At 40.0% G+C, this 144,179-nt stretch overlaps 1 protein-coding gene and 3 long non-coding RNA genes across 10 annotated transcripts in view; 2 read left to right on the plus strand and 2 right to left on the minus strand.

The window, feature by feature from the left end:
- Positions 1 to 2,403: 2,403 nt before the first annotated feature.
- On the minus strand, positions 2,404 to 32,650 carry LOC138757503 (craniofacial development protein 2-like). Of its 3 annotated transcripts, XM_069924992.1 has the most exons (6): positions 31,809 to 32,645; positions 26,812 to 27,069; positions 21,817 to 25,864; positions 13,032 to 13,134; positions 10,987 to 11,236; positions 2,404 to 6,278 (listed from the first exon to the last, which is right to left on the minus strand). In XM_069924992.1, the coding sequence occupies exon 6, from the start codon at positions 4,439 to 4,441 to the stop codon at positions 3,227 to 3,229; it is 1,215 nt and encodes a 404-aa protein (XP_069781093.1). In that variant the 5' UTR covers positions 4,442 to 6,278; positions 10,987 to 11,236; positions 13,032 to 13,134; positions 21,817 to 25,864; positions 26,812 to 27,069; positions 31,809 to 32,645; the 3' UTR covers positions 2,404 to 3,226. The 3 variants fall into 3 exon arrangements, with proteins under 3 accessions (XP_069781093.1, XP_069781072.1, XP_069781082.1); XM_069924971.1 differs by having other exon boundaries at positions 2,404 to 11,236; positions 31,809 to 32,650; XM_069924981.1 differs by lacking the exon at positions 13,032 to 13,134 and having other exon boundaries at positions 2,404 to 11,236; positions 31,809 to 32,649.
- Positions 32,651 to 33,067: 417 nt separating this feature from the next.
- On the plus strand, positions 33,068 to 91,690 carry LOC138757514 (uncharacterized). 2 transcript variants are annotated; one of them, XR_011353640.1, is made up of 4 exons: positions 33,068 to 33,252; positions 52,942 to 53,050; positions 64,638 to 64,754; positions 91,208 to 91,690. It is a non-coding gene; the product is annotated as an uncharacterized lncRNA (long non-coding RNA). The 2 variants fall into 2 exon arrangements; XR_011353641.1 differs by lacking the exon at positions 91,208 to 91,690 and adding an exon at positions 76,641 to 77,086.
- Positions 91,691 to 100,097: 8,407 nt separating this feature from the next.
- LOC138757527 (uncharacterized) overlaps positions 100,098 to 144,179 on the plus strand; it is a 50,801-nt gene continuing 6,719 nt past the window's right edge. The window contains exon 1 of the long non-coding RNA XR_011353658.1: positions 100,098 to 100,327. This is a non-coding gene — a long non-coding RNA (uncharacterized lncRNA). The remainder of the gene's footprint in view (positions 100,328 to 144,179) is intronic.
- LOC138757520 (uncharacterized) lies at positions 107,060 to 109,003 on the minus strand. Of its 4 annotated transcripts, none has more exons than XR_011353655.1 (2): positions 108,856 to 109,003; positions 107,060 to 107,714 (listed from the first exon to the last, which is right to left on the minus strand). It is a non-coding gene; the product is annotated as an uncharacterized lncRNA (long non-coding RNA). The 4 variants fall into 4 exon arrangements; XR_011353642.1 differs by having other exon boundaries at positions 107,060 to 107,717; XR_011353653.1 differs by lacking the exon at positions 108,856 to 109,003 and adding an exon at positions 108,628 to 108,846.

Raw genomic sequence — 144,179 nt, forward strand, 5'->3', positions numbered from 1 at the left:
ATTTTATTCCTTGCCCTTTCCAATATATTTTCTCTTGTCGTGTATCTCAGAAATTTTACTAGAACAGATCTTGGTTTTTGTTGTGGCTGTGGTTTTGGGGCTAGTGTTCTGTGTGGCCTTTCTATTTCCATTCCTTCCTGTATTTCTGTCATTCCCAGGACCTTTGGGATCCATTCTTTCATAAATTCTTTCATATTTGTGCCTTCTTCATCTTCCTTTAGGCCCACTATCTTTATGTTGTTTCACCTATGTCGGACTCCGGCTTTACCCTACCCTTAATTTAGTCTATGTGTCGTCTGAGTCCATCATATTCGTTAAATGAAGTGATAGGAGAAGGTATTCAGTTCAACAATCAGTTTATTACACAGCACAAGAATAAAGCTTAACAGAGCTCTGGTTCAGTCATTAGTTCATAGGTCACCTGCACAGTGAGCTATTCCCCAAGACTGACCTCTACTGTCCAGTCTCTACAGTTTATATAGCTCAACCTTATCATACAGAACAAAAGTTGGCTTCCTTTGCTAGATTTCATTATCATACAGAACAAAAGTTGGCTTTCTTTGCTAGATTTCTTGCATAAGATTTATCACAAGTAATTTCCTGCTCTGCAGATATCTGGGGTGTAGAGCTCCCATCTTAATCCTCAAGGCCAGAATATCCTGTTGTTTTGATCAGAAATCAATTTCATACCCCAGATATTTCTAATTATTTCTTTGTTCTCATCTGGCCATATTCTCCTGTTCTACTAAACACCTCCTTCTGTCTTAGCTTCTTACTGATTCCATTCTCTTTGTTTCTAACAGTCTCTGTCAGATTCTTCTTGTTTGTGCTAATCATCACCTCCTTTTGCCTTAACATTCCTACTAAATTGTTTCATACATATCCTCTCTTTTGTAATTTGGGAGCAGGCAATTCTAAACCTACTGTAATCAGCCAACTTTGCTACATACTGTGGCTGCCCCTTACTTACATTACTCTTTCCCTTCACCATGAGGTAAATATTAGATTGTTACATAGTACTGGATTCATGTATACAAAATGAATAGTCTTTGGCTTGGCTTCGCGGACGAAGATTTATGGAGGGGGTAAAAAGTCCACGTCAGCTGCAGGCTCGTTTGTGGCTGACAAGTCCGATGCGGGACAGGCAGACACGATTGCAGCGGTTGCAAGGGAAAATTGGTTGGTTGGGGTTGGGTGTTGGGTTTTTCATCCTTTGCCTTTTGTCAGTGAGGTGGGCTCTGCGGTCTTCTTCAAAGGAGGTTGCTGCCCGCCAAACTGTGAGGCGCCAAGATGCACGGTTTGAGGCGTTATCAGCCCACTGGCGGTGGTCAATGTGGCAGGCACCAAGAGATTTCTTTAGGCAGTCCTTGTACCTTTTCTTTGGTGCACCTCTGTCACGGTGGCCAGTGGAGAGCTCGCCATATAACACGATCTTGGGAAGGCGATGGTCCTCCATTCTGGAGACGTGACCCATCCAGCGCAGCTGGATCTTCAGCAGCGTGGACTCGATGCTGTCGACCTCTGCCATCTCGAGTACTTCGACGTTAGGGGTGTAAGCGCTCCAATGGATGTTGAGGATGGAGCGGAGACAACGTTGGTGGAAGCGTTCTAGGAGCCGTAGGTGGTGCCGGTAGAGGACCCATGATTCGGAGCCGAACAGGAGTGTGGGTATGACAATGGCTCTGTATACGCTTATCTTTGTGAGGTTTTTCAGTTGGTTGTTTTTCCAGACTCTTTTGTGTAGTCTTCCAAAGGCGCTATTTGCCTTGGCGAGTCTGTTGTCTATCTCATTGTCGATCCTTGCATCTGATGAAATGGTGCAGCCGAGATAGGTAAACTGGTTGACCGTTTTGAATTTTGTGTGCCCGATGGAGATGTGGGGGGGCTGGTAGTCATGGAGGGGAGCTGGCTGATGGAGGACCTCAGTTTTCTTCAGGCTGACTTCCAGGCCAAACATTTTGGCAGTTTCCGCAAAGCAGGACGTCAAGCGCTGAAGAGCTGGCTCTGAATGGGTAACTAAAGCGGCATCATCTGCAAAGAGTAGTTCACGGACAAGTTTCTCTTGTGTCTTGGTGTGAGCTTGCAGGCGCCTCAGATTGAAGAGACTGCCATCCGTGCGGTACCGGATGTAAACAGCGTCTTCATTGTTGGGGTCTTTCATGGCTTGGTTCAGCATCATGCTGAAGAAGATTGAAAAGAGGGTTGGTGCGAGAACACAGCCTTGCTTCACGCCATTGTTAATGGAGAAGGGTTCAGAGAGCTCATTTCTGTATCTGACCCGACCTTGTTGGTTTTCGTGCAGTTGGATAATCATGTTGAGGAACTTTGGGGGACATCCGATGCGCTCTAGTATTTGCCAAAGCCCTTTCCTGCTCACGGTGTCGAAGGCTTTGGTGAGGTCAACAAAGGTGATGTAGAGTCCTTTGTTTTGTTCTCTGCACTTTTCTTGGAGCTGTCTGAGGGCAAAGACCATGTCAGTGGTTCCTCTGTTTGCGCGAAAGCCGCACTGTGATTCTGGGAGAATATTCTCGGCGACACTAGGTAGTATTCTATTTAGTAGAATCCTAGCGAAGATTTTGCCTGCAATGGAGAGCAGCGTGATTCCCCTGTAGTTTGAGCAGTCTGATTTCTCGCCTTTGTTTTTGTACAGGGTGATGATGGTGGCATCACGAAGATCCTGAGGCAGTTTACCTTGGTCCCAACAAAGCTTGAAAAACTCATGCAGTTTGGCATGCAGAGTTTTGCCGCCAGCCTTCCAGACTTCTGGGGGGATTCCATCCATACCTGCTGCTTTGCCACTTTTCAGTTGTTCGATTGCCTTATATGTCTCATCCAGGGTGGGAACCTCATCCAGTTCTAGCCTTAGGGGCTGTTGAGGGAGCTGGAGCAGGGCGGAATCTTGGACTGAGCGGTTGGCACTGAAAAGAGATTGGAAGTGTTCTGACCATCGGTTGAGGATGGAGATCTTGTCGCTGAGGAGGACTTTGCCGTCTGAGCTGCGTAGCGGGCTTTGGACTTGGGGTGAGGGGCCGTACACAGCCTTTAGAGCCTCGTAGAAACCCCTGAAGTCGCCAATGTCTGCGCTGAGCTGGGTTCGTTTGGCGAGGCTAGTCCACCACTCATTTTGGATCTCCCGGAGTTTGCGCTGAAGATGGCTGCATGCGCGACGGAAGGCTTGTTTCTTCTCTGGACAGGATGGCTTTGTAAGGTGAGCCTGGTGGGCAGCTCACTTCTTTGCCAGCAGCTCCTGGATTTCCTGGCTGTTTTCGTCAAACCTGTCCTTGTTTTTCCTGGAGGAGAAGCCCAGTACCTCTTCAGTGGATTGCAGTATGGTAGTCTTCAACTGATCCCAGAGGGTTTCAGGGGACGGGTCCGTGAGGCGGGTTGCAACGTCGAGCTTTGCTTTGAGGTTTGCCTGGAAGTTTCCTCTCGCTTCGTCTGACTGCAGGTTTCCAACATTGAACCTCTTTCTGGGGGCTTTATTGTTCCTGGGCTTTGGCTTGAAGTGAAGGTTGAGCTTGCAGCGAACCAGCCGGTGGTCAGTGTGGCATTCCGCGCTAGGCATGACCCTGGTGTGGAGCACATCTTGTTTGTCACTTTCTCGCACCAGGATGTAGTCCAGGAGGTGCCAGTGTTTGGATTGGGAATGCATCCAGGTGGTCTTAAGGCTGTCCCTCTGCTGAAAAAGGGTGTTTGTAATGACAAGTCGCTGTTCTGCGCAGAGCTCCAACAGGAGGCGCCCATTGTTGTTGCACTTGCCGACGCCATGCTTGCCCAGGATTCCTGGCCAGGTTTCTGAGTCTTTGCCGACACGAGCGTTGAAGTCGCCCAGGATGACAACCTTGTCGGCTGTAGGGGTACGTTGGATGAGGTTGCGCAGGTCGGTGTAGAACTTGTTCTTTTCTGCTGGTTCCGCCTGGAGGGTTGGAGCATAGACACTGATGGGGGTGATGTGACGCTTTTTTTGAAGTGGGAGTCGCATGGACATGATTCGGTCCGAGAGGCCTGTCGGAAGGTTTTCGAGTTTGGAGGCAATGAAGCTCTTGACCATGAAGCCTACACCAGATAGGCGTCGTTCATCCAAAGGCTTGCCAGACCAGTAGAGTGTGTAGCCCGCGCCGCGTTCTTGGAGGCTGCCTACATCTGCCAGGCGGACTTCACTGAGAGCGGCTATGTCGATGTCAAGTCTGAGGAGTTCATGTGCAATGAGGGCAGACCGACGTTCAGGTCGGTGGCTGTCAGCCTTGTCTAGCATGGTTCTGATGTTCCAGCATGCTAGCTTGAGTTTGTGAGCATCTTTTGAGGGGGAGGATGTGGAGGGGGAGGACGTGGAGCGGGAGGACGTGGAGGGGGAGGACGTGGACCTGTCCTCGGGCCTGCGCAAAGGAGCTTTTAGGTGGAGTGCAGTGCGCGCAGTACTGGCCCCACCCTTTACACCCATGGTTTGTGTGCCGTGGCCAAGCAAGCTGGGACGTGGCAGCGAGGTCCTTGGGTCGTAGGTTTTATATCGGAGTGGCCTTCTCCTATGCAGGTTTCTTACCCGGGCTGGAGGGGCCTGCCTCCCCTCCTAGGTCGGTCCATACTGCCTGGACCGGGGCCGAGGCCGCCGCAGTTCACCCTGTGCCTGGATTGGGGCCTCCGCCTCCCACTCTCTGCCCGGATCGGGGCCTTCGCCTGCCCCACTCGACCGAGGCCGGGGCCGCCGTCTCCCCCTTGCTCCTGCCCGGATCGGGGCCGCCGCCGTCTACCCTTCGCCCGGACCGGGGCTGGGGCCGCTGCTGCTCTCCCTGTGCCCGGACTGGGGCCGCCGCCTCCCACTCCCTGTCCGGACCGGGGCCTCCGCCTGCCTCACTCGACCGAGGCCGGGGCCGCCGTCTCCCCCTTGCTCCTGCCCGTATCGGGGCCGCCGCCGTCTACCCTTCACCCGGACCGGGGCCGGGGCTGCTGCTGCTCTCCCTGTGCCTGGACTGGGGCCGCCGCCTCCAACTCTCTGCCCGTATCGGGGCCTCCGCCTGCCTCACATGACCGAGGCCGGGGCCGCCGTCTCCCCCTTGCTCCTGCCCGTATCGGGGCCGCCGCCGTCTACCCTTCGCCCGGACTGGGGCCGGGGCCGCTGCTGCTCTCCCTGTGCCTCTACATATTCTACATATTTTCTATGATTAATTAACTCCTATATTCCAACAGTCCCCCTTTTGGTCTCATGAAAATGAGACCAACCACCAGTTAACTTATGGGACCGGGACCTCAGGAGTTTTGGCAAAGACCGGCATCCCCGACCCCTTATTAAACTTAACCTCATAAACTTAGCCATTATGAACACACTTCAGTCCAGTGGGGACCCCAACACAGTATTCAGGAAAGTCAGTCCAATCCACAAAGTATTGTTCCGGTTCGTTATGGGCCCCCCAGGCTGACCGCAAACACTTTGTACAGTTGTTTCCTTCTCTAGACCCTTCAAGAGCTAGGAACAACATCATCCATAGTCCCCACATAGTGTCCATCACAGCCCCCTAAATTCTGTTGACTTCAATATAGAAATATCACTTCAAGTACTGAAGTACAGTCACCGTAATCCAATAGTCTCTTTAAAGGGACCCGTTCAAAAAGTTCTTAGTCCATAGTTGCTTCACAGGTTCTCAGTCACTTCCGTTCGAATCTGTTCCAGTGTCCGTGTCGGTGGGTCCGTTGCTGCACACTGACTCCAATGATACCACGTCTCGCCTTTTCCCAGTAGTCGAACCGCGTGGGACGTTCTTTCCACCACTCTGTAGGGTCCTGTCCACCTGGGCTCCAACCACTTTCTCTTGATCACCTTTAGCAGAACCCACTCCGCGGCTGATGGTATCGGGGTTTCACCTTTCCGTTCGGTACTTGTAACCTGTTGTGAAAAAGCTGATACCAGAGCCGTTAGTTTATCATAATAAAGCTTACATTTCATTGGACTTACCTCTTCCTTTGTGGTATGAATCCCGGCTCCAGGTCCCGGAAACTGGTGCCCCGTTTGCAGTTCATACGGAGTAAATCCTGTCACATAACTTACCGAACTCCTTATTGACATCAATGCCAGGGGCAGCGCATCCACCCAATTTAATTTGGTCCTTGCCTGTACTTTCCCGATCTTACCTTTTATTGTTTGGTTCATTCTCTCCACTTTTCCTTGGGATTGTGGATGATACACCGTTCCAAAGGCATGTTTTAACCCCAACATCGTTTCTACCTCCTGTAAATCTTCATTCTTAAAATGACTTCCATTATCTGACCTGATCTTCCTAGGAAACCTGTGTGTAAGAATGTACTGGTTGATTAGGAACTTAATTACCATCTTTGCATCTTCTCTTTTGGCAGGGATTGCCTCAGGCCAACCTGTGAACACATCAACTGCTACTAAGAGGTATTGATATCCCCTTGCCCTCTCTATCATGTCCGTGTAATCAATTACAATTTCCTGCCCTGGTAACTTAGGCAACGGAAACTTTCCTTCGTGAGGTTTCACAGTCGCCTTGACATTATATGTTATACTTTACACTCTCTGATATGATTCTCCACCATCGCCGGCAGGAAGGGGTGCCACCAATGTACCAAATACCTTATCATCTGTTTCTTCCCACAGTGGGTTAACCCGTGCGCCTCCTCCAGGAGGGGTTTCATGAGTCCAGATGGTAATACTGGCCTACCGTCCATTGATCTCCACAGTCCTTGATCTTCGGTTGCCCCCCCTTTCTTTCCATACCATCATTTCCTGGGGTGATGCCTGCACTTGTTCCTGAATTATTGCTCCTACCTCACAAGGTGGCAATAAGTCATGTGCCATTCTATCTGCCTGCATCATAATAAACTGAGGGCCGTACCCTGCTGCCCTTTTTGCGGCCGTGTCCGCTTCCTGATTTCCCTGAGCTACCATTGTATCTGTTTTATCATGGCCCTTACATTTAATAACTGTTAATGCCCTTGGTTTCAAGAGGGTCTCAGCCAATTTCCTAACATCCTTCTCGTGTTTAATTGGGGTCCTTGCTGCTGTTAAAAACCCACTTCTAATCCATTGACTCAGCTCAACCTGTATTGTCCCTACCACATATGCCGAATCTGTATATATATTTACCTCCTTTCCTTCTCCCCATTCTAATGCTGCTATCATTCCCTGTAGTTCGGCCAGTTGTGCTGACTCCTTTCCTCTCACTGTCCCTGTAATAATTTCTTCATATCCTTCTGTGGTTCTCCATACTACTGCATAGGCGGCTTTTAATCCGTCCGTGGGATGTCTATAACAACAACCATCTGTAAATAAGGTTTCATCTGGTTCTCTCAAGGGTGAAGCCTGTAAATCAGGTCTTATTTTAATATCCCTTAGAACCCTCTTTTCACAACAGTGTGGTTCTCCCTCTCCCATATTGTCTGCCATATTAATGCCTTCATGGGTAAATGTAATATTTGGAGCATTCAGGATCTTTTCCAGTCTCGTCTGCCTCAGTGACGTCATTGTAAATGCTGTTGAGCTCACAAATGCTACAATACTGTGTGTTGTTAATACCGTCAGGGCATGTCCCATCACTATGTGTGCCACCTTTTGTAAAATCTTTGCTACCCCCGCTGCATGTCTCGTGCATGGTGGGTGTCTGTCTTCAGTCGGATCTAGTGTTATACTCACATACATGAGCACACATCTTCCATCCCCTTTTTTCTGAAAAAGGGCACCAACAATCATGTGTGCTTTTTCAGAAACATCCAAAAAGAAAGGGTGTCTATAATTTGGAATCGCCAAATCTATAGCGGTTGTAAGAGCTTGCTTAAGTAGAATAAAACTCATCTCAGCCTGTGCAGTCCAATCAAGTGTAGCTCCCAGATTCCTCATCCCCTGCTCATTCATCAAAGTTCACAGTGGATGTGTCAACTCACCATACGATGGGATAAACTGCCTACTATAACCTGTCAAACCCAAAAACGAAAGCATTTCCTTGACTGTCTTTGGTTTTGGATGATGTAGTATCGCTGTACGATGCACAGGGGATATCCCTGTACCTTTCACTGAGACCATTCTTCCTAAAAAGGAGACTACTTGTCTACAACATTGCAACTTTAAACGAGAGACTTTAAAACCTGCCTTGAACAGCTGCACTAGCAGGAGTTTTGTGGCCTCCAAACAGGATACAGGCTCAGGTGCTGCCAATAAGATATCATCTACATACTGGATCAGAACTACCCAACATGACAGTACTAGCCCCCCCCCCAGCTGTTCTTTCAAAACCTGATTGAAAATCCCTGGGGATAAGATAAAGCCCTGCAGGAGTCGAGTATAACGTAACTTTATACCTCTATACATAAAGGAAAACACATCTCTAAACTGTTCTGCCCGCAGCAAACAAAAGAAAGCATTTGCTAAATCTATTCAAGAGAACCACTTGTGGTCTGGAGTTAAAGCAGTCATGGTGGTATATGGGTTCGGTACTGCAAATGTGGGTGTTCGCACAATACCATTAATGTGCCTTAAGTCATGGGCCATCCGATATTTGCCCGTGTCCTGTTTTGGAACAGGTAAGATGGGTGTATTCCAACTCGAACACAAATGCTCCAACACCCCTGAATACATTAGGCCATCAATGGTATCTGCCAGACCCACCTCAGCCTCGGGTTTATGGGGATACTGTGTCTGCCAAATGGGAGTATAATTTGAAAGTTCAAATGTTATGGGATCAACCTGCTGTCAAAAACCCACGTCTGCTGGTCCCACTGACCAAAGATCCTCAGGGATAGAATCTAACATAGGGGCAGAGTCGGGATGATCCATCCTTTCTCTACCATGAAAGCGTTCAATCTGTCTATGCTCAAGGAGGACCCGATCATTTGAAGGGTACAAAATCCTTTACGCCTGACCAGATAGAGAGAACTGCACTGTCGGTAATTGAGTGTCTGACCAGTCCCTCAAGGACATCAAGTTTTGACACATCAGTCCCAAATCTTTTGCCTGGTGATTAGTGCCAATTGCAAGAGTGACATGAGGAATGGCCTCATCGGCCATCACATACCACTCCAGCTGCTCAGATGTCAGTGCCACCGTAGCAGCCACTCCCTCCTTTCCTACCACTATGTAGTCTGAATTAATCACCCATTGCATGCCCTCTACCTCTTCATAAAAGGCATGCTGATAAATTTCATCCCCATCTCTATCATAAAAGAGGGTAACATGGAGGGGGTCCGAGGGAGGGGTATATGGGTGTAACGTCTGGATCCACAGCTTCCATTGATTATAAAGCTTTAGCAGCCCTCCCTTCTGTGGGTCCTCTGGTTCCAGCACCCCCCAATAAATGTCGGCCCATAGGCCCTCAGACGTGGATCCTCCAGCGGCTGACAGTAACTGGAACGAAGTGTAGTTAATGAACAGTTCATTGAATACCCATTTGGAAAGGTGACCTCTATTCTGCTGGGTCCGCAAAGGATCGATGCTCCACACCTGACCAGCAGATCTCTGCCCAAAAGATTAGTAGGGCACATTGCCAACAGAATATATTGATGTGCAAAAGTCTGTCCTGCCACAAAAGTGACTAGTGCTGTAGAAAATGGCAGATTTTCTGGTGTACCTGAAAACCCTATCAACTGGACGCTAGAGGATGACTTTTTAGATTGAAACTCAGCGCCAGTAAGTGTTGAAAATCTGGCACCCATATCTACTAAAAATGATACTTCCATGTCCGTCACTTTAATCTGCAGGAAGGGGTCTGCCAACTTAGCCTGCTCTTGGGTGCTCGGGCCCCGTCACTGTGGGTAACATTGCTCCTCTGTCAGCAATGGGAATTGTCTTGTCGGAGCTAGAGCCGCATGGGGTGTCTGATGTACCGGGGGTGGCAATGACGATCTCTAGGGCTGGACCCAAGGCTCATATTGTGGTGGTCCATATCCCCTTCCCCCAGTGTCCTGAAGACCCCATGCTAGGGGGCCCTCTCTCTTCCAGTGTCCTGGTTGACCACATCCAAAACATATGGCTGGCTGCACTCGTGGAACACCCCGACCTCTCCCTCTTACTCAGAATCCCCCCATTGGACCTCCAGTCCTGCCCCCATAGGTGGGACCTGATGCCCAATGTGGGGCAGGGTGCCAATTTGTTTTATTCCCTTGTGGTGGCTGCAGTGGCTGCTGAATCATCTGGTTCGCATCCTTTGAGGGATTCTTTTTTGCCTCATTTGCCTTTTTCCTAGCCTCTTCCAGTTGAAGCTTAAGGAGTTGCACTTGTGCAGACTCCATAATTTGTTTGTCTTCCTTTTGCTTAGCCCTATAACGCTTCATGTGATGGGTCAAATGTTTTTCCCATTGCTTAGTCGAGCAACCAGGAATATCAGGGTTATTCTCTAACGCCTCCCTGACTACAGCTGGCAGCCCGCTCGTTACTGCAGACTTAAATAGTGTAGTCTGCAAGGGATCTGTGGCTGGGTGTACTCTGACATTATCCGTCCAACTCTCCTTACACTGACTCAAAAAGGTCGAGATCTCCTCATCCTCCTTAATGGAAAAGGTCAGGGACTGCATGACACCGGGGCGAACGGGAAACTTATCCCGCATTGCACTTCCTACTGCCTTAGCATGTTTGGCAAATGGTTCGGCATCAGGGCACCTAGTGGTTCCTGCGACCATTTCTACCTGCTGTATTTCCCACAACCCAAGCTATAAAGGGGGTGGAGTGATCCTCTGACATTTCTACCAAGAAGGCATTCTCAAGTGTCTGTTCTTGCTCTCTCTCATTTGTTTTTTCCAGACGCATACTAGTTTCCCTTACTTTACATACATTGTTCTGTATTTCCTTCGTTAACTCTTTCATTTCCTCCACCCTTTCCTGCATAACTCTCTTAAGTCTCTCCTTCACCTCCTGGAGTTCGTGACCTGCTAATTCAGTGACATTCACTATTCCCTCACTTATCTGCATCGCTGGCATCTGGGGAATCGGATAAGGTGGTGGCAACGTCTCTGGTAACTTTGGATATAGCAGGGCTGATGGCTTACCTCCCCTGTCATCTCCTCCCCCGTTTTCTCCTTTGTGATAGGGGATGCCTTTTTAGTAGCATGCTGAAGGTTTGTTTCCACAGCCATGCAAGCCAATGTCATATTATGTAAATATGCTCTCCTCTGCTCCTTCGCTTCCTTCTGTTGTTTAAATTTTCTTCTATTCAAGATAGACCCTTTTCCCTCTTTCTCATGTTCCTGTACCTCCTTTTTCACCTCCCTTCAATTTACCTTGAACTTTCACACTTTCCTACAAACACAAAAGGAAAACTTATCACAATACTAAAACAAGTAACATACAATACTGAACAAGGAAAACTTAGCACAATACTAACAAAAAACGTAACTATTATACAATATTGAACAAGGAAAACTTAGCACACTACTAAAAAATTTAACTATTATACAATATGTTCACTAAATCTATTTGGCCAAGAACTCTAACTTTTATATCTATGTCTCTACTAGGGGACTCTAACCCCTATTTCTCTAGGGGGACTCTAACCCCCATTTTTATTCCAGGGGACTCAAACCCCTGTTTTTTCAGGGGCCTCTAACCCCTGTTTCTCCAGGGGGCCTCTAACCCCCGTTTTCTCCAGGGGACTCTAACCCCTGGGTCTCCAGGGGACTCTAACCCCTGGTTTTTTAAACTTTATTCATTGGCTTCTACTAGGACTTTTGCAGAGTGGTGACAACACACAATTTTATCATTGCCAATAGCAGACCTTCGTTTAAACAGGCGTCTGCTTACCTCCTTTTGTTGAGTGGCCACTTGTTGTTTTCACCACACCACAATTGACCGGTGTTTCGTCTCTTTCTCTTCCGTCACTTCTCCATCTTCATCACGTTGGGGTCACCAAATTGTCAGACTCTGGCTTTACCCTACCCTTAATTTAGTCTATGTGTCGTCTGAGTCCATCGTATTCGTTAAATGAAGTGATAGGAGAAGGTATTCGGTTCAACAATCAGTTTATTACACAGCACAAGAATAAAGCTTAACAGAGCTCTGGTTCAGTCATTAGTTCATAGGTCACCTGCACAGTGAGCTATTCCCCAAGACTGACCTCTACTGTCCAGTCTCTACAGTTTATATAGCTCAACCTTATCATACAGAACAAAAGTTGGCTTCCTTTGCTAGATTTCATTATCATACAGAACAAAAGTTTGCTTTCTTTGCTAGATTTCTTGCATAAGATTTATCACAAGTAATTTCCTGCTCTGCAGATATCTGGGGTGTAGAGCTCCCATCTTAATCCTCAAGGCCAGAATATCCTGTTGTTTTGATCAGAAATCAATTTCATACCCCAGATATTTCTAATTATTTCTTTGTTCTCATCTGGCCATATTCTTCTGTTCTACTCAACACCTCCTTCTGTCTTAGCCTTCTTACTGAGTTAGTTCCATTCTCTTTGTTTCTAACAGTCTCTGTCAGGATTCTCTTTGTTCTTGTCTGGCCATCGTCTCCTGTGCTAATCAACACCTCCTTTTGCCTTAACATTCCTACTAAATTGTTTCATACATATCCTCTCTATTGTATTTTGGGAGCAGGCAATTCTAAACCTACCGTAATCAGCCAACTTTGCTACATAATGTGGCTGCCCCTTACTTACATTACTCTTTCCCTTCGCCATGAGGTAAATATTAGATTGTTACATAGTACTGGATTCATGTACATAAAATGGATAGTACATAAGCATATATTCTACAAATTTTCTATGATTAATTAACCACTATATTCAACACCTACTATAGTTTTCCATTATATCCATCTTCTGAGCTAGCAACTCTTGTGACTCTAACTTTTTTTATCACTTTCTTCCAATTTTCTTCTTGTCATTCACTTCCATTTCTACAGCCATTTCTCATTCTTCCACATTTTCTAATCTTTTCCCTATTTTTGTCATGACCAGCTCTCTACTCACTTTTTCTTCTTTACTTTTCATTCTTCTTTTCATTTCACCAAATTCTAATGTCAGCCATTCTTTTAATGCTCTCATTTGTTCTTGAATAAAAACCTTTATCTATATTCTGTTCATCTGTTTTACCTTCTATTTCTCTGTGCAGATCTGTCGTCTTCTTGCTCTTCCTCTGTGTCTGCACCTGTGTTTGTGTCTTCTCTTCCTTGTATCTGTGTCTCTTCTGACTTTCCTTTTTTTTAAAATTTTTTATTTTTTCACACCATAAATCACATTAGCCATGATACACACTTTTTCCTTTTCACACATATACAGTGACATTTTCTCCCCCCCCCTCCCTCCTCCCAACCCACCCCCCCCCCCCACCCCCCCTCCCATCCATTTAAGGTATACAATCTAGGATACATTAAACCAGTCAGACAATGTTGTCACTCAACTAAAAAAAAAACACCAGAAATTCTACTGAGTCCATTCTTTTCTTTCCTTCTCCTTCCATCAACTTAGGTAATGATTGTTCCCGGTAGGTTTTCGCTATTGTATTTAATATAAGGCTCCCATACTTGTTCAAATATTTCAATATTATTTCTTAAACTATATGTTATTTTTTCTAATGGAATACATTTATTCATTTCTATATACCATTGTTGTATTTTCAAATTATCTTCCAATTTCCAGGTTGACATAATATATTTTTTTGCTACTGCTAGAACTATCTTAACAAATCTTTTTTGTGCATCCTCCAAATCAATTCCAAATTCTTTGTTTTTTATGTTACTTAGGAGAAAGATCTCTGGATTCTTTGGTATATTGTTTTCTGTTATTTTATTTAATATCTGATTGAGATCATCCCAAAATTTTTCTACTCTCTCACATGTCCAGATTGCATGAATTGTTGTTCCCATTTCTTTTTTACATCGAAAACATCTATCAGATACTGTTGGGTCCCATTTATTTAACTTTTGAGATGTAATGTATAGTCTGTGTATCCAGTTATATTGTATCATACATAGCCTCGTATTTATTGTATTTCTCATCGTTCCAGAACATAATTTCTCCCATGTTTCCTTTTTTATCTTTATATTTAAATCTTGTTCCCATTTTTGCTTAGTTTTACCATTTGTTTCCTCATTCTCCTTTTCTTGCAGTTTAATATACATATTTCTAATATATCTTTTGATTATCATTGTATTTGTAATCACATATTCAAGGTTACTTGCCTCTGGCAAACTCAAACTGCTTCCTAATTTATCCTTCAAGTAGGATCTCAATTGGTAATATGCCAGCGCTGTATCTCCAGTTATATTGTACTTATCTTTCATTTGTTCAAAGGATAAGAATCTATTTCCTGAAAAACAATTTTCTATTCTTTTAATCCCTTTTTTTCCCATTCTCTAAAGGAAAGGTTATCTATTGTAAAAGGGAGTAACTTGTTTTGCGTCAATATTAGTTTTGGTAATTGATAATTTGTTTTATTTCTTTCTACATGAATCTTCTTCCAAATATTGAGGAGATGATGTAATACTGGAGAACTTCTATGTTGTACCAATTTTTCATCCCATTTATATAATATGTGTTCAGGTATCTTTTCCCCTATTTTATCTAATTCTAATCTCGTCCAGTCTGGTTTTTCCCTTGTCTGATAAAAATCTGATAGGTATCTTAATTGTGCGGCTCTATAATAATTTTAAAGTTTGGCAGTTGTAAGCCTCCTTGTTTATACCATTCTGTTAATTTATCTTTTGCTATCCTCGGTTTCCCCCCTCTCCATAAGAATTTCCTTATTATTTTCTTTAACTCCTTGAAGAATTTTTCTGTCAATTGTATTGGCAATGCCTGAAATAAATATAATATCCTTGGAAAAATGTTCATTTTAATACAGTTTATCCTTCCTATTAGTGTTAGTGGTAAATCTTTCCAATGCTCTAAATCGTCCTGTAATTTTTTCATTAGTGGATAATAATTGAGTTTATATAGTTGGCCGAGATTTTTGTTTATTTATACACCTAGGTATCTTATTGCCTGCGTTTGCCATCTAAATGGAGATTCCTTCTTAAATTTTGAGAAATCCGCATTATTCATAGGCATTGCTTCACTTTTATTTACGTTTATCTTGTAACCCAACACTTCTCCATATTCCTTCAATTTCTTATATAATTCTTTTATTGATAGTTCTGGTTCTGTTAAGTACACTATAACATCATCCGCAAATAGACTGATTTTATATTCCTTGTCTTTTATTTTTATTCCTTTTATATTATTATCTATTCTTATCAATTCTGCTAGTGGTTCTATAGCTATCGCAAACAATAAAGGTGATAGTGGGCATCCCTGCCGCGTTGACCTGCTTAAGTTAAATTGCTTTGATACATGTCCATTTATTGTCACTTTCGCTAACGGTCCCTTATATAATGCTTTAATCCAATTAATATACTTCTCCGGTAAACTGAATTTTTGCAATACTTTGAACAAATAATTCCATTCTACTCTGTCAAAGGCCTTCTCTGCATCTAAAACAACTGCTACTGTAGGTGCTTTATTTCCTTCTACTGCATGAATTAAGTTAATAAATTTACAAATATTGTCTGTTGTGCGTCTTTTTTTGATAAATCCAGTTTGGTCTAAATTTATCATTTTCGGTACCTGCTCTGCTAATCTGTTTGCTAATAGTTTAGCTATTATCTTATAATCTGTGTTTAGTAAAGATATTGGTCTATATGACGCTGGTAAGAGTGGATCTTTCCCTTGCTTTAGTATTACTGTAATTATTGCTGTTTTACATGAATCTGGTAAGCTTTGTGTTTCATCAATCTGGTTAATTACATCCAGGAGGGGCGGAATTAATAAGTCTTTAAATGTTTTGTAGAATTCTATTGGAAATCCGTCCTCTCCTGGTGTCTTATTATTTGGTAATTTTTTTATTATCTCTTGTATTTCTACTATTCCAAATGGTTCTGTTAATTTATTTTGTTTCTCTATTTGTAGTTTTGGTAGTTCAATTTTAGTCAGAAATTCATCTATTTTCCCTTCTTTCCCTTCGTTTTCAGTTCAGTATAATTGTTCATAAAATTCTCTAAAGTTTTCCTTAATTTCTTTTGGATTATATGTAATTTGGTTGTCTTTTTTCCTTGATGCCAATACCATTTTCTTAGCTTGTTCTGTCTTAAGCTGCCATGCTAGGATTTTGTGCGTTTTTTCACCCAGTTCATAATATTTCTGTTTTGTCTTCATTATATTCTTCTCCACCTTATATGTTTGTAGTGTTTCATATTTTATTTTTTTATCCGCCAATTCTCTTCTTTTAGTTGTATCTTCCTTCATTGCTAATTTTTTTTCTATATTTACTATTTCCTTTTCCAACTGCTCTGTTTCCTGATTATAGTCCTTCTTCATCTTGGTTACATAACTTATTATTTGCCCTCTAATGAATGCTTTCATTGCATCCCATAGTATAAACTTATCTTCCACTGATTCCGTATTTATTTCAAAATACATTTTTATTTGTTTTTCAATAAATTCTCTAAAATCCTGCCTTTTAAGTAACATGGGGTTTAATCTCCATCTATACATTCTTGGAGGGATGTCCTCTAGCTTTACTGTCAATATTAAGGGTGAATGGTCCGATAGTATTCTAGCTTTATATTCTGTTTTTCTTACTCTATCTTGCATACTAGCTGATAACAAAAATAGGTCTATTCTTGAGTATGTTTTATGTCTAGCCGAGTAATATGAATATTCCTTTTCTTTTGGCTGTTGTTTCCTCCATATATCCAAAAGTTGCATTTCTTCCATTGATTTAATTATAAATTTGGTTACTTTGTTCTTTCTGTTAATTTTTTTCCCAGTTTTATCCATATTTGAATCCAAATTAACGTTGAAATCCCCTCCTATTAATATGTTCCCTTGCGTATTTGCTACCTTCAAAAAGATATCTTGCATAAACTTTTTTACTAATTAATATAGCCACTCCTCTTGCTTTTGAATTATATGAAGCTGCTGTTACATGTCCTACCCAATCTCTCTTTAATTTCTTGTGTTCCATTTCAGTTAAGTGTGTTTCTTGCACAAATGCTATATCAATTTTTTTCTTTTTTCAGTAAATTTAGCAGTTTCTTCCTTTTAATTTGGTTATGTATTCCATTAATATTTAAAGTCATATAGTTCAACGTAGCCATTTTATACTTTGTTTATCTTCCCTTTTCGTTTCTCCATCATTACCTTTCCTTCTTATCCATTTCTGTTTTCTTGTTTTAAACCCTTTATAAGACAACATTCCTAAAACATCAAACATTTTCCTTATTCTCCTATTTAAAACTTCTTTAGCGCCAATCTCCCCTTCCCCTCCTGAGTTGTCCTTTATCCCTTGACGGACAACTACATCTCTCCTCTCCATTTGGGTTTGCGAATTCACTCGCAAACATCAGCTGATTTTGCAGTGACCGCAACTCCTCCCCACCCAGCCCCCCCAGAAAAGATTTCACTTTTCATATGTAACAAAGGTCACTCTTTTAGTTCCCTCCTTATTCCCTCTATTCCATTTCCTTCCCTTATTAATTCTTGTCTATACTATCTATATTTTCCTCTAAATACGGATACATTCACGTATGCACATTATACATATACACACTTATACCTCTTTACCCACATACATATAAATCGTGGTCATTTTTACTCTCATTACACGTCTTCATCCCTCAGTCTATTGCAAATTTTCGTGCTTCTTCTGGATCCGAGAATAGTCTGTTTTGTTGTCCTGGAATAAATATTTTCAATACCGCTGGATGCTTTAGTATAAATTTATACCCTTTCTTCCATAAAATCGCCTTTGCTGTATTGAACTCCTTTCTCTTCTTTAGGAGTTCAAAACTTATATCTGGATAAATTTTTTGCCCTTTGTACTCCAGTGGCTTGTTGCCCTCTCTTACTTTTTCCATTGTCTTCTCCAGTACCTTTGCTCTTGTAGTATATCTTAGGAATTTTACTAAAATAGATCTTGGTTTTTGTTGTGGTTGTGGTTTAAAGGCCAATGCTCTATGTGCCCTTTCTATTTCCATTTCTTGCTGTAGTTCTGGACATCCTAGGATCCTAGGGATCCAATCTTTTATAAACTCTCTCATATTCTTGCCTTCTTCATCTTCCTTAAGGCCCACTACCTTTATGTTATTTCTTCTGTTATAATTTTCCATTATATCTATTTTCTGAGCTAACAGTTCTTGTGTCTCTATAACTTTTTTATTAGATTCCTCTAATTTCTTTTTTAAGTCCTCTACCTCCATTTCTGCTGCTACTGCCCGCTCTTCCATCTTGTCCATTTTCTTTCCCATTTCTGTTAAGGTCATATCTATTTTACTCATTTTCTCTTCTGTGTTGTTTATTCTTCTTCTTAAATCATTAAATTCCTGTGTTTGCCATTCTTTAAATGACTCCATGTATTCTTTAATAAGAGAAAGTATATCCTTTATCTTGCCTTTCTCTTCTTCTTCTATTTCACTGTACTCTTCCTCTTCCTCTTCTTCTTCCTCTGGGTTGGCCATCTGTTGTTTCTTTGTTGCCCTTTTCTTCTCTTCTTTCTTGTTTCCATTGTCTTCTGTGGTCTCTTCTTGTTGCAGGTGTTCTGCAGCTGTCGTTGCCGGCTGTGGAGATCGACTCCCCAGCTGGTCCCCCCTCCCGTCGGTGTGTTTTTTTTCATGCGCGGTTGCGCACTTTTACTCGGCTCAGCGAGCCATTTTTGTAGTCCAATTTCTACCGACCTGAGGGAGCGGGTTTCTCTCTCCACCGCGGGCCTCTTCGAACAGGTAAGGCCTTCTCCTTCCTCCTCCGTTGTCTTCTCTTCCTCTCTTCTTACCGTTGCTTTCGATTTTTCTTTTTTTGTCGCCATCTTCCTTCCACCTTTATACTCACTTTTCTTTAACTTTTATTTCTGTGCCTTTGTGTTTTCCTTTGTTTTTTTCCGACTTTTCTGGAGAGGGCTGGAGTTCACCGTCCGGCCACTACTCCATCACGTGACTCCCTCTTCTGACTTTCCTGATGAGTTGTTTGTCTCACTTTACTGGGCTTTTTCTTGCTTGGCTTCTTGCTGTTGGTCGTCTTCTGGGCTACTCATCTGTTGGCCCTCCTGTTGCTGCTCTTCTTTCTTTTCACTCCCTTTCCTGTCGCTTTCCTCTTCTTCCAGCTGAGAGCCCTGGTGTCAGGCATCCCTCAGCTGGTCACGTTGTGTTTGCCCGCTCCTCAGCTGAGCCCCCCTCCCGTCGGTGTTCTCCTTCTCCTTAATAAGCGCACTGATTCGTGCATGCGCAGTTGCACAATTTTGTTTGGCTCAGAAAGCCATTTTTGCAGTCCAGCGGTCGGGGGATCGCGACTCTGCGGGGTCATCACCAACCTTGGAGAATGGGCTCTCTTCTCCACGACGGCTCCCTGTTTCTTCATGCAGGTAAGGCCTTCTCCTTTCTCTTCCAGTGTCTTTTCTTCTTTTTTTCCCGTTGTTTTTACTTTTTCCTTCTTGGGTGCCATTTTCTTTCTTTTCTCTACAACTTTATCTTTTATTTGTTATGTTTGTATTTCTTGAACTTTGTATTTTCTTCACTTTATTTCTTCTTTACTAGAGAGGGCTGGTATTCCCCTACTGGCCACTACTCCATCAAGTGACTCTTGCTTCTGGAAATCTTGAGTATCACAATCCTCTTCCACCTTATCTTTCCTAGGCATGCTTGTTAATCTCAAAACTGACCCAACTTTATCTTCTGCCAAATCATTCCCTAATAGTATTGAGACCCCCTGCATGGGTAACTTTGAAATTACTCCTGCCACAACAGTTCCTTTAACTAACTCTGAATTTATCACGATTTTGTGAAGAGATATCGACAACGCCACTCATCTCCAACACTTTTAATCAAAGTTGTCTCCCCTGAGTCAGTTGTTTGATCCAGAGATCTTTCTTTGGCTTGGCTTCGCGGACGAAGATTTATGGAGGGGGTAAATGTCCACGTCAGCTGCAGGCTCGTCTGTGGCTGACAAGCCCGATGCGGGACAGGCAGACACGGTTGCAGCGGCTGCAGGGGAAAATTGGTTGGTTGGGGTTGGGTGTTGGGTTTTTCCTCCTTTGCCTTTTGTCAGTGAGGTGGGCTCTGCGGTCTTCTTCAAAGGAGGTTGCTGCCCGCCAAACTGTGAGGCGCCAAGATACCTTGAACTAACAGTGATAGTCTGAACCAGTATCCCTAAAATTTTAACAGGAACCTGTGATTCTCCCTTCTTTACTGAAACAAAAGAATCTGAAACAAAAGGTTTCAAAGCATCCATGACACCCTTATCAGATTTAGAATCTCTGCTCTGCCTAAATTCAACTGTTTGAATATGTGCTTCTGGTAAAACCTTTTCTTTTTTGTTTTTCAATACGAGACAATTTGCAATAACATGACCAGGTTTTTTACAAAAATGACACACAAATCCAAAAGTTCTGTCCTTTCCAACCTTGTCTCCAGACTTAATTTCAGGATTATTATCCTGCTCCATATTACTCCCCTGAACAGAATTATTACTCTGCTCCACGTTAACTTTTTGAAAATGTCTCCCATTTTGAGATGCATTTTTAGGAATTATTGCAAACTGATCTGCCAATCTAGCTGCATGTTGCCACGTACCCACATCTTTCTCATCCAGTTATAATTTAATCTTCTTCAGGACACATCTTTTAATTTCCTCAATTATCATCAATCCATCAAAATCATTATTTATTCCTTTGGAGGCGCACCAACGGTCAAACCATACAGATTTCATCAAAGCAAAATCCATATAAGATTGATTCCCTGTTTTCTCCAAACTCCTAAATTTTTGCTTATATGCTTCTGGAACCAACTCTTCAGCTGTCAATACTGCTTGTTTAACAGTATCATAAATTGCCACTTGCTGCGCAGTCAAGCTACAGTATGCAACTTCAATACACTTTGAATTATTAAAGACCATTTTTCTTTTGGCCATTCTGAGCTCTCAGCAAACTTTTCAAAAAGCTAAAAATAGCTATCTCCCTCATCAAAAGGAGGCACAAGATTTACCTCTCAACTAGACAAAAACCTCTCCCCAGGAGTTACAGCCTCAGCTCTCTTAGTTTCCTCCCTCTCAATTTTCGTCCTCTCTAATTTAATCTGTCTTTCGGTTAACTCTAACTCATACATCCTCTGTTTTATCAGCTTTCTCTGCCTGATATCTCCTCTGTTTTTCAGATTCTTCTATCCTCAATTTCTCCAATTCCAATTGGAACTCACCAGATCTAACCTCTGGAAAATCTTCTAAGTTCTTCTGAACAAATTTACCCTCATATATAATATTTCACTATAATCCGCTGAATTTGTACTTTCCTCATCCAATGTTTAACTTCTGTCAGTTTTAATGCCTTAGAAATAACCATTAGTTCCTCTTTTCTCTTATTCTTCAGTTCTGCGAGTGATGGTTCTGACAAAAACTTATCAACATCCATTGCTGCTGTTTTTCACACTCAAGCTTTAAATTAGCTTGAAAAAAATAAGCAATTGAGTAATAACCCACAAAACTCATGTTCACTCGACTGGACAAGTCCTCATAAAATGTTAAGAGCCCAAAGGACCCCAAAACCCAACAGCAATAGACATTCACCAAGACAAGTGGTTTTTAAAACAAAAGTTATTTTTAATCAACTTTACACATGTAAATAGAATCAAACTTTAACTTAACTCTTTACTTAACTAACCCAAATTAACTGCCTTCTAATTCTAAATGCACGTGTATGTAATGTGTGTGTAAATTTAAGAAAAGTTCTTTGGTTCACAGTTCAATCTCACTTCTCCTTCTTCCAAGTTCTCTGGATGCAGGCAATTCTTTTAATGTGCACAGAATTTAACATGTATGAAGTTCACCAGGCTTTGGTGCTTGAAAGGTAAATGTTTACCACTCAGGAAGGTTCTTGTAGGGTTTGCAGAGAGAGAATTGTTGTTCAAGGATTTCCACAACTGAGGTACCACCATTAGTCACCTCAGTGTCTTCTTGTGTTGCTTGCAGAGAGAGGAACAATGGCTTGGTCTGGATCCTTCTGGCTGCCTTCAGAATGTTACTCCCTTTTAAAATCCCCAACATTCTAAACTGCCTCCCAGATGATGACTCTGCTTGGGCCTCCTTCCACTTCACAGCCACACCCAGTAGTGGTTTGTCTTCCAAGTTCAGAAATTTCTAGATCATCTTCTGCACATGCCCAATCCATCTCCCACTCTCTCAGCAGTCCACCTTCACCATGGCTCTCTAAGGCAAACTGTCACTTTCCAACACAAAGCCACACAACACATAGGCCAATACACAACACAGAACTCTGTAATACTATATTTTATTTTGTTAATCAAATCTAATTTTTGATGTGATGGAATATTATTGAAGATAATATTACAAGGAATATGGTTTAAGTCCACATTCCTGACATTTTGAAAATATTATCTGGTGGCATTTCAGCTTTTTGCAGGTTTTACTTTTTGCTTTCTTATACCGGGATTTCTCTTAGAACCATAATAAACAAACAGATCTTGCATCAAGCTTCTCTCTGGTTACTTCATCAAAAAGCAAACCCAGTTTAAATTATTCTTTTTATTCAGCAATATCAAGCAGTCAGAGGACAGTTTGATATTAACAATAAGATTGAAAAGTGCCCCATTATTGGTATTTATATAACTTCTGGACTTAACTAAAATCCCGCTGGAATGAAGTAACAATTTTATGTGGTGATATTGCAACATGGTTGATTCTCCTGGATCAAAGACTAACTCCAATATAAATTGCATGTGGTCATAGAAAAAAACATCAATAACCATGGATTCACAATGGGGGACTGGTCACCTAAGACCAAACCCTTTATCCTTTCAATTAGGCCAAGTAACCATTTAGCAAAGCACATGTCCTCCTTGGAAACCTTTTGAAAGATTGTGTTGAAGTTTTAAAGTAAATCATTCTGTTTCATATTTGGAATGCTGGTTTCAAGTCTTTCCACTTCTGACCCAGTTAATTTTTGATTTCTTACCAAATGATGGTCAAGAACCATTCATTATAGATTTAAGGTTGTTGGTGAAGAGGTTGGTGTAAAACTGACACCCAAGGACCAGTGGGGTTATGTAGCTCACTTCCTGTAAAAATAGTGAAGTAAAAACAATATATCGTATTGAAATACACGTGTGTAAGCATTTGAAATGGGTAATGTATGTGACTAATGGTTGAGAGCTGAAGAAGTAACTTAAATGGTATCTTTTTAGGTCAGATCCAGCACAATGGGGAATATGACCTCCTTTTACGCAACACATCTATCATTTAGCAAGTAATGAGCTGCTGGAGAGACTCAGCAGGTCAGGCTGCATCCATGGGTAGAAATGGCCAGACATTATTATGGTTCAGGACCCTATTGAAATTTGTACATATTTGTAATTCTTTTGTTGTTGATGTATTTCACTGTCTCAATGTTATCACAACCTCAATCTCCATGCTCATTGAGCATTCTCAATTTTTGGAAAAAAAATGGGGAGTTTCATTTTACTCCATTGTTCAAGCTTACGCAGTTAATTAGAACATTTGAGAAGTTTGTGTATCATGAGAAGATTCAATCACCAAAGGAAGTAGGATAACATTAAAATGAAGTGAGGACCTGAATAAATTAGCGACCAGAATTAAGGAGAAATCTCTCCACCAGATGAAATCAGACCTAGTTGTCAGAAATGTGTGGCAGAAATGTATTAAGTAACGAATTGCTAAGGTGGTTGAAGAATTCCGCCACGCGCTGCCCCAAGCCCGATCGTCCTCAGCTAAGTCGCCAAAGATTTCCTTTCGTGGTGAAGCTCTGAAGCGATGGTTCAATGATGTTCAATATTCAGTGTCAGTCACAACTTTCAAAATATGAAACAATTCATGTCTACACGCAGCAAGACTTCCAGGTATGACTTAATAATTTTCAGGCAATAGCATTTGCAACACAAGAGAAAAACATATTTCTTTAATTTATGCCTGGATCTTCCCTGCACTGTAATGCACAGTACATGGTGAAATTGCTCTAAACACACCTCCTTTTACACTCCATAGAGCTGTCAGAGACAACTCCTTCAGAGTAAATGTTAAACTATCCTCATCTTACCCTTTAGAACCTAAAGGGTAAAATGGACATTAAACAATCTATAACGCTTTTGATGAAAGAAATAAAAATGTTCCCTAGTGTTCAGCCTCCACCATCACCTGACAAATTATTTTGTCTTGATTTAATTAATGTTAATGAACCTATACCATGTGCAGTTTAATTCTCTTGTGTCTTGCATTACCATAGCAACCTTGGTTTGCTCTAGGATTCGTGGGGATCAGGTGAGGCTTAACACAAAATAAATTCAGGTCTTTCCTATCTTCATAATTTATTTGCCACAGACAAGTCAAATCAAATAATGAAGAAATTGCCTGGGGATTTTAACAGTGAGATTTCAAAAGGATTACCAATGTTTTTGTCCAGTAAAAGCATTTGCCCACAATTATTCACATCCTTTCATTCTAGCTACACTTTTGTTTCCTTTAGATCCTGTACTTTGGGATTAAAGCATTTTGGCATAAATGTATTCTGATTAAATAACACATTTATACAAGGCTTACAAAATGATGTTTTACTTAAAAGGTTCTTATCTAAAATGTATATTTTTTAATGTATTAATTGCAGCTTCATTTGAAAAGAATATCCACAGAATATTATCAAAAAATATTATGAATCATGGCTTTTACGTCTTCCATTAAAGGTACAAGCTGCTCTGATGTCTTGGGCAAAGGTTATATGGACCGTTTTATATTAGCATAATTTTAAATGCAAACCTATATATTTCTTCTCATTTACAGACCCCAAATCTTAATGCCAGTTCAGGTAGTGTTGCCATATTAAAATGCTCCATTCCATTAACTAAAAAATGCATAATCATCTGGATTTTTTTCTGTGCATCACCAAATATACGTCCCTTTAGTCTCCATATTATTTTTTAAAAATACCATTTCAATCCCATTTTAAAATAACCAACATTGCTTCAATTTGTTTCAGGCAGAAAATAACAAAAATATGGCTATTGAGGCAACAAAATGTTGATTACATCGCACTGAGAATATTGAGTTAAGATTGGTTGCCACAGTTTTGGAAGGTTGGTATAATAATAGAGATTTTCCAGTCTAAAATGGAGAATTGTAGTTAAAAGGAAAGGTTAGCTCGAGGATGCAATCCGCCTCACGGACTCGTCCCCTGAAACCCTCTGGGATCAGCTGAAGACTGCCATTCTGCAATCCACTGAAGAGGTACTGGGCTTCTCCTCCAGGAAAAACAAGGACTGGTTCGACAAAAACCAGGAAATCCAGGAGCTGCTAGCAAAGAAGCGAGCTGCCCACCAGGCTCACCTTGCAAAGCCATCCTGGCCAGAGAAGAAATGAGCCTTCCGTCTCGCATGCAGCCATCTTCAGCACAAACTCCTGAGATCCAAAATGAGTGGTGGACTAGCCTCACCAAGCGAACCCAGCTCAGTGCGGACATTGGGAACTTCAGGGGTTTTTATGAGGCTCTAAAGGCTGTGTACAGCCCCTCACCCCAAGTCCAAAGCCCGCTGCGCAGCTCAGATGGCAAAGCCCTACTCAGCGACAAGATCTCCATCCACAACCGATGGTCAGAACACTTCCAATCTCTTTTCAGTGCCATCCGCTCAGTCCAAGAATCCGCCCTGCTCCAGCTCCCTCAACAGCCCTTAAGGCTAGAGCTGGATGAGGTCCTCACCCGGGAAGAGACATATAGGGCAATTGAACAACTGAAAAGTGGCAAAGCAGCAGGTATGGATGGAATCCCCCCAGAGGTCTGGAAGGCTGGCGGCAAAACTCTGCATGCCAAACTGCATGAGCTTTTCAAGCTCTGCTGGGACCAAGGGAAGCTGCCGCAGGACCTTCATGATGCCATCATCGTCACCCTGTACAAAAACAAAGGCGATAAATCAGACTGCCCAAACTACAGGGGAATCACGCTGCTCTCCATTGCAGGCAAAATCTTTGCTAGGATTCTCCTAAATAGAATAATACCTAGTGTCGCCGAAAATATTCTCCCAGAATCACAGTGCGGCTTTCGCGCAAACAGAGGAACTACTGACATAGTCTTTGGCCTCAGACAGCTCCAAGAAAAGTGCAGAGAACAAAACAAAGGACTCTACATCACCTTTGTTGTCCTCACCAAAGCCTTCGACACCGTGAGTAGGAAAGGGCTTTGGCAAATACTAGAGCACCTCGGATACCCCCCAAAGTTCCTCAACATGGTTATCCAACTGCACGAAAACCAACAAGGTCGGGTCAGATACAGCAATGAGTTCTCTGAACCCTTCTCCATTAACAATGTCGTGAAGCAAGGCTGCGTTCTCGCACCAACCCTCTTTTCAATCTTCTTCAGCATGATGCTGAAACAAGCCATGAAAGACTTCAACAATGAAGACGCTGTTTACATCCGGTACCGCACGGATGGCAGTCTCTTCAATCTGAGGCGCCTGCAAGCTCACACCAAGACACAAGAGCAACTTGTCCATGAACTATTCTTTGCAGACGATGCCGCTTTAGTTGCCCATTCAGAGCAAGCTCTTCAGCACTTGACGTCCTGCCAAAATGTTTGGCCTGGAAGTCAGCCATCAGCCAGCTCCCCACCATGACTACCAGCCCCCCCACATTTCCATCGGGCACACAAAACTCAAAACGGTCAACCAGTTTACCTATCTCGGCTGCACCATTTCATCGGATGCAAGGATCGACAACGAGATAGACAACAGACTCGCCAAGGCAAATAGTGCCTTTGGAAGACTAAACAAAAGAGTCTGGATAAACAACCAACTGAAAAACCTCACAAAGATAAATGTATACAGGGCCGTTGTCATACCCACACTCCTGTTCGGCTCCGAATCATGGGTCCTCTACCGGCATCACCTACGGATCCTAGAACACTTCCACAAGCGTTGTCTCCGCTCCATCCTCAACATTCATTGGAGCGACTTCATCACCAACATCGAAGTACTCGAGATGGCAGAGGCCGACAGCATCGAATCCACGCTGCTGAAGATCCAACTGCGCTGGGTAGGTCACGTCTCCAGAATGGAGGACCATCGCCTTCCCAAGATCGTGTTATATGGTGAGCTCTCTGTCAGAAATAAAACTTCTCACACATGAGTCTCTTTAAAACTGATGACACGACAAGCTTTATTTACAAGTCTGCAGAGTTGGACTCAACTGGCTTCTCACCAGTTAAGCCCCGATACATACAGTGCATTGATTTTTATACCTTTTTTGTTTGTCCTTCCCCTTCTTTTTAACACTGTTTTAATTGGTTAGTTTTTATAAAATCATCCTAAGTACACTTGCATTTGTAATTATCATGTTTGTTACGTACACTACGAACTCTACACACACTAAATTCTGTTTCTCACTCTTTTTATCAATCTTTGGCTCCTGCATGTCTCTCTGTGACCATGAAAATCTCTGTTTGTTATAACATTGTCTAGCTGAACTTTTATGGTAAGCTCCCTGTCTATTCTGGCTTCCCCTTTTATGATTAATCATCACATTTTAACTTAAGCCCTTTCTAACCTAAATTCTCTATCTATAACAATTCACCCCTTTCTTTCTTTAAAATGTGTGTATTATTTCTGAATGGGGACCTTAACCCAGGGAAGAGAACCATCTTCTGATAAATCAATTTCGTGCTGAAGTAAAATTCTAACTGGGTCTCCCAGGCCCCCTGGTTGCATGGTCTGCCCTTTTGGCTTCTTCATCAGCCAGTCTGTTTCCAATTGCTGTCGGGGTATCTCCCTTCTGATGGCCTGGTATGTAGACCACTGCTATTTCCTGGGGTAATGTCAAGGCTTCTAAAGTCAGAGTAATCATCTGTTCGTGTGCCAATTCCTTTCCTCTTGATGTAATTAGACCACGCTCCTTCCAGATCTTACCAAAGGTATGCACTACCCCGTATGCGTATTTGGAATCAGTGTAAATCGTTCCAGTTTTCTCTGCCAGTATTCTGAGGGCTCTCTGCAAGGCATATAGTTCACAGGACTGTGCTGACCAGCTTCCGGGTAGTCTCGTGGATTCTACTACTTTCCAAGTATTTCCTTCTATTATAGCATACCCACTTCTTCTCATTCCGTCAACACATCTGGTGGAGCCTTCAATGTAGAATTCATATCCTTCTCCCAGAGGAGTATCGCAAAGGTCTTCTCGGGTCTTGGTCTGAAGATCCGTCAACTCGACACAGTCGTGCTCCACCTCTCTCTCTGTTTCACTGCCGTATAAAAACTGAGCTGGGTTGCAGCTATTAATCTTTGCAAACTGTAGATCTTCTCCGACCATTAAAATGGTTTCATACTTTAATATGCGAGAATCAGTCAGCGATCGATGGGCAGTTTGTGTTAATAAAACACTCACAGAATGGGAGGTGTACACAGTCATCTTTCCTCCAAAAGTAAGTTTACGTGCTTCCTCTACCAACAGAGCAGCAGCCGCTACTCCCTGGATACACGTCGGCCATCCACGAGACACTGGGTCCATCATTTTGGAAAGGAAAGCCACTGGGTGTCACTGACTGCCTTTTTCCTGTGTTAAAACTCCCACAGCTGTTCCTTGGTTATGAGTGACAAATAGCTGGAAGGGCTGTTTTAAAGAGGGCAGAGTGAGTACCGGGGCTCGTGTCAGGCGATGCTTCAAGTCCTCAAACCATCCCTCCTCCTCCTGGGTCCATTTCAATGGATATTCATTTTCATTTGTCAGCTTTTCATACATAAACTTCACCAACGCTGAGTAGTCCTCTATCCATAACCTACAGTAACCTAAGAGTCCCAGGAATTGTCTTATTTCCTTCTTATTACGGGGTAACGGCATTCTAGTGATTCCCGCAATCCGTTCAGGGGTAATCCATTTCTGTCCTTTACTTATCTGGTGTCCCAGATATACCACAGTTCTCTCAACGAACTGTAACTTGTTCCTGGACACCCGTAGACCCTTTTTCCCCAGATAATTCAAGAGTCTAATTGTATCTCCCCTCATTTCTTGTTCCTTGGGTCCTGATAATAGTAAATCGTCCACATACTGCATTAGTTGGGAATCATCAGATTGTGGATAGTCCACCAGGATTTGTTCTAGCATTTGTCCAAACAGGTTTGGAGATTCAGTGAACCCTTGGGGCAATACAGTCCACCGAAGCTGTCTCCGTCTGCCTGTCCATGGATTTTCCCATTCAAACGCAAACATATCTCTACTTTCCTCTTCTAATGGACACGTCCAGAAGGCATCCTTCAAGTCGATAACACTAAACCACTCATGGTCTGGGGGAATCCGACTCATAATAGTATAGGGATTAGGCACCACTGGGTGGCGGGTCTGAAGAATAGCATTCAAACTTCTTAGATCCTGAACTAGGCGATAGGATCCATCTGACTTTTTCACTGGGAGTATAGGGGTGTTATAAGGTGACATGCATTCTTCTAATAGTCCGTCTCGTATTAGAGTCTCAATTACCGGCTGTAGCCCTTTTCTCCCTTCCAAAGAAATAGGATACTGACGTTTCCTTACCGGCTGATGACCTGGTATTAATGTGACATGTAAAGGTGGGATGTCCAGACCTCCTCGATTTCCCTCCTTATACCAGACTCTCTCGTCAATCTGCCGTTCATCCTCTTCCTTTAGAGCACAGAGGTGGACTCGCACTTCTTTGTCCACAGGGAGAGCACCCAAACCTAGGAGAGCCTGTAAGTCCCTTCCTAGGAGGTTAAATCCAGCCGACGGTAACAACAAGAGGTCTTGTACCCCTTCTTTCTTTCAGTTTCACTGTTACTTGGGGAATTATCGATACCATTCTGGGAGCCCCTTCTATCCCAGAAATTTTCAAATTACTTTTTACAGGCTCAGTTCCGATTGGCACAGTTATTACACTACTTCGTTCCGCTCCTGTGTCCACCATAAACACCACCTCTTCTCCCTTGGGACCAATTTTTAGTTTTACCAGGGGTTCCCTCTTATACTTGGTCCCAAACATTTGGAACCCCTGACCCCCCTAATCTTCTTCCATAAGTTCGAGGGCACGCAATTCCCTCTTGTATCGGGGGCATTCCCTCTTAAAGTGTCCTTCCTCATTGCAGTAATAGCACTTAACGAACCTCCGGGGTCTTCCCTCTCTTGGATATCTTGGATTGTTTAGAGGAAGGTTTTGTTTTCTTTCCCCTCTGGATTTGGCATTCATCTGTCGGATAGTCTGTACCATAACCTTTGTCGCCCTCTTTTGATCTTCTTCTTCTCTCTGCACATATACTTTTTGCGCCTTTTTTAACAGGTCACTTAGGGGTTTTTCGCTCCAGTCCTCCTCCTTTTCTAGTTTCTTTCTAATGTCCTGCCATGATTTGGAAACAAATTCAATTCGAATAAGCTGTTCACCCATTGGTGTACTAGGGTCCACGCCCGCATACTGTTGGACATTCTTTCTCACCCTCTCCAAAAAATCAGTAGGGGACTCATCTTTCCCCTGGTGGTTCCCAAATGCCTTGGTGAAATTGTGACCCTTTGGCACAGCCTCCCGTATCCCTTTAATTGTCCACTCTCTATATTGTCTCATACTTGCCAATCCCTCGGGTGTTCGTTTGTCCCACCTGGGTTCATTTAAGGGATATTTTTGTTCATGGGGTCTGGGGTCCCCAGGTTGTTCATATTCCCACATGAGGAGGGCAGCCCGTCGAATCATCTGCCTCTCCTGGGGTGAGAATAATGTTCCCATTATTGCCTGCATCTCTTCCCACGTATATGTGTTTGGTCCCAGGAATTGGTCGAACTGTTCGGCCAGTCCCATGGGATCTTCCAATAGATTTTTCATTTCCTTCTTAAATCCCCGCACCTCCGTACTAGTTAAGGGAACGTTTACATATCCCGTTCCCCCTCCCGGTCCTCCCATTGGAACTTCCCTCAGGGGATTTAGGCTTACTGAAGACTTCGATGGTCCTGGACCAGTCTGGGATCTGGTCCAGGGTCGGTTTACCGGTGGAAGTTTAGGGTCCGACTCCCTTAATTCATCCCTTTGTTCCCGGCCCCTTCCGGGGCAATCAGATTCATCACCTTTCCCCTCCGGTAATGAGCTTTCCTCGGGCGCAGTAGGCACCGTGGGAATATAAGGAGGGGGAAGGTTGTCCAGAGGTTCCCATTTCTTTTCTCCCGCTACCCTCAATTTAAAACATTTTGTTAAGGATCCTGGCCAGGGAACCCAACAAAATGCATACGCTGACTCTTCTTGATTCACCTTTGGTCTCGAATTTACATATATGTTTAATGCTTGTCTAACCCAATCCTCATCAGATCCAAATTTCGGCCACCAGACCGAGGAACCTTTAATAGGTTGTTTCGACCAAAGGAGACAATTTTGGACCATCTTTTTCTTGTTTTTGTCTCGATATCTTTTACTATCCCAATTTTCAAACATTCTCCCCAAAGGGCTGTCAAGGGGAACTCCCAGGAATTGTCCTGAATTTTCAGACGAGCCCTTAGATTTTGATCCTCCCATTTTCCCACCTAGATCTGTTTATCGTTGCTGAGGACCCTCTCGTTCTGGACCCTACTCCCTTCTTCTCAGACGCCTCGTCGGAGGTACTGTCCCTCCTTCGGTTACCGCTGAGGTTTCCCTGGGGTTGACCCCTCTCTTCTCGGCACTTCGTCGGAGGTGCTGTCCCTCCTTCGGTTACCGCCGAGGTTTCCCTGGGGTCTATCCTAGAGTCCCACGACAGGGTCCTCATGCCACGACAAAAGCTCTATACCTGATCTATTATGTTAGGTTTTTTTATCCAAACAGGTGTATCCCGTTACACCTGTTACCCAATCCCCACACCACAATCGTAAGTCGTCACTTACCGGTGTCTTCCCGGGGATTGAACCGTCACCCCTCTCCTTTTCGTCTTGTCGTGTCACCTTGTCCGGATACCACTCGCTCAAACCGCCCGAGGCAATGAGCAAGGGACTAGGAGCCGCTGAACTCAGCGGGGTGCACCACCTCCGATGTCCCTCTTTCTCGCCTCCTCGCACGGCTGGAGTGTAGATCCCGGATGAGCCCCCAATTGTCAGAAGTACAAATTCTCACACATGAGTCTCTTTAAAACTGATGACACGACAAGCTTTATTTACAAGTCTGCAGAGTTGGACTCAACTGGCTTCTCACCAGTTAAGCCCCGATACATACAGTGCATTGATTTTTATACCTTTTTTGTTTGTCCTTCCCCTTCTTTTTAACACTGTTTTAATTGGTTAGTTTTTATAAAATCATCCTAAGTACACTTGCATTTGTAATTATCATGTTTGTTACGTACACTACGAACTCTACACACACTAAATTCTGTTTCTCACTCTTTTTATCAATCTTTGGCTCCTGCATGTCTCTCTGTGACCATGAAAATCTCTGTTTGTTATAACATTGTCTAGCTGAACTTTTATGGTAAGCTCCCTGTCTATTCTGGCTTCCCCTTTTATGATTAATCATCACATTTTAACTTAAGCCCTTTCTAACCTAAATTCTCTATCTATAACACTCTCCACTGGCCACCGAGACAGAGGTGCACAAAAGAAGAGGTACAAGGACTGCCTAAAGAAATCTCTTGGTGCCTGCCACATTGACCACCGCCAGTGCGCTGATATCGCCTCAAACCGTGCATCTTGGCGCCTCACAGTTCGGCGGGAAGCAACCTCCTTTGAAGAAGACCGCAGAGCCCACCTCACTGACAAAAGACAAAGGAAAAACCCAACACCCAATCCCAATCAACTAATTTTCCATTGCAACTGCTGCAACCGTGTCTGCCTGTCCCGCATCGGACTTGTTAGCTACAAACGAGCCTGCAGCTGACGTGGACATTACTCCTCCATTAATCTTCGTCCGCGAAGCCAAGCCAAAGAAAGAAGAGATAGGCTGAGTTTATTCTCACTGGAACTTAAGTGGTAAGGGTGATTGTATACATTGTAATGGCACCAGGCACCCAATGAGGGAAAGAACCACGCACAGTCAAAAGTGAGATGAACAACTGACTTTAATAGAATTCTCGCAGGTGTTTAAATCCCTTGTAACCCAATGATACTTGCGACTCGCAGGACCTTTATGACATCAGCTGCCAGGCTGTGGGCTTGCCCTGCACCCAGAGGTCTCATGGTCAGATCTACCACGGACTTGCCCACGACTCTGTGAGCTGGTTCACCTGTTGTGTGGGTGAGCCACCACAACATTCATTAAAGTCTGAGTGACATAGGATACTGTAGATAGAATCCTTTTCCCAAGGCAGAGGAGCCAAGAACTATAGGACACACTTGTAAGGTGAGTGAGGAGAAGCTTAAGGAACATCTAAGCAGGAGGGTAAATGTACATAAGGAAAATACACATCTAAATTGGATCTATTTTAATACAAGGAGTACAACTACTAAGGTAAGTGATCTCAAAGCTTTAAGACTTGGTCCTTTGATATTGTTTCCATCCCTGAGGCATGGTTGAAACTCAGGTAGAGACTGGAAACTAAGTATGCCAGGGTATAGAATATTCAGGTGGGAGTGTGGAGATATAAAAATGGAGATAGCATTACCTAATAGGTCAAAGAATGTCTTAATTCAGTATTGAGGTGAAAAATTCCAGAAGCCTACTCAAATACAGCTATATAGAAAGAAATAAGAACTTTAAAAAAATGTCATTTTGTTGGGTGGGTACTACAAACCTTCCAATTGTTAACAGGAACAAGAGGAACAGATATTTAGGCAAATAGCAGAGAGGTGTTACGAAAATAAGGTTAGAGTTGGAGGGAATTTCGGGTTCCCAAATATTAACGGGGATTGGCTTAGTTCGAAAGCTTCAGAGGGGACAACATTTTTGTGGTTTCTCAGGAGAGCATTTGACCTAGTTTGTACAGATAACAAGGGAAGGAGCATTACTTGGGTAATGTGCCTGACTGGTAAAGGGAGAGTCAGTGGGGAAGCATTTTGGAGATGTGAACATAATTCTATACATTTCAAAGTGGTTATAGAGAAAGATAGGGTAGACCAAGAATAAAAGTCTTTATCCATTGCTCATTACATAAGTAATAGGAGCAGGAGTAGCCTATCCAGTCCATCAAACCTGCTCTGCCATTCAACAATGGCAGAGGAAACATCTCTACTTTTCCCCACAACCCCTAATTCCTCTGCTCTGCAAATTTATCTACCCAAGACTTAAATACACCTAATGAAGTAGTCTCTACTGCTTACTTGGGCAGTGAATTTCACAGATTCATTATTCTTTGGGAGAAGTACTTCATCTTTGTCTCTGTCTAAAATCTACTTCTCTGAATGTTGAGACCTTACTCCGCTAGTTCTAGGACCTCGGTTGATCTGGTGGTGCAGCATACAATGCAATTTCATCTAACATCCCTGTAAAACCCATTCCCTGACTAAATGCAATTACAATGAGTTAATTGCATGAAATATACGTGTGGTGATTAAGTGCAGATGCCATTGCAACTGGAGAGAATTAAGCTTTAGTGCTCAACATTCCCCCTGAGTTTAAATGAGTCATGATGGTCCCTGCTATTTCCCACTGGTTTTATTTGTATTCAAGGGATTTCTTGTGCCTTTTTGAAGATCTGTAATTTTGAGCCCATGGATGTGTTGTTGTCTTTTGTGCTCTGTACTGGTGATGGTCTGACAAATGCTGTAGTCAGTTCAGTTGATCCCCCTTGAGATTATGCACATCTTATTCAAGAACGATTGGGACAACTAACTGCTCTGCATCTGAGGAGTAATTACAGCTGCCCATCTGTTGGCAAGACTGCAGACATAAGCCTATGTTGATGGGAATGGGATATTTTAGAAAGCCGGAAAATTTCAATCAAAACAGGTGAAGTTTTCATTATTTTTTAATCTTTTTTTTATTTTTCACACTATAAACCATACTGACCAAAATGCATACAGACATTTTTCTCTTGAATATATACAGTGTCATTTTCTCCCCTTCCCCCCTCCCTTCCCTTCCTCCCTCTCCCCCTTCCCATTTATTCGAAGTTCAATCTATGAGATACATTAAACTCGTTAAACAATGTTGTCACTTAATAAAAATAAACAAGAAATTTTTATCTTTTACTTTTATATACTGAGTCAGTTCATTTCATTGTCTTCTCCTTCTGTCATTTTGGGTGGTGGAGGTCCATGTTAGGATTTCTCTATTGTGTTTCATGTACGGTTCCCTTATTTGTTCGAAAATTGTAATGTTATTTCTTAAATTATATGTTATTTTTTCTAATGGAATACATTTATTTATTTCTATGTCCCATTGTTGTATTCTCAAGTTGTCTTCTAATTTCCAGGTTGACATAATACATTTTTTTGCTACAGCTAGGGCTATCGTAGTAAATCTTTTTTGTGCTCCATCCAAATCGAGTCCAAATTCTTTATTTCTTATATTACTTAGAAAGAAGATCTCTGGGTTTTTTGGTATATTGCTTTTTGTGATTTTATTTAATATCTGGTTTAGATCTTCCCAAAATTTTTTCACTTTCTCACATGTCCAAATTGCATTTATTGTTGTTCCCGTTTCCTTTTTACAGCGAAAACATCTGTCTGATACTTTTGGGTCCCATTTATTTAACTTTTGGGGAGTGATGTATAGCCTGTGTAACCAATTATATTGTATCATGCTTAACCTTGTGTTTATTGTATTTCTCATAGTTCCGGAGCATAGCATGAAGGGAAACCTTTATGTTTAGATCTTGTTCCCATTTTTGTTTAGGTTTACAGTTAGTTTCCTCGTTCTCCTTTTCTTGCAGTTTGATGTACATGTTTGTTATAAATATTTTAATTATCATTGTGTCTGTAATCACATATTCAAAATTGCTTCCTTCTGGTAACCTCAGACTGTTTCCCAATTTGTCCTTCAAATAGGTTTTCAGTAGGTGATATGCAAACCTTGTATCGTGAGTTATATTTATTTTTTCAAAAGATAATAATTTATTTCCCGAAAAACAATTTTCTATTCTTTTGATCCCTTTTCTCTCCCATTCTCTGAAGGAAAGGTTATTTATTGTGAAAGGGATTAGTTGATTTTGTGTCAATATTAATTTTTGTAGTTGATAATTTATTTTATTCCTTTCTACGTGAATCTTCTTCCAAATGTTGAGCAGATGGTGCAATACTGGTGAATTCCTACGTTGGACCAATTTTTCATCCCACTTATATAGTATATGTTCAGGTATCTTCTCCTCTATTTTATCTAGCTCTAATCTGGTCCAATCTGGTTTTTCCCTTGTTTGATAAAAATCTGATAGTTATCTTAATTGTGCTGCTTTATAATAATTCTTAAAGTTTGGTAGTTGTAAGCCTCCTTGTTTGTACCATTCTGTTAATTTATCTAGTGCTATCCTCGGTTTCCCCCCTTTCCATAAGAATTTCCTTATTATTTTCTTTAGTTCCTTGAAGAATTTCTCTGTTAGGTGAATTGGTAATGATTGAAATAGGTATTGTATCCTTGGGAAGATATTCATTTTAATACAGTTTATCCTTCCTATCAGTGTTAGTGGTAAGTCTTTCCAGTGCTCTAAGTCGTCTTGTAATTTTTTCATTAATGGCTGATAATTTAGTCTCCCTCACTGTTCGCGTTAGCTATAGAACCACTAGCAGAACTGATAAGAACAGAAAATAAAATACGAGGGATAAGAATAAAAGAGAAGGAATATAAAATCAGTCTATTTCCAGATGATGTTATAATATACTTAACAGAACCAGAAATATCAATAAAAGAATTACATAAGAAATTGAAGGAATATGGAGAAGTATCGGGGTACAAGATCAATGCAAATAGAAGTGAAGCAATGCCAATGAATAATGCGGATTTCACAAAGTTTAAGAAAGAATCACCATTTAGATGGCAAACACAAGCAATTTGATACCTAGGTATACAACTAAATAATAATCTCGGCCATCTATATAAACTAAGTTTTCGTTATTCATGACAACTATTCCCTGTGTTTAGATTTTGACATCTGGCAATGGCATGAACAAACTTTAAGCTTACTTGTTTGCTTCCAATTTAGTTAATTTCTCTCCAAATCTCATGGCATATGTCCCTCATACGTCTCGTTAATTCAATATAGATATTTCTTGTATTTAAAAATTATTTACTCTTTAAATATAAATGATTTTTGACAGGACTCATCCTGGTGATCACACAAAATATGGTACTATTCTATCTACCAATTACTTCCTACTCCATTATAATCCAAAAGCTATGACAATTTAATTCATGCCTCTTTCCCTTTATGGCTCCTTAATGATCCTGTTTGCCTCCACCTGTTCAAAGATTAATTCAACAAAAATGTTCTGATAGGGAAAAATAATTTATCTCAAGCAATACACAAAACTGCTCGAGATCCTCAACAGGTCATGCAGCATCAGGTCAAGTTTATTGTCATCTGATTGCACATGTACAACCCAACGAAACAGCATTCAAAACATGCAGGCACACAACCAGACAAAACTCACATATAGGCTAACGATATATATGTAGGATAAGTGTTCATCTATGCAAATAAATGAGAGTCTCAGATGTTAGTGTGAACAGTTGCTTTGGTCATTCAGCCTTCACACTGCCCATTAGAGGGAGGGGATAGATTAGATTAATTTTTAGGTTTTTTCATTTTTTTCCTTTATTTTATACAAGTTATTTCAACAAACGGGTTTAACATGGTCACATAGATCATTTCAATTAAATGTTTTTGAGGTATTATAATCAATTATTGATATAGTTTTATCTACTTTTTTTCTCATTGGCTTTTTTGTGGTGCTTATTTGTATGCAAATGAATTATTATGTAATTGTCAATTCTGCATTTATGCTTGTATGTTAAACTCAATAAAAATATTTTAAAAAGAAAGCATTCTCACTGCCCGTGGGAAGAAGCTGTTCCTCAGCCTGGTGGCGCTGGCTCTGATGCTTCTGTATCTCTTTCCCAATGGGAGTAGCTGAAAGATGCTGTGTGCAGTGTGGAAGGGGTCCTCAGTGATTTTGCATGCTCTCTTCAGACAATGATCCCAGTAGATCACATTGATAGGTGTTGGTGGGGGGGGGGGGGGGTTGGGGGAAGAGAGATGCCACTAATCCTCTCTGATTGACCTCTGATCCATTTCTTTGCAGCAACTGTACCACACTGTGATGAAGCCGGCCAGGATGCTCTCAATAGAGGTCCTGTAAAAGGTTGACATGGTAAATGTTGGGGGTCGCTGCTTGCCGTCGGCAGTGGGGCGGTCAGCGGTGGCAGGTCCCTGGTCGGCAGCATCAGGTCCCCGGTCAGCAGTGTCGGTGGGTACCGGGTCAGCAGCGTCAGTCACGGCAGCATCTCCCTGGTCGGCAGCAGTGGCAGGTCCCTGGTCAGCAGCGGCGGTGGGTACCTGGTCAGCTGCCTCGGTGGCAGTGGGTCCCCGGTCGGCAGCAGTGGCGGGTCCCGGTCGGCAGTGACGGCAGCTGGTCCCTGGTTGGTGGTGGCACCGGGTCCCTGGTCGGTACCGGTGGTAGCTGTTGTGGTCGGGGCTGTGGCCTGGTCGGCTGTTGCTTCGTGAGGTAGGGTGAATGTTATTGCAACATGGGTGGGTTGTACCTTGTGCACTCAATGTCTGCCCCATGACGTCAGGTGCTGTCGCGCGGTGGAGTCCTTGCTCTCATTGGATGAGAGCTCTGAGGAAGAAGTGTTTGAAATGGAGAGTGGCGACTGGGCTTCACACAAGGCACTGTGTTTGACGGCGACCATTTTGGAGCTACAGACTACAGCAAAGCTGCCATTTTTAAAGCACTTCCGGCACTTGGCTTTTCTCGCCGGGCACTGTGACCTGCTGTGCTTGTTCCTCCCACCAAAATAACACTTTAATACATTGCATCGGGCAGCGTAGCGGCAGTAGTAGGGTAGAGGGAGGGCATCTTACTCACATCAGAGTGTGGGGTCCAGCCCCTACAGTACATGTCCATACTTAAGACCGCAGCCTCCATTATCTCTGCGATCCAGATCACATCCTCTAGGTTTTCTTCCCCGTGCTCTAGCAGGTGCTGCCTCACCTCATTTGATCGGACCCCGACCACATAGGCATCCCAAATCAGATTGTCTGTGGTTTCTGCAGCAGTTCTGTCTGTGCAGGCACAATCCCTGCCCATTGCCCTTAGTGCCTGAATATAAGCTCTACAGGACTCACTGGGCTGTTGCCCCCTTGTAGCCACCTCACTGAGCTGAAGTTAATGAACAGCAGCTTGGCATATGCGACATCATTCTCCAGGTGGATCAGAACAGAGTGAAGGGACAAGGCTATAGCATCATCTGTGTACCAGTTTCTTCTATAGGTGAGGTGAAACAGATCCAGCAACTCTGGGAGATGTACTTTTATGTGTTCCATCTCAAGACACTCGGAGCATTTCATAATTATGGAGGGCATTAGTCATTGAGGCCTGTTATGGTCACCCTCTCGGGTACCAGGATGATGGTGGATGCCTTGAATCCTGCGAGAATGATGGCCTGCAGCAGCAACGTGTTGAGGATGTCTGTGATGCCCTCCATCATTTGGTCTGTGCAGTCTTTCAGTATCTGACCAGGTATGATGTCTGGTCCCACCACCTTTTGTGGGATCACCTTGGATAGGGATATCCTCACCTTGCCAAGGCTATGCAGGAGGGCTGTCTGTGCAACTATAGGAAGAAAAAGGAAAGAAAACCAACGCTTCAGGCTTGGGCCCTTCATTGGGATAGTTCCAGGCCTGAAACGTTGGTTTTCTCACCTTACTTCCGATAGATGCTGTATTGCTTATTGAGTTTTTCCAGTACTTCTGTGTATTACCCCACAATCACAGCAACTCCAGTCCTTTCTGTTTAACATCATTTATCTTACTTCAGCAGAACATCATTTATCTCATGTCAACAGTACAATTTTTTTTGTGGTGCATTTTTTTCCTCTGCTTCATTTCTACCACCAAGGTGTTTGGGATTGTTAGGCATGAGACATATTTTAAGAAATATGGGATAGAGGTAACAGTCAGTTAATACAAATGAGAATAAATCTTCAATGTAAGACAAGGATAGTTCTGGCAAAACAAGAATCCTAGATTGGGGAAAAAATATTTACAGAAATCTAAACTAGAGGGAGGGTTGGCATTACCCAACTTTAGAATTTATTACTGGGCAATTAATATTAGTTACTTAAGGTATTGGTTGAATTATTCAGAATTATCTCTAAATCCCCATTGGGTAAATTTAGAAATTAAACCGATACAAAATTTTTCAATTAGCTCTATTTTGGGAGCTGCTCTCCCTTTTACTCTTACTAAATTATATAAACAAATTGATAATCCAATGGCTAAACATACACTACGTATATGGTTTCAATTCCGGAGATTTTTTGGCCTAAGTCATTTTATCTTGGAAACTCCTAATGTACTAAATTTCCTTTTTCATCCCTCTCTAATTGATCAAGCTTATTTACTCTGGAAAGTTAAAGGTATAACATGCTTTTCGGATTTATTCTTGGATAACTCTTTCATGTCATTTGAACAATTATCCATGAAATATGATTTACCTCGATCTCATTTCTTTCGATATTTGCAGATTAGGAGTTTCTTAGTTTCGACTTTACCCTCTTTTCCCAATCGGGAGACTACGACTGTTTTAGAGGATATACTATATTCAAAATTCCCTCCAAAAGGTGTGATATCTAAATTATATAATATAATTACAAAAATAAATTCTGGGACTTTTGAAAAGTTTAAAAATGATTGGGAAAGAGAACTCAACCTTCATATTTCTAATGAAAATTGGAATAAAATTCTGCTACTGGTAAACTCTTCTTCTCTATGCTCAAAACATTCACTAATACAGTTTAAAGTTGTTCATAGAGCTCATATGTCTAAAGATAAACTCCATCGCTTTTATTCTCATATCGATCCTATATGTGATAAATGTCAATTGGAAATAGCTTCCCTTACACATATCTTTTGGTCCTGTCCCTCTTTACAGAATTATTGGAAGGAAATTTTTTCCATTATATCTACTGTTTTGAATATTAATTTACAACCACATCCCATTACTGCAATTTTTGGATTACCTATGATAGATTTGACTTATTTATCTCTTCCTGCGGATCGTATGATTGCTTTTCTTACACTAATGGCTAGAAGATCTATACTATTGAATTGGAAAGAGGTTAATCCTCCCACTGTTTTCCAATGGTTTACCCAAACTATACTATGTTTAAATTTAGAGAAAATTAGAAACTCTGTCTATGAATCCCCTTCTAAGTTTGAGTTAACCTGGTGACCATTTATTCAATATTTTCATTTGTGGTGAGTTGATCTGGCTCTGTTTTCTTTCTATGATTATGTATGATAATTGGGCTGTAAGATGAGATCGGAGTGATCGGCGTGGTTTAGCTATATCTGTAGGTTTTTTTTAAAGTTTTTTTTAAAGTTTTTTTTAATTCAGATTTGTTTTTTCTTCTTTTTTGGGTTTTTTTTTCTCTTTTTTCATATATTGTTATTAATTATATCTTTTTTTTAGAGATAGTTCACACCCTAAACTGATCTAATTTTTTTTTTATGATATATTTTTATTCTGTAATATTATTGTTTAATATCTCTGTATTAATTCATTACTTACTATGTATTTTTTATATCTCTTTGAACTGTATGTGTTTATAAATTATAATAATAATAAAAAGATTGAAAAAGAAAGAAAAAGACAAGGATAGTTATATAATTACCAGTATGCATCATTATTGACAGAGAGAGCTATCTCTTTTTTTTTTTTTTTTTTAATTTTTTATTTTTCACACCATAAATCACAATAGCCATGATATACACTTTTTCTTTTCCACACATTTACAGTGACTTTTTCTCCCTCCCCCCTCCCTCCTCCCAAGCCACCCCCCCATCCCCCCCCCCTCATCCATTTTAGTTATACAATCTAGGTTGCATTAATTCAGTTAGACAATGTTGTCATTCAACAAAAATACACCAGAAATTCTACTGAGTCCATTCTTTTCTTTTCTTCTCCTTCCATCAACTTAGGTAATGTTTGTTCCCGGTAGGTTTTCGCTATTGTATTTAATGTAAGGCTCCCATACTTGTTCGAATATTTCAATATTATTTCTTAAACTATATGTTATTTTTTCTAATGGAATACATTTATTCATTTCTATATACCATTGTTGTATTTTCAAATTATCTTCCAATTTCCAGGTTGACATAATACATTTTTTTGCTACAGCTAGGGCTATCTTAACAAATCTTTTTTGTGCATCCTCCAAGTCAATTCCAAATTCTTTATTTTTTATGTTACTTAGGAGAAAGATCTCTGGATTCTTTGGTATATTGTTTTCTGTTATTTTATTTAATATCTGATTGAGATCATCCCAAAATTTTTCTACTCTCTCACATGTCCAGATTGCATGAATTGTTGTTCCCCTTTCTTTTTTACATCGAAAACATCTATCAGATACTGTTGCGTCCCATTTATTTAACTTTTGCGGTGTAATGTATAGTCTGTGTAACCAATTATATTGTATCATACGCAGCCTCGTATTTATTGTATTTCTCATCGTTCCAGAGCATAACTTCTCCCATGTTTCCTTTTTTATCTTTATATTTAAATCTTGTTCCCATTTTTGTTTAGTTTTACCATTTGTTTCCTCATTTTCCTTTTCTTGCAGTTTAATATACATATTTTTTATAAATCTTTTGATTAACATTGTATCTGTAATCACATATTCAAGGTTACTTCCCTCTGGTAAACTCAAGTTGCTTCCTAATTTATCTTTCAAGTAGGATCTCAGTTGGTAATATGCCAGCGCTGTATCTCCCGTTATATTGTACTTATCTCTCATTTGTTCAAAGGATAAGAATCTACTTCCTGAAAAACAATTTTCTATTCTTTTAATCCCTTTTTTTTCCCATTTTCTAAAGGCAAGGTTGTCTATTGTAAAAGGGAGTAGCTTATTTTGCGTCAATATTAGTTTTGGTATTTGGTAATTTATTTTATTTCTTTCTACATGAATCTTCTTCCATATATTGAGGAGATGGTGTAATACTGGAGAAGTTCTATGTTGTACCAATTTTTCGTCCCATTTATATAATATGTGTTCAGGTATCTTTTCCCCTATTTTATCTAATTCTAGTCTCGTCCAGTCTGGTATTTCCCTTGTTTGATAAAAATCTGATAGGTACCTTAATTGTGCGGCTCTATAATAATTTTTGAAGTTTGGCAATTGTAAGCCTCCTTGTTTATACCATTCTGTTAATTTGTCTAGTGCTATCCTCGGTTTCCCCCCCTCTCCATAAAAATCTCCTTATTATTTTCTTTAACTCTTTGAAGAATTTTTCTGTCAGTTGTATTGGCAATGCCTGAAATAAGTATAGTATCCTTGGAAAAATGTTCATTTTAATACAGTTTATCCTTCCTATCAGTGTTAGTGGTAGCTCTTTCCAATGCTCTAAATCGTCCTGTAATTATTTCATTAGTGGATTGTAGTTGAGTTTATATAATTGGCCTAGATTTTTGTTTATTTGCACACCTAGGTATCTTATTGCCTGCGTTTGCCATCTGAATGGGGATTCCTCCTTAAATTTTGAGAAATCCGCGTTATTCATAGGCATTGCTTCACTTTTATTTACGTTTATCTTGTATCCCGACACTTCTCCATATTCCTTCAATTTCTTATATAGTTCTTTTATTGATAGTTCTGGTTCTGTTAAGTACACTATCACATCATCCGCAAACAGACTGATTTTATATTCCCTGTCTTTTATTTTTATTCCTTTTATATTATTATCTCTTCTTATCGATTCTGCTAGTGGTTCTATAGCTAGCGCAAACAATAATGGTGATAGTGGGCATCCCTGCCGCGTTGACCTGCTTAAGTTAAATTGCTTTGATACATGTCCATTTACTGTCACTTTCGCTAACGGTCCCTTATATAATGCTTTAATCCAATTAATATACTTCTCCGGTAAACTGAATTTTTGCAATACTTTGAACAAGTAATTCCATTCTACTCTGTCGAAGGCCTTCTCTGCGTCTAAAGCAACTGCTACTGCCGGTGCTTTATTTCCTTCTACTGCATGAATTAAGTTAATAAATTTACAAATATTGTCTGTTGTGCGTCTTTTTTTGATAAATCCAGTTTGGTCTAAATTTACCATTTTCGGTACCTGTTCTGCTAATCTGTTCGCTAATAGTTTAGCTATTATCTTATAATCTGTGTTTAGCAGAGATATTGGTCTATATGACGCTGGTGAGAGTGGATCTTTCCCTTGTTTTAGTATCACTGTAATTATTGCTGTTTTACATGAATCTGGTAAGTTTTGTGTCTCATCAATCTGGTTGATTACATCCAGGAGGGGCGGTATTATTAGGTCTTTAAATGTTTTGTAGAATTCTATTGGGAGTCCATCCTCTCCTGGTGTCTTATTATTTGGTAAATTTTTTATTATCTCTTGTATTTCTACTGTTCCAAATGGTTCTGTTAATTTATTTTGTTCCTCTATTTGTAGTTTTGGTAGTTCAATTTTAGTCAAAAATTCATCTATTTTCCCTTCTTTCCCTTCGTTTTCGGTTCGGTATAATTGTTCATAGAATTCTCTGAAGTTTTCCTTAATTTCTTTTGGATTATATGTAATTTGTTTGTCTTTTTTCCTTGTTGCCAATACCATTTTCTTAGTTTGCTCTGTCTTAAGCTGCCATGCTAGGATTTTGTGTGTTTTTTCCCCTAGTTCATAATATTTCTGTTTTGTCTTCATTATATTCTTCTCCACCTTATATGTTTGTAATGTTTCATATTTTATTTTTTTATCCGCCAATTCTCTTCTTTTGGTTGTATCTTCCTTTATTGCTAATTTTTTTTCTATGTTTATTATTTCCCTTTCCAACTGCTCTGTTTCCTGATTATAGTCCTTCTTCATCTTGGTTGCATAACTTATTATTTGCCCTCTAATGAATGCTTTCATTGCGTCCCATAGTATAAACTTATCTTCCACTGATTCCGTATTTACTTCAAAGTACATTTTTAATTGTTTTTCAATAAATTCTCTAAAATCCTGTCTTTTAAGTAGCATGGGGTTTAATCTCCATCTATACATTCTTGGAGGGATGTCTTCTAGCTCTATTGCCAATAACAGGGGTGAGTGGTCCGATAATAGTCTAGCTTTATATTCCATTTTCCTAACTCTCCCTTGTATGTGGGCTGATAACAGGAATAGGTCTATCCTTGAGTATGTTTTATGTCTAGTCGAGTAGTATGAGTATTCCTTTTCTTTTGGGTTTTGTTTCCTCCATATGTCCACAAGTTTCATTTCTTGCATTGATTTAATTATAAATTTGGTTACTTTGTTCTTCCTGTTAATTTTTTTCCCCGTTTTATCCATATTTGGATCCAAATTCAGATTGAAATCCCCTCCTATTAGTATGTTCCCTTGCGTATTAGCTACCTTCAAAAAGATATCTTGCATAAACTTTTGATCTTCTTCGTTAGGTGAATATATATTAAGTAGATTCCAAAGCTCTGAATATATCTGACATTTTATCATAACATATCTCCCTGCTGGATCTATTATTTCCTCTTCTATTTTAAATGGCACATTTTTGCTAATTAATATAGCCACTCCTCTTGCTTTTGAATTATACGATGCTGCTGTTACATGTCCTACCCAATCTCTCTTTAATTTCTTGTGCTCCAATTCAGTTAAATGTGTTTCTTGGACAAATGCTATATCTATTTTTTTCCTTTTTCAGTAAATTTAGTAGTTTCTTCCTTTTAATTTGGTTATGTATTCCATTAATATTTAGAGTCATATAGTTCAGCGTAGCCATTTTATATTTTGTTTATCTTCTCTTTCCGTTTTTCCATCATTACCTTTCCTCCTTTTCCATTTCTGTTTTCTTATTTTCAACTCTTTACCAGACAACATTCCTACAACATCCAACATTTTCCTTATTCTCCTATTTCTATCTTCTTTATCCCCAATCTCCCCTTCCCCTCCTGAGTTGCCCTTTATCCCTTGTCGGACAACCACATCTCCCCTCTCCATTTGGATTTGCGAATCCACTCGCAAGCGTCAACTGATTTTGCAGTGACCGCTCTTTTCCCCCCACCCAGCCCCCCCCAGAAAAGATTTCGTTTTTTATATGTCACAAAGGTCACTCTTTTAGTTCCCTCCTTATTCTCTCTATTCCATTACCTTCCCTTATTAATTCTTGTCTATACTCTCTATGTTTTCCTCTAATTACAGATACTTTCACATATGCCCATTGTCTCTATTCACTCTTATACCTCTTTACCCGCATACATATCAATCGTGGTCATTTTTACCCTCCTTACCCGTCTTCATCCCTCAGTCTATTTTTGTCTTTACCCACATACATATCAATCGTGATAATTTTTGCTCTCATTACCCGTCTTCATCCCTCAGTCTATTTTTGTAATTGTTCTGCAAATTTTCGTGCTTCTTCTGGATCCGAGAATAGTCTGTTTTGTTGTCCTGGAATAAATATTTTCAATACCGCAGGATGCTTCAGTGTAAATTTATATCCTTTCTTCCATAAAATCGCTTTTGCTGCATTGAACTCTTTTCTCTTCTTTAGGAGTTCAAAGCTTATATCTGGATAAATGAAGATTTTTTGCCCTTTATACTCCAGTGGTTTGTTGCCCTCTCTTACTTTTTCCATTGTCTTCTCCAGTACCTTTTCTCTTGTAGTATATCTTAGGAATTTTACTACAATAGATCTTGGTTTTTGTTGTGGTTGTGGTTTAGAGGCCAATACTCTATGTGCCCTTTCTATTTCCATTTCATGCTGTAGTTCTGGACATCCTAGGGTCTTAGGGATCCACTCTTTTATAAACTCCCTCATATTCTTGCCTTCTTCATCTTCCTTAAGGCCCACTATCTTTATGTTATTTCTTCTGTTATGGTTTTCCATTGTATCTATTTTTTGAGCTAGTAGTTCTTGTGTCTCTTTAGTTTTTTTATTAGATTTCTCCAATTTCTTTTTTAAGTCTTCTACCTCCATTTCTGCTGCTACTGCCCGCTCTTCCATCTTGTCCATTTTTTTTCCCATTTCTGTTAAGGTCATCTCCATTTTAATTATTTTCTCCTCTGTGTTGTTTATTCTTTTTCTTAAATCATTGAATTCCTGTGTTTGCCATTCTTTAAATGACTCCATGTATCCTCTAACAAGAGCAAGTACCTCCTTTACCTTGCCTTTCTTTTCTTCTTCTATTTCCCTGTACTCTTCCTCTTCCTCTTCTTCTTCCTCTGGGTTGGCCATCTGTTGTTTCTTTGCTGCCCTTTCCTCCTCTTCTTTCTTGTTTCCATTGTCTTCTGTGGTCTCTTCTTGCTGCAGGTGTTCTGCAGCTGTCGTTGCCGGCTGTGGAGATCGACTCCCCAGCTGGTCCCCCCTCCCGTCGGTGTGTTTTTTTTCATGCGCGGTTGCGCACTTTTACTCGGCTCTGTGAGCCATTGTTGTAGTTCTCTTTCTACCGACCTGAGGTAGTGGGGTCTTCTCTCCACAGCGGGCCTCTTCGGACAGGTAAGGCCTTCACCTTTTTCCTCCGTTGTCTTCTCTTCCTCTCTTCTTTCCGTTGATTTTGATTTTTCTCCTTTTGTCTCCATCTTCTTTCCACCTTTATATTCACTTTTCTTTAACTTGTATTTCTGTGCCTTTGTATTTTCTCTTGTTTTTCCCGACTTTTCTGGAGAGGGCTGGAGTTCACCGTCCGGCCACTACTCCATCACGTGACTCCTCCCGAGAGCTATCTCTCAATGCAATAGTAAAATAAGTCTTTCAGTATCTAGATGCTTAGCAAAGGTGTTTGAATGCAGTTTCAAAAGATCCTCTTCCAATAAATATGGAATTCTATGAAATCATATGCCTATTTTCAAAATATTGCCTAAACTCCTGATATTTAATTGCCTGTTATTATCTTTGTGCTTTAAATATGATGAAATCTCATTGTACTTTGATTCAGTGAGATTCTGCAAAGATTCCCGAGTCCCTGCTTGGTACACTCCATGAAGACATTTTATTTCTTTGGCTCCAGTCTCTGTGTGGCTCATTCAAAGCCACAACATTTGAGTGCAAGTCTTGGATCTGTTCATTATGTTCATGACCCACGAAGTGGCCAGTGTCCTCAGCAGCCTAAGAGGATGAGTTTAGCTCTCAGTAATTAGATCTGTCCAAGCCAAACAACCGCACGATCACAAACTATCAAGAACTGGAGGAATTGGTTCAAGGTGTAACTGTGTAGATGTGTAAGGTAACATCTACCAGAGTTTTCTTGAATATGTAAATAGAAAACTTGAGTTCAGTCCACCAGAAGATCTTGAATGTGGGGACATGAGTGGCTGCAGTATATATACCTACCATTACACGTCATTCCCATCAAGACAGGCAGAAAGCATGTCAGATCCAACCTCAGACATAAGTGGAAGCAGGATTCTGAAATAAAGGACCTTGGTAGAATAAGTTTTATTTGTTCTAGAGTCAGACACATTAGCCGAGAATGTCAGACAAACAGGTCACATAATCCAAGTCCCATCATAATCAGAGATTGGAACTTGAGAATGCTTGGAAGTTGTTGGAATAGTGGAAGAAGTGTGGCTTAGAATGTTTGCTTGTCCATGACCAATAACTTAGAATTTTTTTGTTTTAAAGCAGTGGTTCTCAACCTTTTTCTTTCCACTCACAAGTATTCCCTATGCCATCAGTGCTTTGTGATTAGTAAGGAATTGCTTAAGGTGATATGTGGTTGGAAAGAAAAAGTTTGAAAACCACTATTTTAATTGTACCTAATTGACTTGTTATGTGCACGGTTTCATAATTCAAAAGGAAATGTGCCAATGACTATTTGTCTTAAGCAAAATATTTCAGTAACAATTGAGTCTAGAGCAGTGATTCTCAACCTTCCCTTCTCACTCACACACCACTTTAAATTACCCCTTTCTAATCACAGAGCACCATTGGCATAGGGATTGCTTAAGATTGAGTGGAAAGAAAAAGGTTGAGAACCACTGTTTTAAAATCTTAAAGTTTAAATGCTTCCTTGAAACGTGCTTGATGTGCAGTTGTATTTTAAGATGATAAGTATTTAACCCTTGTAAGTAAGTAAAGGCTGACTGGCATAATGTGAATGGTTAGTGAATGGAAAAATGCTACATAAGATGGCAACTTGTAAGTTCACATTAATTTACACAGGGTGGAGAGAGAGAATGAGTGCAAAGGTTATTACGTGCATTATGAGCTGAAAACCCAGCAGCAACAGAAATTCACCAAGATAACTGGTTATCTAAATAAAAGTTACTTTTAATTATCTTTAAACATGAAAACAGGATCAAACTTTAACTTATTGCTATTAACTTAACCCCCTTCTAATTCTAAGTGAACGTATATGTAATGTGTATGTAAGTTCAGAAAAGTTCATTGATTCACAGTCCAATCTCACTTCTCACTCCTCCAAGCTCATTGGTTCCAAGTAATTTTTATACTGTGCACAGAATTTAACATTTATGAATTTCACCAGGCTTTGTTGCTTGAAAGGTAAATGGTTACCACTCAGGAAGGTTCTTGTTGGTTTTCAGAGAGAGATTTGTTATTCGCTGGACACAAACTAATTCCTTGTAACCAGCCACATCAGTGTCTTGCTGAAGAAACTTGCCCCATCAGGGTTTTCCAGGTAATAACATCTTTCTTTCAGGTTACCACAGAGTTACATTTTGTTTCCCTTATTTCAAGTGAAACATTAGGCAGCCAGTCCACTCCTCTTGTATGGACCACACCCTGTCTTCAAAATGGAATTTTCCACTAGCTTGCCAACTTGTCCTGTTCCAGTCCCAGCTTCTGCTGCTGAACTGTAGAACTGAATTCACTCTCTCTTTCTCACAGAGAAAAAAATCCTGTTTTTCTCTCTGCTTGCAAAATGACATGACCCTCTTAGAACAGCAACCTACACTCAGACAGACTGTGGCTCCAAACGTAATCCTCCGAGTTCTTTCATCTATTGCTTTCCAAAACAACAATCCATTTGTGAAGTCTTATAGGCACTGCCTAAAGCTTTTGCAAATGCATCTGGAGCTGCCCTGTCTGGCTTGAGCAGAGCTCAAATATTTTAAATGAGATCTGTTTTGAAGTGTTTGTATGTGACCACAATTTGTTTCAGTAAAGGAGGGAGAATCACAGGTTCCTGTTAAAATTCGGATACTGGTTCAGCACAATCATTGTTAGTACAAGGATTATCTCTGGATCAAACAACTGACACAGGGGAGACAACTTTGATCAAAGGTGTTGGAAATGGAGTTGATTTCCCTTCACAGAATAGTGCTAAATTCTGAGTTAGTTAAAGGATCTGTTGTGTGTGTGTGAGTAATTTCAAAAGTACCTATGCAGGTGGTCTCAATTCTTAGGGAATGATTTGGCAGAAGATAAAGTTGGGTCAGTTTTGAGATTAACAAGCAGGCCTAGGAAAGATGAGGTGGAAGAGAATTGTGATATATATCCTGCATGTGCGGTAACAAGGTCCATGTTTAAGAAATTATTGAGAGAAGAAGATCCAGTTAACAGAGATTTGCCAGGTGATTCTGAAATGGTTTTGAAAGATAAAGGTAATTGTGAGAGTAAGGATTTTTCTTTGTCAAGGAAAGTGTTAATTCAACAGCAGAAAGCAGATACAAGTCTTGCTGAATTAGCAGAGAAAGTAGTAACTGAAAAGGAGATTGGAGAAATGGCTGGTGGTTATTTTTTAAAAGGTGATTTGTTAATGAGGAAATGGAGACCTCTTGATATTCCTACTAATGAAGAGTGGGGGTGATTTATCAGGTGGTTGTTCCTAAAAATTACCGGAATGAAATTTTAAATTTAGCCCACAGTACTCCTTTAGGTGGTCATCTTGGGGTGAAGAAAACCTTGGATAAGATTTTGAAACAATTTTTCTGGCCTGGTTTGAGGAAGGATGTTGTAAATTGGTGCAGGACATGTCATTTTTGTCAGCGAGTGGGGAACCTAACCAGAGTCCTCCAGTGGCTCCATTACAACCTATTCCTGTTGCTGGGGAACCTTTCACTAGAGTTATTGTGGATTGTGTAGGTCCCTTGCCAAAAACTAAGTCTGGAAATCAGTACTTGTTAACGATTGTGTGCAGCATCAAGATTTCCAGAAGTTATACCATTAAGAAATTTTAAAGCTAAAATGGTGGTAAAGGCTCTGGAAAGATTTTTTACAGTGTTTGGATTACCTAAAGAAATTCAAAGTGATGAGGGATATAATTTTATGTCTGGATTGTTTCAACAATTAATTTATGAGCTGGGAATAAAACAGATCACTTCATCTGCACATCATCCTGAAACCCAGGGAGCTTTAGAAAGATTTCATTCAACTCTTAAAAATATGATGAGAATTTATTGTTTGGAGAATAGGAAAGATTGGGAGGAAGGTATTCATTTATTGTTGTTTACAACAAGAGAGGCTGTGCAGGACTCATTAGGTTTCAGCCCTTTTGAAATTGTGTTTGGACATCAGGTTAGAGGACCTTTATTGTTGATAAAAGAACAATGGGTTAATGAGGATGTGCAGTTGAACATGGGAAGAACATTTGAAGGAATTGGACAAATTGTTTTCAAGATTATCCAAAGTAAACTTAACTGATAACTTACCAAAGAGTGAATTTGCAAATGCCACTGTGACATACTTGGGTCATACGCAGTCATTTCTTCACCCATGACAGGTGGCCATTGTCAGGGATACCCTGCACAGTGACGTCCAAGGTTATGTTTCTAAATTTAAAGATAGGCTACAAAAAGTGTGGACTTTAGCTCAAGATAATTTAGAAATGGCTCAGGGTAAAATGAAGTGTTTATTTGATAGGAAAGTTCAAGTGAGGAATTTTAAGGTAGGAAGTAAAGTTTTGATTTTGTTTCCAACACATGACAATCCTTTGAAAGTTAGATTTTCTGGTGCATACATAGTTAAATCAAAATTGAATGATGTTAATTATGTTGTTAACTCTCCAGATAGAAGGAATAAAATTCAGGTTTGTCACATAAATATGTTGAATCCTTATTATGAGAATAATGGTAGTGGAGAACAATCTGTATCAGGGGTGTTGGCTGTGAACAGAGTGGAGGAAATGGTGGATCATGAGATTATGGAAATAAAATCTTGTGAGGGTAACCTTAAAGAAATCATGCTTCCTGTGTGCCTGTCGAACTCTGAAATTTTGAAAAAATTTAGAGGAAATGTTCGTTCATCTTAATTCACAAGAACAGATGCAGTTGAAGGATTTAATTTTAAAGTACACAAATCTGTTTCCTGACATTCCAAAAAGGACATCAGTGATTCATCATGATGTGGATGTTGGAGACAACATCACCCATACAAAATAAACATTCAGAAAAGGAAAATTATGGATCAGGAATTTGAATATATGTTGAGAAAAGATATTATTAGACCTTCAAACTCAGATTGGAGTTCTTCTTTTATTCTGGTACTGAAACTAGATGGAACTGTTAGGTTTTGTACAGATTACTGGAAGGTTAATGCAGCAACCAAAACAGATACTTATCCTATTCCAAGAATAGATGATTGTATTGATAAGATTGGAAAAGCTAAATTTCTTACTAAATTGGATTTGTTGAAGGGTTACTGGTGTGTGCCTTTAACTGAGAGAGGAAGGAATATTTCAGTGTTTGTTACTCCATCTGGATTATATGAGTACAATGTGTTACCTTTTGGCATGAAAAATGCCCTTGCAACATTTCAAAGGATGATTAATTTGGTAATCCAAGGGTTAACACATACAGATGCTTATATTGATGATTTGGTCATAAAAAGTGATACATGGGAAGAACATTTGAAGGAATTGGACAAATTGTTTTCAAGATTATCCAAAGTAAACTTACCTGTTAACTTACCAAAGAGTGAATTTGCAAATGCCACTGTGACATACTTGGGTCATACGCAGTCATTTCTTCACCCATGACAGGTGGCCATTGTCAGGGATACCCTGCACAGTGACGTCCAAGGTCTCCCCAGCTCCAGGCTTATCCCCACGGGCACCTACCCTCCAGAGAGCTCCAGGATTCTTCTTCAAGGTAGGCCTCTACCTTCCTTTTTCTTGTTCAAGTTCTTGAAAGATAGTGATTGTTTTATCCTTCTTACATGGCATTTGAGTTGTTCTGTAGGCCTTCCAATAGCTTTTCTTTCTATTTTCTTTTAATCACTTCAGCTTTTTTTTAACTCTTTTTGAAACTTTTACAGAGAGAGAAGGGATTCCAAGTCTAGCCCCATGTCATCACGTGGCATACCCTCACAGAGAACTAGTCCAATCTAAGACTAGACTAGCTGCAGTGTCTTCAGAGAGATCATTTTTTCAATTCAATGATAAAAGAAGGCTGATTTAGGTATCCAAATTCCAGAAAAAAATGTATTTGAAAATGTGGAGCTGTTCTCCATACATGATTGAGGAAAAGGTAAGGCAGGAGGGAGAGTTGCACTTTTTAGCAGGGAGAACATGATAACAGTACATGGAGAGGATATTCCTGGTGTCCAATCTAATCTCAACAAGATGAAGGATCTTATTGTGGATTTAAGGAAGGGGATGGCAAGAGACCACACACCTGTTTTCATTGTCAGAATAGTTGTGGGCAGGGCTAGTACTTTCAAGTTCCTGGGAGTCCATATTTCAGAAGACGTCTCCTGGAACTAGCACATCAAAGAGATCATGAAGGCAGCACAGTAACACCCCAATTTATAAGATGTGACCTCTCTGTTTCAAACCCTCTAAAATGTCTAAGGTGCTTTGACATGTCATTGAATATTTGATCAAACCTCTATCAGGTGTCCTGTGGAAAGTATACTGACTGGTGGCATCATGGCCTGGTTTGATAATTCGAGTGCCAAGGAATAAACATGGCTGCAGAAAGTGGCAAGCCTAAACAAATCCATTACAGGCACTGACCTTCCATCCACTGAAAGAAACTATGTGAGATGCTGCCTCAAAAAGACAGCTAACATTAAAAAGGATCCCCAACACCCTGGTCATAACCTGCCTCGCTACTGCCTTCAAGCAGAAAGCATAGAAGGCTGATGTTCATCACCTCTTGGTACAAGTACAACTTTTATCCAACAGCTGTCAGGGTCTTGAACCTCCCCTTGATATCTTAACCTAATCCAGAACCACCAAAAGATATGTCCACTATTGAAATGTCCCTTTTGTTCTTGTACTAGCAGAACTGTGAATATTTTTCTATATATTATTTTATACTTATTATCCCCTTTCCTATGTGGGCATATTGTGGTAAGTTAATGTATGCTGTTATGGTGGTATATCTGTTTGGCTGTAGAAAGCAAGGGTTTTGGTGCATCTGTACATTATACTCATGTTTATGACAATAAACTCTTCTTACTTATTTATCTTAGGTTGCTTATTACACTCTATACACATGAGAGATCATTAGTTCTTCATAGCCTTTCACATGTTATCCTGGTACAATCTCAATTCATAGCAAGCAATATTTTTTTTTCTGAATTCTTGATCACTAACTAAATGTGTTTGCATCAAAATTCAATGATACACCTGTATAGAAATCCCTTTCAGCTTAATTAAATGATTCCATGTGGTTAAGGTTCCTGATTGTTGACCAATGCAAATTTACCATTATTTACCAAAGGCATTATAACTTTAATAAACTAATTGAAACTAAATTACTTCAGACACAAAGTGATCAAGTTTAGTTTCTACTGATCTTGTCCCATGAGCTAATTCTCAGCTTTGATTAAAACTTTCCCCACACTGTTGTCATTATGTCTCACAATACTGAGAATGTGAAAAGAAATGAAATCCCTCCTGACCAAACATCTATCTTGAATCTGTAAATCAGTTCAACTTAAGATTTCCTGCCTGACACTGCAAAGGAATGGGCAATGGCCCAAACATAACGTGAGTACGATTACCATAGGTAGAATAAAGGCAGATTGTGTAGTCACTTTGAAGGACAATTCATTTCAGTCCCTGAGATTCAGCTCATGTTAATTCTAGCGATCTGTGAAAGCATAATAATAATAATGGTATTAAAATGCCATGCTCCAGAAGTTAGAGATTTGAAATAAAAATTAAAAATTCAGAAAATATTTATTGTGTCTGTGGTAAGAAGAAAGTGACCTTTTCTCTAAGCTGTAAAATGAAGTTTTTAAGGTTCCCGCTCTTGTCTAAGGTCTCAGCCACAGCACTGTTCACATGAATCTCACCAAGACCCCATCCTTCAACACAGTAGACTAAAGGCCCTTTCTGGTGGCCTGTGCACCCCCTTGTAAAGCCACATAATCTCCCCCCTTGCAGCTAAAGACATACTCACTTGAATGTGGCAGAAGCGCCTCCGAGGCACCGAGGCCAACCCTCTTCCAAGAGGGATAATCGGCGAAGGTGCAGCTGCTGTAGATGATTGCCTGGGGGCAGACTGATGACTCCATCAGCTCGCGACCCAACTCCCCGCTACCTGACAACCCCTATCGTGCTACCTGACACCCCCTGCCCCACTAGGGAGGGAAATTGGTGGGAGCCATTGGGGCAGGAGAGGTCTGTGGGTCAGGGGCAGCTGGCAGAGAAAGGGCAGAGGAGGTCTGCTGGGACCATCTGGGCTGGGGAGGCAGGTGGAAGTCATCAGGGCAGGGGAAGTTGGGGCAGGAGTGGCCAGCAGGGGATGTTGGGTGGGGCGGCCGGTACAGGCTGTGACAGCCTGGCTGCCACTCCTGCACCGGGGCTGCTCTCTGTGGCTCAAAACGCAGCATAGCAATGGCAGTATTCCCTACCCATAATCCCCCACATAGCTGGAACTGTTGTGGGAAACACAAAGCAGGCTTGTGTGCTTCTGTTTCTTATTGCCTGTGTAGTTTTGATCTGTGGATTTTGATCTGACCATATACTTAACCATTATAGAGCTATAGAGTCATGGAGTCCATTTGAGTCAATTAAAATGAAACTAAATGTACAGTATTACAATAAATACTTAGATCCTTTAACTGGGAACAGAAGTCAGATAACTTTTCCATTCCTGATCATAGTTTGGGTGACCACACTACAAAGCATCAATCAACTATATTATTTTATACTTTCTTTCCACCATCATCCCATTTACCCACAAGTAAAATAATCAGGTGAGATTCACAAGCAATTGTACAAGGAGTGGCCATTTAGCGAAACATTATTGGGCAGCTCTTGCTTATTGGAGGTTTCCACAGAACAGCAGAAAGGAATAACAAAATCAGGTCTCCTGCTTCTGATAGGTATTCATCTGGACTTTCCAATTTTTAACCTTTTATGAGATGCTAATAATCCTAAAAACCCAAGAGATCCTCCTATGATCTGAGCCCATACTTTCAAACTGTTGCCTTTGGTAAGTTCTTCCTTTCTATTGGTAAATTCCCATAAGATTCAACAAAATAAACTTCAGCATAAAGCACTGCAATTCTCTCAGGAAGCTTAGGAATGATACAAAAGAAATTGCATAATTCCTTCATGTTGCTTTTAAAGTCAATGAAAAACTTTGAAGTTCAGTCATTATCAGAATATAGACATTTTACTTACAGCAAGATCACTCAAATAGCCATGTGATAATGAACAAATGAAGTTTGAACTGTTTCTAGCTGATAATTAATTATTAGCCAGAACAATGGGGAAAAGCCCCCAGAATGCTTTTCAAACTAATACACTCAAGTGAATACAATTTTTTTTCCCTTTTGAAAGGGGGCATCTCAAAAGATTTAGCTCTCTCCCTGTGCTGCACAGCTGCGTTAGTTTAGATTATGTATCCACATCTCTGAAGTGAGACTTGAAACTAAAACTCCTGTCTCAAATGCAGGAGAGAGACAAATACCAGCTGACACTTAAATAAATTTTCTCAAGCATTCAGTTATAATAGGTATTGGTTGAGATTTTAGGTTAGTGGACAATCCAGCCTCAGCCTTGTTTGAACAAGGGCTTTTACTTATCCGCAATGCATCTGACAGGAAACTACACAATAACGTGTTTCATTGTCTGAATCAGAATCGGAATTTATTGTCATGAACAAATCACGAAATTGAATTGATAAAAACACAAAATGCTGGAGAAGCTCAGCAGGTCCAAATGGTGTCCTTTATGTAGCAAAGGTAAAGATACATAATTGACGTTTTGGGCTTGAGCCCTTCATCAAAGTGTGAGAAAAGTCAGTTATGTACCTTTACCTTTGCTACACACAGGACACTGATCTGTGGAGCATCTCCAGCATTTTGTGTTTTTACTTCAACCACAGTGTTAGCAGATTTTTGAGATTTACTTACAAAATTCATTAATCTATCTCTTTGGGAGTTACAAAATGGTGACTGTGAAATAGTAGGGTAACTTCAGAGCTCCCGGTATAGAAAGTTAAAAAAAGAGAGATAGATAGAGACCCTAAAAGTGATTAGAATAGGGAAAGGAAAGTGTTAAAAACAAAAAGAAGTTCAAATAATGGGGAAAAGAGTTAAAACAACAAAGTTAGAGAAAGGAGAAAGCGGTGACAGTGGACAAGATGAGAAAGTCGACCTCTGACCTGCTCAGGGGCCAAAGACAGTGATAGGGTTGACATGAGAACAAAAAAGCCCCCATTGGAAGAAAAGCCTAATTGAAAAGATTAGCCCAGGAGCCCAGGAGGACCCAAAAATAATAATCAGAAAGAGTTAGAAAAGGGAAAAGATGTGGCCAAGGTAATAATGGAAGAAGATATTGGGTCCGCACAGCTGTTGGCAGGGATGGCGACGAGTGAAGATGTTGGACCTTCGTGACCCATGCAGCCGTTGACTGAGGGGGCAGTAGGAAAAGATGTTAGGCCTGAAAAGGAGAAGAAAAAGAAAAACATACCTGAAAGAAAACGAAGAGCTTCAGGAAGAACACGAAGTATGTCGAGAGACTGGCAGTAATATCCCAGGCTCAAAGCAGTGAGAAAAACAGAGGTCGCAACTCCCTCACAAGAAAAAATATCCCGCAGGCAGTGAGGGAGAAGTCAGTAACATTGATGGCTGTGGGGAAATCATTAAAAAAGACTCAAAAGTCGATAGAGGGACAGAAAAACACAGGAGGGATGGCAACGGTGGCAGAGAGGACCCTGAAAAAAAGCAGGAGCAATGATGAAGCATGATCAGAGAGAGAGACGTCGGCTCCGGAAAGCTCCATGGGCAAAGAAGAGAAAAGAGGATGGAGATTGGAAGTAACTCCAGCCAGAAAGAATCAGAAGGAGGAGGAGGAAGACAGAAAAGAAGAGACAGAGAAAACAAACTATGGGGTTAGAAAGGAGGCAGGAAAAGGAAATAGAGGGGGTGGGACCAACTAACCAAGAACTATATTACACATGAAAAGAACACTACTGGGAGGGTTAAATGAAATAAAAGAAAAATGGATAAACTACCTTTATCAGTGGTGAAAGACAGGATGGAAATAGAAGAGGAGAGTATGGAATGAAGAGAGAATGAGTGGGAAATATGGGAGAAGGAAGTGAAAAGAATTTTGGATAAGATTACATTTCAGAAGATTACAGTAGATGAAATAGTATTAAGGTGGTGGGGGTGAAGGAGGGGAGAAAATTGGTGGGTTTCTTTAAAAAATAGATTTTGGAGGTGCTGGGTGGAAATAAAATTGATAATTTAGAAATTGAGGGAGTCCCCTGCTCAGCTCCAGGTCAAAAGCCCCGCTCAGTCCTGGTTAAGCTTCTTCGCTACGAGGAAAGGGAACGAATTTTATGGGCGGTGGAGGGAGCAAAGAGAGGGGAGGTCCAGCAATGCGGAAGGGAGACAGGGTATTTTTTTTCCCTGACATTAGTGCGGCACTCATGAGTTGCAGGAAGGAATTTGACCCAGTCAAAATGATATTGAAGGAAAAGGGGATAGAATATGTCTTCCTTCACCCAGCCACCTTGAAAATAACAAAGCTGGGAGGGGAAAAGAATTTTTTTAAGGATGCTAAGGAGGCGATGATTTATGTTATGATTGGAGAGAGTTATAATGGACTGTTATATGATTATATTATTTATGTGGACTTCTGTGGTTATTTATGTGTTATATTGTTATATTTGTTAAAGGGCTATGGGATTGTATATATATTATATTGTTGCAAGATATGGTGGTGTTTTATATATATGTTATTAAAGGGAATAATTATGATAGATTGTGAGGTTGTAAGGTACAAGGACTGCCTAAAGAAATCTCTTGGTGCCTGCCACATTGACCACCGCCAGTGGGCTGATATCGCCTCAAACCGTGCATCTTGGCGCCTCACAGTTTGGCGGGCAGCAACCTCCTTTGAAGAAGACCGCAGAGCCTACCTCACTGACAAAAGGCAAAGGAGGAAAAACCCAACACCCATCCCCAACCAACCAATTTTCCCCTGCAACCTCTGCAATCGTGTCTGCCTGTCCCACATCGGACTTGTCAGCCACAAACGAGTCTGCAGCTGACGTGGACTTTTTACCCCCTCCATAAATCTTCGTCCGCGAAGCCAAGCCAAAGAAGAAGTTTGTTATAATGTTATATTGTTACATAATAATTGATGGGGTTATATGTATATGTTATAGTGTTTTATGGTTACATGATGTATGGTTTTATTATTTATGTGTTATATTGTCATATTCATTGTTAAAGTTGATTTGAAAGGGAATAAAGGAGGTTCAGACAGGGAGAGAAGGAACAGATGCCAGGGGAGTGGCAATCTTGATAGGAAAGAATGTTCCAATGTTGGTCCAAGGAGTGGACATTGACCCAGCAGAGAGGTTCATAATGATACATTGTCAAATATATTCTGAGCCCTGGACACTCATGAATGTATATGCCCTGAATTTCAATGATGCAAAATTTATGTAATAAATATTTTTGAAACTAGCTGATAGGAATGAGAATATATTGATTTGGAGGAGATTACAATTTTTGTCTGGATCTGGTCATGGATAAATCAGACAGGAAGGTGGTGAGGGTTGGGGGGCATAGTCCACTCTGGCCTTCATTAAAGACTTGAACCTTATAGATATTTAGAGAAGGCTAAGGAGGAAAAACCCAACACCCAACCCCAACCAACCAATTTTCCCTTGCAACCACTGCAACCGTGTCTGCCTGTCCCGCATCGGATTTGTCAGCCACAAACGAGCCTGCAGCTGACATGGACATTACCCCTCCATAAATCTTCATCCGCGAAGCCAAGCCAAAGAAATCCAAGAGAAAGATATTATTCCTTTTACTCAAGACAACTTGACCGCTACACTAGAATTGGTTTTTTTCTTGGTGTCAGCCCAGTTGGAAGGCACAAGTACAAGTACAAGGCTCGGCTGCTGTCAGATCATTCACCCCTGACCTTGACAATTATAATGTCAAATAAGCAAGGTACAGCATATAGATGGCGACTAAATTCACTGCTGTCGGGAAAACCGGAATTTTGTAGTTTTATTTGAACTCAGACAGACGAACTTCCCCTCTACTAATAATTTTTTTTTAAATTGGGATACGGTAAAGGCTTATTTAAGGGGCCAGATAATTGGATATTCTACAGGGTTAAAAAAAAGAATTATATGAAGGAAATTAACAATTTGGAACAAGACATAGCTCAATTGGAAAAAGAATATCAAAGATCAGGGTCTGATGAAAAATACAGGGATTAAGTAAATAAAAAGCTCAAATACAATACATTACAAACATACAAAACAGAAAGGTTGATTTTAAGATCAAAGCAACAATATTATGAGTTGCGGGAAAAGGCCCACAAACTCTTGACCTGGCAAGTGAGGGCAGAAAAGGTCTCAAGGACAATTAATGCGATTCAAACAGGGGAAGGCAAGATTTTTGTATAAAGCCAAAAATAAATGATACATTCAGTAAGTTCTATAAAGAATTGTATAAATCAGAATCAGAGGGGGACCCGACTACAATAGATGATTTCTTGCATGCATCGGAACTGCCAAATTTGGATCAGGAAGAGTAAAAGGGACTGGATACTCCTTTCTCGAGAGGAGATTGAACAAACTGAGCACTCCACAGGCAGATAAAACTCTGGGTGAAGATGGGTTTCCTGTGGAATTTTATAGAGAATTTAAGGACCTTTTAATGCCCCTTCTTATGAAGGCGATGGATCAGGTGGCAGAAACACACATTCTCCTGGAATCTTTTTTGACAGCAATTATTAAGGTGATCCCAAAAAAAAGATAGGGATCCATTTAAACCCTCCTCCTATAAGCCTATATCACAATTGAACACAGATTATAAAATTATACCAAAAGCATTGGCCAATAGGTTGGAAAAATATTTGAGAAATTGATGAATCTGAAACAGGGTGGCTTCATTCAAAAAAGGCCAACTGCAGATAATGTAGCTAGATTGCTTAATATAATACATTTGGCACAGTGGGGTTGGACCGGTGGGGGTGGGGGGGGGGGGGGCTGTATCTTTGGATGCAGAAAAGGCCTTCTAAAGGTTGGAATAGGACTTCCTGTTTAAGGTTCTGGAGAAATTTGGATTGGGACAAACATTTATAAATTGGGTGAGGACATTGTATCATAAACCCCAAGCCAAAATTACCTTAAATGGACAAATATCTCCAGTGTTCCCGCTGAGTAGATCTAGCAGACTGGACTGTCCTTTATCACCAGTTCTGTTTATATTGGCTATTGAGCCACTGGCAAAAACCATTCAACAGGATGCAGACATAAAGGGGTACCAGATGGAACACAAAATCAATCTATTTTTGCTGACAATGTGTTAATATAGTTGATGGATCCTGGAGGGTCATTGGCCAAACTAAAGACCACACTGGAAGATTATGGGAGGTCTCAGAATTTAAAATAAATTTGAACAAAAGTGAAATTATGCCTTTGACCAAAGAGGATTACAGACCCTATGAACAAGGAAGCCAATTTAAGTGGCAACAGGAAGGCATCAAATATTTGGGGATAAGAGTTGAAAAATACTTAAGCAATATAAATAAGTTAAATTATGCCCCTTTGCTCCAGGAGATAGAGGAGGACTTGGTTAAATGGAGAGCTCTGCCCATAACATTAGAATGAAGGTGATGCCAAGTCTGCAATATCTTTTACAAACGCTTACCATTCCATTGCCCCACTGCTTCTTCAAGATCCTCAATGAACATGTCAGAAACTATTTCTGGACTGAGAAGGAGTCTAGAGTCTCCATGGAAAAATTAACATTGGAATACAAATTAAGGGGTCTAAAACTGCCAGATTTCAAAAAATATTATTGTGTGTCCCAGGTGAGGTTTATCACCTCACTGTTTGAGGGAGGGGGACCCGTTCTTGTGCACAAATTAGACCACATGCGATAGGGATAAGGACAGTAGGAGAGTTTATGTACAAATGGAATGCTAAATTAATTTCCAAAAAGACAAATAACCCCATATTAAAACATATGTACCAGACATGGCAAAAAATAAATCAATGTAGTGGATTGAAAGTGAGGCTGCCTCCCATTACACCTTTGTCCCAGAACAATTTAATACACATGATGCTGGACAACAGAATCCTGGTCACATGGTGCCAGAAAGGGATCAGATGTATCGAGAATTGTTATGATCAGGGGCAACTAATATAATTTAAGCAAGTGAGGATTAAATTCGGATGATCTAATAGAACATTCTTCTACTTCCTACAATTGCGATCTTTCTTAAGAGACAAATTAGGACAAACAATGACTCTGCCAGAGTGTAGTAACTTGGAGATTCTAATTCAACAGATGAATGCATTTAAGTTTATTTCTAGAATGTATTTCCTACTTCAGAGTGAGGGCCTGAAACCAGCATTATACCGGTAGAGTGAGAGATGGGAGTCAGACTTGGGTACAATGATTAATGAAAATTGGTGGGAAGACTAGAAACATGCTGGGGCAGTACAATTTCCTGCATCAGTTGTACCTCACATCGCAAAAATTGCATAAATCAAAGCCAGAAATTTCAGATATGTGTTTCACATGTGGTGTAGAGGTTGGAATCTTTATCCACTCCACCTGGCTATGTACGAAGGTGAGATCTTTCTGGGTAGACCTGGAGGACATCTTACAAAAATTACAAAAGTGGAGTTTCCACAAGACCCAGAATTGTTCCTTCTGGGAAATATTAGTGAAGTACAGTTTAGATTATCTAAACGCCAAATTCAATTTGCGAAGATTGCTTTGTCAGTAGCCAGGAAGTGTGCAGTTGTTGTGTGGAATTCCAACTCTCAACTTAGTATTACATGATGGAGTACGTACCTGAGGCACATAGATGCACAGATACAATCTATTATTACCCCTCGCCCCACCCAGAGAAATGAATACAAACTGTCCTCACATAAATAAAGAGAGTGTAGTACAGATGACGAGTGTTTTCATTTTTACTTTTTTTTCCTTTGCCTTTCATAGTTTATTTAATATCCGGGAAAGGGAGGAAAAATACTGGACATGCAGTGAGCTGCACTGCTCCACAAGTGAACTGAGTAATGGCTTGCACTGATCCTGGTGGGGGTGGGGTGGGATGGGTAAAGGATCATGGGAGTGGTGCTGATAAGCTCTCGGTGAGTTTCAGTAAAGTCATTTGGTTGGTTCAACTCACTTGCAGCTTCAGTGTGTGTGTTTTTTTAAATTTTGCTTGTTTTTTCATTCGCGGCACAGCGCACCGACCACAGATTCCGTATATTATATTGTGTGATAAGAAAATGTCTTATATTATTTGTATATATTTTCTTGAGTCTTTTAAAATAAAATATTTTTTAAATAACCTTATCTCTTAAAGTTGCTTAATTGGAACCTTCATTCTATCCATTTTAGCTGATTGACAAAGCAGCATAGACTTCAACCAGGCTACATAATGGCTTAACATGCAAATATCTTCTGTTCTCATGCGTGAGGTAAATAGTAATGAGGTATTAACACAAGGTGTCATTTGGGAAGCCATTAAATGGCTTCAGTGCAGCTGTTGGATTAAACTTCACTAACAAATGCTCTGTTGCAACATGCGAGAAAGGGATTTTTTTTCTCTCTGTCTTAATGGAAATGAAAAGGCGCATTATTTACATGTGTTTGCTTTGAGACCTCTTTAAATTGAGCATTGAATGAGCTGTCTTTCCTTACATGTGGCACAGTGGCACAACATTTTGCATCACTGCCTCCCAGTTTTAGGAATCTAGGCTCCCTCATATCCCAGTTCCTCTGGTTTCCTCCCGCATCCAAAAGATATATTGGTAAGTTAATTGTCTACCATAAATCACTTCCTCATGTAGCAAAAACAATCAAAGGGAATTTGATGGGCATGCCTGAGAGAGAATAAGCCAGAGGGGTATCAAAAATACAGCATTGTGGGTAAGGTGTTTATATGTTCTCCCTATGTCTGCATGGGTTTTCCCTGGATACGGTGGTTTCTGCACCACCCCCTCTTTCAAAACGTACAGGGGTTGTAGATTGATTGGTGTATTTTAGTGGCACCACCTGATGGGCCGGAAGGGCCTGTTAGCATGCTGTGTGCCTAATATAATTTTTTTAAGAACTTAAAATATAGCAAGGAGCACAGAACTAATCAGATTGCTCCCCTGGTAAATGGCCTCCATCTATGTCATAATAAGTATTAAGTAAAGTTAATATTTTCCAGTGTTGATCAATTAATTTGATATAAGCCATAATGTCATTTCTATTATGTTTTCCTCCCAGGAAATTGGTTACAGTAGCTTTGTGGATCAATGACTTGGCAAGTTTTCCAGAACCCATGATACAGGTTCAAATCCAACCACAACCACGAATAACATGGAATAAAGAAAATTGTTATCTGTAAGTAAGTATGAAAGCTGTTATTTAGTCAGGATAATGTGAACTATTTTGTAAACACCTAAGAAAATACCCTTCTCACTGTAGTAACTGTAGTGTACCACTGTGGGGCGTATGTATATGCATATGAATGTGTGAACAGTTTCCTGAGATGGTGGAAGACATCAATAAGTAAAATCTCTTCTGTTACTTGAATCTCACATTTCTAAGTTATTTAAGAAGCCTCCCAAGTAACACAGAAACATTTCTTTGGCTTGGCTTCGCGGACGAAGATTTATGGAGGGGGTAAAAAAGTCCACGTCAGCTGCAGGCTCGTTTGTGGCTGACCAGTCCGATGCGGGACAGGCAGACACGATTGCAGCGGTTGCAAGGGAAAATTGGTTGGTTGGGGTTGGGTGTTGGGTTTTTCCTCCTTTGCCTTTTGTCAGTGAGGTGGGCTCTGCGGTCTTCTTCAAAGGGGGCTGCTGCCCGCCAAACTGTGAGGCGCCAAGATGCACTGTTTGAGGCGTTATCAGCCCACTGGCGGTGGTCAATGTGGCAGGCACCAAGAGATTTCTTTAGGCAGTCCTTGTACCTTTTCTTTGGTGCACCTCTGTCACGGTGGCCAGTGGAGAGCTCGCCATATAATACGATCTTGGGAAGGCGATGGTCCTCCATTCTGGAGACGTGACCCATCCAGCGCAGCTGGATCTTCAGCAGCGTGGACTCGATGCTGTCGACCTCTGCCATCTCGAGTACCTCGACGTTAGGGGTGTGAGCGCTCCAATGGATGTTGAGGATGGAGCGGAGACAACGCTGGTGGAAGCGTTCTAGGAGCCGTAGGTGGTGCCGGTAGAGGACCCATGATTCGGAGCCGAACAGGAGTGTGGGTATGACAACGGCTCTGTATACGCTTATCTTTGTGAGGTTTTTCAGTTGGTTGTTTTTCCAGACTCTTTTGTGTAGTCTTCCAAAGGCGCTATTTGCCTTGGCGAGTCTGTTGTCTATCTCATTTTCGATCCTTGCATCTGATGAAATGGTGCAGCCGAGATAGGTAAACTGGTTGACCGTTTTGAGTTTTGTGTGCCCGATGGAGATGTGGGGGGGCTGGTAGTCATGGTGGGGAGCTGGCTGATGGAGGACCTCAGTTTTCTTCAGGCTGACTTCCAGGCCAAACATTTTGGCAGTTTCCGCAAAGCAGGACGTCAAGCGCTGAAGAGCTGGCTCTGAATGGGCAACTAAAGCGGCATCATCTGCAAAGAGTAGTTCACGGACAAGTTTCTCTTGTGTCTTGGTGTGAGCTTGCAGGCGCCTCAGATTGAAGAGACTGCCATCCGTGCGGTACCGGATGTAAACAGCGTCTTCATTGTTGGGGTCTTTCATGGCTTGGTTCATCATCATGCTGAAGAAGATTGAAAAGAGACATAACAGAAACATAACATGGTGGCAACAGTATAAGAGAACAAGAATAAAGTCATACAATTGATTGTAAGTCACTGAAATACGAAAGGTAGAAGAGGAAAAAACATTATTGAAAAAAATGGCTGGAGCCACAGCAGTTCACCCAATAATGGATGGGGAGGCTGAAGACATTGTTGAATCATTTAAAAATTTTCAACAAAAGTGCAATTTAGCATTCAAAAGCTATTTTAAAAATGTAACAGCAGGGGAAAAAGTCAGTTATATACTTCTGTGAACAAGGGAGCGAGGCCTTGACATTTAATAGCTGGGAGTTTAAAGAGGTGAAGAAAAATGATCCAGAGCAGTTATTTGCAAAGTTTGCTTCTCCCCTTGAACCCAGGTCTGATTGTGAGAGATGAGTAAAACTAATATGAAAATATGAAAGATGAAGAAAACTAGTATGGATATATGTGTAATGAATAAAACCAGTATTAATAGATGTAGGAAGTTAGTCTGAATAAGATAAGGGACTTCTAGCCTTTTAGACCAGAATCAGCAAGTTCCGCATATGTAATTAGTAAGCCTTACACAGAATTAGCAAGTTCTGCATATAAGAGTTAGTAAGCCCTGAGGGTTGGGAAGGTGTGAATAAGGAGAAAAGCAGGTGAATAAGGACAAATGACATGATGGGACACAGACAGGATACCACCTGGTCCTCCAAGTTCACAGAAACAGCACGTAGGCAGACAGGATTGCCTAATGCCAAACTCATCCAGGAGGCAGAAGAATGTAAGGGGGAGGGTACCTCTACACTGAAATGAACTGTATAAAAGTTGGGTGAGCCCCAGTATGTGTGTGTATTCCCAGGGTAAGGGGAAACACCCAACTTTGCATTGTTGTATAATAAATGTTCTTTGTTCTCAATTTTTGTCTGAGCAAATTCTGTGAAGGTTCTTCTGTTTCTCACATGATCATAGAATTAAACGTTATGAATTTCAAGGCTTAATGCAAGAGACTGATGAAACTGTTGATAACTTCCTCACTAGACTAAAGTTGTTGCTGCAAAATGCAGATTTAAGGATATAGAGAAATGATTAGTTGATCAACTAATATGGGGGAGTGTCCATCCCGAAGTACTAAGGTCTCTTAAAGGGAAGGATAGCTTGAAGCTGGCTGAAGCTATAGACACAGCCAGAGTCTTTGAAGCCACGAAGATGCAAATGAAATCCCTATCTATGTGACCCACCCACAGCAAAGAGAAGGAAGTGTTGATGCTATAAAGAACACATTCAGAAAAGTGCAAGTCCTCAAGACCTGCAGGAAGTGTGGCAGGCAACACCCCTTTGATGACTGAAACAAATGCCCCACATACAGTTCTGAATGTAGAGCCTGTGATAAAACAAATAACTCAGAAAAGATGTGCGTCTGGTATGAAGAAAATACCTGTAAAGAAAAAAGAATAGAAGATCCACCACGTAAAAGGAAACAACAATGAGGACTCCGATACTTAGATACTGGATGTAGAATACATACACTTTCATGAGATGTTGGGTGAGATGAAAGAAGGAAATGAGTTACACACAAGGATCCAAATTCAGTGAATAATCCCGAACAACCCTACGATATTTAACCTAAAGCTGAAACTGGATTCTGGATCACATAGCAACATCCTTACACTCAGACTCTACTGCCAGATGTTCCCAGAGACCATAATAAAAGGGTATCCAAAAGACAGTGCATTGGAAACAGCAAATGTCACATTAACTGCCTATGATGGATCCAAGATCAAGCAGCTGGGAAGAGCTAAGATCAATGGCTGCCATAAGAGAAAGGACATCCTCTATACATTCTATATGGTAGACACAGATGGACCAGCAATTCTAGGTATAGATAGCTGCTGGGAGTTTCAATTGATCTCTGTCAATTATGAGATTCAGATGAAGAAGATATCCAAAAGTACAGAAACATACAACAAAAAGAGGAAATGATTTCCACAGAAGTACCTGCCAGGCCATTGGCACACAATATGGGCAGACTTGTTCACCAAGAATCAAGAGTGGTATTTAATAGTAGCCTGTTACTATTCTAAGTTTCCATTTGTCAAAAGGATGGAAGACCTGAGAGCATCAACTATCACCTCATAAATGAGAGTGCTCCCTGCTGAACAAGGAATACCCGAGCAAGTAAAGTGTGACTCTGGAAGACTGTTCACATTACAGGAATTCAGAAACCTGGCAGCAGAGTATGGGTTTGTTATCACTACACCATCCCCATACTAACCCAAAGGTCATGGGTTCATTGAAGACAAGCGCAAACTGTGAAACACACACTAGTTAGGTGTCATGAAACTAAAGAAGACCCAGACCTAGCTCTTCTTTCATTATGAGCAACAACTTTGAGGGCTGATATGAAGTCTCTGGCAAAACCTCTCAATGGCAGGAGATATTAAAAAAAACTCTGCCAAGCAAAATACATCCTCCAGAAGACCAGGAAAAAACCAGAAGAAGCTGGCTGGCCCACAAAAAGAAGGGCACCAGCATTAAAACAAACATTGCCAGAACTCTTCTGAGGGCAGCATGTGCATCTTCAAGAGCCAATATTGAAAACATGGATCCCAGCAAAGGTCATCAGAGAAGCTGAGACACCAAGATCATACATTGTCAAGACAGACTCTGGCAATCAGCTGAGGAGGAACAGAATTCACATCTGGTTGACACAAGATGTGATGAAGCAAAAAGGTTTAATACCAGCAAAGTCTGCAACACTAATATTAAGTGAAGTATCAAGTGAAGAGACCACAACCCCTAATACCGAAACAACAACACAGCAGTTGTCAGGTGAAACACTTTAAGTACTCCCTATACCATAGGTGCTCTGTGATTAGTAAGGGATTGCTTAAGGTGGCATATGGGTGGAAAGAAAAAGTTTGAAAACCTACCTGATTGACTTTTTGTGTGCACAGTTTCATAACGCCAAAGGAAATGAGCCAATGGCAGATTTTCTCAAGCAAAATATTTCAGTAACAATTGAGTCTAAAGCAGTGATTCTCAACCTTCCCTTTCCACTCACATACCACCTTAAGCAATCCCTCACTAAACACAGAACACCAATGGCATATGGATTACTTAAAGTGATATGTGAGTGGTCTAGATAAACCTCCTCAGAATCTGGACACTGTTGATGGAATGCTTAACAAATTTTCTGGCAGGTTTGGTACAGATCTGTTCCACGAATATCTGCCCTAAATAAATTTTACGCAGTTGCGTCAGCACAAAAGGGAAAAATAAAGCAACTCCAAGATCTGAAAAGCAAACATTTTCTGATTCCACTTTCCCTAGAACACAAACTTCAAAGAAGAATGCCAAAAGTAAGAGATGTGAAGTTGATGTGTATTTTTCATTAAAGTGAGAAAATAGGTTTTAAAAAAGCATAAGGGGATGAAGGAATTCACCACTGATCTGACTGAGGACTACCACACCAATGTTGAAGATGATGAAAGTATTATTGAGCGAGGCAGACCTACAGGTCTGCTTTGTATCAGTGGTCAGGACCATATTCAAGGACCCATCTTCAAACTTGAATGAATATGGCATAGCTATCATCAACTTCAACAACTCCATCAAATGTCCCCACGCACACATTCAGTGAGCACCCCAACCAGAAGTTATGGATGAATCAAAAGATTCACAAACTGGTGATGGCAAAGTCAATGGAATTTAAGACTGGTGATCCAGATCACTATAGAAAGTCCAGGTATGACCTAGGGAAGGCTTTCTCAGCAGCAAAGAGGCAATTCTGAGGGAAGTTAGAGACAGAGTGGCATGGAATACAGGCCATTATATCCTACAAGACAAAGCCGAACATCATAAATAGCTGTGATGCTTCATTACCTGATGAGCTGAACACCTTTCATATTCATTTTGAAAATGAGAATTCAGTGGTACCAATGAGAATCCCTGCAGAAGCTAATGACCCTGTGATATCTGTCTCTGAGGCCAACGTCATTACGCCTTTCAAGAGGTTAAATCCTTGCAAAGTGTCAGATTACTGAAAATCTGTGCCAAAGAACTAACTGGAGTGTTCATGGAGATTTTCAATCTCTCATTCCTGCAGTTGGAAGTTCCTACCTGCTTCATAATCATACCAGTACCTAAGAAAAAGAGTGAGCTCCCCTAATGACTATCACCCAGGAGCACTCACATCTACTGTGAGGAAATCCTTTGAGATGTTGGTCATGACCAGAATTAACTCATACCTAAGTAAAAATCTGGACCCACTGCAATTCATCTACCACCACAGCAGATGCAATCTCACTGGCTCTCCACTCAGCCCTGAATAACCTAAACAACAGTAATAGCTCAGCTTTCAACACCATCATACCCTCAGCACTGGCCAACAAGGTTCAAAATGTGGGCTCTGTACCTTGCTCTGCAACTGGATCCTTGATATCCTCATCAGAAGACCACAGTCTATACAACTTGGAAACAACATTTACTCCTCACTGACAATCAACACAGGCACACCTCAAGGGTGTGTGCTTAGCCCACTGCACTACTTGCCCAAGACCAGGCACAATTTAAATGCCATTTGCAAATTTGCCAATGACACCACAGTTGTTGGAAGAATCACAGGCGGCAACAAGGAAGCATACAGGAGGAAGATAGATCAGCTCGTTGAGTGGTGTCATGACAACAACTTTGCACTCACCATTAGCAAAACTAAGGAACTGATTATGGATTTCAGGAGGGGGAAATTAGAACACAAACCAGTACACATCAAGAGGTCAACAGTGGAAAGGGTTAAGAACTTCAAATTCCTGGTGTCAACATCTCTGAAGATCTATCCTGGAGCCTTCATTTCGATGCAATCACAAAGAAGGCTTGCCAGTGGTTACACTACATGAGGAGTTTGAGGAGATTTGATATGTCACCAAATTCTCGCAAATTTCTACAGCTGTACCGTGGAAAGACAGTTGTATCACTGTCTAGTGTTACAAGCCCAGAGGACCCCAAAACCCAGCAGCAATAGATATTCACCAAGACAAATAGTTACTTAAACAAAAGTTACTTTTAATTATCTTTAAACATGAAAATGGAATCACACCTTAGCTTATCATTATTTTCTTTAAAAACTTTATTTATTTGAAGAATCATTAATAGTAATACAAAATACATTGCATAAAGAAAATTTTATGAGTATATATACATTAAAAAAATAAATAAATAGATCAAGTCGTTTTCCCTCCCTCCACCACCCCATCAGCCAACTCTCTTAAGGAGAGCTAAAAATATATAAACAGAAACTAAAAGTATATAATGAATCAAAATATATCTAAATGCTTATATTCCAAATATGATAACCACTTATAAACAAAAAAAGAATAATTGTCATGTAGATTATATGTAATTTTTTCCATAACAATACAAGCTTTCAATTCATTATGCCATTGCATTATATTAATCACTATATTATCTTTCCATGTACTTGCTACACATTTTTGAGCTACAGACAATACTAAATATATAAATGCAATTTGAAATTTATCCAATCCTAATCCCCTTAAAGGAATCATATAACTCATTAAAAAAATAGATGGATCTAATGGTAACTTAAAATTATATAATTTTTCCAAAATTAACTTAATTTCATCCCAGAATGGTTGTACATGTACACAAGACCAAACAGCATGTAAAAAAATTCCAGTACATACACCACATCTAAAACAAGAACCCAAATTACTAAAACTATATTTTTTCAATTTCTCTGGTGTTAAATACAACTGATGTAGAAAATTATAATCAACCATTCCATACCACACATTCGTCAATTTAGTAATGTGAGAGATAATGGAATATGGGAAGTTAAGCAATTGCTAAATAGGAATGAATTAGGATAGGGTGAAGGGATAATGGAATAAGGGAAGTCAAGCAAGTGCTAAATAGGAATGAATTATGATGGGTTGAATAAGGGTGGAGTAAGAATGGAGTGTGAGGAAGGGTTAAGCAAGTATAATAGAATAGGGGTCTTACAGCAAGTAGACAGATTTAGCAAGTCCTGGGGGTTGAGATTTATGAATAAGAACAAAGACATGACACTTCCTGGTAAACAAGTTTACACACAGAAAGGCACACAAACTGCACATTGGCAGAATTACCTAATGCTAAACCAATCCAGGAGGCAGAAGAATGTTAAGGGGGGAGGTACCTCTGTACTGAAATAGAATGTATAAAAAGTAGAGTAAGCCCCAGTATGTGTGTGTATTCCTAGGGTAAGGGGAAGCACCCAACTTTGCACTGTTGTAAAATAAATGTTCTTTGTTCTCAATTTTTGTCTCGAGTGAAATCTGTGAAGGCACCTCTGCTTCTCACAGTAACACTATCATGACACGTATCTGCCCAATAGTCTTCAGGAAAAACAAAAGCTAAATAATTTTCCCATTTAAGCTTAGACTTCTCCCATTCCGACTTATTCATATTGTCTTGTAATACTTGGTAATTAACAGAAATATAACCCCTTTTTGGTGTGGAAGAAATCAAAGACTCGAATTCTGTCAATACAGATAAAATCGTCTCTCTACCATAAATATTTTTCACCAAAGATCAAAGTTGATAATAAATAAAGAATTTTCAACAATATCAAGATGCTCTTTCAATTGATTTAAAGAAAGATACTGTCCTTCCACAAAACAATCCTGTAATGTTTTTATACCCTTAGAATCCCAACTCATCAAATGACTATTAAACATTGAAAAAGAAATAAGATGATTATTATATAATGGAGTTAAAATTGACAATTTACTTTTGATCCTAAAGTCTTATTTTTTAATCCATAATTTTAATAAATGTTTTAATATCGGCATATTATATTCCCTCAACAAATTTACATTCCATCAAAATATAAATTGATAGACCTCGACTTCAGAAATATAGGCCATCTCAACTTTAGCCCAACTCAGGGGATGGTCCAATCCATAAATTTCAACTGGGATGCCTCATAATAATTTTGAAAATGAGGTAATTGAAGCCCAACTAGTGCATACTTCCAAGCAAGTTTATTTAATACTACCGGTGGTAGTTTACCTTTCCATAAAAATTCTCTCGTAACTTTATTTAAATCCTGAAAGAAACTCTTTGAAAGAGAACATGGTATTGATTGAAATAAATATTGAATAAGAGGAAAAATATTCATCTTAATACAATTAACTCAACCAATTAAAGTTAACAGAAGATTTTTCCACTTAATTAAATCTGCTTTAATCATTTTTAATAATGGAACATAATTTAACTTGTATAAAGATTGATACTCAGTATTTACAATTATTCCTAAATATTTAATTTTATCTGACCATTTCAGTTTTATAATATCTTTATACTCCGAATAATCTCCTTCTCCAACTGGTAAAATTTCACTCTTATCCCAGTTAACTTTATATCCAGATAAAGTTCCATATTGTAATAAACATTCCCATAAATGTGGCAATGATTGTTCTGGGTTTGTTAAATATATCAAAACATCATCTGCAAACAAATTAAATGTATACTCTTCATCCATAGCTCTCATCCCTCTTATCTGTTCATTCTGCCTTATTGTTTGAGCTAACGATTCAATAGCCAATGCAAACAGAGCTGGTGACAATGGGCAACCTTGTTGAGTTGAACGCGTCAATTTAAATGATGATGAAACTTGACCATTGTCACTACCCTAATATATAAAGCTGTAACCCAACTAATAAAAAAGGGCCAAATTTAAACTTCTCCAATACTATAAATAAAAAATCCCATTCGACCCTATCAAAGGCTTTTTCCGCATCAAGCCCAACTGTTGAAATGCATTGACCAAACTAATCAATTGAAGAATATTATCTGAAGCATTTCTATTCTTAATAAAAACCAGTTTGATCAGCATGTATCAATTTGGGTAAATACTTAGCAAGTTGATTTGCTAACACTTTTGCTATTATTTTATAATCAACATTCAATAAAGAAATAGTTCTATACGAAGACATTTTCAACGGGTCTCTATCATTTTTCAGGATTACAGTAATTAAAGCACTAGAGCAAGAATCTGGTAACTGATACTGTTCAGCCACTTGTAATATCTCCCCAAACACCGAAGATACATCTTCATAAAAAGTTTTATAAAATTCCACCGAAGACCCATCATCGCCTGGTGACCTCCCATTGGGCATCTCCAACATAGCCGCCTTAATTTCTAATTCTGTAAATGAAGCTTCCAGAACCATAACATCCTCCTCTTCTAATGCTGATAACATTAACTTGGATAAATAAGAATCAATAGAACCACTATCCTGTTTCCCCTCAAAAGTATATAATTTTTTATAAAATGAATAAAACTGGTCATTAATTTCCTGAGCTTTATAGGTAACTGTTGAATTCTTTTTTACAGCATTAATAATCCATGAAACCTGTTCCTTCTTTAATTGCCATTCAAGTACCTTGTGTGCCCTCTCACCCAACTCATAATAACGCTGCTTAGATCGATGAATTAAACATTCAGATTGATAAGTCTGCAATGTATTATCACACAATTTCAATTTAGTCAAAGTCACTTTTTTTTAATCTTCTGTCACTTCCTTCTGAAATTCCTTCTCCAATTCATCAATTTGCTTTTCTAATTCAAAGCTTTCAACCATATACTGCTTCTTAACTTTAGTGGTATAACTAATAATCTGTCCACTTAAATAAGCTTTTAATGCATCCCATAACACAAAACAACTTTTTGCTGAATTAACATTTTCAGACAAAAAAAGTAATCTGTTCTTTACATAAAATACAAACTCTGGTTTTTCAACAACATTGTGTTAAATTTCCATCTATAAGATGACCGTACTACTTCTGAACTTGGAAAAAATAATAAAGAATGATCTGATATAACTCTGCTTTTATATTCTGCCTGTGATACCCTTCCTTGTAAATGTCCCGATACTAAAAAAAAATCTATTCTAGAAAATGGATCATGTCGAGACAAATAAAAAGAAAAATCCTTCTCTGTAGGATTCTTTGGCTTGGCTTCGCGGACGAAGATTTATGGAGGGGTATGTCCACGTCTGCTGCAGGTTCGTTGGTGACTGACAAGTCCGATGCGGAACAGGCAGGCATGGTTGCAGAGGTTGCAAGGGAAAATTGGTTGGTTGGGGTTGGGTGTTGGGTTTTTCCTCCTTTGTCTTTTGTCAGTGAGGTGGGCTCTGTGGTCTTCTTCAAAGGAGGTTGCTGCCCGCCGAACTGTGAGGCGCCAAGATGCACGGTTGGAGGTGATATCAGCCCACTGGCGGTGGTCACCAAGAGATTTCTTTAAGCAGTCCTGTACCTCTTCTTTGGTGCACCTCTGTCTCAGTGGCCAGTGGAGAGCTCACCATATAACACGATCTTGGGAAGGTGATGGTCCTCCATTCTGGAGTCGTGACCCACCAAGCACAGTTGGGTCTTCAGCAGCATAGATTCGATGCTTGCAGACTCTGCCAGCTCAAGTTCTTCGATGTTGGTGATGAAGTCATTCCAATGAATGTTGAGGATGGAGCAGAGACAGCACTGATGGAAGCGTCCTAGGAGCCATAGGTGATGCCGGTAGAGGACCCATTATTCGGAGCCGAACAGGAGCGTGGGTATGACAACGGCTCTGTACACGCTGATCTTTGTGTGTTTCTTCAGGTGGTTGTTTTTCCAGACTCTTTTGTGTAGTCTTCCAAAGGCGCTATTTGCCTTGGCGAGTCTGTTGTCTATCTCTTTGTCGATCTTTGCATCAGATGAAATGGTGCAGCCGAGATAGGTAAACTGGTTGACCGTTTTGAGTTCTGTGTGCCCGATGGAGATGTGGGAGGGCTGGTAGTCATGGTGGGGAGCTGGCTCTGAATGGGCAACTAAAGCGGCATCATCTGCAAAGAGTAGTTCACGGACAAGTTGCTCTTGTGTCTTGGTGTGAGCTTGCAGGCGCCTCAGATTGAAGAGACTGCCATCCGTGCGGTACCGGATGTAAACACCGTCTTCATTGTTGAGGTCTTTCATGGCTTGTTTCAGCATCATGCTGAAGAAGATAGTAAAGAGGGTTGGTGCGAGGATGCAGCCTTGCTTCACGCATTGTCAATGGAGAAGGGTTTGGAGAGCTCATTGCTGTATCTGACCCAACCTTGTTGGTTTTCATGCAGTTGGATAACAATGTGGAGGAACTTTGGGGGCATCCGAGGCACTCTAGTATTTCCCAAAGCCCTTTCCTGCTCACGGTGTCAAAGGCTTTGTTGAGGTCAACAAAGGTGATGTAGAGTCCTTTGCTTTGTTCTCTGCATTTTTCTTGGAGCTGTCTGAGGGCAAAGACCATGTCAGTAGTTCCTCTGTTTGCGCAAAAGCCACACTGTGATTCTGGGAGGACATTTTAGGCAACACTAGGTATTAGTCTATTAAGGAGAATCCTAGCGAATATTTTGCCTGCAATGAAGAGCAGCGTGATTCCCCTGTAGTTTGAGCAGTCTGATTTCTTGTCTTTGTTTTTGTACAGGGTGATGATGATGGCATCATGAAGGTCCTGGGGCAGCTTTCCTTGGTCCCAGCAGAGCATGAAAAGCTCATGCAGTTTGGTATGCAGAGCTTTGCCGCCAGCCTTCCAAACCTCTGGGGAGATTCCATCCATACCTGCTGCTTTGGCACTTTTCAGTTGTTCAATTGCCTTATATGTCTCTTCTCATCATTGTACTACCAGCAATCTGGCAGCCATTTTAACATTGACACCAGATGAAATTGAAGAACCAGTGTACGATTGTTTGCAGCGTAATCATTTTTGTCAAAACAGTCGAGAAGATCACTGGGGTCTCTCTTTCCTCTTTCCTCTGTAGTATCCACTAAATTTAAATCCTTCATCAAGGCCCCAGTTTGTATCACCATCTTTGATTTCTTTATACTTTTTGGGGATCTGTCCAACAAAGGATCCAAGACACAATTAAAGTCTCCCCCAACTAAAATATTTTCATTAGCTTGATTTAATAACAAAAAAGCATTCGAAATAAAACACTCATCATTCACGTTAGGTGCATAAACATTAAGCAAAGACTAAGATTCAGTAAAAAATTTACAATTCACCTTTAAAACCCTTCCAGCATTCCCTTCCATAGTTTGCAACTCAAAAGACAAATTCTTATGAATTAGAATTGCTATACTCCTTGCCTTAGAATTAAATGAAAAAAAACATATGCCCAACCCAATTTCTCTTCAATTTCAAATGCTCTTTTTCAGTCATATGTGTTTCTTGTAAAAAAGCAATATCAATTTTCATTTTTTTGATATAAGCCAAAACTCGCTTTTGCTTAATCGCATTATTTAATCCCTGAACATTAAAAGTTGCAAATTTCAAATTAGACATCCTTACCAACTAACAATATACTCACTTACTACAAAATATCGCTCCCCTTCTAATAAATGAAAACCACTCTCCCCTAAATATTTTTTTAAAAGAGAATATATAGAGAAAAAAATGTAATTATCCCCCCCCAAAAAAAACACTACACAAAGGTATTAATGCCCTAAAAACTGGGTGTGGTAAACCCCACTAGTGGCAGATGACTAGCAAAGATTTCAGTGCTATACACCACCCCCCCCACCCAGAAATACATCATTCACATTAATACAATTCGATACTGTAAATATATTCAACCCAATTAATTCATTCCCAATGATTGTTCCGGATCTTCAATGTCAATAAGACTTTGTGTTAAAACCTCTTTCTTTCCATTTTTTCCACTTTTCCTATTCTTCTCATTCTGCCCATTTCCATTTCCATTTGTCCTCTTTTTGGGCGACGATCACAAAACTCTTCCATGTCCTCGTAAATCCGGTAATGAATTAGCAAAAATTAATGCATCATGATCATTCTCAAAATATTGAGATTGAAAGGTACCATAAAAGACCTTTAACACAGCAGGATATCGAAAAGCAAATTTATAACCCTTCCGCCACAGTACTTCTTTAGCCGAATTAAATTCCCATCATCGTCTAATAATTTCTTGAGTCAAATCTGCGTTTAAAAAAAATACTCTATTATTCTGGATCATCATTGGAGATTGACTTTGTCGCCTTCTGTCCCACCAACCGTAATATCATTTCTCTGTCTTGATAGTTCAGGCACCGAACTAAGACCACTCGTGGTGGTTGTCCCGGTAACAGTTTCTTTCATAACAGTCTATGTGCCCTCTCCAATACTAAACCTCCCAAAAAAAACTCTTTGCCCAACACCTCGGGAATCCAGCTCTTGAAAAATCTTATTGGATCAGTGTCTTCTGGAAGACCCAGAATTTTCACATTGTTTCTCCGACTGATTTTCCAATGAATCAATTTTTTTCAGTAAGTCTTTCTTCTGGACTCCCCAATCCACAAACAAATCTTCCACTTTCTCTATTTTTTCCTTATTACGTACAACTTGAATTTTACATTCAGAAAAAGCTCTTTCAATTTTTAAAAAATTTTCTTGCACTGTATCCACTGATTTAATACATTTACTGACATCCCTCTTAAGTGTAGATATATCTTCAGATATTTTAGTTGTCACATCCAAAAATCCTTGAGTCATTTGTTTAGACATATTGTCCATATGATAGGCAATCCCTTCCAAAACTGTACAAACAGACTCCATTCCAGTTCCACATCTTGAGGCCTACCTTCTCTAGACTCCACCTCCAATTATTCCTGTGAACTGCTCATTAAAGGTAAGTCTTCTTCTTCTTCTTCCAATGTTGTCAGGCCCTTCCCGGTGCAGCTGCGGGTCTGCACACCCGACAGCCCACACGTAGTCCAGTAACTCACGGACATTTGAGTCACTGCACATGCCTGGCAAGGCCAGGGACCATGCAGAGGCAGCTTCCAATGCCATTCTGCGCATCCCCGGCTCACCCGACGGCAGCCCGGGCTCAAGGACCCTTCTCTCAGCCGGGTCGCCCGTGTGTCCGACATTGCAAATGCGCGAATCAATTCTGGCCAAACTCGTCAACATGCCAGCACCATCTTGTGGAGACAAGGTTGGTGCTGGTGGAATACTCAGCCTGGCAGGAGTTCTCTGTGCCTTGAAGGTTCCAAACGACAATTCCGTGGCTTCAACTGGGCAGGTAGGCCTCAATTCTTCAGCACTTTTAAAAGGTAATTTCTTCTGTAAATTAGCTTTTGTTTTTTTAACATTAGTTGCCATTGTGACCCACTAATGTTCCCAAAAATAAAGATACAACTTTTATTCACTTAGATAAACTTTAAAGACAGGTCCTTACAAAACTGGGTGAGGAGGAGTGGGATCGCATGTCTGCCCTCTACACCATCTTGCCACACCCCCTAACTTATCACTATTGACTTAACAAACCTAACTTAACCCTCTTCTAATTCTAAGCACACCTGAGAGAAAGCCTGTTTGACTCTCTCTGCTTGCAAAACCACATGACCTTCTTAGAACAGCAAATTCCACTGCAGACAGAATGAGGCCGTGACAAGCTCTTTCATCTGTTTCCTTTTTGTAAACAACAATCCATTAGTGAAGTCCCTTGAGCACTTTCCAAAGCTTTTGTAAAGGCTTTGAGGCCCCGACATGTCTAGCATTAGTAGAGTTCCAGTATTTTAAATAAGATCTGTTTTAAAGTTGTTGAATGTGACCTAAACTAACAAACCCTGCCCCAATTTATCTCCCAAAATCATGTCTATATTCTGTCACACTGAAGAGAGAGGTATGTAAGTGCCAATTCACAGGACAGGAAAAGACAACAGAGAGTGGTGAACTTGACCACCACCTTCATGGGAAAAAAAATCTCAGGGTTGTAGGCGATGTATGTACTCTGACAATAAATCTGAACTTTGAACTTTAATTCTCACACTGAAAACACAAAGTTTTCTCAACAAATATATGCAGCAAATAATTAAACAGGTCATTAATCCTATTCATCTTATTCCTTATAAAGAAACAATCTAGATCCTGTAGCTCAGATACAAAAGCAAATGTTTCTTCAATTTAGCTCAATATAGCGTCACCAAATTTAGCGGGATTTTGAATTCATCACATGATTCTTCAGATTGGGCATTCACAAGCTATGAAGTTTACTTTTTCTTGCTACAGGACATATTCCTGACATAATTATTAAATGTGAACCAATTATCACTGTTAATGATCACCAATGAGTATAGATAAACTGTGATGGATATTGTTACATTGTAATTTACCAGTATTAGATTTGGTGCATTAAAAAAACAGAACCTCTCATGAAAGAGCAAAACTTGCTTATCAATTTTGTGCTGTTAAGGAATATGGTTGAAAGACAGTACAACAAAAGTATATCAAATATTGATGGTAAAGGTCACTTTGTTAATTATGTCTTCTTTATAATATCAGTAATGCATCCACATCTCAATTATTGAACTGGGCCAAGCAGCAACTTTGGAAATAATATAGATACTGCAACTATTTTGATTGGGTGGCTGAATTATGAGGAGAAATTATGTAGAAATACCATCAAAAATAACAATTGCAAATAATCTGAAAGATAACGACATTTATACTTCAATTTAAATTCTTCTACTGATCCATCCACAACAATAAAATAGAATAAAAATAGTTGATAAAGAAACCCTAAAAACTCTCAGTAAAACTTAACGTCCATAATCGAACTTTATCAACCTTTGAAACTTCAAAGATTTGCAATCTAGTGCAAATGTACATCAATCCAACAAGCTGCAGACATATTCAAGGAAGCTTTAAATCCTAGACTACATTCAAGAAAGAAACTGGTGAAATTGGAGCAGCATGGATGGTGTTGCAGTTAGCATAACGCCTTCACAGTGCCAGTGATCGGGCTGGCAGTGGTTCGAATCCTGTGCTGTCTGTAGGGAGTTTATATGTTCTTCAGGGGCTTTGTTTTCTTCCCACCCTTCACCAAAATGCATACCAGTGTGTAGATTAATGGGGTGTAAATTGGGTGGCACAGTGTCGTAAGGCAGATTTGACTATATGTCTAAATTTTAATTTAAAATAAGGAAGATAATTCCTACATTCTCCTCAACCCAAAGAAGCCGAGACAGGGATTTGTTAGAGCTGCAACTTCCCAAAGTGCAGGTCTTCATCTACAGAGACCACCCAAGCTAAAGCTTAACTGTAGCTCTGGAGAGAGACTTCAATACAACTTTAGACAGAGAATGTGCCTCCTGTGCCAGTCTTTTGTGTATCACCCTTTAACACAATCTCTCAAGATCATACTGTGAGAGCAGTGCCACCAGCTTCAAAATCCTGAGGCATGTTTCAGAGTAATGGAGTAACACAGGCAAAAGGCTACAGAACTGTTCTATGAGAAATTAAATAGAAATGTATTATTTTAAGGGTTAGAAATAATTCTTAGAAATAACTAAACATTTAATGGAATTTGGCTTTGTTTCACAGAATGTGGGTCAGAGCGAAAGAAGGAGCACTAACGTAATAAGGGGAGCTGGCAAACAATTCTATGGCCTCAAACAAGTTTCTCAAATGGTGCGTCTCTTGTTCCGGGTGCAGCGATGTCATGAAATGATATTCCAGAAGGAGAATATAAATAGCCAGAGAACATGGTCCATATTGGTCCTAACAATATTGGTGAAAAGAAGGAAGGATGTGGTTCTGCGACATGAATTTAGAAAGTTAGGCTATGGATATAATAGTAGCAGGGGAGGAGGGTCTGATAGAGATTTTGGCATCTTCGTTTGCTATAGGTGAGGTACCAGAGGACTAGAGGATAGCTAATGTTATGTCATTGTTCAAAAAGTCTGGAAACTGCAGGCTAATAAGCCTAAGTCAGTGTTGGAGAAGTTTTTGAGGGACAGGATTTATGTTCACTTCTAAAGGCGGGGTTTGATTAGGAAGAGCAGCATAGTTTAGTGCAGGGGATATTATGTGTCACAACACAGTTGATTGAATTTTTTTGAGGAAGCAATCAGGAAAATTGATAAAGAGAGAGCAGTAGACATGGTGTGTAGAGTCTTGAGTGAGGGTTTTGATATGGTAACTTACTGTTACCTGAAGATTAAGGTACAGGGAATGTGAAGCAGGTAGGATTGGAGACCAGTTTTCTGACGGGAAATCTATTACAAGAAATCTATCACAAAAATCAGTGCTGGGAACTTTGTTGTTTGCAATATACATTTTATTAAGCTGGAAATTATGCAAAAAAATTCATCAAACTCTTATTGGTTGGCTTGAATTGTGAAGAGAGGTTGGATAGGCTGGGATTTTACTTCTAGGACTGTAGGAGGCTGAGAATGGGCCTCACAGGAGTTCCTAAAATCATGAAGAGATAGATATGGTAACTAGTCATCATCTTTTTCCAGGTCCCTGTCTAAATATCTTTTGAATATTACAATTGCCCTGCCTCTACCACTTCCTCTGGCAGCTTGTTCCATATACCCACCACCCACTGTGTGAAAAATGTGCCCCTTAGATCCCATTTAAATCTTTATCCTCAAACATGTTCTCCAGTTCTAGATTCCCTTACCTAAGCAAAAAGGGCTATTACTATTTATTTATACCCTCATCATTTAGTAAACCTCAATTAAAAAGGAAAAAAGAATTTGCATATGGAAAATCAGAATTCAGAGAGTTTTCTAAGAATGCAATCTTTCTATAATAGTGGGGTACACTGCTCATGTCAAGTACCCTGCATTACAGTATGTTACATGCACTTTATATTATCAAAAGTAGATAAGTGGGGGCGTGGCAAGATGGCGTAGGGAACAGACGTGCCTTCCAGACCTCTCCTGACTCTGATTTATTGTTTTGTCTTTAAGTGCCCGTTAAAGTTCTTTTAAAAGTTTATAAATAATAAGAGGTGCTGGATTAATACCTAATGGTTTATATGCAAAAAAAAGGTAAAAGAAAACATCAACAGACTGTTAAAAAACTACACTTTCTGAAATTATCTGAGCCTACTTGTTTACAAGAAGCCAGGACTCAACGTAGAATGGATCCAGAAGAAGACGTACAGAATTTGGCATTGAAACTCCGTTTTAAACCGGTAAGGCTCTCTGAAGGTCGCACACAGCAGCTTTCAGAACAAAGAGCTGGCTGGGTGCCAGTATTTCACACAACGGCCACTGTGAGTGCTGTTACTGAGACTTTGACAGTTGAATCAGCTGGGGCGCCACCAGCTGGAGAGTTAAAGAGCTGTCATTCGACTGCTACAGTGGTGGCGCTGCAAAATGCATCTTCAATTACAACGGTTTTTCCAGACATCGATTCAGTGAAGATGATTAAAGAGATTTGGCTTAAAGATAACCCTGATCTTCAGTCTCCTGGCATTGCTGGGGGGACTTTGAGAGGGATTTTTATATGAAGTCAAACTGCTAGAAAAGATACTAAATTAAGGGAAGGGACAGAAGATCCTGTGGTCTCTAAGGAACAGCAAGACCCCATTATGCCTGAATCTACTTCTGTTGAAATGTCTGTTAAGGATCTTGAAGATAAGATATATTCTGTATTGAGTCACTTAGCTAATTTTGTGAACCCGTTTATTTCCAAGATTAATGCGATGGTGGAAGCCATTAATGGAGCTTTTAAGCTTGAAACCATTGAAAGATTTGAAGTGTGTGATCAAGGTTTAGTCGATGTACAGGATCAACTGCAAGATGAAAATAGAATAATTGAAACATTGAAGATCCAAAATAAAAATTTAGCAAAAAAGGTTGATTATTTGGAGAATCAATCTAGATGGAACAACGTGAAAATTGTTGGTTTGCCAGAAGACATAGAAGGACCAGATCCAAGAAAATTTTTTACTGAATGGATTCCACGAGTGTTAGGACAGGATAAATTCCCTGAAGGTTTAATACTGGAACGAGCTCATAGAGTTTTAAGAAGAAAATCTTTTTCAGGACAGAATCCAAGACCTGTTCTGATCCGTTGTTTAAACTATTGAGACAGAGAGATAATTTTACGTACGGCTATTAGAAATGCCCAGCAAAATAGATCTCCTTTGATGGTTCAGAATAATCCTGTTTTCTTCTATCAAGATTTGAGTCAAGAAATTATGTTTCAATGACGCAAATTTAATTCTGTGAAAGAACGGTTGTGGAAAAAAAGACATAAGGCAACATTCAGGTATCCTGCGGTACTGAAGATATTTCAGGATGGAAATCAGCCAAAGTTCTTTGACAATCCTAAAGAGGTTATGGACTTTGCTCAGTCTCTACCAATCATGCAGTTTCAGGAACGATGTAGTCCTTCAAGGTCTCCAAAGAGAGTAGAGATGTAAGGTGGGATCCAGATTTTTAAAAGAAATGGAAGCAATGGTGACCGAAGTGGTAACGTTGATTTAAAAAAATAAATCTTTTATCTTTTTTTTGAGAAGAGTTTAAATAGTTTAAATAATGATGATAGTTTAATGAAATGGGAGTTGGGAGAGGGAACTGGGTGGGCACTAGTTTCCAGAAGTCATCAGCTACCTGTGAGTTATCTCACACCCAATAATTTGTGGGAGTTACCGCTTTGGGCGGTTTAAACAGGAGGAGGTAGTTGTGACCTCCGACCTGTTTTTTTTTCTTTTTAATTTTCGGGTTAAGAAGTGAAGGTTTTTTTAATTATTTTTTTAAACTAAATAATTTTTTAAAACTCTTTTTGTTTTCTGATTGTAATTGAGAGGGAATTAGGAGGTTTTTTTCTCTCCTTTTTTTTCTCTTTTTTTGGGGGGGGTTTCTCTTTTTTCTCTCTTTTTTAAGAGGATGATGTCACAGAAGATAATAAGTCAGAAATTGAGGATGTTGAATTAGATGAAGAGGAAGATGAGGGGAAAGGTGATAAGAAGAAAAAGAAGAAAACCAAGTACAAATACATTGAGGGAGAAGAGTTTAATAAAATTAAGTTAATTTCGATAGAGAATTTTGAAGATGTTATAAATGAAGAATATGGAGAATTTTATAAGAGTTTGAACTTTTTTTCTTTTTTTTATATAAGGGGAGGGGAAGGGAATAAAAAGTTTATCTGATTGTTTTTCTAAGGGATGTTTTTGCTCTCGATGAATTATAAAGGAAACTTGGTATTAATGGAAATTCTGTATTTATGTATTATTTATGATTTTTTGTATAACGGATATGTGGTTTATATATGATTTTAATATTTGAACTTAGTTTTAAAGTGGATTTCATTTGTTAAATACATGTATTATGTTTGATTTAAATATATGTTTAAGGGTATTATTTTAGTATTGATTTTTTTTGTTGTTTGTAATTTTTTTTGTTGTTAAGTTTTATCCTTTTTTTTGTAAGTGGGGTTTTTTTCTATTTTATTTACAACATTGTTAATTAATTCTTCACTCTTTATTTTGGGGGAGGGTTGGACTAATTTTAAATTAGACGATTAATGTTGTGTTATAATTATTGGGGGGGGTTAATTTGTGTAGTTTAATGATGTAGTATTCTAATTTTTATTATCTTATTTTTTATTATTTCTTTAAATGTAATTTTTATTTTATTCATGTCATAAAGTTTTAAATAAAGTTTATTAAAAAAAAACAAAAGTAGATAAGTAATGACCATAAATATTGCATGATTTCTGTGATTACTGTGCTATGACTCCATTTGTGGGAGAAGATTGCAGAAGTTCATGAAACTTGTTTGAACAACATAGATACCAAAAGGAAAATATGGCATTTCAATCCTATGCTTTAGTGTTTACTTTCTGTTCTCAGCAGCTATAACTGAATGGCAGAACTAAAACTATTACGATGGAATTGTGCGTGCAGTAGCTTTTTAAACCTGCATCATAAATTGATTTTCAAATTTACAGCAAAGAAACATAGAACTTAACTGCTCGTATCAACACTCAAACTATCTTTGCTTTTGATTTAAATTGGAAAGTAAAATTTGAGTTTTTTTCAATCATCTCAAAATGATGAATATTTATATTTTGCAGTAACATTTGAATAATTCCTTTGGTATACATAGTAATACCAGCATGTTGAGTAGGTCACACAACAGACTGTGAAATCTTATTAATGATTCGATTGATTTGCGCGAAGGCTGATCGTTCTAATGTGTTTGACTACATAGCCTCGGTGTGCTATGAGAATTAAATATCTGAGAATTGTGACACAGCCTTAGTTCCACAGAATACTGAGACCAGTGTATAAAAATATCCTGACAAGAACAGAATCACAAAATATTTGACTGCTTAAAGATTTGAAGGTGTGTAATTGAGTGATAATTTCCATCATTGCAAATTAAATGTCACCAGGATTAAAGGGCTGGCGATGAAGGGCGAGGCCAGATAAGATGATGAATTTTCCCTGGAGTACAGATGTGACCTTATAGAAATTTTTAAAAATCATGAGGGGCATGGACAGGGCTGGTTTTAAGCCTATTATACCAATTTGATCAAATTGGGCCCCGCGCACGTGTTTGAGCCCAGGCTTTGAGCAGAGAACACTGTGACGGACTTTGTTTAAACTGGTAAGAAAATAATAATACTATAGGCCTTATAAACTGAGGGTTTTGTCAGTGAACTCGTGAAGTTATTGCCCTTAATTGATCATATTATCTCAGTGAAATATTTTTAGAAAATATGTCTTCAATTAAACTATTGGCTATAGGCCTCCTTTGTCTCCCAAGCCAAAAATTTCATGTTTCGTATTCATTTCACCCAGAAAGATAGATGTATTCTGGAGCTGATGAAGCATCTCATTATTATCAAGATCAAAACAAGCTATAGGCTAATCAATAAGAGAACTTGTACTTTAATATGAGATTGAGATAGCGTCATGCTAGCCTAGGCCCTAGCCTATAGTCTAGGCTTAAGCAGTTAGCCTGAGTGTAAATAGCCTATGCCTAAGTATAGAATTTATGACAAGGTTAGCAATTGTAGATGGAATTGGTGAGGATATTCGGGTCTCATTAAGATGAATAACCCCGAAGTTAGGTTAGTTTAAGTTGATCTTTACTAGGCTAGGCCGCTGTGGGGGTTATAGCCGACATCTTTACGAGCTGGTTTACAAGGTTATTCAGCTATAGGAGCATGTACTGTACATCTCGGGGTTATTCATCTTTACAAGATCCAGATATTCTTAGCATGGCTGCCTCTGTCATTGATTCATAATTTTGCAATGGTTTGATTTAGTATCAAAATAGTACTCGGCTACTGTTACTAACTGTGCTATTGCACTACCAGGGCTTAATATAGCCTATTTCATGTTTTTGGTGATTTGGAACAGGTGCAGTTTAGCTTGACAATGCTGAAATTGTTTTCTTCAGGGGAAAATTTAATCCATTACATGCATCAGTTTTTCCGCCAATTTTCTAGCAACAAATTAGCGCTAGACATTTGACTAGAAAATCAGCGAAAAAAAACGGCAAAATTAAAGTGCGTCCCCCCGTTCTGGAATGTAACCTTAACTAACTAACCTAACCTAACTAACCTAACCATTACTAGAAAAAGGCAATTCTTACCTTATTCGAAGTTGTTGTCATTCAACAAATCCAGAATCGGTCATTTGTTTTGCTGTTTGGTGGCGTTCACAAGTTGAGAGTTGGGTGCATTGTTCCAAGGTCAGCAGCTGACGTTGGGACAACATAAAGCTAATGAGCAAAATGACGTGGGATTGACGTTGGTTTCTTACCTTGTACCAACGACAACGACAACATTGTTCCACTGTTGGAACAACGTAGACATGTTATCAGGGATGGTGAGTCCAATTTTATAACAAATTGCTAACATCAAGTTTTTTGTGTAATTTTAAATCTAAATATTTTTAAATATACTTCTTTTACCTTTTTTACCTTAAAAATATAGCCCAGAGAATTAGCAGCTTAAAATTTGTATGTCATTTTACATGGCAAGCACAAGCAAAGATAGAGACAAAGGGCATAAGTATTTAAGTGGCAACCAGAAACGAGCAGTGGCCAAGGCAAAGGTAGCTGAAAATGAAAAACATAGAGGTGCTGTCATAAAATTCCTTGTCACTCCATCTTTGAAATGCCCATGTATTGAGGATGAAGAAAACAAAAACAATTCAGAAAATGACAGTACAACCTTGAGTCCAATTACAGTTGATGAATACAATGATGAAATTGATAACAAGTTAGAATAGGATGACACAGCTGTGAATCAAATTGAAGACAATCTCACTACACCCCAAGACAGTGCCAAAACGGGAAGTCCACTTAAAGCCAAAAAAGACCAAGCCCAAACATCACGCAATGATGGATCATCCATGAGTACAGTTGTAATTAACATTTATGATGACCCAGCCAACTGGCCAGCATATATAAGTCAAAATATAAGAGATTATTTAACAATGAAAGGTCCTCCTATTCTAGTGAACAACTTTCCACGAAATGAAAAGGGACTGTGTTTTTCAAAGTTTCACTGTAAGAGAAAACTTCCAAATGGGGAGTGTGCTTTTATTGTAAACTTTTTAGTAAGAACACAACCAGTCCACTATCAACAAGTGGATTCAACAACTGGTCTAATCTTCATACAAGGTTGTGAGAGCATGAAAATTCTAAAAACCATTTGGAAGCCACATGGAGTTTCTGGGAGTTACACCAAAGACTTTGTAGTGGACAGACAATTGAAAAAGAACTTGAAATAATCGTCAATGAACATGCAAAGCACTGGCAGCAAGTATTCAAAAGGATAGTAGCAATAGCACAGTTTCTTGCTGAGAGAAATCTAGCATTTAGGGGAACAGAGGAAAAAGTTGGTAATGAGACTGTCCACAATGGAAACTTTTTAGGTCTTGTTGAGCTGTTTGGAAAGTTTGACCCTGTTCTTGAAGAACATTTGCGAAAAGTCAAAACCCACGAAATTCATAATCATTATTTAGGAAAAGATACTCAGAATGAACTACTAGACATTATGGCTACAGCTGTTTTGAATGAGATACTGAAATGCGTAAAAGCAGCTAAGTACTACGCCATAATTTTCGACTGCACACCTGATATGAGTCACCAAATGTCTCTAACGATCAGGTATGTGTCTGATGGTAACTTGGCTCCTTCAGGTATTTATGAACATTTCATAAAGTTTATGGAGGTTGAAAGTAGCACAGGGGAAGATTTATATAAAACATTAAACACAGTGAAGGAATTAAATTTAGAGGTGAAAGATATTCGAGGCCAAGGTTATGACAATGGTAGCAACATGAAAGGTCACACATCTGGAGTACAAGCACGATTGTTGAAGGTTAATTCAAGAGCTTTCTTTGTAACCTGTGCATGTCACAATTATAATCTTTTACTCGGAGATGTAGCCAAGTGTTGTCCAGATGCTATAACATTTTTTGGGATCTTGCAAAGGATCTACATATTGTTCTCAGCATCAACTAAGAGGTGGGCAGTTTTTAACAAACATGTACCCGGGTTATCAGTGAAACCCTTGAGCAACACAAGGTGGGAGTGTCAGATTGATAGTGTTAAAGCTATTCGTTATCAGGTTGGAGAAGTATATGATGCACTTGTGGAAATATCAGAGATAACAAGGTAAAAGCAGAAGCTGAATCTTTAGTAAACCAGCTGAAAGACTACAAATTTTTAGTTTTGATATTTTGGCATGAAGTATCTTTTAAAGTTAACTATGTAAGCACAGTGTTCTCGCACCAACCCTCTTTTCAATCTTCTTCAGCATGATGCTGAACCAAGCCATGAAAGACCCCAACAATGAAGACGCTGTTTACATCCGGTACCGCACGGATGGCAGTCTCTTCAATCTGAGGCGCCTGCAAGCTCACACCAAGACACAAGAGAAACTTGTCCGTGAACTACTCTTTGCAGATGATGCCGCTTTAGTTGCCCATTCAGAGCCAGCTCTTCAGCGCTTGACGTCCTGCTTTGCGGAAACTGCCAAAATGTTTGGCCTGGAAGTCAGCCTGAAGAAAACTGAGGTCCTCCATCAGCCAGCTCCCCACCATGACTACCAGCACCCCCACATCTCCATCGGGCACACAAAACTCAAAACGGTCAACCAGTTTACCTATCTCGGCTGCACCATTTCATCAGATGCAAGGATCGACAATGAGATAGACAACAGACTCGCCAAGGCAAATAGCGCCTTTGGAAGACTACACAAAAGAGTCTGGAAAAACAACCAACTGAAAAACCTCACAAAGATAAGCGTATACAGAGCCGTTGTCATACCCACACTCCTGTTCGGCTCCGAATCATGGGTCCTCTACCGGCACCACCTACGGCTCCTAGAACGCTTCCACCAGCGTTGTCTCCGCTCCATCCTCAACATCCATTGGAGCGCTCACACCCCTAACGTCGAGGTACTCGAGATGGCAGAGGTCGACAGCATCGAGTCCACGCTGCTGAAGATCCAGCTGCGCTGGATGGGTCACGTCTCCAGAATGGAGGACCATCGCCTTCCCAAGATCGTATTATATGGCGAGCTCTCCACTGGCCACCGTGACAGAGGTGCACCAAAGAAAAGGTACAAGGACTGCCTAATGAAATCTCTTGGTGCCTGCCACATTGACCACCGCCAGTGGGCTGATAACGCCTCAAACCGTGCATCTTGGCGCCTCACAGTTTGGCGGGCAGCAGCCTCCTTTGAAGAAGACCGCAGAGCCCACCTCACTGACAAAAGGCAAAGGAGGAAAAACCCAACACCCAACCCCAACCAACCAATTTTCCCTTGCAACCGCTGCAATCGTGTCTGCCTGTCCCGCATCGGACTGGTCAGCCACAAACGAGCCTGCAGCTGACGTGGACTTTTTACCCCCTCCATAAATCTTCGTCCGCGAAGCCAAGCCAAAGAAAAATGTAAGCAAGGATCTACAATGTAAAACAAAGGACATTGATGAAGGCATGAAGTCATTTGAAAAACTATTAGCAAGGCTAAGAATTTATAGAGAGGACGGTTTTAATGATGTCCTAATAGGCACAAATGAATTGGCTGAAGCTGTTGAATTACCATTGGAGTTTAGACAATTTCAAGAAAAAATACTGCTATGTGAGGCAAAAGATCAAGCCTTAGATGATCAAAAGAAGCATACAGAGTTCAGTGCTTCAGCTTAGTACTAGACAAAGCTAGAGTCTAGATTTAAGCAGCTTAAAAGCCATGTAAAATTATTTGGATTTTTAAATAACTTTCAGAGCTTACAAAAGGCGGAAATAAAGAAACACACAGCAGACCTTGAAGAAGCTTTAACTGACACCATACTAAAACAGAGCACTGATGGAAAGGTAATTACTGAAACAACCAAAGATGTGGATGGTTATCTGTTGGCCGAAGAACTTGAAGCTCTGAAAACTTTTCTTCCCTTCAATGTCGTTAAGCCTCAGTCTCTGTTTGAATACCTGGTAGTAAACAATCAATCATAGCATTTCCTAATGTTTTTATTGCTTTGAGGATTTACTTAACAATGGTTGTAACAGTCACATCGGATGAAAGAAGTTTTTCAAAATTAAAACTGATTAAAACATACTTACGGTCAACAATTTCACAAGAGAGGCTAAACAATTTGACGATGCTATCTATAGAAAATGACATTACTAAAACAATTGACTTTGAAGTTATTTTGAAAGATTTTGCAAATAAAAAAGCCAGAAAAGTCTGTTTCTAAAAGACCTGCGGATAATCAATATGTCTGTAATTGTCTGAAATTGTATTAAAAAATTAAAACTTTCATATTGTCTTTCAATATTTAGTATATCAAGCATTTAATGCTTTTGGCTAAGACTGGCATATTACATGAAATATAAAACATCAATTTTGACTTTTGTAGAGTAGAGGCCCCGCTATCAATTTTCTAATTGGGCCCCACAATTCCTAGCACTGGTCCTGGGCATGGATAAAAGTGAATGATCTCTGTCTTTTTCCAAGATAGGGATATCTAAAACTAGGTTTAAGGTGAGAGGAGAAAATTTAAAGTGTGCTTCAGGAACATTTTTTTCCCCACAGAGTGTGGCAGGTATGTGAAGAAATAAAGGTAGGCAAAATTGCAACATTTCAAAATCATGTAGATAGATGCATAGATAAGAAAGGATTAGAGAGATATGGACCAAATGCAGTATATGGGACTAGCCCAGGTAGGTAACTTAGTTGGCATGGGTATGTTAGGCTGAATATCCTGCTTTTTAATAACATTCTCAGGCATCACACGTTCCAAATACGTTTATGTTAACTTTCACAGTGTCTGGTTGTAATGTCTATCACTGGAAAAGTTTCCAATGATCCAAGAATATGAAACCCTAACCCCTGCACCATCCCCTCAGCCACTCATTTGTCTGTGCTATCTTCCTATTCTGACCTTCCCTAGCTCATGGCAGTAAGAGTAATCTATATATTACTGTTTCATCTTATATTCATATGTGTGAGTTTTTATGGATGAAGGAAAAGGTTCTTTACTTTAAACTTGTTGTAAACAGCACATGAGGCATGCCATGAGGCTGCAAGCCTCCACTGCAGATCTTACATACTGTGTGTCAGCCACCTGTTGACAGCCAGGTCTAATCATACGGGAGCTATAATCCTTCAGGCATTGCTAGTTGCTTTGCAACCATGATCGCTACCATTACATCTTCCTTAAAACAAAAGTAGCTTACTTTTAACTAACATGTTTTCTTTCTATAACTCTGCAATTTTAACTTTAACACCAAGAACTTATATTTTCATTATTATCAAGATTGTTAACATTTTTTAAACTTGTTTTGTGTGTTCACATTTACATTCACTAAAACTTGAAGAGTGAATAAAATAGCACTACTTCATTCTAGAACAGGAGTCTTTAAAATTTGCTCAATGAGTCTTAGGAGAATTCATGTGTCTTGATGATCTCCTGATTGATTGTCCTTGAATCTGAGTTGTTGCCTCAGGCGATGTCATCTCATCTGTGTGTTCAGGTTGTTCAACAGTATCCATCTTTCCATCTGTTGTGGCTGGTCCCATTTGAAGATCTCAACGATTTCTTCACGGAACAGCACTTTCATCTGTCTGAATGGTGTATGATCTTGGTTGGATTTCACCAAGGACAGTTTCCTCTGAGTCCATAAGTTTGTTTTCTCTTTTAGCCTTACTTGGTCACCAGTGTAGAGTTCCGGTAGGTTTTTTGTTTTTCTGCCAGAGTAATCCTTTTGCTTTTCTTTCTGTTATTCTTTGAATTTCCTCACTTTCTCCCCCTCTTGTTTTTTAGGAGGTTCTCCTGAATGGGTAGGTTTTATCTTAGCCAATATCCCATAAGGAGCTGTGCTGGTGACATACCACACACGAGAGGTGTTGTGCGGTATACTAGCATGTTCTGGTAGAAGTCTGTTCCACTGTCTTTTGCTTTGTTCATCAGTCTTTTCACTGTCTGTACTGATTTTTCCACTGGATTATTAGACTGTGGAAAATGAGGATTTGACGTGGTGTGTACAAAGTCCCACTCTTTGGCAAACTGTTGGAACTTTAAATTGCAAAACTGGGGTCCATTGTCTGTGAAGTCCTCACTTGTCATGGCATGTCTGGAGAATATTGCTTCATTACTGTTATTACAGCATCTTCAGTGGTGGTGTTCAGTTTATAAAACCTCTGGATACAGGGAGTAATAGTCCTTCTCTTGTCATTTGAATAGGTCAGTGTCTACCTTCTGATAAGGACCATATGGTGCTGGGTGTGGCTTTAATGGTTCTGCAGGATGACTTGCTTGATATTTCCAGCATAATGTTCAGTTTGACACTTGATTTGTTATATCATTGTTGATTCTTGGCCAGTACATCACCTCTCATGCTGTTTGACATTTTCCATTCCGAGATGTCTCCATGGATCCATTTTAGCATCTCTTTATTCAGACTCTTTGGGATAAGGATTTTACTTCCTTTGTAGATGATGTTTTCAACCACTGATAATTCTGCCCTGCAGTTCCAGTACTCTGAAACATCAATGGAGCAGTCCTCCTTCATGTTGGGCCATCCATCCAAGATGTTTTTTCTCATTGTTTTTTTCTCATTTTTAGCTTCTCTTCACTGATAAGTTGCTGACTTTAGATTTTACCTTTCCAAGTATTTCTTTGATCCCACTTCTGACACTATGTTTCATCTTTTATTCATATGTGTGAGTTCTTAGACAACACATGGATGAAGGAAAAGGTTCTTTACTTTAAGGTTGTTGTAAACAGCACACGAGGCATGCCATGAGGCTGCAAGCCTCCATTACAGATCTTGCATACTGACTCTTGCTTTGTGTCAACTCCTTTTTGTCAGCCAAGTCTAATCAAATGGGAGCTATAATCCTTAAGACATTGCTAGTTGCATTGCAACCATGATCACTCTCATTACAATTACTATCTTGATGATCCTGCTTTTCAGCCTCTTTATTCACTCCATAAACTTGCTTAGCAGGAATTCTACCCCACTCCTGCCTATGTCATTGGTACCAAAATGAAACACAATACTGTGTCTTGCTTGATTTATCAGATCTTTACTGAGGTGCAATGTGCAGTATTATAGTTTAAATATTATAATGCATCACAAGGCATTTGCAGTATAAAAACACAATATTAGAACACTACAGCAGGCCTTTTTGCCCTCAATGTGCTGGCCCATATATTCCTAAAAAAAGTACAAACCCTTCTTACCCCATAACCCTCTATTTTTCTTCCATCCATATGCCTGTCTAGAATATCTTAAATGCCCCTAATGTTTCAGCCTCCACCAACACATCTGGCAAGGCATTCCAGGCACCTGCAACTCTCTGTGTAAAAACTTACCTCCGATGTTTCCCATAAACTTCCCTCCCTTCACTTTTTATAATGTCCTCTGGTGTTTTCTATTCCTGCCCTGGGAAAAAAGGCACTGGTTGTCCACCCTATCTATTCCTCTCATAACTTTGTAGACTTCCATTAAGTCTCCTCTCATCCTTCTGTGTTTCAAAGAGAAAAGTCTCAGCTCTGCTAACCTTGGGTCATAAGACTTATTTTCCAAACCAGATAACATCTTGGTAAGTCTCCTCTGTACCCTCTCCATAGTTTCCACATCCTTTCTACAATGAGGTGACCAGAATGGAACACAATACAGTAAGTGTAATCTCACCAGAGATATGTAGAATTGCAACAAGACCCCTCGACTCTTGAAATCAATCCCCTTATTAATGAATCCCAGCATCCCATAGGCCTTCTTAATTATCCTATCAACTCATGTAGCGACTTTGAGGGATGTATATGGATTTGGACCCCAAGGTCCCTCTGTTCATCCACAGTCTTAAGTAACCGACCATTAGCCCTGTTACTCAGCCTTCTGGTTTCCTTTTAATGACAGCTGTTGCCGATTTGTGAGGTGCATCCAGAGTAGCGAGTATTTATAAAATATTTTTCTCCATTTATAAACATTATACAAGGTTCCTTTTCCATATTTCATTATTGGTTCAGTCCTTGGAACAGGAGAAAAATGAAAAAATGGACCAGAGGTTCTAAAAACAAGGAACACGTTATGATGATGTCACCTTACAAAATTATCATTGTGACTTAATCCATTTGTATGACTTGCTTATTCATTGACATTTGTAGGATAATGTACATTTTAAATGAGAAATGTCCTACAGTAGACTAAAAATAAAACTTTATTGAATTTGTGATATGAAATATCCGTTGACTTTAAGAAATATTCTAAACCTAAAAACAATTTTCCTTTCATACATGATAGTTTCAATCTAATGCAATCAAAGCAGCATGTCACCACTGAAAGTTTTGACTGCTTTAACTTTATATTAACTTACTGCTCTGAAATATAATTTCATTAAATGCTTGCTTCCATCCTCTAAATATGTTTTCAAAACAATGGAGCATAAATACAATGAAATGCTGGTGGTTCCATGGCAAGTTGCCAGAATTTACCTTCCACAGTATTAACAGCCTGAGCTCCACCGATGATAGAAGAGCTTCAACTTGCAGGGTGAGCTCCCCTATGGCTAAAGAAAATGGTTTGTCCAAATCAGGCAATTTGTGAATTCCCTATTCCCAATGGCAAGAAAGAAGTGTGAAGGTTTTTGGGAATGATCAGATATTATAGGAAGTTTTTCACGAATTTTGCAGAAATTGCTCTTCCTTTAACCAGTCTTCTGAAGAAGGGGAAGAAATTTGTGTGGACAAAATCTTGTCAGAGAGCTTTATAAAATCTAAAGGAGATATTATGCTATAACGCTGTTACAAAATCTCCTGACTTGGACAAACCATTTTCTTTAGCCGTGGATCTGAGTCGTAGTGTTATTCCAAAACAATGATTATGATGGTATCGATCATCCAGTGGCTTACTTTTCAAAGAAATTCAATGAATATCAAAAAAATAATTTATCATAGAAAAAGAACTATTGTCCCTTGCAGTACTTCAATGTTTATATCTGCACAGCTCAGAGACCAATTATTGGATATATTGACAATAATCCCTTGGTGTTCTTTAGAAAGATAAAAACAAAAATTGATTATTAAACTAGAGTTTAATTCTCCAAGAATATGATTTAATGATAACTTACATTAAAGGCAAAAGTAACGTAATTGCTGATTGCTTTTCAAGATGTTAAGTTTGAAATGTTTCACTGCAAGATAAAAATTATTGGTTATATAAGCTTCAAAATGAATGTGATTTGTCTGTATTATATTATGACGGCAGCCCCGATCCGGGCAAGAGCGAAGGGGAAGCGGCGGCCCCGGCCTCGGTCGAGTGAGGCAGGCGGAGGCCCCAGTCCAGGCAGAAATAAGGAGGCGGCGGCCCCGGTCCGGGCACAGGGAAAGCAGCGGTGGCCCCAGCCCCGGTCCAGGCAGAGGGTAGGTGGCGGCGGCCCCGAACCGGGCAAGAGCGAAGGGGAGGCAGCGGCCCCGGCCTTGGTCGAGTGAGGCAGGCGGCGGCCCCTTGTCCGGGCAGAAAGTAGGAGGTGGCGGCCCCGGACCGGGCACAGGGAAAGCAGTGGCGGCCTCGGCCCCAGTCCGGGCAGTATGGTCCGACCTAGGAGGGGAGGCAGGCCCCTCCAGCCCAGGTAAGAAACCTCCATAGGAGAAGGCCACTCTGATATAAAACCTACGACCCAAGGACCTCGCTGCCACATGCCAGCTTGCTTGGCCACGGCACACGAACCATGGGTGTAAAGGGTGGGGCCAGTACTGCGCGCACTGCACTCCACCTAAAAGCTCCTTTGCGCAGGCCCGAGGACAGGTCCACGTCCTCCCCCTCCACGTCCTCCCCCTCAAAAGATGCTCACAAACTCAAGCTAGCGCTGACGTGGACATTTACCCCTTCATAAATCTTCGTCCGCGAAGCCAAACCAAAGAATTATGTAATAATAGTGAAGGTATTATTTAATGTTGTAGATTATAGTTAAACATTTTTCTCTTACAGCTCAAAATTGTATTGTTGGGAGGAGGTATTATGAGTTCCCATTTTAGTAAAATGGGATTATCACTGTAAGGGTTAGTATAGACAGGAGGGACTGAATGGTCACAGTTAACATTTAAAATTTTACACAAGCACATCACAAGTTACAGCCCAGTGATAATTTGAAACATTGGAAGAATTGAGGGCAGGCTTGTCAGTCTTCCAGAATTCAATACATTTACAAAGACATTGTAATTTTGTAAGGTAGAACCATCCTGACTTCTGAAGAGAAAACAGCTTTTTGAAGCAGCTCTTGTGGCCAGCTACTCTGTGGAGTTTAGAGCAAACCATGCTCTGTGAATGACTGGCCCTTTTCATTGGATTGACCTGTGCCAGGAGGGTCTTTTGGGAAGCAAATGCTTCATTTTTGATTGTGACTAACAGTGGAGGTCACTTGGAGAGACTGCTTCATTTTAAGTGTGACTACCAGTGAAGTTACTTGGAGAGATTCATGCCAGGGTCTTGGAAGCTTGGTGGAGGCCGTCCAGTTCAAGTCTTGCCTACAAAAGGGCCAGGAGTGTTATAACAACAGCTCGTGTAGATGGACATTTCTTCAAAGGCAACGCAAGGAGAATTCGTGAGTCTGTAGCAGTAACAACTCCAGTCTTCCCATCAGTTCAACATCAATTCTGGGCTTAAATTTTCAAAGGCCTACACTTCAACCTGAATTTGAAAGAGTGAACTTTGAAGTAACTTTCTAGATTTTAGCCTGGACTGTAATAATTTGGGTATATCACACACACACACACACACACACACACACACACACACACACACACACACACACATATGCGCATAGTTGGAAATAGATCTAGTGTTAAGGCTAGTTTAAAAGTTTAAGACAATAGTTAGAAATAAAATTAGTGTTTTAAAATTAAACACTGTCTGGTTCACTGCCTATTGCTGCTCGTTACATGCAGTTCATAACATTAGTGATGTTTAGTACTTTATTGCATATCCCTTTCAATGACTGCTTGAAGTCTGTGATTCATAGACATAGCCAGGTGTGGAATATCTTCTCTGGTAATGCTCTGCTGGGCTTCTATTGCAGCCATCTTCAGCTTCTGCTTGTCTCACGGGTTTGACCCCTTATGCTTTCTCTTCAGCATACGGAAGGAATCCTCAATTGAATTTAGATCGGGTGACTGACTTGGCCATTAAGGAATATTCCAGTTTTTAGCTTTGTAAAACTCCTCTATTGTTTAACAGTATGTTTGGGATCATTGTCTTGCTGCAGGATGAAGTTTTGAGGCATTTGCTCGAACTTAAGCAGATAGGATGTTCTATACACCTCAGAATTAATTTTGCTACTGCCATTAGCTGTATGAATGAAGATCAGTCCGCCAATACTTGTGGCAGCCATACACGCTCAGGACATAACATCAACCTCCCCACCTCCCCTGTGTAACAGATGAGGTGGTTTGTTTTGGATTTGGGGCAGTTCCTTTACACCTCTGCACTTTGCTCCTGCTGTCACTCTGATCTCATCCGTCCACAAGACTTTTTCCAAAATTCTACGGGGTCTCTAAATACTTCCTAGCCAACTGTAACCTGGCCATCCTGTTTCTGTGGCTAACTCGTGGTTTGCATCTTGTAGTGTTGCCTCTATATTTCTGTTCATGACAGTAGTCATTGACAAATTTACGCATGCCTGCTGAAGAGTGTTACGGATGTGTCACACAGGGGTTTGGGGATTTTTCTTCACTATGGTCCAACAGAACCAAGCTAAGGTTTCCCACAAACATTTTAAATCTAATCTGTTTTAAAGGATAAAATATATAAAGATATTTTTCCTTAACGCCTACATTTGGATTGTGTCACAATGAACATATTGGGACAGACCATAAGATCATAAGATTTAGGAGCAGAAGGACGCTATTAAGCCCATTGTGCCTGCCCTGCCATTTAATCAAGAGCTGATCCATTTCCCCATTCAACCCCCCTGCCTGGCCTTCTCACCACTACCTATGATGTCCAGGTTAATCAAGAACCAATCAATCTCTGCCTTAAATACACCCAATGACTTTGCCTTCACAACCACTTGTGGCAACAAATTCCACAATTCACTGTGAAATTTCTCAGAATCTCTGTTCTAAGTAACAGTCCTTCAATCCTGAAGTTGTGCCCTCTTTCCTAGTCTCTCCCACTGTGATGATATGCTGCAGTGCATCACTCAGCCAACAGGTGGCCTAGAGACATGGCATCTGGCCTAATGACATCTGACCACCAGGTGGGCCCAGAGGGCCCATGGTATAAAGTTGAGGTCCCGACCGTGTGCTCTCTTTCTCTCTCTCGCCCTGGGATCACTGTAAGCACAGCTAGCAACCAACTAGATTTTTATGAGTGGAATAAAGCTGTGTTGCCCCAAAAAGTATTGTGTCTGTGTTTTCCTTTGGTGCAGCCTGCCAACGTGGTAAATGTTTCTACATTTACTATCCATGCCTTTTGTGACAGAGTATTTAGAGGTGGCTTGGGAGGAATTGTTAAAGCAGGTTGCACACAAATATTTTAAAACACTATCTTTGCAGGACTTTTGCAGAATGCTTCTTCCAGAAAGCAACAAAGTTGCAGAATACAGCTTGCCTGGGAGAGCATGTGATTTTTGCAGACAGAGAAGAGTTTTGCACTCAGAGGGGGAGGGAGTGAAACAGAGAGGAGAGACACAGAAATCAGTTCCAGAGGGACAAGCTGGCAAACTTTGGAAGACTGCCTGGTCAACGAAGAAGATTGGTAGTCTGAAGGAAAGGGGATCATTTAGAGAACCCTGAAGGGGGTAAGTTTCATCAGCAAGACTGATTGGAAAGGAATCAGTTGTGGATGTCCTGGGAAAGGAATCTCTCTCTCTCTGAAAACCAGCAAGAACCCTCCTGAGAGGTAATCATTTGCCTGTTAAACACCAAACCCTGGTGAACTTTGTTAATGCTAACTTCTGTGCACAGTACAAGAATTGCCTGCAACCAGTGAGATTTCACTGTGATCCAAATAACTTTTCTAATCTTAAATATACATTACACATACCTGCGCTTAGTATTAGAGGGGGATTAAGTAGGTTAGGTAGGTTAAGTAATAAGTTAAAGCTTAATTCTGTTTTCTTGTTCAATTATAATTAAAAACAAATTTTGTTTAAGTAACCCTGTGTTGTGGAGCATATCTATTGCTGCAGGTTTTTGGGGTCCTCTGGACTCCGTAATACTTACAATATTCGAAATGTTAATCAGATCCTCTTCATTCTCTTAAATTCCAACAAGCACAGACCAAGAGCCATCAAATGTTCCTCATATGACAATCTTTTCATTCCCAGTCATCCTTGTGAATCTCCTCTGAACCCTTTCTAATGCCCCCACATCCTTTCTTAAATGAGGAGCCCAAAACTGCTCACAATATTCCAAGTGAGTTCTCATTAGTGTTATTTCAAGCTTCAGCATCACATCCTTGCTCTTATATTCTATTCCTCTTTAAATGAATGCCAGCATTGAATTTGACTTCCTCAAATTTACCTTCAAGCTTTCCTGCACAAGGATTCCAGGTCCCAATGGGCTCCACTTGTGCACCAATCACCTCTTCCTCTCCCTCTTCACTTTGTTTCCCACTTATGAATTCCCCCTCCCCAACAGCATTAGCGATCCTTCCTGCCAGGATATTGGTTCCCCTTCAGTTAAGGTGCAGCCTGCCCCCCTTGTACAGGTCACCCCTTCCCCAGAAAAGGTTCCAATGATTCAACAGTTTGAAACCCTTTCATCTGCACCACTCATTTGTCTGTGGTATATTGCTGTTGACATTACTTAGCTTGTGGCACCAGGAGTAATCCAAAGTAATCCAATGATGACCATCTTGGAGGTCCTGCTCTTTAGCCTCTTCCTTAACTCCCTAACTTGCTTTGCAGGACTTCTACCCCAGTTCAGTCTATGACATTTGTACCTATTTGCACCACAACCTCTGGCTACTCACCCTTCCCTTTAAGAATATTCTGCAACCCCTCATAGACATCCTGGATCCGAAAACCCAAGATGTTACACACTATCCTAGTTTGTGGCTGCAGAATCTCTTATCTGTTCTCCTAACCATCGAGTGCCCTATGACTATCTCACTGCCTGACTTCACCCTTCCCATCTGAAGCTCAGACCTGACCACAATGATATTGGTCTAGCTACAGCCTTTCCCAGATAGGTCATCCTCTTCAGTAGTATCCAAAGGGCAAGAATTGTTGCTGAGGGGTATGACCACAGAGAGACTCTGAACTGACTTCTTTCTCCCTTTATCTTTCTTGGTGTTCACCCATCTACAGTGCTCTCCATAATGATTGGGACAAAGACATATTTTTCCTTTATTTTCCCCTCTGCTCCACAGTTTTGAATTTGCAATCAAAGAATTCACGTGATTTAGGCGCACATGCCAGATTTTATTAAAGCATATTTGTGTACAATATGGTTTGACCGTGTAGCAGTTACAGAACTTTTTATACATAGTCCCCTCGTTTCAATAATGTTTGAGACAGAGTAATGGTATGTATATTAAAGTAGTCATGTTTAGTACTTTGTTGGATACCCTTGCATGCAATGACTGCCGGAAGTCTATGGTTCATAGACATCAGCAGGTGCTAAATATCTTCTCTGGTGATTCTCTACCAGGCCTCAACTGCTGCCATCTTCAGCTCCTGCTTGTTTCAGGAGTTTGTCCCCTTAGGTTTTCTCTTCAGCATTTGGAAGGCAGGCATTATGGATTTAGATCAGGTGACTGACTTGGGCATTCAGAAATTTTCCAGTTTTTAGCTTTAAAAAACTCCTTTGTTGCTTTACCAGTATGTTTGGGATCATTAACTTGCTGTAGGATGAAGGACCATTCAATGAGTTTGGAGGCAGTTACTTGAACTTGAGCAGACAAGATGTTTCTATCCATTTCAGAATTTAATGTACTACTGTCATCAACATTTATATCATCAATGAAGATAAGTGCACAGTACCTACTAATGCCATGCATGCCCAAGCCATAACACCTCCACCAAAATATTTTACAGATGAGGTAGTATGCTTTGGAACTTGGACACTTACTTTACGCTTCCAAACTTTTCTCTTGCCTTCACTTGGATACAGGTTAGTTTTGGTCTCATCTGTCTACAAGACTTTTGTGCAGAAAATAGCAGAGTGAAGGGATATGGGGACAAGGCAGGAATGGGGCACTGATTGCGGATGATCAGCTATGATCACAGTGAATGGTGGTGCTGGCTCAAAGGGCTGAATGGCCTACTCCTACACCTATTGTCTATAATTCTGTAGGCTCTTTTATATATGTCTTAGCAAACTGTAATCTGGCCATCCTGTTTCTATGGTTTGCATCTTTCAGCATAGCCTCTGTATTTCCATTCATGAAGTCTTCTGCAGACAGCAGTCACTGACTCATCCACAACTGCCTCCTGATGAGTGTTTCTGATCTGTCAGACCAGCTTTGGAGATTTTTCTTCATTATGATGAGAATTCTTCTGTCAGTAGCAGTGGAGGGTCTTCCTTGGAAGTTCAATCCTTTGTGATTACTGAGCTCACCAGTTCGCTCTTTCTTCTTAATGATGTTCCAAACTCTTGATTTTGGTGCTCCTGAGGTTAATTTTTGTTTTTCAGCCTCGTAATGGCTTCTTTGACTTTCATGGGCACAACTCTGGACCTCATTAAAAAATGGCAACTACAGACTGCAATGGTGATCAAAAGCTTTGCAGCAAGTCTAGCTCTCTTTTACCTGCACCCATGAAGCAATTAAGCATACCTGAGAGCTCACAAATACCTGTGAAGCCAAATGTCCAAAACATTATGGTGCCCTGAAATGGGAGAACTATGTATAAAAAGTGCTGTAATTTCTACATGGTCAAACCAAAATGTATACCAATATTCTTGAATAAAATATGGAATGTGCACTTTAAGTACATGTAAATTGTTTAATTACAAATTTAAAACTGTGGAGCACAGGGGAAAAGTGTCTTCATTCCAAACATCGTTGGGGGGGGGGGGGGGGGGGTGGAGAGCTCTCTACTAGCTGGATGCTGCACTCTGGGAGTAAACACCTGTTCAAAAGCTCAGTCTCCCAATGACCCTTAGTTCATCCAGCACCAGTTCCTTAATACAGTCTTTTAGGATCCTGGAGTTGGATGCACTTCTTGTAGGTGTAATCATCAAATAAACCATCAGGTTCTATGAATTCCCACTTCCTACAGGAGGAGCATCTCACTGCCATATCTTCCACCATGAAAACTCTTACACTGGGCCACTTCCACAGTGGCAGTCCATCAATGGCCACTCCGCTTGTGCCTGCTTCACTTTTATTTGTTCCTGCTAATGAATTGTGATTTGATTGATCCACTAAAGTGAATGAATCTTTTAAATATTTTCTCCCTTACCTATGTGTAACTCACTCTCTATTCACTTATCAGGTCATCGATCAATCTTTTCTTTTTCTTTCATAGGTAATGTGCCTCAGCCTGCCCCACCCTTTGTGATAGGCAATTATAATAGTTCTTGATAATCTTTTGTGCTTTTTTGTCTTTGGAGGAGAAGAGGGTGAGACAAGAAGCACCTGAGCTGTGCAAAATGGTTTAAGGTCTGTAAAGAGCAAGCTGTAAGGGCTTCTTGCCTCTGTGAGAGAGGAATTGTGGGGAATAGGTAACATGGAACAGGTTGTGTGGTGCACAATGTGGAGATTAACAAAGAAGAAGTGTTAAATCTTCTTAAAAATATCAATATTGATAAGTCCCCAGGGCCAGATGCTATGGGAAGTGGGAGAAGAAATAGCAGGGGCAGTAGCTGTGATCTTTAATTCCTCTTTGGCTGCAGAGGATTGGAAAATGGCAAATGTAGTCCCCTTCTTTATAAAAGATAATTAGGAGAATGCTTGGAATTTTAGACCAATGAGTCTTATGTCAGTGGTGTGTAAACTATTGGAGAAGATTCTTGATTAGGATCTATGAGTATTTGGAGAAGTACAGTCTACTCAAGGAGAGTCAGCATGGCTTTGTAAGGGGAAGGTCGTGCTGCACGAGCCTAATTGAGCTTTTTTGAGGAAGTAACAAAAGAAATTGTTGAGGGTAGGGTGGTAGATATGGTCTGCATGGAAGGCATTTGACAAGGTCCCTCATGAGAGACTCATCCAAGAAGTCATTAGGCATGGGATCAGTGGAACCTTGGGTGTGTGGATAAAAAAAATTGGCTTGCTGGAAGAAAACAGAGAGTAGTAGTTGAAGGAAAAGTATTTAGCCTGGAGGTCGGTCACTAGTGGAGTGCATCAAGGATCTGTTCTGAGATCCCACCTCTTTGTGATTTTTATAAATGACCTGGATGAAGAGGTGGAAGGATGGGTCAGTAAGTTTGCAGATAGCACAAAGGAGGAGTTGTGGATGGAGTTGAAGGTTGTCAATGGTTACAAGAAGATATAGAGGTGGGTGGAAAAGTGACAGATGGAGTTCAATCCAGATAAGTATGAGGCTGTTCACTTCAGGGAAGAAACTGTCCTTGAATTTGGATGTTAATTTTTCAAACTTGTACCTTACAGGTGACATGAAGGTTGGAGGTGTGGATAGTGCAGAATATTGTTGTCGGTTACAACTGGATATAGACAGGATGCTATATTATATTAATGTGCAATTTCAGAGTTGGGTGATAAGTTTCACTTAAAATATTTTAACTCATTTCCCAACCCCAACTTAAAAGGCATTTTTAAATTTTGAAATAATATGAGAGTTTAATTGTTGTTTTCATGTTTTCAAACAATAGCGATGCTCCCATACAGTCTGAAGATACTTATGTAGTGGTGTAGCTTCATGCGATTACTATCATGACATTGGAAAATATAATTCCCTATGTTCAGTATCATAATGAGATAGACACATTATCATTATTTTATCAATGGATTGAAAAATGTGAAGGACATTGACAAGGCCAGCATTTAATGAATATTTAAACAAACAATGATACCTCTATATCTTATCCAAGTATTATCTCATTATATACAATACCAGGGAATTATATCATTTTCAATTCATACAAAAGGAAAATATTACAATAAACTTACACTGATAAGATATTCTAATCTATATGCAATGGCAAAATATCACAATATTTCCATTGACTTTTTTTCATGAAATATTTATGCTAAAATTCTAAATTTGCACCTCAATTAACATGCTAACATATCCTTGTAACTGCTGTGTCAGCTTGGGTGATGCCTTAAGATATCAGATCCTCGGTTTTCTTTGTTGCAATATTGGAGTATTATACATTTGAATATAAATGCAGCATCGTTAACTGCTCATCTTCATTTACAGTACCACATTGATATTATTTTCAATTTTTACACTGTTTTCCCAATTGCATCTTATGTAAATCATGTTACATAATAGTATGGTTTGAACACATGCCCATTATTTTAGAAAAATAATTTGTTTTCATATTAATGTGAAATACCAAACTGTTACATGTTTTGTGTTTTCTCTTCTACCTACTCTCCAGTGAATGAGTTGGAAATTACAACATGCTAAGGCACATGGGAAAGGCCAGATTGAAAGGTTGGAAGGAGATTATGGCTCAGGGTGGTGGAGCTGGAGCTCTGATAGTGGGTGCAAACATGTGTAGGGTTTCTCTCCTCCTGGCCTAAAAATGCTACCAGAAGGTTACCTCAAGGATTGCCTGCTTCTAGCCACAGAAGTTCCAAGAACCCAGAAAAGTGGAATAAAACTTCTAGAAGTTTTTAGAAGAAATTAACATGCAGCATGTTCCCTCAATGCAATATGCAACATAATGCAAATAGATAGAATGTTTAAGAAAGTATATGGCATGCATATCTTCATTAACAGTAAGGAACTCATTCTGCAACTATATTCAATTTTGGAATATTGTATGCAATTTTGGTCATCACATTAAGAAATGATGTGAAGGCTTTGAAAAAGATACTTATCAGGATACTGCCTGGAACAAAGGGAATGAGTAATAAGGAAAGGTTGGACAATTTTGGGTTGTTTTCTTTGGACCATCAGAGACTGAGCAAAGACTTTATGGAAGTTTGGAAAATTATGAGAGGCATCGATGGGGTAGATGGTCAGAATTATTTTCCCAGGTTAAAAATGTCAAACACTACAGGATATGCATTCAGGAGTTCAAAGGAGTTGTGGATGGCAAAATAGCTCATAGAGATTGATAGGTGCCTGGAATGGACTGCCCGGGCAATCGTGGAAGCAGACACAATAAATAGCTATTATGAGTCTTCTAGAGACACAAATATTCAAGGAATGGATCATGAGGAGACAGAAGAGATTTAGTTTAATCTGGCATCACATTTGAAATGGATATCATTTGTTGAAAGGTCTATTTCTCTGCCGTATTGTTCTATGTTCTACGTTGTTTGTTGTATAATCTATTCCCTCACCCTGCACTGATAAACCCGCCACATTATCACAACAGAAAATCATTGAGTTAGAGAAGGTTAAGTTGTGCTTCTAAATTTAATATCACATCCATCCCAAACTCAACAATTTTTGGTGGGTAAATTTTCCCTCCATTTTCCAAACATTATAATATATATCTATAATTTGTGAGGGTACACAGACACAAAGATAACTTAGTAAATTACAGATAAAGAATTAAAACATTTTATTTGATAAGACATCAGGTAGCCCTTGAACTTTCATTAATTTGTTTCTTCATCAATCTTGTTCTCAATGCCAACAAGTTAAAGGATCTTACTGTGGATTTTAGGAAGGTGAGATTGAGGCATCATGCATCTGCCTGCATTGACAGGATGGTGGTGGAGAGAGATAGTACCTTCAGTTCTTGTGACTCTACATATTGGAGGACGTCTCCTGGACCCAACACATCAAGGCAACCATGAAGAAGGCACACAGCACCTCTATTTTCTAAGCAATCTGACTAGATTTGGCAAGTTGTCAAATACTCTATCAAACTTATACAGGTGTAATGTGGAAAGTATACTGGCATCACTGCCTGGTTTGGTAATTCAAGTTCTCAGGAATGCAGAAGACTGCAGAAAAGAGCAAACATAGCCAAGTCCATCATGAGCTCTGACTTCCAATCTATTAAAGATATCTTTGTGAGGCGTTGTCTTAAGAAGGCAGGGAATAGCATAAAGCATCCTATCACCCTGATTATAACCTCTTGTCACTGGTACCTTTGGTCAGAAGGTACAGAAGGCTGAAATCCAGCACCTATAGCAGCATTTCCCAAACTGGGTTCTGCCGAACCCAGAGGTTCCGTGGAAAGGCATAGGGATTCTGCTGAAAAAATGACAGAGAGCAGAATTAAATTATTTTTTACCTCTGTCTTTTCAATTTATTTCAGGGGGAAGACAAGATGGTGGCTGCAGGGGAGGGAGGAGACACGTGCGCCCCACTGCTGATGCTCACCTCAGCCGTTAATTTATATAATGCCCACCTCCCACTCCTCCCCCCCACTCCAATCAACTCCTAGGCTAAGCCTGTCCATCAAAGGGTCCGACAATGGGGTTCTGGACTAATTAGCAGGTGGAATGATGTGGGGATTGTGACGTTTCTTCTCCCCGCCCTCGCAAACAATCATCAGGCTGTGGCCCCATTGCGACATCGGCGGGCAGATGGGCTGAATTGAGGAGGTATGGACCAAGTCTGAATGAAAATAACAAATCTGACTATGATGTTGATCTGTGTTGCGAGGGTGAAAATAGGCATAAAAGACTCAGTGGTACATAAGTCTCTGGAAAAATAGAACAATCTATGCAGAAAGAGCACAGTAGAGTCAGCATGTCAGACTGAAACTGTGGAACAAGAAATAGTGTTAATGTTGCACGTTGGTGACACTTCATCAGATCTGGGATTAAGAGAAGGACATTAGTCTCGTCTTGCAGATTGTGTGGGGTGGACTACAGAGAGCTAACCAACAGCATCTGAGAGGGGAATGTTAGTGTTGCCAAGGGAATGAATTACATCATCAGTTGATTCAAGTTTAATCAGCTGCAGGGAACATGTCCCCTTTCAAAATGTCCCTGTACTAAGAATCAGAATAAATAATTAAGCAATGTTTTATAACTGCCAGACTGAAGAGTTGGTACAGATGGAAAGAAAAAGATTGAACAATATTACTTCAGAGCAGGGATGGAGAGTAACCTGAAGTCAGGGTATTCAATATTGAGGGCAGAACACAGTGATGTACCTGGGCAAAAGTGAAGACCAGTTATTCAGGCTTCTGTTAAACTTTGGTAAAACAAAGCAGGAAACATCAGAGTGGCAGTACAATGGGATGTCAAAACAAAAGGCAAGAGAACTCTAAAGTTTACTCCTGCGAATTTAACGCCTGTCAAATCACCAACTAGTGATGGTGGGTGACATCACCTCTGTCTGCGCAGCCAGTCAGTGGGCAAAGTTCAGGACCTATCCTCACCTTTAAATCAGCGGCCCACTCATCTGCATGCAGCCAATCATCATCGAGTGAAAATATCTCCCCACCTCCCCATTGTGATGTCAGTCGGAGGACAGACTCCAGCCCACCTCATCTGTGGCAGCCAAGGTGATGTCAGCAGCGGACTGGTCTTCTTTTGTCAGTCGACACCTCAGCCAACTACCAAGCTGAGACCCCCCCCCCCGCCCCCCCACCACCATTGTGACATTGGAGGTCATCCCATTGATTAAATATAAATTAGAGGCAACAAATGATTTCAACATGGAGAATGATGAGTTTATTTATTTTCTTTCTATCCTTGTGTATATACCAAATATTTTAAACTGTAATTGACGATTGGAATTCCGCGATTTCCAAATGCTCCCCAAAAGGGTTCCATGAGCAAAAACTTTTGGGAAGCCCTGACCTATAGTTAGAGCATTTTTTTTTCCAATGGCTATCAAGCACTTGAATCTCCCTTTCTTACCATCAAAAACTACTCCAGCAGCACAAAAAGACCTGTCCACACTATTAGGACAACACTTTTATTCCTAGCACTATGGTAATGGTGAATATTATCTATATTTTATATTTATTACCTATTGCCATGCGGGGGAACATTAACGTGTACTTTTTATTTTTTTACAGAAGTGTCTGTTTGACTGCAGGATGTAAGAATTTTGGAGGATTGGAATGTTGTACATTAAACTCATTATTTAATTAATAATTGTCTAACAAATCCTTAACATTAGATTTATGGGTTTTATCTTTTGGACCTTGAATGTGGATTAGCGTCCCATTCGATCAGAGAGAAATCACAGAAATGACAGCGAGAATTAATGTGAAATATCAATATGCTGAATGAACCTGATAACTTTTAAATCTGTTGCTTTATGAATTTTGTGCAACAGTAAGAGAATGCTATAATTTTTTTGGTTGTCAAACCCTTTCCAGATTGTATTTTTTCTATTTATTTATATAGCTACATCCTCATGAAAAAAAATATTAAAAATAAAGCCTGATCTCAAGGAGATTAAAATATCTTGAATATTAATATTAGACTTACAGAACCAAGTGAAAAACAATCACCAGCAGATCCAAAATAGACTATTACCTTGGTGATTAATTATTATTTAATGACACAATTATATTCCTGTAGTGTATTACAATATTAACCACAGCAGATTGTGTATCAATGTAAGCTGAAATGAGAATTTGAATAGTATCAATGCTATAAATTTGCATTACCAAAGCAGTATAAATGGCCCTATCAGAATCAGACTTTCCCAATAAATAAAGTAATAGCATGTATCACGGTTAGCTTAGCAGGTACCCAATGCTGTTACAGTGCCAGTGACCTGGATCCAAATCTGACGCTGTCTGTAAGGAGTTTGCACGTTCTCCCCGTGTCTGAGTTTCCTTTGGGTGCTCCGGTTTCCTCCCACCCTTCAAAATGTAATGGGGTTGTAGGTCAATTGGATGTAATTGGGAGGCACAAGCTCGTTGGCCAAAAGGGCCTGTTACTGTGCTGTATGTCTAAAATAAAACAATGATTTTATAATTTTGGACAATGTACATCATAGTCAGAACATCCCCAGATCATTATAATATTAAAATTCAATTTTATTATACATTATCAAAGAAATACAAACATTTGATAGCCAAATAAAACATAAAAAGGCAGCATTAGCTTGTCAGTGGCATAGTATCAGAACACATAAATGCTTTGACACAGAATTACAATCCCAGGCTCACTGATAGCAGATCAGAGACTTGTCATGCCAGAACTCATTGATACCACAACACCATGTTCCCTCATCAGATCTCATTAATACGTCATTAGGGTCAAAACATCAAATCACATTGTCACCATGTCGGAACACACCAGCAGTTTGTCACTGTATCACAACAACGAATAGTGCAGAAAGTTTTTGAAAGTGTCACCTTAACACAACTCTCACGGAGTCAGAATCGCAGAACATGTCAACACCATGACCATGCCGAGATCACTGAAACCATTTCACAGCATCACCACATCTTAACTCCCTGTCGTAAAGGCGCAAGAGACTGCAGAAGCTGGAATCTGGAACACAAACACTGGACCACTCTGCATTTGGATTGAGTGAGAAGTGGAAGGATTGTCAGTGAATACTTGTACAGGAAGGTAGGGGTGGGATAGAGACTGGTTGGTAATAGATTGAATGAGATGGGAAAGGGTTGACGGGCTGATGAAACCAGCAGGGAGTGGCTAGGGGAGGCAATGGGAAATAGGGAAAAAGAAAAGGATGGTTATACTTCCGATTTACTATTTTTGTGTGATATATAGATATGATTTGATTTATGTTATTAATTAGAAGACCATGTATAAAGGGCTTTTTCTATTAAACTCAATAAAAATATTTTTAAAAGAAAAGGAACAGAGGTGGATAGGTGAGTGTATGTGGGAAGAGAATGCCTGGGCACATTGCAGTCTATAATATCAGATTCTTGATCTTTAAATAACCCATTCATTCTTACAGACTGGATCAGACCTGTTCATTTCTGCTTGTCACCATTTTGGTTCAGTGTTTTATTCCTTTTTTGTATAAAGGGCCCTGCTGGACATGTCCTAACACCATATTCATCAGCAACAATTACCAAGACCAAGAGGCTTGCACTAATCATCACTACCACATTAGTGCAGCTGCTCTCATCCTATCATCCTCCTTGACCAAACACCGCCCCCCCAACACACACACACACACATGCACACACACGCACACACGCACGCACACACACACACGCATGCACACACGCACTCACACACACGCACGCACACACACACACGCACACATGCACACACGCGCACGCACGCACACACGCACACACTTTTATTTTGCTCCCTAAAACTGGATATGATTGCCATTTTCTTCATAAATTTTCCATGAGAACTCAAAATCACTAGATATGACCAACCCCTGCAATTATGAGAGGAATTGTTGCAAACACTGGACTTAGAATTATCAAAGGAATTTAATTCTGTAGGCAATATACAGATTCAACATTGGAACAAATGAAAATATCAAAATAGATGTTCAGGGTGATGATGAAAATGGGAAGTTATAAATGGGAATTATTGAAGTTTAAGATAGGGTTCATCAGAAAAAAACTAAACTACCTTACTAATAGTCTAAAGAAGACCTTTCTGCCCAGGATGCTTGCATGTGTGAAGTGAAGCAAATAAAGTTGTTAATTGAAGGATGGTTAAAGTAATGGGAGATTTCAACAATCCACTTCCAAAGGTGAACAGATAAGAAGCATGCATTAAGCCATGAAAGTGTATTTTAAAAATTGTTAGTATTTATTTGTAAATTTCATGAAGCAGTTTGTTCATACATTTCCTGTTGAAGTCCTATACCTCAGGAAACTGGATTAGGCACTTTGTGCCATATTGTTGGGATAATTTTCCCTTTGTAGTTTTATACATGGTTGTGTGAAAAATATGAGTTGTTCACATTTCTCAATTTTAGTTCATTATTGTCATCTGACTGACCAGATGAAACATTTCTCCAGACCACAGTGCATACACATGCACACATACAATACAAAGCCAATAATAATCACATACATATATACATAAAGATATAATACACCTGTATCCACCTCTGCAGAAATACTATCATGAATCACACATGGTTCTGAACCAAAACAATGAGCTTCAGAATTTAAGAGTCTGTATATAGATGTATATACATGTATGCACAGCGGGGCCACCGCTGCCTTCCCTGTGCCCGGACCGGGGACGCCGCCTCCTTCTTTCTCCCCAGACAGGGGCTTCCGCCTACTTCGCTCTGCCGAGGCCGGGGCCACCGCCTCCCCCTCACTTCTGCCCGGACCGGGGCCTCCGCCTGCCTCACTCTACCGAGGCCGGGGCCACCGCCTCCCCCTCACCTTTGCCCGGTTCGGGGCCACTGCCGCCTACCTTCTGCTCGGACTGGGGGCGGGGCCGCCACCGCCTACCCTCTGCCCGGACCAGGGCCAGGGCCGCCGCTCAATGAGGCAGCATAGCTACTAGACAAATCACTAGACAAATAATGATATATATAGTGTTATTAATTATGCACGGCCTCTGCGCGCCGATCCTCCTAGGCCTTGACTTTCAGAGTCAGTTTAGGAGCGTGATTATGGCGTTCGGAGGCCCCAACCACCATTGACAGGTTGGATTACGACCTGGTATGGTCCGACCTAGGAGGGGAGGCAGGCCCCTCCAGCCCAGGTAAGAAACCTGCATAGGAAAAGGCCACTCCGATATAAAACTTACGACCCAAGGACCTCGCTGCCACGTCCCAGCTTGCTTGGCCACGGCACACGAACCATGGGTGTAAAGGGTGGGGCCAGTACTGCGCACACTGCACTCCACCTAAAAGCTCCTTTGCGCAGGCCCGAGGACATGTCCACGTCCTCCCCCTCCACGTCCTCTCCCTCAAAAGATGCTCACAAACTCAAGCTAGCATGCTGGAACATCAGAACCATGCTAGAAAAGGCTGACAGCCACCGACCTGAACGTCGGTCTGCCCTCATCGCACATGAACTCCTCAGACTTGACATCGACATAGCCACTCTCAGTGAAGTCCGCCTTGCAGATGTAGGCAGCCTCCAAGAACGCGGCGCGGGTTACACGCTCTACTGGTCTGGCAAGCCTATAGATGAACTACGCCTATCTGGTGTAGGCTTCATTGGGGTAAGGGATGAGTGTTAAGGCTGTGTGTTGTCGGGAGTGCCAGATGTGGGAGGTCCTGGAGTCTTCCAGACTCCCGGATGTCCATATCTGCACTAGGTGTGTCGAGCTGCAGATTCTCAGGGACCGTGTTAGGGAACTAGAGCTGCAGCTCGATGACCTCAGGCTGGTGAGGGAAACAGAGGAAGTCATAGACAGGAGTTACAGCCAGGTGGTCACGCCAGGGCCACGGGAGGATGAAAGGTGGGTAACTGTTAGGAGAAGGACAAAAAAACGTAAGGTGCCAGAGAGGAGCCCTGTGAATGTAACCCTCAGCAATAAGTACGCCTCTTTGAGCACTGTTGAGGGGGACATCAAGGTTGGGGGGAGCGACAGTGGCTGTGCCTCTGGCACGAGGTCGGCCCCTGTAGCTCAGAAAGGGAGGGAAAGGAAGAGGAGGGCAATTGTGGTAGGAGACTCCATAGTTAAGAGGACGGATAGGGGATTCTGCGGATGCAGCAAGGAAAACCGGATGGTGGTTTGCCTCCCTGGTGCCAGGGTCCGGGATGTTGCTGCTCGTGTCCCAGATATCCTAAAGTGGGAGGGACAGGAGCCAGAGGTCATGGTACATGTAGGTACCAATGACATAGGGAGAAATAGAGAAGAGGTCCTAAAAAGTGAGTACAGGCAGTTAGGTAGGGAGTTAAAAAGAAGGACCGCAAAAGGGGTAATCTCTGGATTACTCCCTGTGCCACGTGACAGTGTGAATAGAAATAGAATGAGGTGGAGGATTAACACGTGGCTGAAGGGGTGGAGAAAGGGGCAGGGTTTTAAGTTTCTGGATAACTGGGACCTTTTTTGGGGAGATGTGACCTGTACAGTAAGAACGGGTTACACTTAAATCCCAGGGGGACCAGAATCCTGGCAGAGGTATTTGCTAGGGCTACTCAGGATCCTTTAAACTAGAATGGTTGGGGGGAGGGAACAAAATAGTACAGAGCAGTAAGGAGAAGGTTAGAATGCAAACAAAGAAAGTTTGTAGTAAGTATTTGAATATGGATGGGCAGGTGATAGAGAAGGGAAATGCTCTGGAAGAAGATGAAGGGCAATTGGCAGGAAAAGTAAATAATGTTGTTATTAAAGATGAGGGAAAACGGATGAAAAATTGGGAAATCTCTGAAATTCATATATTTTAATGCCAGGAGTATTGTAAAAAAGGTGGATGAGCTGAAGGTGTGGATTGATACTTGGAAGTATGATGTGGTAGCGATTAGTGAGACATGGTTGCAGGAGGGATGTGATTGGCAACTGAATATCCCTGGGTTTCATTGTTTTAGGTGTGATAGAGTTGGAGGGGCAAGAGGAGGTGGGGTTGCATTGCTTGTCAGGGAAAATATTACAGCGGTGCCTAGGAAGGATAGATGAGAGGGCACATCCACGGAAGCTATTTGGGTGGAACTGAGGAATAGGAAAGGAGAGGTTACACTTGTAGGGGTGTATTATAGACCACCCGGAGGGGTCCGAGACCTAGAGGAGCAAATCTGTAGGGAGATAGTAGATAGTTGTGATAAGCACAGGGTTGTAATTATGGGAGATTTTAATTTTCCACATATAGATTGGGAAACACATTCTGTGAAAGGACTGGATGGGTTAGAGTTTGTGAAATGTGTGCAAGATAGTTTTTTACAACAATGTGTAGAGGTGCCAACCAGAGAAGGAGCAGTGTTAGATCTACTGTTGGCAAATGGGATGGGTCAAGTGACGGAGATTAGTGTTGGCGAGCACTTCGGATCCAGTGATCATAATGCCATCAGCTTCAATGTCATTATGGAAAGAGAGAAGTCAGGGCCAAGGGTTGAGGTTTTTGATTGGGGAAAAGCTAGATTTGAGGAGATGCGAAAGGACTTGCAGGGTGTGCATTGGGACAATTTGTTTTATGGGCAGGATGTAGTAGAGAGATGGAAGTCTTTTAAAGATCAGATTTTGAGAGTGCAAAAGCTTTATGTTCCTGTTAGGTTAAAAGGAAGGGCAAAAGGTTTGAGAGAGCTGTGGTTTTCAAGGAATATTGGAAACTTGGTTCAAAGAAAAAGGGAGGCGTACATTAGATATAAGCATGGAGTTAAGGAGATGTTTGAAAGATACATTGAATGTAAGAGGAATCTTAAGAGAGGAATTAGGAAAGCTAAAAGAAGGTACGAGAAAACTATGGCAAGCAGGGTGAAAACTAATCCAAAAGAGTTCTACAAATATGTTAATGGTAAAAGGAAAGCTAGAGACAAAATTGGTCCCTTAGAAAATCAGAGTGGAAAACTGTGTGTGGAGCCTAGAGAAATGGGAGAGATATTGAACAGTTTCTTTTCTTCGGTATTCACTAAGGAGAAGGATATTGGGAGATGTGAGATAAAAAAAGCAAATTGGGTAAATATGGGGAATATAGAGATTACAAAAGATGTAGTTTTAGGGCTTTTGAAGAATATAAAGGTGGATAAGTCTCCGGGACCAGACGGGATCTTCCCCAGGACATTGAGAGAAGTGAAGGAGGAAATAGCAGAGGCTCTGGCGGAAATTTTCCAAATGTCATTAGATATGGGGATAGTGCCGGAGAATTGGCGCATTGCGCATGTGGTTCCGTTATTTAAAAAGGGTTCAAGGAGGAAGCCTGGCAACTATCGGCCTGTAAGTTTGACGTCTGTGGTAGGTAAATTAATGGAGAAAATTCTTAGAGATAGTACTTATAAGCATCTGGATAGACAGGGTCTGATCAGGAGCACTCAACATGGATTTGTGGGAGGAAGGTCATGTTTGACCAATCTGATTGAATTTTTTGAAGAGGTGACTAGGAATGTGGATGAGGGTAGCGCAGTGGATGTTGTCTATATGGACTTCAGTAAGGCCTTCGATAAGGTACCACATGGAAGGTTAGTTAGGAAGGTGCAGTCTTTAGGTATAAATTTTGAGATAGTCAAATGGATTGAACATTGGCTGAAAGGGAGAGGCCAGAGAGTGGTAGTGGATAATTGTCTGTCAGGTTGGAGGCCGGTGACCAGTGGTGTGCCTCAAGGATCTGTATTGGGCCCATTGTTGTTCGTTATATACATTAATGATCTAGATGATGGGCTGGTGAATTGGATTAGTAAATATGCAGACGATACTAAGATAGGTGGAATAGTGGATAATGAAGAAGGTTTTCAAGGATTGCAGAGGGATTTGGGCTGCTTAGAAAAGTGGGCTGAAAAATGGCAGATGGAATTTAATGCTGATAAGTGTGAGGTGCTTCATTTTGGTAAGAAGAATCAGAACAGGACATACGTGGTAAATGGGAGAGCATTGATGAATACAGAAGAGCAGAAAGATTTAGGAGTAACGGTACATCGTTCCCTGAAGGTAGAAACTCACGTGAATAGGGTGGTGAAGAAGGCTTTTAGTATGCTGGCCTTTATCAATCATTGCATGGAATATAGGAGTTGGGAGGTGATGTTGAGATTGTATAAGACGTTGGTGCGGCCTAATTTGGAGTTCTGTGTGCAGTTCTAGTTTCCTAATTCTTTGGCTTGGCTTCGCGGACGAAGATTTATGGAGGGGGTAAAAAGTCCACGTCAGCTGCAGGCTCGTTTGTGGCTGACAAGTCCGATGCGGGACAGGCAGACACGATTGCAGCGGTTGCAGGGGAAAATTGGTTGGTTGGGGTTGGGTGTTGGGTTTTTCCTCCTTTGCCTTTTGTCAGTGAGGTGGGCTCTGCGGTCTTCTTCAAAGGAGGTTGCTGCCCGCCAAACTGTGAGGCGCCAAGATGCACGGTTTGAGGCGTTATCAGCCCACTGGCGGTGGTCAATGTGGCAGGCACCAAGAGATTTCTTTAGGCAGTCCTTGTACCTTTTCTTTGGTGCACCTCTGTCACGGTGGCCAGTGGAGAGCTCGCCATATAACACGATCTTGGGAAGGCGATGGTCCTCCATTCTGGAGACGTGACCCATCCAGCGCAGCTGGATCTTCAGCAGCGTGGACTCGATGCTGTCGACCTCTGCCATCTCGAGTACTTCGACGTTAGGGATGTAAGCGCTCCAATGGATGTTGAGGATGGAGCGGAGACAACGCTGGTGGAAGCGTTCTAGGAGCCGTAGGTGGTGCCGGTAGAGGACCCATGATTCGGAGCCGAACCGGAGTGTGGGTATGACAACAGCTCTGTATACGCTTATCTTTGTGAGGTTTTTCAGTTGGTTGTTTTTCCAGACTCTTTTGTGTAGTCTTCCAAAGGCGCTATTTGCCTTGGCGAGTCTGTTGTCTATCTCATTGTCGATCCTTGCATCTGATGAAATGGTGCATTTCTAGGAAACAGTTCTAGTTTCCTAATTATAAGAAGGATATAAACAGAGTGGAGAGAGTGCAGAGAAGGTTTACCAGAATGTTACCTGGGTTTAAGCATCTAGAGTATAGGGAGAGATTGGACAGATTAGGTCTTTATTCTTTGGAGCGTAGAAGGTTGAGAGGGGATTTGATAGAAGTATTTAAGATTATGAAAGGGATAGACAGAGTGGATGTGGATAGACTATTTCCGTTAAGAGGAGGAAAGATTAAAACAAGAGGACATGAGTTAAGAATTAAGGGGCAGAGGTTTAGAGGTAACATGAGGGGGAACTTCTTTACTCAGAGAGTGGTAGCCGTGTGGAATGAGCTTCCGGGAGAAATAGTGGCGGCGGAGTCAATTGTATTATTTAAGAAAAAGTTGGACAGGTATATGGATGAGAAGAAGATGGAGGGTTATGGGCATTGTGCAGGGAGGTGGGACTAGAGAGGGGTGTTTGGTTCGGTGTGGACTAGAAGGGCCTAATGGCCTGTTTCCGTGCTGTAATTGTTATGTTATGTTATATATGTTAACTCCATTGCCTCCAAACTCGAAAACCTCACGACAGGCCACTTGGACCGGATCATGTCCATGCGACTCCCCCTTCAAAACAAGCGTCGCATCACCCTCATCAGTGTCTATGCTCCTACCCTCCAGGCGGAACCAGCAGAAAAGGACAAGTTCTACACTGATCTGCGCAACCTCATTCAACGCACCCCTACAGCCAACAAGGTTGTCATCCTTGGTGACTTCAATGCTCGCATCGGCAAAGACTCAGAAACCTGTCCAGGAATCCTGGGCAAGCATGGCGTCGGCAAGTGCAACGACAATGGGCGCCTCCTGCTGGAGCTCTGCGCAGAACAGCGGCTTGTCATTACAAACACCCTTTTTCAGCAGAGGGATAGCCTGAATGAAGACTACCTGGATGCATCCCCGATCCAAACACTGGCACCTCCTGGACAAGATGTGTTGTTCCGAAAGTTTACCCAGCAGAGGATGAAGCCGAATACTGACAGGTTTGTGTGGGAATGGTAAGGGGAATTGAAATGTTTGGCTACTGGGCGGACAACCACAGACAGAGCAATCACCCAATCTGCATTTTGTTTCACAAGGGTTGAAATGCCACACCAAGTACACTGAATACAGTGATTAGGGTAGACGATGTGTATGAAAAGCTCTGCTCATCTGGAAGATCTATTTGTTTGCTCAAGATTCCAGCATCTGCATTTTATGTATTTCAATATTAAATAAGCAGCCTGTGTGGCAACACAAATAGTTTCATCTTCATTAAAATTTGATTCCATGTAAGATGATGGTCAGGTAGGATAATACAAATTTGCATTTATTGCCATGTTTAGGTTCTCCCCAGCTTATGACCGCAATTGGGACTGAATGATTGATCGTACTTCAGATTGGACATAAGTTGGATTTGCCCCACAATGCATGGTCTCAAAGTTTTTTTAAAAGATTTTTAACAAATGCACCTTTAATGAAGAATCTCAACATATGTAGAGTAGCTTTAATAAAGATACTCAACATATGAACTTCTAATAAATAATAATCTCAACATATATACAGTACTTTTAATTAAAAAAATATGTACGTGTACAGTAGTGTTAATAAAGATTGTCAATATTTAAACTTTAATCAGAAGTTTCTTCATCTGAACTTGATCCCATCACTGCACTTGAACTGGTACTTGGCTGTGACTCCTCATAGTCTTCTTCTTCAGGATTTGAAGAACATGTCTACATTCATTTGCACCATTTGTTTCTTTTATTTATTGTAAATTTGACAGTAAGAACTTAAAAGTGTCCTGAAATTGATGATCTTGGCAAATATTTTAACATTCTAGTCAATGCTTTCAAGTTCGGCAATGACTTTATTCATTTGTGAAAACGCACTGAACAACCCCTTAATGGTGAACCTCTTCTGCGGTTCCTCGTTCTCTTTTTCTTCCTCTTTCCTCTTTTCCTCCGCAATGTGTCAAAATTGTCCTCTTCAAACTTACTGATCCTCTTACAACCTCGCGTATTCTCTCTCTATCCTTTAAAATCGTTGACATGGGTGAATGCGACAACTGTAGACTGTGTGCAATATCATTGACCTTTCTTCCTTTGTCATGTTTGACATTCATTTTTACCTCCAAAGTTAGCCTCTTAGCAGATCTATCAGCAAGTGGAATGTTTTTCCTCTTGCTTTTCATGTTTCTAGCGTGCTTACAAAATGGTGACTGCGCACATGACTCTATAGAGTGCTATGTTATGCATGCACAGATGCCTATTTTTTAAAAATTTCTGTTGTTTGCGTGGGTGGTCGTAAATCACGTAGGTTGGAAGTCGAGGACACAAAATACACAAAAATATTTCCATTTGTTTAAAATCAATAGGAAAGGACTGGAGTTGATATCACAGGCAATGATAATGGCATATATTCTGCAAATTAACTGCCAAAAATACTATTTGATTTTGTTCCTGTTTGGATGAACAGTCTGACAACCTGGCAAGTGTAATTGAGGAAACTGAAAAGCTGGCACATGCAGAAAATGAGCAACAATTCTTCAAGAAGCAACATCAAGAAAAGAAGTGTCAAAGAGTTCTTTGAGGTTCAGTGTGTGATAGTTCAGGAGAAGATAGGGACACCATTGGTAGAAATACTCCACTTATAGCTGGATAGACAAGCATATGAAACCTTCAAAATCAGCTTCAGGCAGAAATTAGGACTCATTAGAAGTGTGTATGATTATTCCAAGGCTATCGAAGAATGAAGATAATGCAGTATAAGCAAAATAATATGAGGACAATGCCATTTCAGACCAGTCAAAGCTGTTTTGATGCATTGACAGAAATGGAAACATGACAAAACTGGGGCAATGAAAATGGATCTGAGATGCAACAGAAAACAGGAGTCTAAAAATGACCAGTATTTTGCGAGGGCAGGGAAATCAATGGTCATGTTCAAGGTATATGGGAGGGTATTTTCAGAGAACAGACTAGAATAAGAGGGAGACGTTTACCACATATCAGTTAACTTAAAGCCCAAGGAAAACTTAGTGAAAATTTGATCTGAGGGAACAGAAGCTGAGAAAATATGAGTTTAGGGGCTGCTTACAAGGAGAATAGAGAGGGAAATTCTAGATGAACTACTCATAAGAGGTCATCTAATATGAGTCTTGAATGCATATCTACAGTATGAGCAAAAATGCTGGATTCGGTATCAGGAAGCACTAGGTAACACTCAATAATAAATTCCCAAAAGAATGTTGCTTTTAAGTAATCAAGCACTTAGAGTTATGCCAAACTATTTTTTCTTTATTGTTACAACTCCCAATTATGTTGGGGTTACAGAGAATACCTAATCCGGAATAGTTAGTACCCATAGGTTTCCTACGAAGTGTGCATTGATGTTGATTAGATCCTCTGACTTTAAAAGTTCCTGTCACTTTTTATGCAATCTGTCTCCAGCGGGTCCAAGTTTTACATAAATCATATTAATTGACAATGTTTCAATGTTTATTCCTTTAATCATTGTTAAACTGTGCCTGGCCATTACCTGACAAATCCAACCATGCTAGGCTTTTGTTCAGTAAACATGTCATCTTTCTCATCCCTCAGTCCCATTCCTTGGTTCATCACTATTAACTCCAGTTCGTCTTGTTACCATAACCTTTCTTTGATTAGGCATGTTATGTCTCTGTGTTACTTGGGAGATTTCTTAAATAATTTAGAGATGCAAGATTCTAATAACAAAAAGAGCTTTTACTTCCTGATGTCTTCCACCATCTCAGGAAACCTGTTCACACACACACATATACACATAACATATGCCCCACAGTGGTGCACTACAGTAACTACAATGAGAAGGGTGTATTCTTACGTGGTTACAAAATAGTTCGCATTATCCTTCTCTAGATAAAGAAAGATTTAGTGTTCTTTATCACTTATCACTTTATTTCCAGTGCAACTTGTACACTAATTATTTACACAACTATTTTTAAATAGTTCTTATCGATATGTACTGGCGGCAGAATATTTCTTCCCCATCTTGTGGATTTGGCTGCAGCATTTGGGCTCTGTGTTGCTGCTACACGTGTAGGTGATGTAACTTGTCCTTCACCTGATGTTTGTGTTGATGTTTCAGTATCAGTGGTTGTGGTCTCTTCACTTGATACCAGTATTGCCGGCTTAGCTGGTGTTAAAGCGTTCTGCTTCATCACATCTTGTGTCATCTGGATGTGAATTCTTTTCCTCCTCAGCTGATTGACAGAGTCTGTCTCAACAATGTATGATCTTGGTGTCTCATTTTCTCTGATGACCTTTGCTGGTGTCCATGTTTTCAACGTCAGCTCTTGAATATGCACATGCTGCCCTCTGAATAATTGTGGTAATGTTTGTGCATTTTTGTTATAATACTGGTGCCCTTCTTCTTGTGTGTCAGCTAGTCTTTTTCTGGTTTCCTCATGGTCTTCTGGAGGGTGTATTTTGCTTGGCAGAGTTGCTTTATATCTCCTATCATTTAGAAGTTCTGCCAGAGACTTCATGTCAGCCCTTAAAGGTATTGCTCATAATGATAGAAGAGCTAGGTATGGGTCTTCTTTTGTTTTGCCACACTTAACTAGTGTGCGTTTCACAGTTTGCACTTGTCTTTCAATGAGACCATGACTTTTGGGTTAGTATGGGGATGGTGTAGTGATAACAAACCCATACTCTGCAGCCAGCTTTCTGAATTCTTGTGATGTAACTGTGTTCCATTGTCACATATTACTTGAGTGGGTATTGCTTGTTCAGCAAAGAGCAGTCTTATTTCTGAGGTGATAGTTGATGTTCTCAGGTCTTTCACCCTTTTGATGAATGGAAACTTAGAGTAGTAACAGGGTACTATTAAATACCACTCTTGATTCTCGGTGAACAAGTCTGCTCCCATTGTGTGCCATGGCCTGGTAGATACTTCAATGGATATCATTTCCTCTTTTTGTTGAGCGTTTATGTACTTCTAGCATATCTTCTTCATCTAGATCTCATAAATGATAGAGATAAATTGCAACTCCCGGCATCTATCCAGACCTAGAATTGTTGGTCTGTCTGCATCTACCATGTAGAATGTACAGAGGATGTTCTTTCTCTTATGGTAGCCATTGATCTTAGATCTCCCTAGCTGCTTGATCACGGGTCCACCATAGTCCATTGATATTACATTAGCTGTTTTGAATGCACCGTCTTTTGGATACCCTTTTATTACATTCTCTGGAAACAACTGGCGGTAGAGTCTGAGTGGGAGGACATTGCTTTTTGATCCAGTTTCCAGCTTCACCTCTAGATTAAATATTGTTGGCTTCTTCTGGATTGTCCTCTGTATTTGGATCCTTGTGTGCAACTCATTTCCTTCTTTCATCTCACCCAACATCTCGTAAAGGTGTATGGATTCTATGTCCAGTATCTAGGTGTCAGAGTCCTCATTGTTGTTTCCTTTTATATGATGGATCTTCTTTCTGTATTTTTTCTTCACTGGTATTACTGTTTTCTACATGCCATACTTGCACATTTTTGCCCAATGGTTTGCTTTACCACAGGCTCTACATTCAGAACTGTATGTGAGGCATTTGTTTCAGTCATATGTTACGAGCCCAGAGGACCCCAATACCCAGCAGCAACAGATATTCACCAACACAAATGGTTACTTAAACAAAGTTCTTTTTAATTATCTTTAAACATCAAAACAGGATCAAACTTTAACTTATTACTATTAACTTAACTAACCTAACTTAATCCCCTTCTAATTCTAAGCGCACATTGTGATAGTACAAATTCTATCACCAATGTGTATATGTACATATGTACAGATGGTAGTGTAAGATGACTGTGATTGGCTGAGAGTGTAGCCACACCTACTGGCAGGTCTTAAAGGATTGCTCCTAGCCAAATCAGGTCATTCTGGACTGGTCAACCTACTTGTGATATGCTCCAGTATTTTAGTTAATAAAAGCCTTGGTTTGGATCAACAAGTCTTTGGTTCTTTCAACGCGCATTACACACGTGTATGTAATGTTCAAGAAAGTTCTTTGGTTCACAGTCCAATCTCACTTCTCATTCCTCCAAGTTCATTGGCAATTCTTATACTGTGCACAGAATTTAACATTTATAAAGTTTACCAGGCTTTGGTGGTTGAAAGATAAATGGTTAACCCTCAGTAAGGTTCTTGTTGGTTTTCAGAGAGAGATCCATTCCTCATTGGACAAAAACTGATCCCTTTTAATCAGCCAAATCAGTGTCTTGCCAAAGAAACTTGCCCCATCAGGGTTTCACCACAGAGTTCCTTTTTGTTTCCCTTATTTCAAGTGAAACTTTAGGCAGCCAGTCCTCTCCTCTTGCAAGAACCACAAGGGCTTTGACCAGGCTGAACTCAGCACTCACAACCTGTCTTCCAACTGGGGTTTTTCCACAAGCTTTCCAGCTTGTCCTGTTCCAGTCCCAGCTGTTGCTGCTGACTGTAGCATTGCAGAACTGATCTCTCTCTCTCTCAGAGAGAAAGCTGTTCAACTCTCTCTGCTTCCAAAAATCACATGACCCTCTTAGGGTCTGGTGCAAACTGCATTCAGACAGCCTGCGGCTCCGGACCTAATCCTCCAAGTTCTTTTATCTGTTGCTTTTCAAAACAATCATCCATTAGTGAAGTCTCTATAGGCACTGCCCAAAGCTTTTGCAAAAGCACTCGGAACCTCCCTTCTGGCTTGAGCAAAACTCCAGAATTTTAAATGAGATCTGTTTTGAAGTTTTTATATGTGACCTACACTAAAAAACCTGCCCCAATTTATCTCTCAAAAACATATGTATATATAATACAAACACAACATAAATTGTCACACATCGAGGGGGTGTTAGCTGTCACACTTCCTGCAGATCTTGGTTCTGTATAGCATCATCCCTTCCTTCTCTTTGCTGAGGGTGGGTCTGCATAGATAGGGATTTCATTTGTATCCTCGTGACTTTGATGGCTCTGGCTGTGTCTATAGCTTCAGCCAGCTTCAAGCTATCCTTCCCTATAAGAGACTTTTGCCCTTCGGGATGGGCCCTCCCCCATATTAGTTGATCAACTAATCCTTAAATCTGCATTTTGCAGCAACAATATTTAGTCTAGTGAGGAAGTTATCAACAGTCTCATCAGTCTCCTGCATTAAGCCTTGAAATTCATAGCGTTTAATTCTATGATTAGACCTGGGTTCAAGGTGAGAAGCAAACTTGGCAATATCTCTCTGGATCATTTTTCTCCACTTCTGTAAGATGCCATCTATTAAATAAGTCAAGGCTTCGCTCCCCTGTACAGAGAAGTATATAACTGACCTTCTTCTCTGCTGTTGCATTTTTAAAATAGCTTTTGAATGCTAAATTGCACTTCTGCTGAAACTTTTTAAATGAATCATCAATATTTTCAGCCTCCCCGACCATCACTGGATGAACTGCTGTTGCTCCAGCCAATTTTTTATCAGTAATGTTTTTTCTTTTCTTCCCCTTCGTATTTCAGTAACTTACAATCAATTGTATGGCTTTATTCTTGTTCTCTTATACTGTTTCCACCATGTTATGTCTCTGTGTTGCTTGGGAGGCTTTTTAAATAACTTAGAGATGCAAGATTCAAGTAATAAGAGATTTTACACACACTCATATACATATGCCCCACAGTGGGGCACTACAGTTACTACACTGAGAAGGGTCTATTCTTACACGGTTACAAAATAGTTCAATTATCCTGACTACATAACTAGGCAAAATATTGCACTTTTCTCAGTAACAATTAATGTGAAAAACACATAAAATAAAGCTAACACACAAGCAGATTCTACAAATGGGAATTTATGGTTGTAAAACTAAAAACACTGGGCAGATAAATCTGCAGATCAATGGCCAGGGTTACCCATTCAGTATTTTCACCGCAATGGGAAACCACTTCCGTATTTTTCCCTTGTACAATCATGACCATGGTCTCAGCTCAAAGATAGACCGTTCACTGAAGGAGAATATGGAGGCAACAACAACAATTTGAAGCGTCAGAAATCATGAGGGATGGAGACACACGATCCCCCACGCTGAACAACAAGGCACCTGAATGAATGAGCACACTAAATCATACAAATGTTTTTTTTTTCTTTGGCTTGGCTTCGTGGACGAAGATTTATGGAGGGGTAATGTCCACATCAGCTGCAGGCTGGTTTGTGGCTGACAAGTCCGACGCGAGACAGGCAGACATGGTTGCAAGGGAATATTGGTTGGTTGGGGTTGGGTGTTGGGTTTTTCCTCCTTTGTCTTTTGTCAGTGAGGATGGCTCTGCGGTCTTCTTCAAAGGAGGTTGCTGCCCGCCGAACTGTGAGGCACCAAGATGCACGGTTTGAGGTGATATCAGCCCACTGGCGGTGGTCAATGTGGCAGGCACCAAGAGATTTCTTTAGGCAGTCCTTGTACCTCTTCTTTGGTGCACCTCTGTCACGGTGGCCAGTGGAGAGCTCGCCATATAACACGATCTTGGGAAGGCGATGGTCCTCTATTCTGGAGATGTGACCTACCCAGCGCAGTTGGATCTTCAGCAGCGTGGATTCGATGCTGTCGGCCTCTGCCATCTCGAGTACTTCGATGTTGGAGATGAAGTCGCTCCAATGAATGTTGAGGATGGAGTGGAGACAACGCTGGTGGAAGTGTTCTAGGAGCCATAGGTGATGCCGGTAGAGGATCCATGATTCGGAGCCGAACAGGAGTGTGGGTATGACAACGGCTCTGTATACGCTAATCTTTGTGAGGTTTTTCAGTTGGTTGTTTTTCCAGACTCTTTTGTGTAGTCTTCCAAAGGTGCTATTTGCCTTGGCGAGTCTGTTGTCTATCTCGTTGTCGATCCTTGCATCCGATGAAATGGTGCAGCCGAGATAGGTAAACAGGTTGACCATTTTGAGTTTTGTGTGCCCGATGGAGATGTGGGGGAGCTGGTAGTCATGGTGGGGAGCTGGCTGATGGGAGGACCTCAGTTTTCTTCAGGCTGACTTCCAGGCCAAACATTTTGGCAGTTTCCGCAAAACAGGACATCAAGCGCTGAAGAGTGGCTCTGAATGGGCAACTAAAGCGGCATCGTCTGCAAAGAGTAGTTCACGGACAAGTTGCTCTTGTGTCTTGGTGTGGGCTTGCAGGCGCCTCAGATTGAAGAGACTGCCATCCGTGCGGTACCGGATGTAAACAGCGTCTTCATTGTTGAGGTCTTTCATGGCTTGTTTCAGCATCATGTTGAAGAAGATTGAAAAGAGGGTTGGTGCGAGAATGCAGCCTTGCTTCACGCCATTGTTAATGGAGAAGGGTTCAGAGAGCTCATTGCTGTATCTGACCCGACCTTGTTGGTTTTCGTGCAGTTGGATAACCATGTTGAGGAACTTTGGGGGCATCCGATGCGCTCTAGTATTTGCCAAAGCCCTTTCCTGCTCACGGTGTCGAAGGCTTTGGTGAGGTCAACAAAGGTGATGTAGAGTCCTTTGTTTTGTTCTCTGCACTTTTCTTGGAGCTGTCTGAGGGCAAAGACCATGTCAGTAGTTCCTCTGTTTGCGCGAAAACCGCACTGTGATTCTGGGAGAACATTTTCGGCGACACTAAGTATTATTCTATTTAGGAGAATCCTAGCAAAGATTTTGCCTGCAATAGAGAGCAGCGTGATTCCCCTGTAGTTTGAGCAGTCTGATTTCTCGCCTTTGTTTTTGTACAGGGTGATGATGATGGCATCACGAAGGTCCTGAGGCAGCTTTCCTTGGTCCCAGCAGAGCTTGAAAAACTCATGCAGTTTGGCATGCAGAGTTTTGCCACCAGCCTTCCAGACCTCTGGGGGGATTCCATCCATACCTGCTGCTTTGCCACTTTTCAGTTGTTCAATTGCCTTATATGTCTCTTCCCGGGTGAGGACCTCATCCAGCTCTAGCCTTAAGGGCTGTTGAGGGAGCTGGAGCAGGGCAGGTTCTTGGACTGAGCGGTTGAAACTGAAAAGAGATTGGAAGTGTTCTGACCATCGGTTGAGGATGGAGATCTTGTAGCTGAGGAGGACTTTGCCGTCTGAGCTGCGCAGCGGGCTTTGGACTTGGGGTGAGGGGCCGTACACAGCCTTTAGAGCCTCGTAAAAACCCCTGAAGTTGCCAATGTCCGCGCTGAGCTGGGTTCGTTTGGCGAGGCTAGTCCACCACTCATTTTGGATCTCCCGGAGTTTGCGCTGATGATGGCCGTCCTGGCCATACAAATGTATATGGGAATGCTAAATACTATGATACTACACATCCGAATATCATAAAATCTGAAATGCCACTTAAAGTGAAAGGTTTCACAATATTTTGCATCAATATGTATATTGGTTGTTTGACTTTGGCATGGCGTGTTTTGCAGTACAGTAAGGGATTACCATATTCATGTATTCACACTTTACCATCTGTTTCCTTTATATAATGATCTGAGAATCTATTTTCATTTTAGTGTATAGACAAAACCTGTAATCCTGGTTACATCAAGTAACCTGTTGGAAATATAACATGAAAACACATAAAGTTCATTAAATGCTAAATAAAGCAATAGAAAAAAAATACATCCAACACCAAGATTACCTAAACTTTTATTGTTAATATTCATCAGATCTCAAAGGCTGGTCTTAGTTTAAAGTCTTGCATTTCTTCCAATCCACAGTCCTGTCTCATTCATACCAGCTCTGGATAGAAAAATACACTGGAAATTCCATCCCATAACGTTTCATATTCTTAGCCATTACAAGATGTCTGGGGATCTTCTGTACGTACATGTATTATGATTCTATAGTCTCTAATGCTGATGTTAACAAATTAACCCATGGAAGATCAAGTTTATTATCAACATATTGTATAAGTGCAGTCTGACAAAATAGCATTCTCCATCCTTGGTGCAAAAACAAGCAAACACACAACTAGACATAACACACATACAAAGGATACATTTGCAATACAAACACGTGTGCACGTATCTATGTGTGTGTGTGTGTGTGTGTGTGTGTGTGTGTGTGTGTGTGTGTGTGTGTGTGTGTGTGTGGTAAGTGTCAACAATGATTTTGTGTACCCTCTTCAAACAATTATCCTGGTAGATCACATCGGTGGTGGGGGAGGGAGGCTTCAGAAATCCTTTCTGCTGCTCCTATGGTCCTGTGCATTGACCTCCAATCCAATGCTCTATAGCAGTGGTTCTCAGCTTTTTTTTCCCCATTCACCTAACACCTTAAGTAATCCATTATTAATCACAGAATGCCTATGGCATAGGGATTACTTAAGATGGTATGAGAGTGGAAAGAAAAGGGTTGAAAACCACTGCTCGACAGCAATCATACCATACAATGATGCAGCTGGCCAGGTGGCTCTCAATAGAACTCCTGTAGAAGGTTGACATAATTGTGGCCAGTAGCCTTGCCCACCTCAGTCTCTCAGGAAATGCAGTCACTGTTGCCCCTTCCTGACAAGTGAGGATATGTTGTGTGTCAGGATAGGTCACTTCTTAAGTGGATTCTGAGGAACTACTGCAGGGGGAAACCTCTGTACCTGCAGGAGTGTAAAGGGACAGGACAACACCTAGCCGGCTATTAATCAGTCAGCCTGACTAGATCAAGCCCCACTCGGTCAGGTATCAATCACCCTCCAGAATATAAGCCTGTGCCGGCCTCCTGAGGCTTCACTCAGAGTTACTGCAGCTACAGCCCTGTGGAAGTCTTTGTGGATTAAAGCCTGTTGTACAGTCTTTATCTTGTGTGTGTCTGATTCTGGCTAACAGCTTACCAACACTCCACTCTCTCCACTATTGTGTTATTAATCTGTAGTGGAGGGTGGTTATGCCTGGTCTTCCTGAAGTACACGGTCATTTCCTTTGTCTTGTCCCTGCTGAGACTCAAGTTGTTACTCTTGCACCATTTCATGTGATCTTACACCTCTTCTCTGTAGTGTGACTCATCATTGTTGCTGATGAGACCAACTACTGATGTGTCATCGGCAAACTTGATGACTCTGTTGAATCTGGTGATGCAGTCATAGGTCAGTAGAGTGAAAATGCTAAAAATTTTTACTTTAAGCAAACTCTCTGTGAAATTTTGTTGAATAATGTGAAAGACCTTGCTCCTATGTCTTAAACTGCTGAAATAAAATATATCTTAGTTTAAAGGATGATTAGTCCTCAATTTTGACACCTCCCATCAAGTGAAACCAATTGTTTGAGTCTCAAAAATAATGTGCCAAATAAGAGTCTCTGATTGAGTTTTTAGGAGTGTTGCAGGGGTAGCAACTGTCTCTGAGCCTCGCGTTATGAATCTTGTGGTACCCACACCTCTTTCCTGATGGCAGCAGTGAGAACAGAGCATGTGGATCCTTGATGATTGCTGCTGCTCTCTGATGGCAGGGCTCCATGCATATTTTCTCAATAGTGGGGAGAGTTATGCCTGTGATGTATGAGGCTGAGTCCACTAGCTTTTGCAGGGCTTCTCAAAGGTATTGATGCCCCCATGCCTGTCGGAGATGCTGCCAGTCAGCATACTTTCCGCTACATATCTAATGAAATTTGCCAAGGTTTTCGATGTCAGAAAGTAGAGGCGCTGGCTTGCCTTCTTCATTATGACATATGTGTGTTGAGACTTGAAAAGGTCCTCTGAGATAGTGAGTCTCAGAAAATTAAATTTTCTTACCCTCTCCACCTCTGATCCCCCAATGGTCACTGGATCCTACACTTCTGGTTTTACCTTCCTAAAGTCTTTGGTTTTTGTGACATTGAGTGCGAGGTTGTTGTTAGTACACCATTCAGCCAAGCTTTCAATCTCCATCCTGAATATTTATTCATCGCCCATTTTTATACAACCCACCTCCGCGGTATCATCAGAAAATTTGTAGATTATGTTATTGTGCCAAACCATGCAGTCATACGTATAAAGCAAGTAGAGCAGGGGGCTAAGAACGCAGCCCTGTGGTGCTCTGATACTGATGGAGATTGTGAAAATGTTCTTACCAATCGTCTCTGATTGAGGTCTAGAGATGAAGAAATCAGGATCCAATTACACAGTATGGTATTGAGGCTCAGGTCTTGGAGTTTGCTGATCAGTTTTGAAGGAATGATAGTGTTAAATGCCAAACTGTAGTTGATAAAGAGCATTCTGATGTATGCGTATTTGCTGTCCAGCTGTTCCAGGAATTTTATGGTGTGATGTCAAGAGTAAATCCCAGAGTCAGGCCCTTCTCTGTTCATTAATGGTATGAAAGCAGGTCTGCACACATAACTTCAGTATGATTTTCTGTGCATTACTGTTGGATACCTGCCCTGATAAAGAAGCTGGAATAGGATACAAGCGATGATGATGCAGGAATCACGGTGCTCTTTAAACCCAAGACACTTAGCAAAACACAAGATAAATGAAAGTTAATACATAAGGGACTTTCTATTTGCTAATGCCTTGATTGGTCTAATCAGCCAGATTCATGCACATTGCAACAGTAAAGACGAGATGTCATGGTCTTGCATGAGAATGAATGATGAGCAACAGGATAACAACAAAATATAGCAGCTTTTTGATTCATTAAGTGAAGATTAAAAGCATAGTCAGAGCATCTACTGTGGTTAATATCCCTGTGTTGCATGCACAAACACCAGTTTCAGCTCAAATGTTGAACAATTAAAGGCATTGTCAGAATTCTGCAATGTGGAATTTTCTTTTCTTTCTGTCTCCTATCAGTCCACTCCTTGAAAAAAATAATCCCCATCACTGCATGCACAGAGTAATAAGTTTGACACAAATTTTTATAATCGGTTTTATAATCAAAAATCAACTATTGATGCTTATATAAAAGTCATCCTCCACAAAATGACCTAAACCTCTCATTTATCAATGTTTCATCTTATGTTTTTTTTGGATTGAAACTACAATTGGGTCAGCTCTTTGACTTATGGTTTATGTTGGTACTTATCGGTAATATACACAAAGTCATAGGGTTGTACAGAGTAAAAATGGGTCTTTCAACCCACCGTCCATCTATTCTAATTGACTTTTCCCACATTAGGACCATATCTTTCAATGCCTTGCATATTTATGTGAAGGTCCTTGATTTATGATTTTTTTTCAGACTAATGAATGGAAAATGGAGAGAGATCCCGTTAATATTTACAATTAGCAGGAAACCATTAAACAATAAATTAACTTCAGCCTTCATCCTGTTTCTATTGTATTGACATTGCAAGAGTCTCCAGTCCACCTTTCATGGTTTCATATGTAAAAAAACAGCAATTTAAATCATTGATATAGCCACAAGATCATTATCCTCTAGACTACCACCACATTTTGTTCTTGCACTATGTTAACTGTGAATTTTCTATTATCTATCTTTTGAATTTATTATATCTTTTGAATTTAATTAATTTATACTATTCAAGATGCTTTTTTTAAAACTTTATTTATAATTTTAAAATACATATATAAAAAAAACAAATAACAAGACAAACTAAAATAAAATAAACAAAACCACCCTGCCCCCCTCCACCCCCCTCCCACAACAGACCCCACAAGGTGAGCAAATGTTCCAGCATGAAGTCCACATCTAAAACATAAATCTGAACTATTAAAACCATATCTTTTTAACTTCTTGGGAGTAAAATACAACTGATGTAAAAAATTATAGTTAACTAAACTATATCTTACATGAAGTAATTTAGTCACACGACATTGACACATAACTTCCCATTCCTCCTGAGATACATCAAAAGATAAATCTTCTTCCCATTTAATTCTAGATTTACTTAAATCTGGTTTACTCATCTTATCTTGTAACAAAGCATACATTTCTGAAATAAATCAGTTTTTAATGTATCCAAAATCAAAAGCTCAAACTTAGTTAATTTAGGTAGCATCATTTCTCTTTCAAAATTATCTATCACCAAAGCTCACACTTGATAATATATAAATAATTAATTGATGGTATCCCAAATTTTTCCCTAAGTCTAGTAAAAGAAAGAAACTGTCCATCTTCAAAACAGTCATCGATCACTTTTATACCTTTAGAGTCCCAAATCTTTAAATACAGATTATTAATCGAATAAGAAATAACTCTTTTTTGATATAATTAAGTTTGGGCCACAATCTTACCCCCAGAATTTATAACATAATTTCTTTTAGTCCAAATCACTAATAAACATTTTAAAACAGGCATATTATATCCCTGTAACAAACAACAATTCCACTTAAATATAAATTGATGAATTTAAGACTCAGAAATACAAGCCAATTCAACTTTAGCCCAACTAGGAGGTTAAGAAACATCTAGCATCTAGTTGAAAAATTTTAATTGTGCAGCCTCATAATAACTTTGAAAATGAGGCAGTTGAAGTCCACCTCAAGCATATTTCCTAGTCAATTTCCTCAGCACTACTCTAGCTAATTTACCCTTCTACAAAAACCTCCTCACTACAGTATTCAATTCTGAAAAAATACCTTTAAAAGCAGACATAGAATTAATTGAAAAAGATATTGAATACATAAAAAGATATTCATCTTAATACAATTCACCTGACCTACTAATGATAAAGGAAGATCTTTCCATTTATTCAAGTCCACTTTAATCTTTTTTAGTAATAGTACATAATTTAATTTATATAAAGATTGATAATTTATATCAACAATTACTCCTAAATTATTAATTTTATTAGACCATCGCAATTTTGTAATCTGTTTACACTCAGTATAATCATCATCTGAAACTGGTAATATTTCACTTTTGCCCCAATTTACTTTATACTCAGACAATACTCCATATTGCTCCAAACACTTTTGCAAATGTTTCAAAGATTGTTCCGGATGTGTCAAATATATCAACACATCATCAACAAATAGATTAATTTTATATTCATCTTCTGCAATTTTTATTCCTTTATTATTCTCATTTTGTCTAATTGCTTGAGCTAAGGGTTCTATGACCAATGCAAATAAGGCTGGTGACAATGGACAACCTTGATGCATTGATCTTGATAATTTGAATGACAAAGACATTTGGCCATTCTTCATCACCCTAGCAACTGGAATTTTATATAATGCCTTAACCCAACCAGTAAAAAGTGGTCCAAAATTAAAATTTTCTAGTACTTTAAATAAAAAAATTCCATTCCACATGATCAAATGCTTTTTCTGCATCAAGTGGATTAATCATTGGTTGGTTGGGCTGATGTCTCAATCTAAGAATATAATCTAAGCATACCTATTCTTAATAAAACCTGCTTGATCGACATGTACCAATTGCAGTAAATATTTAGCAAGTCTATTTGCTAATACTTTAGCAATTATTTTATAATCTACATTTAATAAAGAAATTGGTTGATATGAAGCTACATTCAAAGGGTCTCTATCTTTCTTTGGAATTACTGTAATTGTCGCTCTCGAAAAAGAATCTGGTAATGATTGCTCATCTGTTGCCTGTTTAAGCACCTCCATAAGTACAGGAGACAAGACTTCATAAAACTCTATAGTAAACTCAGCATCTCCAGATTTCCCATTTAGCATAGCTTGAATTTCAAAATCTGTAAATGGAGACTCCAATTCTTTTACATCTTCCTCTTAAAGCCAGCAAATCTAAAGCAGATAAAAACGACTCAATAGAACCATTTTCCTGAACCCTTCAGAAGTATAAACTTTTGGTAAAATAAACAAAATTGATCGTTAATTTCCTGGGGTTTATAAGTAACTTTAAATTTTTTCTAACAGCATTAATAGTCTTGGATGCCTGTTCAGCCTTCAACTAGGCTCTGTCTCCTAATTCATAGTAACATTTTTAGATCTCTGTATTAATCGTTCATATTGATAGTGTTACAAGATCAAACCAGCAACCACAAAGAAGGCATATCACACAATTACTTTGTGTGATGAACAATTACTTTATTAAGAAAATTTTACCTTCAAACTTTAATTCAAAACCCCCCTTTTACAAATGTTTAATACAATTTTAATACCACTGGTTAATACAAATTTCTATAACAGTGCAAAACTAATAAATTCCCCAGCCTAGATATAACATATGTAATCAATGTCTAAGTTATATTTCTAACCAGCCCACAGAAAAAAGCTTGGACACAGAAAAAACATAAAACACATAACACTCACAAAACTTCGATTACAACCAAAGTAAAGATTGTAAACAAAATTCAGTTTTTTTTGTAAAATGAAGCCAAAAGATCTTTTAGAGAGAGAGAAAGCACAAAATTCAAAGTGATCTTCTTGTGTTGCTTGCAGAGAGAAAAAAAGGCCTAGTCCGATCTTTGTGGCTGCCTTCGGAATCTTCTTCCCTTTCAAAATGCCCAAGATTCTAAACTGCTTCCCAGACAATGACTCTCCTTGGGCCTCCTTCCACTCCACAGCCACACCCAGCCGTGGCTTGTCTTCCAAGTCCAGAAATCTCTAGATCATCTTTTGCACATGTCTCCCACTCTCTCTCACTCTCAGCAGTCTGCCTTCACCTTGGCTCTCAAAGGCAAACTGTCACTTTTTAACATAAAATTACATAACACATAGGTCAAAACACAACACAGAACTCTGTAACAAAAGGTTTGCAATGTGTTATAATGAAGTTTCAATTTAGTCAATGCTACTTTTTTTTAATCTTCAGTAGTATTCTTTTGAAAATCTTTTTCCAAAACTGCTATCTCCTTCTCCAACTTCACTCTCCACCAAAATGTGTTTCTTAACTCTTGCTGAATAACTAATAATTTGACCTCATAAATATACTTTCAAAGCATCCCATAAAACAAAATTACTCTATACTGAATTAGTATTTATCTGTAAAAAGGAGATAATATGTTCTTTAATGTAGCTAATGAAAGCAGGCTGCCTCAACAACATTGCATTAAATCTCCACCGATAAGACACTTCCATACCTTCAGAACCAACACAGATATAAATAACATAGAATGATCGGACACAATCCTACTCTTATATTCAGGCTGAGTAATCTGAACCTGAAGATATGCCGATACTAAAAACAAATATATTCTATAAAAAGAAACACGTCGTGAGGAATAAAAAGAAAAGCCTTTTTCTGTTGGATTTAATCTTCTCCAAATTTCATCTAAATTCAAATCTTTCATTAAAGATGCCATCTGTAAAGGCATCTTAGATTTCTTTATATTTTTTGGAGATTTATCTAAAACACAGTAAAAATCTCCTCCAATTAAAATATTCAAAGTCAAAAACGTTTCAGATATAAATCGTTCGTTATCCACATTAGATGCATAAACATTCAATAATGTCCTTGATTCTGCAAATATTTTACAATTCACCATCAAAACTCTACCAGCTGTTTCAAAAAATGATTCCAGTTCAAATGGTATCTTATGAACCAGAATTGCCAGTCCTTGTGCCTTAGAATTAAAAGAAGAAGCAATGACATGTCCCACCCAATCTCTTTTCAACTTCATATGTTCTTTTTCTGTTAAATGTGTTTCTTGTAAAAAGGCAATATCAACCTTCATCTTTTTAATATATGCTAATACACGTTTACGCTTAATCGGAATATTAAGACCATGATTATTAAAGGTCACAAAATTCAAATTAGCCATATTTTAAAAATCAACTCACACAGCTATTACAAATATAAAAAAGGCCACCCCCCTTGCTTAATTGAAAAAAAACCTCTTTTCTAAAACTACCAAAAACAAAACCCTCAAAAAAAAATATATATAAAAAGAAAACCCTCCTAAAAGTACGACAAATGGAGTAAGTCCCCAATTAACTGGGTGTGGACAATGCCACAATGCTAGAGTATTGACGAATGGTTTTCAATTAATGACTTTCAGAAGTATCAGAATCATCCACTCCCCCAGCAGAGCTTCGTAAAAATTAATCATCTTATTCAAATTCATCCTACTGACTCCAGTCCCAAAGATTGTTCTGGATCTTCAATGTCAAGCAGACTTTGCGTAATTTCCCCTTTCTTCCTGTTCCCATTCCCATTCCTCTTGTCAGATACTCTTAGTTGATTGTGATCAATCAGATTGAATATGCACATCTGGCAAAGAATTTGCAAAAATTAATGTATCCTGATCACTCAAAGAATTGAGATTGATAATTCCCATAGAAAACTTTCAACTGAAAGGGTACCGAAAAGTGAACTTATACCTTTATCGAATATGCACATCTGGCAAAGAATTTGCAAAATTTAATGTATCCTGATCACTCAAAGAATTGAGATTCATAATTCCCATAGAAAACTTACAACTGAAAGGGTACCGAAAAGTGAACTTATACCTTTTTCTCCAAAACATATCTTCAGCTGAATTAAATTCCTTACGCCTCTTAATTATCTCTTGACTCATATCTGCATAAAAGAATACTCAACTACCCTGAACTATCAATGGAGCCTGATTTTGATGGGCTTTTTGAACAGCCATCCACAAAATCATTTCTCTATCCTGATATCTCAAACATCGAATTAGGACAGCCTGAGGTGGCTGACCTGGATAAGGTTTCTTCCTTAATGCCCTGTGTGCTCTATCCAATTCCAAACCATCCAGAAAAAAATTCAGCACCCAGGATGTGTGGAATCCACTTCTTAAAAAACTTAACCAGATCCGAGCCTTCAATATCTTCTGGAAGTCCAACTATCTTCACATTATTACGTTGACCTTAATTTTCCAAAGAGTCAATCTTCTTCAACAATTTTCTCTTCTGAATTCCCCAACCCAAAAAAGAACCATGGCTGGCAGCTCAGCAGTCGGAAGATGCACCTACGTGACTGATGGTGCTCCCAGGCATGCACGGATATACACACGTGAGCAATCTGCTGGAATGGGTCTGGATGGGAGGGGCGGGGGGAACCTCAATCAGCATCATGCTAAGGAAATTGACCTGTCATCAGCAGGGGTCCAAACCCGCAGTCGAACGGCCCATCCAGCGGCAGGTGAAGGTGAAGAGGAGGAGGGAAGCCCTGCTCTGCTTGGAATACAAGAACAAGGAAGTCTAACTACAGCAACTACAGTTAAAGGTAGACCTCAGGGAGGTACTTTAATTGAGATTACTCAAGGAATGGGAGAATTAGGAATTGAAGCTGTTTTCACTGTTTGCTCAACAATTGGAGACTTATTTTGACTTCACAGATGAACCAAGGATTTATGGATATGAAGACCAGAATTAATAATATTTGTGAGGGAGGGGGGCATGACAAGATGGCATAGAGTCTAGACGTGTAATCTCGACCTCTCTGACCACACTTTTAAGTGCCTGTTTTTTAACTCTTTGTTTTCGTTTAAATTTTTTAAATTTTAGTTTAAAGTATTAAGGAATTATTATGGCCACTAATGGTAAAAAGATTAAACCTCAAGTGCAGAAGAAGTTACATTTTGAAGTACTGAAGATTTGGGGCCTAGACGACTTGATACAGCCCCAGGCTCAATCTCTTCATTGTCTAAACCTCAAAGACTGCTTGTGGGAGCTGAAAAACAAAATGTTTATTGCTCACCAAGTGAAGGATGGCACTGGAATTACCCGTTCTCTGGAAGAAGGTGCGTGTTCCCAAGAAGTGGACCCCGATTTGGAAAGCCTTTTGATTTCAACGGAGGGAACACGCAGGAAGACGATTCCATTGTTGGAAATGCATCAGGTAGCATTTCAATCTGAAAAAATTGCTTTCCTTCATGATTTGATGAAAAAACAACAAGTTGCAGGGGAGAGCAGTGGTGACCCCCTGAGGAAGTTGGGGTGCCGTCGCTGGGAGTCCAGACCCGCAGTTAAACTTCTGTGAGTTGCAGCAGGAACTGCAGTTACCTTGTTCTGCCACTATGTCCGAGAGAGCAGAGCTGAGCTTTACTGAATCACAGTGTATGCAATTAAATGCAGTTATTCAAGCTGTTATAAAATGTTGTTGACATCTCAAATGAATGAAATGGCTCAAATAAATGCTGGTATGAGCTCAGAATTAAATATGGTTAAGACAGGTGTGGATGCATCTTATGAAGAATTTTTAAAAATTCAGACTGCTTTTTTTGACTGTAAACAACAAGTGACTTCTAACACAGAAAAAGTGTTGAAGGTGGAAAAATCAGTCATAGAACTAGGAGAACTAGAAGGAGCTAGAAAGAAAAATAGATTACTTGGAGAATCAAAGCAGAAGGAATAATGTGAAAATTGTTGGTTTGCTGGAAAGTATAGAAGGATAAGATCCTCTTCGTTTCTTTAAAGACTGGATCCCGCAAATATTAGGGCAAGAAATTTTCTCTGGGGGATTGGAACTGGAAAGAGCCCATAGAGCTCTAAGAAGAACACCCTCAGCTGGTTAATGACCAAGACCAGTAATAATTTGATGTTTGAGTTATTTGGACAGAGAAGCAATACTTCAACTTGCAGTGCAAAATGCAAGACAATGACAAACCCCATTATTGATTCAGAATAGCAGAGTCTTTTTTTTTATCCTGATTTGAGTCAAGAGGTCATTCAACGTCGACATCGATTCAATCCAGTTAAAGATGTTTTGTGGCGTAAAGGTTATAAGTCTACTTTTTGCTACCCTGCAGTGTTGAAGGTGTTTTATGGAGACTATTAATTTCGGTTTTTTGAAAATGATCGTGAAGCAATTATTTTTGCTGATTCATTGCCAGATATAAGAGGACAAAGACGTAATCCACCATTATCTCCTAAAGAAAAATCTGGTTGCTCTGGAAACGGAAGAAATGGCAGAAATGGGAAAAACGGAAATGGAAAGAGTCTACCTCCTTCTGAAATGGGATCTCCAAGATTGGAATCTTCTGGATGAAAAGAAGAATTTTCTTATTCTATTTTTTTTGTTATTATGATATTTTGATGTTATTGATTGTTTGGCCAGGGAGGGAAAGATTTGCACTAAGTACTTTACTAGTCATCAGCCACTGGTGGGTGACCCACAACCAATTTTTGTTTAGGGGAATACTACCTTTTGGTATTTTTGGGGGGGAGGGGATTTTTTTTTTTTCTTTATTATTTTTTTATTTTCATTTTAGTTAGTTTAAATTTGTGATTTTTTTTCTATTGGAGGGCCTATATATGTTGATTTGAGTTTTACTATAAAGATATTATTGATATTTAGTAATAATAGTAGAAATGTTAAAGTTTTTTAAATTTTTTTTATTTTTCACACTATGAACCATACTGACCATAATATATACAGACATTTTTCTCTTGAATATATACAGTGTCATTTTCTACCCCTTTTTCCCCCCTCCCTTCCCTCCCTCCCTCACCCCCTTCCCCATTTATTTGCGGCTTTGCTTTTTCTTTACTTCTTTTTAACTTTTCTGGAGAGGGCTGGTGTTTTGTGGAGAGGGCTGGTATACTCCATCACGTGACTTCCCCCAGGTATGTCAAAGTTGAGCTTTGCTATTTTTAATGTTCGAGGATTAAATAGTCCAATTAAGCATAAGCAAATCTTGGCATATATTAAGAAAATTAAAATTGATATTGCTTTTTTACAAGAAACACATTTGAATGTGAAGGAAAGCATGAAATTAAAAAGGCACTGGGTTGGGCATGTATATTTTTCTTCATTTAATTCTAGAGCTAGAGGTGTAGCAATTTTGATACATTAAAATGTATCTTTTGAATTACAATCAATGGAGGAAAAGGCAGGATGTATTCTTAAATTGAATTGTAAGATTTTTAATGAATTTTGGACTTTACTTGATATTTATGCCTCAAATGCAGATGATGAAATATTTATTTCAGGTGCATTTTTATGTTTGGGTCAGGCTAATGATAATATTTTAATTGGTGGTGATTTTAATTGTGTTTTGGAACCTTTATTAGATAAATCTCCGAAGAAAGTTAAAAAATCCAAGATGGCAATTCAGGTCCAAGTGTTGATGAAAGATCTTAATTTAGTAGATATTTGGAGATGTCTTAATCTGACAGAGAAAGATTTTTCCTTTTATTCATCTAGACATGGATCGCTTTCAAGGATTGAATTCTTTTTAGTATCGGCACATTTACAAGGGAAAATACAACAAGCGGAATAAAAAAATAGGGTGATTTCAGATCACTCCTTCTTATATTTTACATATGCAACTTCTGAGAAAATTCAAATGGCTTATCATTGGAGATTTAATAAAATGTTGTTGAAAAATATGGAATTTATTGATTTTTTGAAAAAGCAAATTAATTTTCTTTGAAAGAAAATTTGAATTTTGTTCAAAATAAGTTTGTATTATAGGATGCTATGAAAGCCTATTTGAGAGGACAAATAATTAGTTATACTTCTAAAATAAAAAAAGAATCGATTAAATCAGAGTCTTGAATTAGAGAAACAGATTGATGAGTTAGAAAAGGAATTTCAGAAAGATGCTACAGAAAATCAGAAAATAGAATTATCTAGGTTGAAATTGGAATATAATACTTTGCAATCTTATCAATTTTAATAGGAGTAAACAACGGTATTACGAATGGGAAGAGAAAGCACATAAGGTATTGGCGTGGCAATTAAAGAAAGAACAAATTTCGAGGACTATTAATGCTGTTAGATGGAATTCTCTTATTACTTATAAACCTCATGAGATTAATGATGAATTTTATTCATTTTATAAAAAAGTTATATACATCTGAAGGAAAACAAGAAACTGGATCAATTGATCTTTTTTTATCACAGTTGAATTTACCGATATTAGAGGATGCAGATATACAGGAGTTAGAAGAACCATTTACTGATTTGGAAATTAAAATGGCTATGCTGGAAATGCTGAACGGTATATCACCCGATGATGATGAATTTTCGGTTGAATTTTATAAAATTTTTTATGATGATTTATCTACAGTGTTTGGGGATGTATTACATCAAGTTGGAGAATATTATGAATTACCTGAGTCTTGTTCTAGTGCTTTAATTACAGTAATTCTTAAAAAAAGATAGAGATCCTTTGAAAGTATCTTCATATAGACCAATTTCATTGTTAAATGTAGATTATAAAATAATAGCTAAAATATTAGCGAATAGATTAGCTAAATTTTTACCCTAAAAATTCATATTCATATTGATAAAACAGGTTTTATAAAGAATAGATATGCTTCAGATATCATTTTGCGCGTGATTAGTTTGATTAATAGATTTCGACAATCTTTAGATCACCCGATGGTAATATCTTTAGATGCAGAAAAAGCATTTGATAGAATTTTGTTTAAAGTTTTGGAGAAATTTAAGTTTGGTCCACGCAGAGGACCAAGCTGGAACTTATCTAATCCCAAACCTTTGAGAGGTTGCAAACTACCCAATAAAAATACTGTTGGATCTAAAACTATTTTAATCTTATACAGGTATTCTAAAAATGATTGAATTTTCTTCCAAAAAGATTGTATATGTATACACAACCAAAGAGCATGAAAAAAAGTTCCAACTGTATCACTACATCTAAAACACAAATCTGATTAATTAAAACCATATTTTTTAAAATTTTCAGGTGTCAAATATAATTGAGGTAAAAAATTGTAATTAATCATTGCATAATGTGCATTTATCAATCTAATTACACTATCATAACAGATATCTAACCAATCATCTTCAGAAAAGATAAAACCAATATCCGCTTCCCATTTAATTTTAGATCTATCCCAACCCTTTTTATCCATACCATCCTGTAATATTTGATACATAGATGAAATATAACCCTTCTCTGGTACCTTCATAAGAAAAGTATCAAATTTAGTCATTTTAGGTAAAATCATATCTCTACCAAACATATATTTTACCAAGGATTGAATTTGATAATAAAGAAATAAAGAATTCTTATCAATACCAAAATCTTCCCTCATCTGATTAAAAGATAAAAACTTACCATCTTTAAAACAATCTCCCAAATTTTTCACACCTTTAAATCTCCAATGCAATAAACTTTGATTATGTATCAAAAAGAAATAAGTTAATTATTATACAAAGGAGTCAAAGCCGATAATTTACCCCTTGAGCCTATCATTTTATTTTTCTTTATCCATAACTTCATTAAATGTTTTAGTATAGGCACATTATATTGTTGTAACAAATTTATATTACATCTAAACAAAAATTGATGTATTTCAAATTCAGAAATACTTGCCATTTCAATTTTAGCCCAACTGGGAGGCCATACAAAATCCATCAATGAACTAATAAATTTAAGTTGGGCTGCTTCATAATAACTCACGGTGACGGGGCCACTGATCCCCCGAGATGCCGCCCTGCAGCGAGAGCCGATGCCCCCGCACTGTCGTGTCCCCCCGCCCGGCCCCCCACCACAGCGCGGCCTGGCCGGTGTCAGGGGAAGCCAAGGCCGCTTCCCAGCGCCCGGAATCGGAGGCCTCGGGCCTGACCTCACCAGGACCGTTGCCCACTCCTCCTCCCTGCCGCAGGCCGACCCACGACTCACGGTGACGGGGCCGCTGATGCGCTGAGATCCCGCCCTGCATCGAGAGCCAATGCCCCCGCACTGTCGTTGTCCAACCCGATCGCCTGCAAACCCTTCCCTCCCGCACACAGGCCTGAGTAAATATTATGAACTTTAATCTCAGGATAAAACGATCTTCCAATAGTTTCATGTCACAGTGATAAATATATTCCTGGTTAAAAATGGATACAAGCTCATTAGGCATAAAACTTGAAAAGTGTGTAAATCAAAGGATATCTGTACCAATGGAAAAAGGGCATGGCAAATAACCCTGCTAGAGTTCATGCCCACAATCAGTCACCCATTTGATTGTTTCAGGAATCATGTTATTCTCCCACATTCTCAATAGCCCTCAGATTTTACTATTCGACAGCACACTAGCAACATTTGACAAATCCTCTATAGAGAAATATTATTTATTGAATATTTTATTTCTCATTTGTTAATGCTTCTGGAAAGAGTTTATCCAAAACTATTATTAAACATTTATTTTAATAAGAAAAAGTTTAACATTACATATGTTGAAAGAAGAGAAAACATGCAGATGTTGTTGAAAATTTTCAATAAATATTTAGTTCGGCCCTCGACTTAGTCCAAGTTTTTAATTTTGGCCCTCCATGAATTTGAGTTTGACACCCCTGCTCTAGACTGCAGATTGCATCCAGTGGATGGAATGCCATGACTGGTTCTTGAAAGTAACAATTTTGAAACAAACTACAAAATCTTTTTTGATTGAAGACAGAAAATGTCTTTGCAAATAAAGAGATATCAGAAAATATATCTGTAAATGGTGGATGTCGAAAATAAAAATATAAAATGTTGGATATACTCTCCAGGATATGCAGCCTCTGTTTTGAGAAAATAAAAGTAGGACTAACTTTTCAGGTTA

This window comes from Narcine bancroftii, chromosome 1, assembly GCF_036971445.1.
Source record: "Narcine bancroftii isolate sNarBan1 chromosome 1, sNarBan1.hap1, whole genome shotgun sequence".
NCBI lineage: Eukaryota > Metazoa > Chordata > Chondrichthyes > Torpediniformes > Narcinidae > Narcine > Narcine bancroftii.

Bases quoted from the DNA above. Each gene is read 5' to 3' on its own strand.
- LOC138757503 (XM_069924971.1), bottom strand. From the start codon at position 4,441: ATGGGTGTAAAGGGTGGGGCCAGTACTGCGCGCACTGCACTCCACCTA.